Source organism: Semicossyphus pulcher, unplaced genomic scaffold (genome assembly GCF_022749685.1).
Source record: "Semicossyphus pulcher isolate SPU_LCO1_2020_fin unplaced genomic scaffold, fSemPul1.0.p SCAF_3, whole genome shotgun sequence".
In the NCBI taxonomy this organism is placed as follows: Eukaryota; Metazoa; Chordata; class Actinopteri; order Labriformes; family Labridae; genus Semicossyphus; species Semicossyphus pulcher.
Window position 1 is genome coordinate 7,786,252 of NW_027211704.1, and position 140,862 is coordinate 7,927,113.

Here is a 140,862-nt window from a genome sequence, read left to right on the forward strand (position 1 = left end):
TCGTTACGTATTTCCAAGTGAAACAGGACGTGCAGGCGGGACATATCATTAGAGGGATTCGATTTGATCGCGGCTAAATGTTGCTGCGGCTGTATTTTTTTTGGCCTATATTGACAAATAGATGCACAATATTACCGGGGATGTGACCTAAAAGGATTTAAATGACATTTTTCATTTGATCTCGACTTTAAGGAGGTGCAGGAGATCAACCAATGATCCAAAAAGCACTTTAACCAATTGGTGGGTATTTTAATTCTTTTCAGGCTCTAGTAGAGAGCAAAAAGCATTTATTGCCTGGTGGCATATAGGCTAGCCTCCAGCTTGGTGGAACAGCGTCAAATTTCCTGAAACTCCCTGGTGATGGATTCTCCTCTCCACTGACTCTGGAAATCAACTCTATAACAGATTTCATTGGTGTGAACTGCCCTGATAAACCAAATGCAACCGGTTAAGACAATGACAAAGTAGAGGCCTACTTTATGCCCAAATGGTCCAAGGATTTCACTCGGGAACAATGCCTCATTTGGTAGGAGACCAAGAACCTTTTGAGGAACTAGCATACCATTTCACGGGCAATACATTTAGCTTGATAGACATAGTTCTTGGAGTCAAAAAAGTCCCTTCTCTGGGGGTTAGGGCTTTGTTCAGACTGAATCATGCTAAACATTGCAGATTGTTCAAATATAGACACTGCAACTGCTTCTATATTTAAACAGTGAAGAAGAACTGGGTGCTGCCAGAGTCAATACCGAGACAAGATGCAGTCATTTCTTGCAATCAAGCGGTTATCTACTGAACAAAGTGAACAAAACAAAACTTGTTTCATGTCGATAACGGTCTAAAGCAGAAACAAATAATAAAATACACAGTGGATTGTCTATTTGGACCCGGGTTCTGGACAAACATCTGGGTTAATTAGCAGGGATACAAAGAACAACACATTAACTTTGTGTTGTATCCTTGTGTATGAAAAAATTCACCATTTTCTTCACTGGTCCGACTTCAACAGACGGCAATGCAAAGGGGTCTTCCCTTTTCGGAGTTGTGGCATCATAGTGACTCAAAATATTCAGTCAAAAGTGACAAGTATACTTTTAGTGCATTCTTGTTTGTCTTTCTACAGCAGGACGAACCATGAACCGTGATTATCGGAGAAACTTGAGTAACAAAAGGTTTAAAAGCAGTGGCTCTCGAATGTCTTTTGTTGGGAGTCACACCTAGAAATTATTTGGTTACACCTCAGGGAATTAATTAACTGTAAGCCTAGGGACTATACCAGCCACCCACAGGCCACAACATCCGAATACTGAGTTCCATCTGTTGCTGAAACCTGAGATAGATGCAAGCTGTACTTGTACTATACTTACTTTTTTTTACCTGATATGTTTCTTCCCTTACCTGGTTGGTTGAAGCCAAGCCTTTAGTGGCACTAAGAATAAGACAATTATGTATCATTGTGTTTCAACATTAATATCTCACGATCACCCAGTGTTTTTTATTCAGTTTTATTTTAGATTAGACAGCAAGTAAGTAAAGTAAGGTCCGAGGCCATTTTGAAAGAATGACTCAAGAGCTTTGACCAAGGAACAAAATTTAAAACTCATTTCCTCCTATAAAAACACTTAAATTCCTTAAAGGACCATTTTACTGATTACCTTTGGTAGTGTGGCAAACTTCGGGGAGGACGTTCATTCAGGTAGATTACAAAGAGCTCAGGGGTACTTTTGGTTGGCCTCAAGGAAGTTTCAGTAAACTAGCAAACCAATAGATGATTCAGAAGGGGAGAGTTTCAAGTGGAGGAAAGAAGACTTCCTAAACCCCCTACAAAATGTCCTCTGATAAGGAGACAGAGTTCGAAGATCCAGGAAAATCCTCACCCAAGTCTCCGATGGGAGAAACTGTGGCAGTGTGACGGGGACCAGGGATGTCGACTGGGAGAGGAGACTGTCCAGACTAGGAACCTCACAATTGTATCTCTGCTTTTTGAAGATGATGTGGCTCTGTTGGGCTCATTAAACTCTGACCTCCTAAGGGCACTTGGGTGGTGGATTGTAAAGCAGTTGGGATGAGACATAGCACATCCAAGTCTGATGCCATGGATTTCTGCTAGAAAACGTTAGATTGTTCCCTTTGGGTGGGGAGTAAGTTACTATCTCCAGTGGTAAGTGAAGACGGTCAAGTATCTCAGGCTCTTGTTCATGAGTGACAGTTAAATGGATGGTGATGTGGGCCAACTGATTTTTGCAGTGTTAGCAGTAATGCAGTCGTTGTACCGAACCTTTGTGGCGAAGAGAGAACAGAGCGGGAAGGCAAAGCTTTCAATGTACGCATCCATTTACACGCCAACCTTCACCTCTGCTGTAGGGATTATGTACCTCCTCCGACCTTGGAACACTTGAGATCCCCCAAGAGTAATGACCGATGTTACAATTTCATTTAGCAGAAGCTTTTGTCCAAAGCGACGTACATCTGAGAGTTAATACGACACAAGCAACGATCAAGACAGGAGGGAACAAAGTCTGTAAGTGCCAACAAACGGCTTCAAGTGCGACACTGGTGCCAACAGGCAGTGCACAGGGCGTTTTTTTTTTTTTATAATTATCAGCAGCAGCAGCATCAACAAGATCAATACAGTCGTCATCATCATTATTATGAAAATACTAATTAACATCCTCAATGTCATCATCATCAATAGCATCAATATCATGAAGTGCAGAAATGTTCATGAAGGAGCTGCGTCTTTAGCTTCTTAAAGGTGAAAGGGACTCTGCGGACCGAATGCAGTTTGGTAGCTCGTTCCACCACCTGGGGACTCCTGAGGAGAAGATTCTAGTTAGTGACTTAGGGCCCTGTTGTGATGGGAGTACCAGGCGCCTTTCATTGGCAGAGCGTAGTGGGCGGGACGGAGTGTAGACCTTGATGAGGGCGTTCAGGTAGGCAGGAGCCATTTTTATTGCCGTTTTGTAAGCGAGCAACAGCAACAAAAGAGCAGCTGGAAAACATTGCTGGGGAGTGACCTGGACCTGATAAGCAGAAGAAAACTGATAGATGCATATATGGTTTTTAAGTAGGGATAGACCGATTATCGGCCGATAAGAGTTCATTTCTTTGCAAATTTTATTTAACTTTGTTTTATTTACTTTATAAACTTCAGGAAGTTATTTATTTATTTAAATTTTCAGTTAACTTCATAAGAGATGCTGCTGACCCTGGGAACTCCCTACGCTTTTTGTTTGTTTGTTTAATAAACATATGCTTAAAAGGCATTTAAACAAGGTTAAGTGTTGGAGTTTGTATTATTCAAAATTTTGATGCCAATATTTTAACTTTTACTGCAAATGAATATCGGCTCCAAATATCGGTTATCGGCCTCCTTGACTACTAATAATCCTTGAAAAAACCATATCGGTCTATCTCTATTTTTAAGTGAGAAGCAGTATGCGCTTTAAAAACACTAGTTTCAACAACAATGACTGTTTCAGGGTTTGCTAGCAAAGAAACACAATGAACATAATCAAATTGTTCAGTATTTTATTTGTCTTTACTCACTTTGCAAAACTTCTCATTAAGTCTATTTGGAAATAGTTGATTGGTGCTTTGCAGCTGCTTTCTTTTTATGTGGTTTTGGGAAAGCTGCAATATTTGCAGGAAGAGCAGGTCGAGGTGTTGAAGTAATTTTTGAAAACCATACTCATCTAATTTGTGAAACAACCATGTTATTTAAGTGAAAAACATGTATTCTCTATATCTTGGTAACAGTGTGCATTTAAGATAAAGCTTTCAAATAATTACTTTTGATGTTTTTAAAAAAAATCCATACTGTCTTACACTCGGAGATAACTGTGTCAGGAACAGGTAAATTCCAGAGCATTTGTCTGTCACTTGTAGCCATGCATGACACGATTAGCTCCAGAAGCTCCAGTCTAAACCTGACACTGTTATAAATCAGCAAGGGGTGAGATAATAAAAAAATGGTGCAGTAAAGAGCAGAATTTGCATGAGATTTGCAGGGGAACAGGAGGAACGCTGTGCAGTGTTTACAATAGAGACATACAATTCAGTGTCAGTCTATCCCGGGATTACTCAGAGGATGTTGTTGTATTAGCTGGGCTGTACATCAATAAACTCCCGCTGAATCAGATCCTGTCTGTTGTTTTTGAAAACTTCAACTGTACTTTGTTTTTTTATGTTGCCAAGGGAGGGTCACACTTTGTCTGGTCCAAGGCCTTGGCCTTTCCTGCCACAACAGAGGGAGCTGGAGTGATAACATCCACTTTTTCACATGTGCCATGTCTTAATAGGTTTAAACTAACACAGCAAGCATAAGAGAAGCAATACACATTAAATTTTAAAGGCAACAGTCTCCATGAAACAAAGGAGTCTGATGAGCCTAACCCTTAACACAGATGAATTTAGGCAAGCTGATTGGTCCTCTATGATTTAAATAGGAAAAAAAGGAAAAGGGAGTTTAGGACGAAGGGCAGAACAGACGTAAATTCCAGCTTGGGCCCCAGCCTGTCATAGCCTGTGGTCTGCTCCAAACAAAGCAGTTAGTCCACTCTTTCAGCACATAAAAAAAGATTGTATCTTTGATAAATGTTCTAAAACATATACATGTATGTTGTGTTAAAAAATTAAACCTCAATATGAAAATGTATTCCTCCACAATATGCACATTAACATCCTATACACTGTAATTGCACATTTACAACTGTGAAAACTGTATGGTACATTAACACCTCTACCTCCCTGTAATGTGTGTTTACATTTACATTATATGTTAGTTTTATATTAAGATTTACTTGAGTTTACTTTTCAGAAATGTTTATATTTAGTTATATGTTACTTTAAATTTTAGGTGAATATAGTTGAGGTTATTATTTATTATTGCTGTTAGAATTCCTGGATGTACATATTCCTTCTTCTAGTGTTAGGGTTATTTTTACTGTGCTGTAGTCGCTTTGATAACCTGCAGCTGTAACGCCACAATTTCCTATTTTGGGATCAATAAGGTACATCTATCCATCTATCTACACTGAACAAAAATTTAAACAGAACTTTTGTTTTTGCTCCCATTTTTCATGAGCTGAACTCAAAGATCTAAGACTTTTTCTATGTACACAAAAGGCCTATTTCTCTCAAATATTGTTCACAAATGTGTCTAAATCTGTGTTAGTGAGCACTTCTCTTTTGCAGAGATAATCCATGCACCTCACAGGTCTGGCATATCAAGACGCTGCACATTTTAGAGTGGCCTTTTATTGTGGCCAGCCTAAGGCACACCTGTGCAATAATCATGCTGTCTAATCAGCATCTTGATATGCCACACCTGTGAGGTGGATGGATTATCTCGGCAAAGGAGAAGTGCCCACTAACACAGACTTAGACAAATTTGTGAACAATATTTGAGAGAAATAGGCCTTTTGTGTACATAGAAAAAGACTTAGATCTTTGAGTTCAGCTCATGAAAAATGGGAGCAAAAACAAAAGTGTTGTGTTTATATTTTTGTTCAGTGTATCAATCTATGAGTTTTCTGCTTTTGCTGATCATGGCAGGCTTTCTCTTCAGAATATTTTCCGTGTGCTCCAAAACACCAAGTTGCCCTCTGTCCCTGTGCCCAAGTAGAAGTGTTACCTCCTGTTTCTTCAACACTGCAGAGTGTTCAGCAGACCTGTCAAGTGTAACAAATATATATTGTTTTCAAAATGCTACTTCAATGTGACTGATGCGAAGTACAATGTTCACCTGTTTGAACCAATGACTGTATATATAGATGGACAACCCGTCTCCATCTGCTCACATTGTACGAAATTGATGCCAAAATAGCCCCTGTGATACGAGCTGCCATCTTGCGATGGCTACGTCATACGGAGCCAGAGTCTGCGCAGTAGAGATTGGCTTCCGCTAACCCAAACAAACACTTAACTTACCTAAAAAACAGCAAGGATCCCACACACCGGCGTGTTTAACAGCAGAACAGCTTCTCTGTGTTGGTCTGAGGTTAACGTTCACAGGTATGGAAACTTCAATGACTGTAGTGAATATTTTAGTTACGTTTCTACTCGCGGATCGTCCTCCGCTCTGCTCACCCGGAACTGATCGGCTGCAGGAGCCGAATTTGTCAACAGAGCTGTCAATCATCATTTTGACAGCATCAAAAAACTAATTAAAAATAAACTTGTCAGAAAAATGAACACTTGGACGTAAATCAGCATGATAAGAACTAACTATAATGACAGAAACCATGTTTGAGAAAAATTTATCGGGCTTGTATTTTGATTTTATAGTTTGAGTCAAGTCCTACCTGTTAACACGGAGGAGGCGGGCTTTATGACTCATACTGCAGCCAGTCAGCAGGGGGCGCCTGAAATGTTTTGGCTTCACTTTTAGGGAGCTGTCATGTCGTCCATCTTTTTATACAGTCTATGGTTTGAACAGGTGCATGTTTTTAAAGACCTTCAGAAGACATGTGGCTTTGACCAGATTACACAGTCCATAAATGAATATGTAGTAAATCAGTGAATGAATACAAAGGTCAATGCGTCTCATTTACCTGCTTCCTCTGTATGGTGCAGATGAGTACCATATGTGGTTTGTGACAGACCTAAAAGAAGAAAACAAAATTATATTTATCATAGGAGGGAAGGTTTTGTATAATATCTGTGCTCCTCAGCAACAGCAAAACTCACTTAACCAGCCAAGTAATCCCCCCGTCCTCTCCTATTTTCCTATAAGATTTTCTTAGCACATTTTGGACACTTTACAAAGGGACAACACATTCCTCTCTTGTTCCATGGAAGCAAACTGGTCAACATCAAAGTGTTCAGCTGATACATCTGCATTTAAACACTAACCAGCACTCCTTTTCACCTGCATTAATTCTGACAGCTTGCTGCTAGCTAAAGTAGCCTACTGTAAGCTCATAGAGCTACTAAAAAACTAGCTTACTTTTAACTCTCCATTTTTTTTATCTTTACTGATTTTAATAAATTATAATTTGTTGTCTAAAAGCAGCTTACCTCTCTTCAGCCTTGCTTCCATTGGGCTGTCCCTCACCATGACCGATATCGCTTCCAAACAGAGGGCACGCATTTGTCTTCAGCAATTTCTAAGTGATGCCTCAAATCATCTCTCACACAGGAAAACACCAAAGAAGTTATTCTCCTTACCAGCGGCATACTGGTTGAGAGCTGGAGGTTGTGCGTTTTTGAAAATAGTTGTTAACCTGACCCTGTACAGCCATATTTTATGAATAAACTAATAACTTAAAAGGTCATTATTAGATTTCTGCCACACCTGTAAAAGTTTAAACGCAAGTCATTTTCAAATGAGAACGAGTCACCAGTTTCCACGGACTTTGGGGATTTCTTTTTGGACAGAAATTTGTTCAGTGGTCAGCATTTCCAGGTTCATCTATGCGGCACATCTCCCAAAATCTTTAAGTATATAAATGTGTAAAAAGCATCAGTCTGTTGTGTGATTGTAGCAGAATTTTCTCACAGTTTTATTACCGGCACTGAGGACGAGACGGCAGCTGGTACATTGTGAGAAAATCTAAACTGAGCTCGAACTAACAAACATTCCTGAAGACTGAAGACAGAAAACACCTGTACGACCTGTTTTGAGCAAAACAAACATGAGTCACACAAGTCAGTAAAAACGTGTAGTGTCATACTCTTGGTCTGATAGCAGGCGCAGTGTTACTTCTTGCTTGTGTCAGGCTGCAGAGCCGGGTGACAAGGGTTTTAGTTGAATTTAGCCCCGAATCCAAATATCCTAAAAAGTCAAGGCCCGTCAAAGACCTAAATAGACACTGAAGATCTGAGCTTGGGCTAGTCAATGTTGACTTCACACTGTACTCAAAACCTGACATCCCAGACAAAATTACTGTCATTAACACATTTATCATAAAGACCTGCTCCCTGTGTAAAATGCACAACAAACAAACATGTACAAAACTTGCAGGTTTCCTATTTATACACTGAACAAAAATACAAACACAACACTTTTGTTTCTGCTCCCATTTTTCATGATCTGAACTCAAAGATCCAAGACTTTTTCTATGTACACAAAAGGCCTATTTCTCTTAAATCTTGTTCACAAATTTGTCTAAATCTGTGTTAGTGAGCACTTCTCCTTTGCCGAGATAATCCATCCACCTCACAGGTGCGGCATATCAAGATGCTGATTAGACAGCATGATTATTGCACAGGTGTGCCTTAGGCTGGAAGAAAGGTTTGAGAAGCTTCTATTGATAATTTGACATATTTTCTTCCTGGTTTTTCTACTTTAGGTTTCTATAAGAACTCACTGTACCAAAGGTCAGAAACCGGCTAGCTTGGCATCTTGCTTATTTCCCATGCATTGTTGTAAAAGCAGGATTTTAATGGTTGAGGAGAAGCGAATGGTTCTTGTTTTGGTGATTGTTTTCTGACTACCTTCATGATTTGATTAATTGTTTGGTTTTGAAAAGTATTAAAATAGAATATAATAAATAATATATATCATTGAATCATTATTATAGGCTAGAAATTACAAGGGCAAGTAGCATACTTCAATAATATTTTCTAGAGTACTTGTATAACTATTCTTTGGTACTGTAGTTCAATTTAAAACAAAGAACATTATTTTGTATGGTTTGCAAGTTAAATTCTTCATAAAGTAACTATCAACTAAAACTATCAGCTATATGTACAGAAAATAAAATGTTCAATTATTCCCTCTAAATTAATGTGGAGTAGAAGCTCAAGTAGCACAAAACAGACACTCAAGGAAAGTACAAGTATAAATGTAGGCTAAAAAACGTATTCAGAAATACTTTCACAACTGTAAACAGATGCAATAAAACTTACAGTATGAAGATGGGCATTCCCCTCTTGCTTCATGAAGGCAGCTTAGGCAAGGTGGTCATTATCCATGCTCTAAAGATGTCCAGCTGCTGTGAGTGAATTTTAATTAACCAGAACTCATCTCTCCTCTGCACTGCTGCAACTGGCTTGCTGCTAGCTAAAGTGCTATTAGCTGATGACTTATTGTGATAGATCAAATTTAACACCTTCGGAACTGTTGTAATTACATATAACAAGGTGAATGTAATTATTCCCCTGGCACTTAATTTTGACATTAATATTTTCTTAGAGCAACCACAAGCCGTATAGCAGTCTGGCATGTCCTCTCTCTGAACTCAACTGACCAGAACCCCGCTCCAAGATGGCGGCTGCAAACCGGAAGTGCTACACCGCAACTAAAAAACGAGCTAACGTTTACTTTTAGCTCTCCGTCGTTTCAGTTTTCAGACTACCAATACATTTTTGGTTGTAAGGACAGTGAATGGCTGCAGCTTTTCCCTAGATTTTTGTTGATTCACAACGATGATCAAATTAATTTTGATTAATTTCACCTTACCTTGCTCATGTTTGACATGACGTAGCAGCACAATTAGCCAGCCTCACGTCTTCCTCTTTTTAACGGCAGCATGCAGAAGGGTTGTGTGTGTTATGATTATACGTTTATTAAGTCAATTAATTTGTTCAGCTCCTTCAGGGACGCTCTGTTCATTCCTTAAGTGCTCTTTAATTTATGTTTCTTAGGAAATAAAGATTACATGATACACAGCATTTTGTTGCAGACAGTTTCCATGAAATGCTGTCTGATGGGGTGATGAGACATTCATTTAGTTCAATATGTCTCAGTTTGAACTTATTAGACGCCCAACATTTAAAAGGAATGTTTGGCATAATTTTAGTAATGTTCATTCATACAGCTGATTCAAATACAAGACAAACATTATTTAGGAACCTTAATAAAGTAATATTTTTACAGCTATCTATTAATTCAGTTAATTAGCATCTCATAATACTCTAGACCATTTTTTTCAACAAGATCATTCCATATGACCAACAAATTTAACTGTATTCCTAAAAAGCAATTTCACCCATTTTTTTTTAACATAGCCTTTTAAGCAACATCACTGGGTTCTGTTAACTGCATTTTTGTATTTATCTCAAGGAACCAGATAGTTTTTAATGAGGGACAAACTCGTGTGCTGACCTGTACTGAAATTAATCATTCATAAAATTTCAAAAACAACTCATAATTCCCTAAAGGACAATTTGACATCTTGCTTGTTTTCTCTGATGATAGGCCTATTTGAAACTGCCAATTAAACTACATTGTCAAAATAGTGGGTTAATTATTCTGCCAGAATCCCATTACTGTTAAGTATGATGCACAACTTTTGGCCTGGATGGTCAAGGGTCTAAAACAAACAATTCACATGACAGTTAACTAAAACTCCCGTCACATGATGAGATATATTGCGGCTGAGGGGGGGGGGAAATGTTCTTTTCATATCAGTTTTATTGAACAAAAAAGTTTTCAAAGATCATGTAGGAAATACAATTTTATACAAGTGTTTCACAAACAAGACTAACAGAAAGAAGATCTAGAAAAGGGGATTTGTCAATGGGCATGAATTCGTACAGACAGATCCGAGGGGAAGGAGGGCAGACTCTTCGAGAACATAATATTCACCGTAACAGACAAACTTTCTCAAACCGGTAATTCATAGTACATAGATGTCAAATCAAAAAACCTCTGATTTCCACTTTAAATCTCATTTATTCTTTCAACAGTCTCCAAAACATTCAAACATGGAACAGATGCTTGGAAATCCAGTTTTTATATTACATTTTATATTTTAGATGGCTGTAAAACAAAAGTTCTGTTTGACTGGACTTTAAAGATTTCTGAATATTTCTAATAATCCTTTTAGTTTTTTGTTTTGGGAAAATGGAAATAATGAAAAGGTAAATCTAGGTATGATTACTGTCTTTTCCCAGAGATTTTAAACCACATTTAATGGTCTTAAGATCAGTAGAACCTTAGGAAAAGGCAAGTAAGGAGTTAAGATTTTCGAGAACTGCTTCCAAGGTCAAAAAAACATTATCTTCATCTAGTGGAATGTGGTTTTGCCCAAACATCTCAAACTGAATTTGAAGGGGAATACACTGGATTTTCTCACATATGAAAACATAAAAACGGATTCAGGTGGTTCCTCACAGTAGAAATCCTTTGGAAAGCACACAAGGCGGTTTGACATGCTCATCCCAACCTGCAAGGGGCTGCAATGCAATCAGTCCCTTGGGGAATAACTCACAGGAAGTCACAGCTCTTAAATACTCCAATCTGAACCAGAAAAAGAGAACCATGACTACATTCTTGTGACAGTCATTAAAGTTAGCATCAATGTTGAAAAGTTAGCACCTGTAGCAAACACCAGTGTGGGTTCAAAGTAAGTCAAACCAAATTTTAGAAATCATTAACTATTGACTTTAATGTTCAGGAACAAGCAACAATGACTCACTGTCACACTCTCAAAGTGCTTTTTTTTGTTTTAAGTTTGGCCAAAACTGTTATCTCACATCTGAGGGATTCAACAAACTATAAAGTTGATTTTGATGAGTTCTGATGAGACATAAAACTTTCTTATGCTGCAGTTTTACATTTAACTTAACTGGCCGCAGCTAAAGTGAACACATTTCACCATAAAACATTTAATGATCAGCCAAACAAATGTCTTCCATCAGGACTCCAACTGATAGTTGGTTGTCTGAGAACAGAAATGCATTGGACAAATGTTCATGTTGAGCAGCTTTCAACCAGCAGTTGATGATCATTTCCCAGCGTAAGTTTACGTCTGTATTTTTTAAATCTTGTTTAAAACATGAGAAGCTGTTGACAGCCCAGGGCCACATAATAGAATGAAAGAACTAAAAGGGGAAACGTCCTAATTCAAAGAATCCACTTTGTAATTATCTCAGAAACTTTAAGATACATTTAAATAATGAGAAAACTTGGGTACAAATAAACTCAGAATTCTTATTTCTTGATTTTTTCCCACAATTTAAATTAAAAGATTCATATCAGAAGTCAAATGTTTTAACAAGGCCCAGGTTGTGTTAAATACTCAGTAACTCTAGCTGCAGTTTTGTCACAGTAAGACATCAAAACTTCCCAACAGTCAGCAATACTCTAAAAGTCTTTTGTCTCCATGTGTGGATAAACCAAACCAAAAGGAACACTTTGTGAAGGACTGTCGTTCAAACAAATCTCACAGATATCGATCTATCTCTGTCTGGGCCGCGGGTCAGATACCCTGCTGTACTCGCTCCAAGAGGCTTTCTGATTTCCAGTGAAAACACAACAAAAAAAAAATACAAAACAGGAAGACAAACTAAACACTTTTCTCTTTTCCCCTCCTTTAGTTAAGCTCATTTGTTTTGCTGGAGCCAACCAATCACCACGTCTGCTCGTCTGAAGAGTGTTGAAACCCGCCCTGCTTATCCAACAGTTCTTCTTGGTGTCAAATGAGATTATAGTATCCCACCTTATCTTTCTCTTACTTTCCAGTGGAAAATAGTATAACGCACTATTTTAAGCGCTAGAAGTAAGAAATACTTTTAACAAAATGGCGCTATACTTCAGTTGGGTTATAAATACTCTTCAACACCTGTTAGCCACTCCCAGTGCCTTGATGATGGGCAGAAAATTGATCTTTGATTTAACAGTCACAGTGGATGCTGCTACCCAAATTCATCAGCAACTTTGGCCAGCAGCCAGTCAACTCAAAGCAGAATGATGGTTGGTGGAAGTACTGAGTAGCGTAAACTAACATGGACAGTGAAAATGGACCAGCATGTGGCCGATAGTCATTTCCCAGCCTGCTGGGAAAAGCTTCACCTTATTTCAAATGCTTTTCAAACCAAAGTGCCTGTCAGGAACCAGAACTTTCACAGACGGAGTCCAACATCTCAACCTCTAGCACTCAGCAGAGATCACAAAAACCCATGAAAGACATCTGCCATGAACACTGGCGCTCAGCCAGGTGGAGGCTAACGGATGTAAAACACTAACATCTGCTAAGGGAAACAATGTTTGAGTGTTGGGGGAATTGTCATTTATTCTGGTATCTGAAGTCTCTCAGCACATGCTGGAGAGGTTGGATCTGAATCACTGGAGACAGGTTGACCTGGAGGATCTTCTGTGCTTTTCTGCAGGCGTCAGCCACAGAGCGAGAGTCATCCACCTTTATCACTTTCCATCTAAAACTTTTTTTGTCCTTCCAGCCGTTTCTCTGCCGAGTCGGAGTGTTCAGTTCCTTGGGAGGCCGACTGTCCCTGTGTAGGCCGTTGCTCCTCCAACCATTGCTGGTCAGCTCTGTGTGAGTCTCTGGAAACGCCCGGCCATTAGCGTAAAAGACCGGCGCAGAATCACCAATGAGCGCACCGTCCAACCGGATGGGACAGGACAGGCTCTTCTGGCTGAACAAGGCCACAGCTTTGGGGGGAGTTCCAACACCGTTTTGAGAAGGCTGCGAAGGTATTCCTGAAAGCGTTGGAGGGTGCTGTTGCTGTGAAAAGGCAACAGAGGGCGCCTCAGAGGATGAGTCCCAGGAAGTGTGGATCTGGAGTCTGGCCGTGTGGAAGCCAGACAGGCCTTCAATGTTGGTCAGTCTCAGACATGGCCGCACCTCCAGGCCCTGCGACTTCTCTACAGTCCGATTGGGTGTCTTGCTGCAGATGATGGCTCGATGATCCACCAGCAGCTCTGGAGGGCGGACCCCATGAATTCGGGGGTTGCTCCTCCCAGAGATGTTCCAGGATGGGTGCACGTCCCTCTTCTTGGTCAGGGGCCTCTTTGCCCTCCTCTTGGCGGTGGGTCTAGCGTTCCTGCTGGGTGGCTTCAGCTTGTCTTCAGTCAGGGGTTGGTTGGTGCAGGAGCGGTAGCGGTACACATCCTTGCTTTGTAGTACGGTGGGCTTGTGGCCCTCCTCTCTCAGCTCCTGCAGGAAGGTGACCAACTCCTCGCTGCTCGAGAGGTCCCGTGACATCGGGCTAAGGATCTTCAGAGCATCCAGGAGGACGTTCTGCCCTGCTGATGAGATCCGGGACCAGGAGTGAACTGCCCTCCGCTCTTCATTGGTGAAAGCCAATGGCCGGCCAACCACAGGACCTCGCGCCGCGTCAGCCATGTTTCATGTCCTGCCAGGAAAATACAAAAAGCACTTGTTTAAAGACCATCACACAAAAGAAAATCCCCAGGAAGGATGCCAACAAAATCTAGTGATCATCTTCACCATTAAATCCATCAAATTTGTTGTTTTATGTTGAAGTCTTTACAGTTGCTGAGCAATCAGGAAGCGTTGAAATCAAAACGATTTGCCAGATTCTTTGTTCATATAACTTGAAACCAAGAATACATCATTGCAATGTTTTTGTTTTGAGCAGCATTTTAGCTTCACACACTGAGTGTAAGAGAGAAAATGGTTCCCGTGTGAATAGGTTGAAAAGGGCAACAAAAAACAAGAACAAATATGGATGATGTCCCGTTTTGTAAAGAGCACATTTTCTGTTCGTATCTAAACAATCCTGTTTCATTCCAGGTGGAGAGTGCTCTGGAAAATGTTAGCATTGTCTCTGTTTAAAATGCATTCACAGCAGTTCAAACATGTTGTAGGCTTGACTCGTCTCATCTGAACATCCCTCTATATCATGTTTCTGCTGGTTTTGGGCTGTGATTCAATGTGATCCAGAAACTGAAGCTTGGTCTGCAGCTGAGCTCACTCGAAGATGTTACTGATAAGGGTCAAATGAATATAAAATGTTAACGTGAACACGCACTTCTGGGCTGCAGGGTGGATATTTTTTAATAGGTATATTAATGCTCGGGGGAGACGCTCATTAACTGTCAGCAGCAGTGTAATCAAACACCTCACATCAACACACAGTAACAGTAGCGCTTCTACATCTGCTGAGAGAACAACCCCAGCTGGCTCGTTACTCTGAGCTGACGAGCAGAAGCTACTGTGACCGTCTTTCAGTTCAGCACCAATTCTACACCTTTATGACCTCACTTAACGAGCTTTTTAGCCACCATGGCAACACGGACCTTAGGGACAGCAGAAACAACGGTCTTAGAACCTACTACAACAGAAGAGACCCCCAGGTATTTCAAGGAGTCTTAAAAAAAAATCTTACCTTTATCCTTTTTATTCAAGGACAAAAAACAAAAGGACTTAGCATATAATCAGAAACATAGCATGAAAGGAAACATTAATTAAATGTATCTTTTACTTGTTAGATGATCAATGTATCGTCCCCTTTCACTATATTGCAATCTTACATCGCTCTTCCATTTCAAAGGGCCTAACAGGCCAGCAATCACGTAATAAAATGGTCTGCTGACATTGTCATTGAGGGGGTACATGTGTAAACGCAAATGGCCCCCAACTGGGGTAAAGTCGAGGTGAGCCGCTGTGTGAATGCAGCAGGTAATAGTCTGGAACATTCACACTGGAACGAGTGAGTGGGCGGGCTGACGATGTTGTTCACCTTGAACAGAGGTTTCTCAGCTTTATACTCTTTACCACTTGCCTCAGTTTCCATTATTATGTTTTCTATTATTACAAGTCTATCATGTAAATGTCTTTATGTACATGTTGAAGGGATTTTAACCCAGAAACGAAAGACTCCTCTGCCTCATCCTACACGCTCTACCGTGGTGCCCTCCCCACCTAAACCAAATAGACTATTTCGAGTTATGAGAGCCACTTAAAAACACTGATGGGGCAAACATTGATAAAAAACTAGGTGATATGCGAGCACTGTCTGGTGAAAATAAAGTACGTGGGCAACACCACGAAACATGCAAAGCCACCTTAATTGCCACCTTCCTGATCTCATCGTTGAGAAAGCGGTAAATACTCTACGTTCTAAGTCGGCCTGCAGCGAAGAAGGCTATGTTTAGGGCAAAGCTTCCTTTCTCGCCCCCTAGGGCTGCCGTCGTTACTAAGTCCATCGCTAGGTTTATTTGCAAGAACCGCTGCCCGTACAGTTCCATCGATGAAGGTTTCCGCTAAATGCTGCAAACACTGGAACTAAGGTATGAAATACAGAGCAGAAAATAGTTCACCGAATAAGCTATTCCAGCTCTTTATGCTGAGACGAGAGGAAAGGTGGAGGATGCACTCCAGTCTGCAGAGAGTGTTGCACTCACCTGCGATGGGTAGGCTTCATTGGCCACAGAGTCCTACGTGACAATCACTGCCCATTACAAGGTTTAAGCACTACGATGTGTAAAGGTTTACGTAAAACAAGTTAAAGCTGTAAATAAAAGTATAAGCATAAGTTGCTACAGGTTTACATCAGTGACTGTATATATAGATGGATGACGCGTCTCCATCGGCTCTCATTGTACAGAATTGATGCCAAAATAGCCCGTGATAGGCGCTGCCATCTTGCGATGGGGACGTCATTTGGAGCCAGAGTCTGCGCAGTAGAGATCGGCAGTTGACGCCGCCGTAGTCACTTCCATTAACCAAAAAGGATCCTGCATGCTTGTGTGTTTAACAGCAGAACATCTTCTTGTGTTGGTCTGAAGCAGACGTTCACAGATATGGAAACTTCAACGACTGTAGTGATTGTTTTAGTTATGTTTCCTCTCATCGTTCCTCCTCTACTCTGCTAATCCGGAACAGATCGGCTGTAGGAGCCGCATTTGTCCACAGAGCTGTCAATCATCAACATTTAAAGAAATGTTTTTGCACACATTTTTTTACAGCACAATACTTCTTCCCATACAGAACGAAACACAACAGCTTGTAGTGAAACTCGTTTTAAAATCACAGTAATCAGCAAAAGAAACCTGGCTGTCAGAGCACTGCTGTTTCAGTCCTCTGCACATCTAATTGGCGCAGACGAGATGGTGTGGTCACAGTCAGTCTCGCTACGTGCTAATTTAGCCGCTACAACAGCAACTAGTCCGTCACCACGGATTTCATTTGAACAATTAAGGATACAAACTTCGTAGTGGTTGACAAACTCCCGTTTTCGCTGCTCATGTTATGTTCACTCATGTTGTTGATGTTTTACCGTCTCTGAGATGCGCTGTAGTGAAATAAACAAAACAAAGTCCACTGGCTGTGAAAAATATACTTCCTTAAGGCGGCTGGCATTTTCTTATGCTCAGGCAGCGTCTGCGCATATATCCGCTACCGCTCAATAAGTACAAGTAATCATTGACAAACGCTACCGACTTGATTTACATTAAGGCTGCTCACAATGCACCACAAACATATCTGCATCATTTTGTTTTATTTTTTACCAGACTTTCCTCTGTGTTTGTTGAGTTTCATTTTTGTGATTAACAGTGATTGACTCAGTTATAATCACATTTGATTTAGTAGTTGTTCAGACTCTTGCTGACAGTTTATTTGTAGACTGAGTCAGGGGGATGAGAATGTTTTGTTCACGTGTTCATGAAAAAGTAGTTTTCTAATTAACTTTTTAAATTTGCAATTTTATTCTCCTAATTTTAGATATATTTTCATACGTACGTGAATATATCTGTTAATTATAACCGTATCATACCAGACCAACATCAAACAGGAGTTTAAAGCTCTTGAGAGCAGTTTTCACTGGTTATGAAACAGACTGAAGTTAATTGTGATTACTCTTTATGCCCTACAAAAGTAAACCAGCCACAAGACTGATTATTTCTATGTAGTTATTTTTGATGCTTGAAACTGCTGGTGGGGGGTAGGTGTCAGACGAAGTGATTAACTGCAGGCTGCCTTTGTTGGCAAGTGAGTGATATGTATGACTGTAAAAGGAAGCAAATTAAATGTTTTGTTAAAATACACCACCACCACAAAATCAGCCAAGAGATAAGAGGTACGGCTTTGTCCACAGGGGGCGCCAAAATCAATACTAACCAAGAGTTCCTCACAGGAGCTTTAACACTACAATTTCTCAAGAACCAAAAGTTTTATTGGGGACCTATTCGATTTCCCAGGGACATACTCAAATTACCACCCATGATCTGGGGACTCGCTGCGTTGAAAACCTATCAACATCACTGCTAAATACACTATTCCTGCACTTTACCTTTTATGGGGCCTTTTGTATTCTTCAGTTATTCAGACATTATGATGTATCATTAAGTAATTGTCTCGCTGCTTCGTGATATTATCGTCATCATGGGCCGCGTAGGGTATGTGTTCGCCATCACTACTCAGGAGTCCATGTGTACAAGGGGGTATAATGTCTGAAATAGACGCATTGTATTTCTAGTTTCACACAAGGGTTAATACATAAACAAGACATTATTTTTAACAGACTGAAAAATAAACTGATGCCTCTCTATGACCTACAAACGCAAACAAGACCATCGGCTAGGAGAGTGACGATTTCTAATTAGTATTTTTAATGGCTGTAACTGCTGCCACCGGGTCAGTGTCAGATGAGGTTTATAACAGCACGCTGCAGATACAGCCTTTGTTTACATTTTCCACGGCAAAGGTTCACAGTGAGCGATATGTTTGACAGTTAAAAGAAAGCAGGTTGAGATTTTTCATCACAAAAAACACTACTTAAGCGTACAGGAAAAGACTAGCAATGAGATATGAGAAATACAGAAATACAGTATAAATTATAAATCAACGATTTGCAGAAGTTTAACCAAATAGAAAAGGTTCAGGTTACAGGAAAAGAAACAGGCTTTGAGTTAAGAATTTAAAGAGAACTACATTTTTGACCTACAATTCTCCTTGAAATTTATGATTTTCCAACATCAAAAAAAGCTATGAAATCACAAAACCACTTTTTTTCCGTATGACCCCAATTCTCTTCTCTAAAATAGAAGTCAACACCAAGGAAGAAGAAGAAGGACAGATGGAAAGAATTGAGGACGGAAAAAGAAGACGAGACAGGAGACAGAAAATAAGGAGTAGGAGAAGAAGAAATAGAGGCTGTAAAATCCAGACAAAAAAAACATGCGACTACAACTAAGCCAACTTCCCATGATTCACCATGACTGCTCGACGCTCGAAGGGAGTTTCTACGTTAGCAATTTGCTAACTTGGCAGGCAGTGATGGGGGGATGAGCGGAAGGGGGAGGGGTAGAGGGTAAAGGCTGGTGCAGGTGTGTTGGGGGGGGGGGGTGGGGGTATTCTGATTGAGCTCCATAATAAACTGACTGGATTTATCTGACTGTCGAGATAACACCATCGAAGTGTTACTTTACCATCTGGATACATCTTCCATTCAAACATCACGCTTTCACGCAGCACTATCCTTGATCAAGACATCTAAATCTGATCATCATAACTTCCTATATGATTCATATTGCTATGGTGCTTCACGACTGAAAAGGTTACTAGGCCAGTCAAAGCTTTGTAGGTGGGACTTAAGAATCATTTTGCTACGTAGCTAGCGGGTTACCTAGCTAGTATTAGGAAGGGTAATAGTAGGCAGTATCATTGAAGATTTAGTTGAGTATGCTAGCCTCTCCTTGTAATTTTTTTTAGTGTCTTGCAGATAGCACCAGACAACAATAATAGGAAATAAATCGACAAAATATGAGCCTCCTTGCTTGCTGTTCCAATGCATTCTGAGTCATTACAGCATTTGCCATTAGCACTGTTGCTAACACGCTGCTGCTTACCGTGTAAAATCAGAGACTGAATTTTCTTCCTAAATGCAGTCGATCACTAAAACCTGAAAAGGAATGAACTTCAAACCACGACTAATGGGGGAAAAAACAATGCAGCAACTGCCCTCCACACAGGGCTGAAAAAATGAGGCAAAACAACACATCTTAGTATATTTCCTGTTTGAAAGCATAATGTCACTACTGCTCGTACAGAGAATGAAACCACCCTCCCTCCCTCCACCTTTAAGCAGTTTCGTTTCTCTTGCAGGTGGCCTTCATAGGGAAAATGCAGGTGCTGCCTGCAGCTGTGTGGCTACAAAACAGCTAATCAGAGTGCGGCGAAAGCAGCGCTTCAATTGGTCAGTCAACCTTGAACTGTGACAGAGCCAAGCGGCAAACTCGGGTGTGCAAAAAAATGCAGTTCCTCGAGTGTCCACTTGAGGCTGGATCCAGAAGCCAAGAAAAATCTATCAAACGAATGTTTAAATGCCCATTTTTATAGCAGAAATAAACATGTTAACAGCCTGGTACAAACAAAATTTGGTCTCTATAGCCGATTTCTCTGTTCATGACAATGGTATGGGGGTGAATTGTTATATAACTGACCAGTTTTAATCATATTAAGCCTTAAATGGTATGGGCGGGGTCACTTGAGTGACAGGTGGATCCTGCTGTCTTTTAGAGACTCTTTTAGACTTCTAGTTAGGGCAACTCTGGTCAGCCACCACAAAAAGAATTTCCTCTGTGGGAAACATTAAGTTAACTAGCCTTCAGCAATATTCAAATACATTAAACAAGCTTTTTCACCAGCTAATGAATCAGCAACGAGTGTAGACTGTTTAGCCTTGACAACTCGCCGTTTGCTAACCCCTCACTTAGGGATGTGTACTGAAACCCGGTATTAAACAGGCCCGGGGCCTGAATTATGAAATACTGCAGTATTGACTTAACTTCCGGCATTATCAGTTCTGCTTTTGGCACTGGAGAATTTAAGAAAATACATTTCCTGTTTACTGTTGCTACAAAAACGTTATCTTGCACTTTTAATTTCAGCAACCTTTTCAAATTTGCAATCAGATTAAGACATTCATCTATGATGCATCTTCCCAATCCAGAAGAGAGATCTCTCTCGCGAGCCTATGTGCAATGTCGCAGGGGAAAACGACAAAATTAAGACTATTGAGAGGCCAAAGGAGGCTACATCCTTGCCAAAGTCAGCTACTGATCTGGCCAATGATAAGCCAGCACTAGTAACTGAGAGGCCAGCGGTGGTGAATGAGAAGCCGCCTACTCATTCGACCAGGGTGGCAAGTCATGCGTCTAACATAGCAACCCATTTAATCGGCTATTGGCTAGGCTGGTCATTAGCTTCCAAGGCTGGCGACTAGCAAGCTGAAGCTAGCAACCCACTGGATAGGCTATTGGCTAGGCTGGTCATTATGTTCCGAGGCTGGTAACTAGTAGGGATGGGCATTTCCAATAATCTAATTATTCAAGTAATCAAATTACCTCATGAACGAGTAATCGAGAATTATATATTTTTTACCGTTAAAAATAACACACGTCGGACAGGGACCTCCCAGCCCGGAAATAGCAGACTATATGCCTGTAAGAGAACATTACTATCCAACACTTTCACATTAATGTAAATATATTGTAAACAATGGAAAGCAAGTGCAATTTCAAATGCATTAAACTACCTTAACAGGCCCTTCAATTAATGTTGTTGTAACATTCCGTTGTCAAACGTCACAGCGATAGCGGACTGTATGGACTTCTGTTCTGTGTTTCACAACACTCCTCCCACAACACTTAATGGGAGCATATCTCCAGTCACTAGTTCGTTATTAGCAGGCTGATCTTCTCCGCTCTGGTATCGTCACAACGGCGTGTGCTAACAGAGCTAGCAAAGGATGTGATGCGAGACTGTCCGTCCCGCTGGCATCTCCTTGTGCTTTAAGCGCATGTGGTTAAGCATCAAACTACACGTTTAACACCACATATCTTGCACAGCGCGTTATCGTCGTCTTTTTTTGTCAAAGTACATCCAGACAACACTTTCCTGGTCACGGCTGACATGTTGCATGTAACTGATTTAAACTACTTTCGCTGAAAACAACGCATACGTGGGTGCGCGAGTCGTGTAACGTTACTCAAATAATGACGTCAACAACAAGTAATTATTCGTCCCCATCCGTAGTAACTAGATAAATCCTATGTCTGTCCAGTTGGAGGTGGCTCCAATATGCCAGTAAAATACAACGTAATAAGACCAGTCAAATCACTGGCTAATGTTGCTAGCTTTGGTGTGCTAGCCGCCAGCCTCGGAAGCTAATGACCAGCCTAGTCAGCAGCCGATCCATTGGGTTACTATCATCGGCATGCTAGTCGCCACCCTCAGAAGCTAATGACCAGCCTAGCCAATAGCCGATCCAATGGGTTGCTATGTTAGAGGCATGACTTGCCGCCATGGTCGAATGAGGCTTCTCATTCACCACCGCCGGCCTCTCAGTTACCATCGCTGGCTTATCATTGGCCAGATCAGTAGCTGACTTTGGCAAGGATATAGCCTCCTTCGGCCTCTCAATAGTGTTCATTTTGTCCTTTTCCCTGCACCATAGTGTGTGAGGGGCACGTGCAGCTCTCTCACACACACATACACGCACCCGCGCACACACACAATAGATCCTGCTCGTTACGATGCCGGAGAGAAATAAACGTTCACAAAAGTGTTCATGCCGACAATGCAACAACCGCTTGTAAGAGCGGAAACACAAGCAATCTGTCCAAACGTCTGTCTTGAGTGTATCATATACAGGCAGAGACATGCACCACACTTCTCACTGGACGCTGTTACCCAGCAAACTTAGCACACGTGACGAACCGGGTTAATTGATAAGCCCAGCCCACTACCAGCCAGCCAAATTTGTTTTATATTTTCATCATCACAACATTGGAGTCTATAATAGTGATTTCTTCTAAGCATCGCTGTTTCTTTTGCTGTGAAAAGAAAATAAAGCAATCTTAATTCTGTTCTTAATTTCTTTCATTTTTTTCTTAGGGGTTAGGGGAAGTGGCTACCGCCGCTTCACTCGCCAATCTCTACTGTGCAGACTCTGGCTCTGCGCAGTAGAGTGACGTCAGTAATGACGTCACCATCGCAAGATGGAAGCGCCTATCGCAGGGGCTATTTTGGCATCAATTATGTACAATGGGAGCAGATGGAGAAGCGTTGTCCATCTATATATACAGTCATTGAGAAATACGAACAGATCAAAACGTTATTGATTCAGGTATGAGCATCAAAACACACAGGTCTGCGTCGTATCTGCTCCTCTCCTAACATCTGTCTCCTCCTTGAACGATAACTCTGATAGACTATGCATGGATCACCTCCGGCTCATCTCATTCACAGGGTGTGAAGATGTATTTTATGCTTTATGAAGGGTTTTCACGGAAATACGGGACCGATCACAACCCTATTAAGTCAGGGCAGAGCTTGATTATAAACTGCTCACTGCTGGATCACATTATGAATTCGGATAAACTGCTAGGATCAAACTATGGATCATCTGTCTCTGACCAGCACCATCCTGTATTACAAACTTCGACGCAGTCTCCTCGCTAAATAAATACAGACACGATCTGTCTAAATTTCCGTGTGTGTGACCGTGTTCCCAAGGACAACCCCAGCCCTATATCACCGCCCTCTCATCCAATATGGTTACTTCTGGCTCAAGACAACCAACATGGCCATGGCCAAATCCCGAACTTAGGGCTTCAGACATTTACGCAGTTGAGAATGCAGTGAATGACATCAGAGTGGCTACATCTAGGGATGGGTGTCTTTACGATTTTATCGTTACCAGTATCAATAACGATTCTCTTAGTGCTACTACTCTCTATTATTTGGTGCAAAAAAATAAATACGTCTTTAATACGGTGTCTGATAATGTGCCTCCGGAAGGGGGGTTGTAACTGGGGTTAAGGGCTGTGGTTATCTTCCTAACAGTGACCATCATAAGCAATACAAAAATTGTTTTCCGACTATCATGGCAACTCAGAATTCATACTTAGGCGAGCTATCACTTATTAGCGTACCTCAACCAACTGGCATCCTCTGTAGTGAAATCTTTTACAGTAACCATGGTGACAGCTCTATAATATTCTGTGGTTGCTTCCTGTGTCATTTCCCCTCATTAAGCAATGAAGGGTGGGTTTAACTTGGTATCTGACTTCTGCTAACGTTACCCACTGCAGATAAAGCTGGGGCTGTTGCCTGATTGGATATGGCTTAAATAGGAACATAATTTAGAAGTGCTAAAAACTGAAGCTCGCTAACAACAGTGACTGAATAACTGCAGGCTTATTTAAAAGAACCACGCATTTTAACTGAATTTTTAGTTTGGCTAATCCCATCTGCAGCATTGCTATCAGAGCCACCGGAACATGGAGGCTGCACTGTGGACACACCAGTAACGCTAGTAACGCCGTTAGCATTAGCCACTTTGCTAAAGCAATCAAATGCACTACATTGCTTCAGATTTATAGACTGATGAACTTGTATACGTTTTGTGAGATCGCTAGTGTTACCCACTTAAGACTTATTTGACATAAATAGCACGAAGATGCACTTTCTCCAGCATGAGACCACAACAATGCAACGTCATTGCCTGACGACGGCGGCTTCATCATCACTAGGGGATGCCACCTACTTTAGAATTAAATGATTGAATGAAAACGTCATTAAATAAGACGGAAAGTCAATGTTGAATACCGATAGGAGCACCGTCTGTCCATGAGCTTATTGGTACTTTCAGTACTGACCAGTTATGTACCGCTACCAAAACCTAGCTACGTCCATTTTTTATACAGTCTGTGTTTTTCATTGTTCTTTGGTAGGTCCCAAAGACGTGACATGAAATAGTAAGAAAGTAGTTGTTTGGAACTGTAATAATGTCTGTTTCACAACCAACAGCTATGGAATACTTCGATAACACTTAAATAAAATTTGATTAGGCTACAATTATCTGCTTTTACGTTGAGCCGGATGGTCATTTTTTATATTTAGTGGCACTTCATATCAACGCTTTAGCTTGAAAATATGAGTCATATTGGCTTTCCCTGTGCAAAGAATGTACCTGTGATACTTTGTCCATTCTTGATTAAAATCTTTATTCACTAGTCTATTTCTCAGACTGCTATGTATCTCACTCACACATGAGCCACAGTCAGAATGCAGACTTATGATTGACTGAGAAGCGGACAATGGGGGGGACATATAAAGCATGCAACTGGTCCGTAAGCATCCTTGTCTGCCAAAACAGTGCTGAATAGTCTGGAAAACATTCGCCAGTACTGAAACACTCCAGAAAAAAAAAGGATCCTTTGTGTGTTTTGCCCCCCACGCCTACTTTATAGTGACTCGTGTGTGTAATGTTGGACACCACCTGTGACTAGCTAGCTAGAGTTTTGTGACTAACTCAGAGTTGTGACTCAGTTTGTGACTAACAAGGATCTAGCTAGCTAATCACAGCTTTTGACTAACAAGACTAACAGGCTTCTAGCTATCTAGTCACAGCTTGTGACTAACAAGCTTCCAGCTATTTAGTCACAGCTTGTGACTAACAAGACGAACAAGCTAGCTAGTCACAGCTTGTGACTAACAAGACGAACAAGCTAGCTAGTCACAGTTTGTGACAAACAAGCTTCTAGCTAGCTAGTCACAGTTTGTGACAAACACGTTTCTAGCTAGCTAGTCACAGTTTGTGACAAACACGTTTCTAGCTAGCTAGTCACAGTTTGTGACAAACACGTTTCTAGCTAGCTAGTCACTGTCTGTAAATGGTTAGCCAGCCTAGCTACAGTTAACTAGTTTTTCTGTGATTACAACTACAAGCTAGTTAGTCACAGATTCTCAATTTGAGTCCAGGATGTTAAATACTAGCTAGCCAGAATAAACCGGCTGAATGATTACAGGGCAGCAAATCTAACAACACAAAAAACTCATGTTCATCGCACTGATAAGAACAAAGAAACCCAAAATGGTGTCCCCATACTTCAAAAAACACATCAGACAGCTAAACAACAGTCAAGCCAATAATGGTTAAGCTACAGAACGTGCGCAAACATACGTCGTTTGAGCTCTCGAGCGCCCCCCTTACGAACGCACACTGATATTTAGCACCCTAAACACTAATATCTGGCACCCTTTAACTGTAGCCAAATGTACATTTATGTACTCACTGCATAGGGGTTATTTACAACTTTCATGGTCTACAGGAAGACGTCGCCATTTTTCACACAGACTTGTGAACTGCAAGCGACAAGCATTAGTCTCCAAACACTGCCCCAGCAATCTTTCCTCTGTCTGAGCAGCTACTAGTTCAGAGGCTCCCTCAGCCCCCCGGCCGGCCTGGCCCTCAGCTTGCCCAGACATTATCCGACGTATTTGCTGAGTCGGTAACATGAGGGTTACATACGCGAATGAAAGTACTCAACAAAAATGCGAAATTACCTTTTAACGCTGCTGTTTCGGCATCCTCCGGTCGCCGCTGTTGCCGACGCTCCACGGTAAAATGGCTGCAACAACAGCGGTGTGGATGACAGACCAGGGAGGAGAGGCGGAGGCTGCCGGGGAGAGAGAGCAGAGGGGGCGGGCTCTGGTAACCCCGCCGAGGGGTGGGGGTGGGGAACGGGTACAAGTGACTTAAATATAATCTTAGGTTATACTTTCAAACTAAATTCATAGCCAAAAAAAGAAAGAGATCCAAACATGATTTAAGCCCAGATTTCATATCATAACACAGCATTTATTTTGTAAGTAAACATTGGCTCTCCAAACCGGCGTATATTGTGACGTCATGACTAGGCGGGGCTTATGACTATTTTTGTGTTTGTTGCTCAATACACCTAACAAACTGGGCGACCTAGTTTATAGATGGAAAACAAGAAGTATAACAAGGCAATTTTTAATCAGATTTTATTTTCAGAAGCATAAAATAGGCCAATAGTACAAAAAAAGAGAAAAAAATTCAATTACATTTTTGAATTTGCAAGAAATTATTTTGGACGTGAACAAGAATTTGGGAGAAAAATGCTTGTTAACCCTGACTGTATAATTCTCTACTGAGCATACAAACTGAAATAATATAATAAAATAAAAACTTAATTTGACAAAGATGAGCATAAATGAAAATCGATGTGCTGTATACGCAGAACAAAGTCAGACTAAAAATTCAAGCTAGCCTATATCAATAAAATTAAATCTTAATCCATAAAATCCGAAATATACACAATACCACAAACATAAACAAGGCAACAAAGTACTGATTATATCAGGGAATAAATTATAATCTTTTCCTGGTATTTGTTTATGTTATGCTTATGTGTGTGTAATTATGAATCAAATGCACATACAAATATATATTACAATTAAAATAACAGTTCCTCCCTAAAATTAATTTAAGGTATGACTACATAACTGATAACCCATTAGCTGCTGTTAGACAGAAGCTAACATTAGCAATCACCAGACCTTTCCTACTGTATAATGTAACGCTATCAAACACTAATGCTAGCTAGGAATTGGTTTAATGCTAACATTAGCTGTTGTCTAAAGGCAGCTAATGGGTTAGCCAATATGTTGTTTTATTTTGAGATATGGACAGATGTCGCTCCAGATTTTCAGTATCCATCGTCTTGCTGATCAATCGGTATCAGTGAAATTAAACAATTTGTCAGGTTACCTACATTTGAAACCTGGAACAGAAGTACAACATGATAATAGCATTTTAGCTTCCCATGTATATGTATGTATAAGGGATGTGGGCCTGCATGCATGTATTTTAAATATTACACAATATAACAATCAGATGATGTTGCATTTCATTACTGCAAACACTGACTGTCATTATTTCTGTTGAAGTCTGCTCCCATATGAGGCAGCCATTTTACTGGCTTTAAGTTTGTACAGCCACCCACTGTTGTGCTAACATTTCTATACATCTTCATCACTCCTAAACCACGGTGTAATGGATGTTCTCACACAGACTAAAGAGATGTTACCTAAGGGTTTGACTCATGGAATTCAACCAGAGCGCTCAAAGCAGCAAAAACAAACAGGATCTTCTTTTCCCTAAGAGCTGGCTCATTATGCAGAAGACCCAGTCCTCGTTTGCATTCATTTAAATTTACCTCAACTTTTGAACAAACAATACTGCTGCGGCACAATACATTCAATTTAAAGAGACAGCATATACAGAGGCTTATGTGTTCTTAAAATGAGATAGAAAGAGTAGTTTGGCCTCTCAGATTGATTTGTAATGTGAATTGTAGGCAGCATGATTTTGTGCCTAAGTCTTAAAATGAAAATACTCGAACTGGAGCTCTCGATTTGCATCATGTCAACTTGAGTTGAAACGCCAACCCAGCTCTTTTCCTTTCTCTAATGATGTGCTGTTTGCGAACTTTTAGAAAAGCTTTCATGTTAGCGTTGTGTCATACCATCCAGTTTAAATTAACTCCATGATACACCTCTTAAATACATTGTTAACTTTTAGTCCAGTTGAAGACCAAACAGAAACTCTGTTTGAGGAATCATAAAGAGAATATTTGAAGAAAAACACTTTAACTTCAGGAGTTAGAATGCAGACAGCCACAAATAAAGGTCTGAATGTATTTTCTACACAGAACATAGACAGTGTTTTCTGTCCTTCATCGCTTAACTGGAAGCAGGATTTTTGTTGTCTGGTGTGAAAAGGGGGAATTATTACAGCAACAAACACCTGATTGAATGATTATTGTTGGGCCCTAAATTACTTTTTTACGACTGCTTTTTTTACGACTTACTTTTTTACGACTTTTAAAATAGGCCAATTTCTGTCAGAAAATAATGAGAACTGACAGCTGAAATTGTCATTTTAACATTTTTTTTATTTTTCAATTGAAATTGATTCTTAGTCACTGATGTACAAAAGATAAAAAAATTAGCTGATGTGCCAGATATGTGGCTATTGTACCAAACACTATGTGACCAAAAGTATGTAGACTTTTCCCCAAACACTGCAACTACATGTGATTAAAAACCATTGCTATTAAAATAGAACTATAAGTGAGGTCCAAGTGAGGCTTCAGTTCATCCTTGGCCAAGATATTTCCAAAGCTGGCTCCACAAAGTTGGAAGCAAACTATACTTAAAGAAACTGTTGCAGCTGTCAAGATTGGAGGGCTGTCTACATTCTTTTGGCCATACAGTTAACATGGTATAGCAACTGTAATATTTAATTACCAGTTTTTGGTAACATTACTTTTAAAAGTAACTCATTATGTTGCTGCGTTAGCTTCTGAGAAAAGTAATATGTTAGATTATTTTAGCGTTACCAAAAATTAAACCCCCTTTGCGACTCGTTACACGTGGGTTATATTGTCAGGACGGCATGTAGCGTACTGTACATCTACCTTTGAATGTATCGACTCTACCGTCATTGCATAGCCTCGTTCACGGCCCATAATCTGTAACTCTGCAGCCTAATAACAAGAATGACAGACGCAGTATAACCTTTATAGCTCTTTATTATGCCAACAATCTGACAGTGAACTGGACAGAGGCATACAGTATTAGGCATAGCTGTTTCCATGACAACAATACAACACACACAAAATTAAAAAAACAACACACATCATAGAAACAATAAACACCAAACGACATAAACACCAAAAGTCTCTGTCCGTCTGCAGGCATACTCATGACATCTTCTGTCCGTCCGTCCATGAAATTAGTCGTAGAGTTTATGAGTTCGTCGGCAAAAAGTCCAGTGATGCTCCACTGTGTTCTCATTGGCCCGCTCGCTCATGTGGTGAACGCGTGTGTTGCGTATTGTGAAACCCTGGAAAGTATGAGACAGGTGAACTGAAACATCTCATCACAAACATGATATAACTTTGCTAATAAACAATTTTTTATAGCAGGTAGATAATTTCTTAAGGAGATGTTAAAGTTGAGATTAAAACCACTTACAGATTTGGAGATGAAGTCGAGCAGGTGGACGCGCAGGCTGACTTCCTGTTGGTGGTCACATGGTCCGAAGGTGAAGGACACCTGGTAGTCTCGGGTGTCCATCATGTGTTTGTTCCACTTTGTGAAACTGCCGGAGATGGACTCCAACACTGCATGGACCTAAAAAGGAGAATAATGTATTTACTTTTCTTTTGTTCTCTCAGGTAATAACAACGACTAAGTTAATTATGTTTACACAATTATTCGTGTAAACATAATTTAAACAAAATCTTAAAAATTCACTGCAGGAATTGTACAGGTCATCAGTAGTCACATGACTTAACAACCAGACATTATTTTTACTGTAGCCGGTGATTTTAACAAATCAGACCTCAGAACTGTTTCACCTAAATGTCACCAGCATGTTCAAAACCCAACCAGGGAAAACTATAGTGACTATCTTGTTATTGTTGTGTTCAGGGTTTGGTAATCATAATAATTGAATCGCTTTCCCAATGATTAGCAATTGAAACCTTTATGAAGAGGGAAAATCTGGCAGGACATGAACATATTGGATCACCACTTAGCTAACATAAGACAACAGCTAATGTTAGCATTAAACAACTTCCTAACTAAAATTACCCTTTGATATGGTCACATGACATGATACAATTACAATGTTACAATGAATTTAGCAGACGCTTTTGTCCAAAGCAACGTACATCTGAGAGTTAATACAACAAAGCAACGATCCAGACAGGAGGAAACAAAGTCAGTAAGTGCCAACAAACAGCTTCAAGTGTGATCGGACACTGGTGTCAACAGGCAGTGCACAGAGGCAATGCACAGGGTGTAAAGAAGTAGAATCATTATTGTCGTCAACAACATCAACAATATCATCAATGTTATCCTCATCGACATCAGAGGTGTTCATGAAAGAGCTGCGTCTTTAGCTTCTTCTTAAAGGTGAACGGGACTTTGCGGACCAAATGGAGTTTGGTAACTTGTTCCACCACCAGGGGGACTACAGAGGAGAAGAGTCTAGTTAGCGACTTAGGGCCCTGTTGTGATGGGAGTACCAGGCGCCTTTCATTGGCAGAGCGTAGTGGGCGGGACGGAGTGTAGACATGGATGAGGGCGTTCAGGTAGGCAGGAGACGTTTTTGTTGCTGTTTTGTAAGCGAGCAACAGGGTTTTGAATTTGATGCGAGTGGCAATTTGGAGCCAGTGGAGGGATATGAACAGTTTAGTGACGTGTGCTGTTTTGGGTCAGACTGGCAGAAAAGGACTGTTAGAAAAGGAGCAAATTCCTAGCTAATGGTGATGTTAGCTTGCTACTTGTAATGTTAACAAGGAAGTGGTTGAATGCGTAACCACACCAACGTAAGCTGTTGTTACTTAGCTGTGGCTGCCATGTGAATGTAGCAGTTTTATGGATCCGGTGGTTGAATGTCAAAAGTGAGGTACTTGTACTTTAGATAAGGATTTTAATTCAATGCAACTTTACTATTACCTTGTGCACTGAAAACCATGCATCCAAAATGTTGTGATTTTGAATGTGTTTGATACACTGAAGGATTAAGTGTTCCTTTATGTGTTGACAGAATTCAGCTATTTATGTAAATAAAATACACAATTTAAACGCCCGCTTGCGTTACCTTGAAAATCTGATTACTCAGTCAGGTGACAACTGAAGTACTGCCAGAGCGAGACTGAAAGCTAGCATCATGGAGGCATCAAGAGAGGTTGTAAAGAGACCTTGACACCAAATACATCCAGCAGGAAATCCAGACCATCAGAGGCTACGAAGGCAGGATCCACAATTATGTGTGAGGCCATGTTGCCAGATGAGCTTAACACCTTTTATGTTCGCTTTGATCTCCTCAACAAAGAGTCAGCTGCCAAGTCTACTCCGCCTATTGTGGATCGGCCACTGTCCGTATTCACAGCGAAGGTGAGAAGAATCCTGCTGAGGATTAATTAAGATAAAGCTGCTGGGTCTGATAACATCCCAGGCTGTGTACTAAGAACATTTCCCAAACAACTGGTCGATGACATTACTTGCATTTTTGTCAAATCACCGTCGCAGGAGAGAGTTCTCAATTGTTTTAAGACACAATCGTCCACAAACCTAAAAACTAAAACCACTACCACCATGTAGCTGTAGCTCCTATTTTGATGAAGTGCTTTGAGAACCTGGTTCTCCACAACATCAAAGGCCCCATCCCAGCCAGCCTGCAACATCACCAGCTCAAGGCCAACTCCGCCTCAGAGGCCACAATCTCCAGTGCTGCTCCTGTCAGTCTTCACAAACCCTGAAAATATATCGTCTTTGTTGATGTTTTGTTGTTGTTTTTCCAGCTCAGCGTCCAGCACAATCTCCCCTATTAAACTCTGGGCTTGAGAACCAACTCTGCAACTGGATATTGGAATTTCTCACAGAGAGACAACAGACAGTTTGAGTTTGCCATCACAGATCCTCCATTCTAGTGTTGGAAACCGGATCCCCCCCAAGACTGAATGCTCAGCACGCTCTTTTTTTAAACTCTATTTGTACCCGTGTAAAACCAAACGTGACTGTTAATCTTTATTTTTAGCTAAAACGCTAGTCTAGTCTAGCCGCAGCTGCAGCTTTGCCAGCAGTAAAGTTACAAGTAGCAAATATCTAGTTGTATTCTCTAGAAATCTATGATCACATAAAAATAATAAATCATCTATTTTGAGGCGCAAGGTCTCCTGTAGGTTTGATCTGTGGGTAAAGGAACAGAGTATGTTTGGTAGTGTATCCAAAAAAAGGCAGAACAACCAAATGTGAGCTGACAAAAATGCAAAACAAGGCTGGATTTTAAACCCTGATGAAAACTTCATATCTTGCAGAGTGATGCATCAAGAACTACTTCTCAATGTCAGCAAAACCCAGAGCTGCCTGTTGATATTGGGAAAAATGAGGCAATGGACCTAAGGTAAAGCAAGTCAACAGTTTCAAGAAAATTTAGGAAGGCAAAAATCTGATCCCAAGTTTTTGTTACAGGCAATGGATACCAACCTGATTGGAAACATTTTAATTTGGCATGGGATGCGCAGGGACTAGGACAGGAGGACTCAGCAGTCGTTGATTAAAACTGCTCCAAACATCACGGGTAACCATCTATGGAGCATCAGTGCTATCGCTAAGGTGTGGCGCCTGCACAGAGCCCAAAGAACAATAAAAGACAACCCCAGCAAAAAGACTGTTCACCCTGCTGCCACTTGGCAAGCCATACAAAGTTCCTGCTGCTGTCCCACCAGACTCAAGAGTACCTTCTTTCCTCAGGCTCTGAGATTCCTCATCCCCACCTCATCTTCTGTTCTCCACCATAAATAAATGACAGGGCACGGCTTTCTGGCAGAAAGGCCTGAAGGAAAACTTCTCTTTACCGATCTTATCTAGGTATTCCCAGTACGATTATCATGGAAGAGGAGAAGAGACTCAATGGATTTTTGTCAAGGGGCTTCAAAGAGAAAAAGAGAGTGACGGAGCAAGAGGTCAGGCAAGAGGAGGCCTCTTCACAGCTTTTAGGTATTTGGCAAGAGATTGCATCAAGCTCTAAAACTGAAGGGACACCAAATCACTCAAACAACAATTCTTGCATAATGTAGCTTTCAGTAAGGTAGCTCATAGAGCCAGGAAACAAGTAAAAGCTAAAATGTTCAGTTTTCCTTCTGGCAAAATAAAGTCTGGAGAAATGCCAAAAATTGCAACCAATGGATTTGGCTCAGGGCTTCACAGTGGTTCAGTGGTTAGCGCTGTCGCCTCACAGCAAGAAGGTTTCTAGTTTGAACCCCGATTCGGACGCAGGGGCCTTTCTGTGTGGAGTTTGCATGTTCTCCCTGTGCATACACGAGTTCCCTCTGGGTACTTCTGCATTCTCTCACAGTACAAAGACATGCTTGTTATGTTCATTGGTGACTCCTAATTGCCTGTAGGTGTGAGGGTGATTGTGATAGGTTGTCTGTGTCTGTCGCTTATCCTGTTTAGGGTCGCGGGGGGCTGGAGCCTACGCCAGCTGTCATCGAGCGAGAGGCAGGGTACACCCTGGACTGATGACCAGTCAATCACAGGGCTGACACATAGAGACAGACTTTGAACCAGAGTACCCGGAGGGAACCCTCACATGCACGGGGAGAACATGCAAACACAGAAAGGCATCTTGTGTGCAAACCAGGATTCGAACCAGGAACCTTCTAGCTGTGAGGCAACATTGTTAACTACTGCACCACCATGCAGCCACGATTTATGTTATAGAACAGTTAAAGGTTCAGGTCTCCGAACAACCAAGGTGGTAAAAGGCGGAATGAACAGAGAACATAAAACGAGAGAAGCAGGCTGGAAGGAAAATAAATATATATACATATAATTAAGTTTTTGTGAAGCTAAATATCTTCCTTATATATCGATACAACACTAACCAGAAAGTTCTTACTGACCTTGGTGGTGATGGTAAGCTGGGTAATGATGACAGCGACGGGGTTGGAGTACTTGGACAGCTTCCTGGTGCTGGACAGCTCCACCACCTCCTCGTAGGAGTCCGTGGGGTAGGGCAGCTGAGGCTTGGGGTCTCCTATGCACTGTATCAGGGGCTCTATCTGATAGAAGTCAGCCTCCTTCCTGAGAAGTTCAGTTTCCTTGAAGTCGCAAGGCAGCGTCAGCTCTGATGTCCGCAGGAAGTTGAGGATGTAGCTAAGACAGCATGAACAAAGACAGGATCAGTCGAGCCGAATGACGATGCTGCGAGACTATGAGCTGAGTCAGGACATGAGAGAAACCTGATGGACGACGATTAGTAACTCCCTTCTCTTCTTAATGGTGGCTTGTTCTGGGGCTTAAATTATTATGGCAAAAATAATAATCAGGATTATTTTGGTTGGACCAGGATAATTTAACACGATTACGTCTTCATCTTCATCTTAACATTAGGTGCTTTTCAACCAAAAGTACCGGGAACTTTAAGTTCCAGAAACTTCTCTTCAAGGAACTCAATGGTTCCTGTGGCCCATTGTTGTCTGCGTTTCCACAGTGGCCTAAAGTCCTGGGAAGATTATTTAAATCAGGCCAATGAAAGCAATAAAAATAAAAGAAGCAATAAAAGTAACTGCACTACCCCGCCAGTCCAGTAGATGGCAGGGAACTAAATTTAGACCCTGGTTTCTGCTATCAAGTTCCCCAAAAGGTTCCTAGTTCTTGGGGAAAGTTCCTGCTGTTGAAAAGCACCTATTGTTATTGGGCCGCAACACTAAGTAAACATGAACTTATACACTGGACACCAACAGCGGGCACCTGTGCTCCTGGATGAGACAAGTACATGGCTCTGAGGTAAAAGAGCTTCCAAGCTACGGTGGCCTTTTAGGACATCTCAGACTCAGAGTTGTTAGGCTCAGCTTTTTACTAACATGGCAGGGATTTTACAAGTAACATTTGACATATCAGCATGGTAACAGTCTCAACCTCTGTTAGCATTTGAATATATAAATGTGTTTGCACATTGAGTTTATGCTTGGTGAATGAGATTCATATGATCAGCTATCTGCAGATTTGAATATTCAAAATCTTTTCTTAATTATCAACAAACACATACTTACCGAAACAGCGGGCCATCGCGGTCAATGAAGTAGTTCCCTTGTGCGTCTCTGACAGTGGGGTACTCTCCTCTGAACATGGCTCCCAGCATGGAGTCTGGGTAGCGCTGCAGTGTGGACAGAGACGTGCTGTAAATACAGCCGCCCACATTCAGACTCACTGGCTCCCCCATCTGGACAGAGCAGGAACAGCAGTCAGAGACAACACTGAACACAGGTGTTTGTGTTGATTTGAACTTGTTGATCTCTGGAGTCTAAACTCCAAAGAATAGAGGGAAACTCTAGTTTGGATGTATAGTCTCCGCCTTGTCTTTTATTCGTAAACAGCAGTCAAACTAAGCTAACAGAGAAAATGTCACTTGAAAACATTACTGCAGAGATGTTTATGAAACTGAGCAAAATTCGTCATATTGGCCACCACCATCTTGTCTTTTTTTGGAGCCACAAGTGACCATAGTAGGATGTCAGGGTGGATACACATCACAATATCTCTACTGGCTGACAGGCTGCTATAATAGCGACTTGTCAATCACAGTGAGCACGCCCTAAAGGACCACCTGCTTTATAATCAATTTGGCTCATGATGGAACCAAATTGTACAAAATAAACATCATGCTGTACATATGTTTACGGAGGAAATAAATACACTTAGAAGTAGTATTATTTCCTCATAAACTTCTATAAAAATCTCTTTCCAATCAGTGGAGTTGCCCCCTGCTGGCCATTAGAAAGAAAGAAGGTTAAGGGCACCTCCATGTTGGCTTCACTTTTGAAACCAAAAGGCTACATCCTTCTGTTATAGAGTCTATGGGACTGACCAGAATGTCCTATCAAAGAAGGACACACACACACACACACACACACACACACACACACACACACACACACACACACACACACACACACACACACACCATGTAACCCAGGTCTCCATTCTCCATCTGCAGCTCTGAACCGTTTGTCTGTATTGGTTCTCTTCAGGTCAGACTGTTGAGAAGATCATTTCTGTGTTTCCACCGACACCTGCAACAAGAAGACCAACAGCTTGTGAGGCGGTTGCCTTGGAGATAAGCAGCCAGCTGATGCTACGTTGCCGTGGCCCAGACGTCTGGCTAATTAGTCTGACGTCCCTGATGTGTTCATAAACTCCCAGACTGTGAGAAACAGGGCGAGGAGCTGTGGACTGGGCAGTCCATTTTGTAAAATATTTTTTTCTGTTGTGTTAAGTGAGCATTATGTTATTTGCCGCTCAAATTAGTTGAAGAGCATTTATTTAAATAAACTGATTAAGGCCAAACACGTTTACATTATTGTAAACCTAATATTTTTGACTTTCACTGATTTTTGGAAAAAATAATCAATAAGAAGGCGTTTTTTCTTTTTACATCGTTTGCTATTTTCAGACAATTCGATGTTTTAATTGTTAGACAATGAAATTAATCGTAAGTTGAAACCCTTATAACAACATGTACTTAATATGTAGGTACAATACAAGACTAACACGGTGAAGCAACTTCAGCTGCTGGTAACACTGATAGCTGATGTAACTGTGGTCATTTTAGATGCTGGAGTTTAATCGTGCAGCATACAAATGCTAGAAAGGTTTTTGTTTGTTTCATCACAATTTTATACATGGAGGATAATATAAGAAACATCTGAAGGTTGTGATAGCCGGTTATGTTTGTGTGCGATGGTTTCTTACACACCACTTTCTCTCTCCTTCTGAATGAGGCTAATCAGCGTGTGTACTGCGGTTAACGGCAGCTAGTTAGTTAGCATATTATTTTAGCAAAGAAAATGACACGCCGTCAGTTAGACGGACTGAATAATATTTTAAAATGTCTGCCAGGTCTTACCTAAAACTGCACCATCACTGCTGACTGCTGCTGCAACAACAAATACGCCTGGACGCATCTTCCACCTACATCCATCAGTTTAACCATCGTCAGTTTATTGATTGAGAGAACACTTCCGGTGAGACCTATCAAAATAAGACCCGGTAAAAAAAAAAGCTTTGAAATCATATAGCATTGACATGAATTATGTATTGTGAAAGTTATTTATTTATTATTAAGATAATATTTCATTAAGATAAATAAATGTTAAATTAAGATAAATAAATGTACAAAGAAAATATTATTTAAATATGTTAAAAGTATTTTTAATGTCTTATCTAGAAAAGAAAAACAGTTATTTTTAAAGTGCTTGGTGCATCTCCTTTTCCCTCTGCCAGTCTGAAGTTACACCACAAAGAAATACCAATATAGTAATCAAATTGAATTGTAGACCGCCCTTTGCGGGTACGCTACTGGGTGGTTGGGGTATGGTTTTTTAAGTTTCAGTTCATCTCTCCGGATGCTCGTACAAAAATAGTCCAGGTTTCTTTAGCCTTTCCAAACTAAAATATATAAAGTTTGCAGTTCTATTAAATAAACATTTTTAGAAGCTGGGAAATTGTGTATTTGGGCATAATGGCTTAAAAAAAATTAATTGTCTCAAATGGACGGACCCAAGATTTTTAGTTCTTATCTATCTCGTAGACTGTATATTATCTTATATATTGTATGGTCAATGATATATACAAGTCATACATACCTCCCTCCACCGGGGGGCGCCAGCTGCAGCCTACAGTTGAACAGAAACACGGAAACTATTATGTTTATTAGTGGCCACATCCTGTTCTTCACAGCTCTGCTGTGGTTTCCATTTGCTCTGGAGCTATTCCTACTAAAAACTTTTATCTCCTTCGCTTGCCAATATTCAGCTATCTTTGCTGCACACGTCGGTTTAAGCGTTGCAGAGAGATTTACTCGGAAACTTTGTCTGAAGCCCCTGATTTTACTCTGGCGGGCTTCAGTGTTAGCTTGTTGCACTGTTAGCCTGGTGCTCCGTGAACAGTGATGACCGAGTTCTTCTTTTTGCCTCTTTCGACTGTTGACTAAAGCCGCAGAGCAAACATTCAATATGACGAGTGAAAAAAACGACACCAACGAGGGGGAAACCAGCCCAAAATCAGAGACAAACGACCACGACTATGCCCACACCGCGGCCAGTAACTCTACTTCCACTGACCCGTCCTCCTCCTCCGGTTCCCCGGCGGCTGACGGCGGAGCCACCGCACAAAGAAGCTTCACTGCACCGGCCGAGCCCGAATCGTGCGCTCCGGGGCAATCCACTCTGCCGGTTGAGCTTCCCGAGCCGGCCGTGGGTGCGGAGGTGGATTGCCCGGGTGGACATGATGTGGAAGCGTCCTCTCAGCCACAGACCGCAGGAGACGCCCCAAAGACAGCAGCCTCACAACAGGAGGCTGTCGTTTCCTTCTGTACCATTCGAGGGAACCGGCGGCGTAACGTCGTCCGGCGGCCGGAGGACAGGAACTGCTGCACCTGTAAGTGCGAGTTCGAGCGGCAGGGCAGGAGTTTCAACCGGAGGGCGGTGTACACATTCACAACCCCGGAGACCGTGCACTGGATCTTCCCGGACACCAACGTGAACGACAAGTCCTTCCTGTGCGAGACGTGCGCGCAGGTCATCAGGACCAAATGCAAGCGCAAACAGTGCACGAAGCGGTCTCTGTGGCTGAAACCGCCCGTCACACAACAGGTGTGTGTGACTGAAGCTGTCAAAACATAAAGACATACATGCAGTGATTTTACAGTGCAGGCGATTTTCAGAGGCAGCTGTAATTAAGTCACAGATCTAAGTATCAGTTTTTGATTAGACGAATGCCCGACAAACTAATTGCAACTCTTTTATTATCTTAACAATAATTTATTCTACTAATATTCTCAATTATTCTGAAGAGAATTACCTAAATGGAGTCCAAAAGAGTTTTTCAGTTTGGCCAACTAACGTGCTGTTTTATCCACAGTATACTACAGTTTCTTCATGTTTTCTGTCTTTTTTTGTTGGTGACTGCAGTCAAAATTAAAAGACAAGAAGTTGGCAGACCGCAGGATGGGGAAGAAGAGCAAAGCGGCGCTGCTGGTGAGCAAGTCCTGCTACAAGTCTGCCTTAAAAACACTCTGGTCCGCTAAAGGAGCCCGCAAGCCCATGATGGAGTTCTGGAGCAAACAGCTGAAAGAGGAGGTGAGGTTAATACACCTGCCAGTTAGGAGGACAGACATATCCTGCTTCCACACCTTCTTAACATGTTTTTCATCACTGTTTTACCGTGGCAGATGAAGGCCCTGACCAGACAGACAGACAGTCCCTTCCAGGAGAAGGTGTCGAGCAAGAAGCCGTTGTCGTCCTTCCCCTGGCAGCGCTGTCTGAGCTGGGCCCAGGAAAAGGCTCCACTCGTCTCCACCTGCCTCACATCGCTGTTCCCTGACATCAATGCCCTCTCCAAGAGTGGACAGTAAGTCTGAGTCAGGACACACTCGGCGCATGTCGTCCAAAGAGCTTTAACATGGGTCTTTTGGCTGGTTCAGATGGTTCATTTTAGTTTTCTTCTAAGACCTCTTCTTCTGTCCTGTTTGTGTGCAGTCAGCTGTCGGAGGAGCAGGCCCAGACGCTGCTGGAGCGCCGGGCCGTAGTGGCGCTCTCCATCCCGCTCTTTACCAGGAACATTTGGAAGAACAACTTCCTGCAGGCGGCTCTGGGGGCTGAGTTGCGCCTGCAGGGCTGCTCCGGCTCTGCTCTGGACGCCCTCAACACAATGGGACTGTGTCAGAACAAAGACACTGTCAGGCTGCTGCTGCACCGACTCAGAAACAGCAAGAAGAATGTGAGTATCACCATCAGCTGTTTTTTTGTCGTTCTCTGCAGCGTTACACAAACATTGGCTAAACTCTGAAGTTTTCATGTATTTGCACAATTCAAATGTCAGTGAATACATCTGGTAAGTAAGTAACAGAAGAATAAGGAAGAAAGGTGGGATTAAAGCAACAAAATGTGGTAGACAAAAAGACAAACACAGAAAGAAGATACATAAAAAATTAAGGAATGTTTACATTTTGTTGTTATTGAAGGTTCAGGAGTCCTTTTAATGTGTTAAAGATAATGACCATTAATTATAGTTTCATCCACACGGGGGCAGCACAGCTCATGTTTATTTTCTTAACTGTGTTCTCCCTTCGTGTCAGCAGTCACAGAATGGAGGACAGAGCTTGAAGATGAAACAAATGCAAATTAAAGGAGAACAGATGTCAGACGTGGAGGAAGAGGATATTGAGGAGGAGGAAGAAGAGGAGGAGGAGGAGGAGGAAGAAGAAGAAGAAGAAGAGGAGGAGGAGGAAGAGGAAGAAGAAGAAGAGGAGGAAATAGAAATGGCAGTAGAGGAGGAAGTGGAAGAGGCAGAAGTGCAGGTCGAACTGCCAGTGGTGGAGGAAGAGGATGATCAAGCAGCGGCGGCGGCAGCAGCAGCGGAGGAGAAGAAGAGGAGGAGAAAGAAGGCCAAGAAACAGAAGAAGGAGGAGAAGAGGAAGGATAGAGGGAAACGAAAGGTGAAAGAGAGAGGGGAGGAGGAGGAGGATGAGCAGGAGGTGGAGGAGGACGATGATGAAGGGTCAAGGCAGAAGAAGAGGAGGGTGGTGGTGGTGAGGCTCAATCTGCTGAAGGGGCACTCAGAGGTCGGACGATCCGACCTATCAGCTCCCTAAGACTCTATAAGCTCCGCCCTGGAACTCAACGGGCCCCGCCCACAATCAGAAAAGGGACAGAGGTACCGCCTTCTTTTCTGGAAGAGAACTGTTGAATGGCATTCTGGGAGTTGTAGGAGGTCAGTAACTGCGGAGGGAACTTATGAGAGCTTTACTTTAACTTTTCTTTTTTTTCTATGTCAATGAAAATATCAGTTTGAGCCCAAAGAAGCCTCTGAAACACAAAACTGCTCCACCGAAACAAACAATAAAACACAGATTATAATCACACAATATCCGCATCGTTCTTACCCCTGAAGGCCGTGTTTATCAGCTTAGCTGGATCAACCAACTTCCTGTTTTGTTAAACCTTTCATACTTGATGGTATAATCTTTCAAAATCAATTCTTTTTAAAGGCTCCATGTAATTTCTTTGACACAAACTGATCTTTTTTTGGACAGAACTACATAAGTTGGAACTACAATTTGGACAAACGATTTTAAGTTTGTTAACTCCACAGAAACGGTTAAACTACGTGCCATGAAAAAGTTAGTCTGAGTAGATTACAGATAAATAACAGCAGATCTGAAGGTAAAAAAACTTCTTATCCAGATTATTGTTGATTTTTGGGCTGCAACTAAGAATTACTTTTTATCATTGATTTATCTGCAGATTATTTTCCCCCATTATTATCCTTGCATCCATTATCTATACTGCTTATCTTGTTTAGGGTTATGGGGGACCCCGCCTCTTCCAGGTTTCATTAGGCGAGAGGCGAGGTTAACCCTGGACTGATTGCCAGTCAATCACAGGGCTGACACAAAGACAGACAACCTTTCACGCTCACATTATTAAGATTTAGTCTAAAAACTGTTAAAAAGTTGTGGAAATGGTCAGAAAATCGTCCCACCTACAGTCAGAAACTTAGAGACATAATTTCTATCATAAATTACAAATAAAAGAAGCAAATCCTCACATTTAACAAACTGGAATCAGCAGGTTAGTAAGTGAAACGATTAATCAATTACTAAAATAGTTGGCTTTCAATTTGCTTTCAATAGACTAAATCTATTAATTGACGAACTGTTGCAGCTCTAGATAAATTCTTCATAGTTCATAAACTAATCGGAAGTATTCTGAACACTGTACGTGGAGGCTGTTTTTGTTACAGACTGAAGCTGTGCGTTTGTTTGTCTCTTAGTTAAAAACAGTTTGATTCAACACTCGAAAAAAAACAGCCTCAAATGATTTGCTTTAATTTCCTTGATTGTTTGTTGGACCCAGCAGAGCAGACATGAGACTGCAGTTTGTTTGGAGCATTATTTGGCCTTTGTGCTGTTTTTAAGTCGTGTACGAGCATTCGCTGCATCTGACATGTTGTTTGAGTACAGTTACAGTTTTCATATGAGGGTTATAAATAGTCGTTTGACAGTATAGAACCGTTTAAACAGACTAACAGAGGTGTCTTTTATATCAGAGCTTTCAGCGAAATCTGCTTTTTAGTTATGATTATCACTTTCATGTTCACCTTAAACTAAAATTTAACACAACTAAAAATTCTGTAACTACAAAATAACTGAACACAGCATTAATTAAGATTCAAGTCGTGATCTTTTTTTCCTTTTTTATATTAAATGCTTCAAAAGTCAGAGACATAAAACATTTCTTTTGATTTTATAGTCTCTGGTTATGAACATTTCCTTATATTTTCAAAATAAAGGCTATGTGATTTGGTTCTGATTGTAGTGAAAATAGAGATCTAATTCATCCAATAATTACTAAACTAGTGTATCGTTTGCATTTGACATGTCTCTTCTCACATATGTAGGTCAGTCTCTTTTTTTGCTATAAGCACCAGACACATGGCTCTTTTATTTTGAAATTTAGGACCCATGAATTAAAGTGTTCAATTCTTCCTTATCTGTGGTTTTTACTAAATTATCACACCATATGTTAAAAAAAAACAATAAAAAAACATGGCTGAACTTTTCTCTCCTGTTCAGAAGAAAACAGGCGACGTTGTAAGATAGTTTTTGTTTTGTAACGAGGGTTTGTCTGTTGAGGTTCTCAAAGCTTCATCAGAAAATGTTTATATTTTTATGTGTTTGAGTCGAGAAGGACTGTGAGGGATGTGTTTGTGACTGTTGATCGAGTTTGATGCAGATCATCAGATCTCTGCTGGTTCCTGTAAAAGTTGCCAATAAAAATGTTTAAGGCTTAACCTGCTTCAAAGTTCCCTTACTTGTGTTTATTGTCAGGCCAAGATCAATCAATAATTTTTTATTTATGTAGTGCAAAAACCAACTTTAAATCTAGTATCTCCACGCCGTGCACTGAAAATCTTCTACACAACCAATCGGACAGTACCGGCCGTAACCTGCTGAGGATAATAGATTCCTGAATAGTTAGACAAAAGAAAAAACATGCCGGTGTGAAAAATGAAGCAGCGTGAGGGGCTGAAAGGTTTTTATTTCTGTAACAGATTCATTTACAGCAACAAAAACATCCACAGAGCTGCTGCAGCTACAATAAATATTCTCGACCACACTCCCCCTCCAGCGCTCGGCTGGTTCATTCATCTTCGCTGCTGCTTTTAGAGACGCACTCGGAATAAAGTTTATAGACTGAATATTACATGTTTCTGTAGTTGGATTTATACTGGAATTCATTAACAACAAAACTACTAAGAGCACAAATTATGTTTTAATCAGTCTGAAAGTCTAAATTTGAGAGCAAGGTGGAACAAACGCAGGGTTTAACTCACTTTCAGCTTTTTGCTCAGTTTTAAATGAGCGTTTTCACCAGACGATTTATTAGACTCCGAGAGGACGAGTACTTTTAGTGAGGGGAATATTAACGGGTTCAACCCATCAGTGTCAGATAAATATCTCAGCCCAAAATAGTTAGAAATGTTTCCTAAGAATATCTAAGATAAAAATAATAAATATGGTCTGACTGAGAATTTGTTGATATTTAACACTGCCCTGTGCTCGATTCAACAGACACATTTAAGTCAGTACTGAGACAGAAACAAAACTAAAGGGGGAAGTTCTTAGGCAGAAAATATATTACAAACAGAAGAGTTTTGGCCAGCTCTCAGACCCACAAACTGATCAATCCTAATTTTTCTCTGTTCACTTTGCAGTTTTGTTGTTCTTAGAAGCACAGAAAATCCTACAGGGTAGAACGACTTTTATTTTGAAGGAGAGGAAGTGACAAGAGCAGCCAGAGAAACGCACACAGTTCCGTCAAGTTTGAAACCCCCTAACAGAAGAGGTGAAGACTTGAATGAACTGTGTGCGTCTACCACTCTGGGTGCAGACAAACAGCCGTGCGCCTCATCGGCCAACATCTGTCTGGAAACAATCTGGAGGGTTTTTAAAGGAGTGTTTGGCTGTATTTACACAAGGTTCAAATGTTTTACCTGACGATGTTTACATCATCTGTGCGTACAAGACAAAGAGGACTCAGGTGGGTCTGTCCTGTGTGTGTGTGTGTGTGTGTGTGTGCGAGTTTCAGACATTGAGGGTCTTTTTGACAGACACGATGATGTCTTTGATCTGCGGCAGGCTGTTGTCCTCCAGGATTTTGGCGTACGGCATGGGGATGTCCACGCCAGTCACCCTGGTGGCCGGAGCGTCCAGGTAGTTGAAGGCAGGACCTGAAAACACACACGAGTGGTTTTATTTTAGCGCCCTAACATCCCCATATGTTCTTCAATCTTATTTTTCAACCATGAAGGAGGACGCTGTATTCCATAAAGGCTACAACACTTTTAAGAGACTAAACACCCCCTCAATACTGTAAATATTTTAGTCAAGAAATAGGCTGTAAGATCTTTCAAAGACTGGGTATCTTGCAGGGACACGACTACCTTTGATTGCTGTTGACATTACTTCCCACCCTGTTCCTTGGGGAAATTTAATAGAAGAAAAGTGAAGAGCTGATTTTCATTGATCTTCTCAGATCCGGGTGCCGAGTCAACCAGCTAAGACCTTTACTTGTGGTTTGAATGTTTTTGCCTAATCGCCATTTACAGATTATGTAGAATCTGTACCAGTACGACCAAATTTTTGTATGAGAAGTGCTCTGGTTTCCGTTTGTATTACGTCTGTAGTCCGAGTAGCTCTGATCACGTATCAGCTGGCTGCGGAGTATGTAGGAAAAACAACAACAACAGAGCAAAAGCAGGCGGAACGGAATCTGCCGTAATGACATCCCGGCTCCCATCAGCATCATCTGACAACGATTGAGCTTCTTATTAATCTCTATAAACAGATATCTGCAGCAAGTTCAGCTAACTATCTGTTCTACATCAAAAAATTCAACTTGAGATAAATTCCCTTGATGCTGTGTCGCAAAAGCCGATCAGCGCTTAGATTTCCCGACTTCCTTGAATGCATCAGAAATGATGGCTCCGACCTCCATTCAACAAACTTCTCATGTTAAAGTAGTTTTCTTCTCCTCTTGAGGACAGACCTGACAAAGCTTCATGTTGACTTGTTACTAATCTGCATCATGATGTTGTTATTTCAGCAAACTTAAGAGCCGTTAATTAAAGTCAATCACAAGAAAATCACAAGTTTCTTTTTCGGGTTCATACCGCTGAAGTAAGCCAGAGTGCAGCCTCTGTGTAACTTAATATTTACAGTGAAACTGACACTCAGCACAAACAGATGAACGGGCGCTCCTCCGAGGGATTTAATGAACCAAGAGATGACGGCGTTTATTTTACCCATACAGCTCGAGGGGCAAATTTTACTTCTCTTTTGATCTGAACACACTGTCGCTTCTCAAGCTGCTAACTGGACTATAAACAATGCAGCACACAGAAAAGGAAGGCCATCATTCCTAGATGCATACATCGTCTTCAGGTCGCTGCCAAATTAAATTAGAGCCCAAAGTCTTGAACGGTGATAAAAGTTTAAGAATGCATCAGTGATTGAAGAAGAGAGAACGTTCCTTCTTCATATATTTAGCTTCTTAACTGACCCACTTCCTCTTGCGCAAAAGGTGCTAAATGTTGTGCAAGTATGCAGCTTACATGTTCTTACATGTCCTGTCATGTCTGTAAGAAGCCATAAGGAACATTAAGTTACCTACGACATGTTGTAAAGGCAAAAAACTCTCACTCTATCAGGCTAATGGAGCAGCACCGTTACTGTTTGTCTAAGGAGAGCTTTAATGCAGCCTGACAGTCACTCAGGTTTTACCTTCCATGATCCTGGCACAGATCTCTGCTCCAACCCCAAACTGAGGCCAGCCGCCCTCCACCGTCACCAGGTGGTTGGTCTTCATCACGCTGGCCTCAATAGTCTCCACATCCAGAGGACGGATGGTCCGCAGGTTGATCACCTGACACACAAACAGACAGGACATAGCTATCAGAAAGCCGGCCACGGGTCATTAGTGTCAGATAATATCTGTTCTTTTTTTTTTACCTCACACTCGATTCCCTCCTTTGAGAGGACGACAGCAACATCCAGACAGTGGCCTACATATCGAGAGTGAGTGACCAACGTGACGTGAGTCCCTGAAACACAGACAGAAGAAGAACAGAGTTTCAGAAACACGACAGAGACAGCTCAAGGGTTCAAATCAGTGACCCGACCATCTTTACCTCCTCACAAAACTCTGCTTCATATCCCCCAAAAACATCAGTATATTCCTCATGTTAAACAGATAGTTCAAAAATTTGGAAAGTCAGAGTTTAGAGTTTGTATCTTTCAAAGAGTAAGATCAACCTCATTATACTGATTAACATGTAGGAACAATTTGTTCATGCATAGTCAGTTGCAGTGACTGCGTTAATACAGTGAGGCTGCTGGGTTTGGTGCCATGTTGCCTGTACAGAGACCAGAGAGAAGTCTCACCTTGCCTCTCGACCTTGGCCTTGCCGATGGGAATGGTGAAATCTTTGGACTGTGACTCTTCCGACATCTCGAAGGGAACGCCGTACATCAGCTCGTTCTCCAGGAACACAACTGCAAACGCACACAGAGGCAGAGTTAAGTGCAAACAGCGACACAGACCCCATCTGCAGTTCTAATTTCATGCTTCTTGGGAAGATCAGACAGCTATCAAAAATGTAAATACATCCAAGAAGCTTTTAAGACTGCTTTCTAAAACCTCAGGAGGGGATGGACGCAAATATTTCTACCAAGCCACAAAGTATTTTTGGCCCATAAATAATACAAAAAAAGACAATTTAATGCAACCTGGCACAGCCCTCCTTAAATGTGACATGTAATACACGAAGTTGTAAACACAATGAAAATAAAGTGTATTTCAAATGAAAGCATAAGTCTAAGGTTTTATTTCAGATTGGCAGTTTCCTTGACCAGTTTGGTTATAGATGACCTTTGACCTGCTAAAATGCGGCATCTTACCAGGGTTGTCGTCTCTGATGGCTGATTTCAGCAGACCTCTGGCATCTTCTGAGTTCCAAGGACTCACAACCTTCAGACCTGGACAGTGACCGTACCTGCAGACAGACACCATAAACAATGTCACACCTGCATCACTTCATGCCAATTTTTTCCCCAGATCTAAGCTGTTCACTTCGAGAGCCCATTGTTATTATTAGTGATAATATTTCAGACAAAACTACAAGAAAAGAGTTTAAAGTTGTAAAACAGCTACAACAGTATAAAGAGCTTATAAACCGTAGCAACAGTATCAGGTGTAAGTGAACGCACCACGCAGCAAAGCACTGCGAGTGCTGAGCAGCGACGCCTGCTGACGCTCCGTTGGGACCTCTGAAGACGATGGGCACCGACTGCAGACCAGCTGACATGTAGTAGGTCTTTGCTGCAGAGTTGATAACCTGGTCGATGGCTTGCATGGAGAAGTTAAAGGTCATGAACTCACAGATGGGTCTGAGGCCAGCCTGCAGGGAAATCACAGTTTAATATTTGTGGCAGTTGCTGGGGGGGAAAAAATGAGTCATTCTTTTTAATCCAAAGACTTTCTGAGGAGCGATGAGGTGAACGTTTCAGCTGGGAGAAGTTAACAAGGACATATAACCAGATAATGACAAGGCTTTTCCAATAAACTAAGATGTAAGGCATTTTTTGTGGTTCAGAATGTCTATCAAAGTGGATAAAAAGAGACACTCACCATGGCGGCTCCCACTGCGATTCCAGCAAACCCCATCTGCACCAGAGAGAGAGAGAGATGTTAACCAGCTGAGACTCTGAAGGAGTGTTTCTTTACACGGCTAATAGTGACACAAAACTCTCTAACAACAGATCACATTTATAAAGGCTGACTGTTGGAGTGTCTCACCTCTGTGATCGGAGTGTCAATGATACGTTTGTCTCCGTACTTCTTCCACAGACCCCTGCTCACCTACACACACACAAACGGAAACAAAGAATATGATACAAAAAAACGTGAAAATCTATAAGTCTGTTGCCTAACTCTTCGACTCCTTGTGTTTCTCACTCCGCATAGACTTGTTTTATTTGTCTCAGCTGATAACTTGCTTGACGTATGTTCTAATAAACTGCTACACTTTTTATTTTACCCCTGAATCAGCTGCTCTATAGTTCTCACTAAAATTGATCCACATCCTCAGTAACTCTAATAAAACAGTCTTAATAGAGTAATAGGATAAATACAGATTCTCCAAGTGTCCTAACCCTGGTCTAACCACTCGCTACATAGCAGAAATAACATGCTACAACTTGTCTCAGTTTACCTCTTCCACAATTTTCTACTGAGAGTCTACTCACCTTGTAGGCTCCATCGTACTGAGCCACCTCCTCACCCAGCAGGAACACTCGCTCGTCCCTCTCCAGCTCCTCGTCCATCGCCTGGTTCAGGGCATCACGGACGGTCACCTGACAGAAACAACAGCACCGAAATCAGAACAGACCCAGTACTGTCACTGAGTATATCCTCATGTTTGTCACATGTAAAGCTTCCTGCTGGTCAGGTCTGCCCCCTCTCATTCAGATTTAACTCCTTATTCTAAAGAAACGAGTGGCTGTCTGTTTTACAGTTCAGTTTTTCCTACATCTTTGTTACTTTTACAACATGTTTTTTGTTTTATATTTTCTATATGCATACTGTATAAACAAAAGGATAATAATTTTTAATGATGACAGTCAAGCTTCAAATCGTATACCTTTGTTTTTGAAGGGATGAAAGTGAAAAAAATAATCACATTTTCTTGTTTTTTATCATTATAAACTGAGTATCTTTAGTTTTTAGATTGCTGGACGGACAAAACAAAAGCCCAAGTAAATCTAAGAATATGACTTAGAATACATGTACGTAGGATTAATCGTACATGAAAATAATTGCGGCAAGAACCGCACAATTATTACATACTTCACAATTGCAATACAGCCATGTGTAATTATCCAAATAGCAGAAACTGCAGGTTTTTAATATGTGAAAAATCAGCGTATAATGAAGTACAGTATATATATATAGCCCTAATATTGAAAAACACAATCTCACACACAATACAATTAAACAGTATCACAAAATAAAGCCTTAAAATAACTAATATAACTGATTTAACACGTATCTTAAGTATCTTAAAACTAAACCATCCCCTTAGAAGCGCCACATATCTTAATTACGCTGACAACTGATTTGACAACTGTGACTTAAGAAATTATTCAGATCAAGGCACATATAACATATCCGAATAGACAGCAGCATGTTTTATTCTAGTTTTACTGCCTGCTGATGTTAAAAACTACAAGCGATAGTGACCAGTTTAACATTTACAGTGTTTTCTCCAACCACCGGGTAACCCAGATTTGACATGATGCGACAGCCCGCATCCCTGCTCAGTGACCGGACAAGAGCAGGAAGTCTTAACATTACATTTAAAACGTGTAGATACAAATCTAGTGGAGCTAAGCAACCATTTACTAAAACACATGTTAGCTGTTCCTAGTTATTTAGCGATGTTGTAGCGAAGACAATATAAAAAAAATATTCAACAACAGCTGTAGGGCTAGTTGTTGCTAAAGTTAGCCTGCTAGCTGCTAACACTGACCTGCACAGCAGCAGGAGTACTCCTGTGAAATTCCCGCCGTCCCAGCGCCGACACGGCATTCTGAAGAGAGACAGAGAAGGGCTATGAGTCACAGTAACTTTTAACAAAGAAAGAGTGATGATAGAAACGAAACATCTTTGAATAATCCCATACTTTTCCTGAGCGGAGAAAGCACCTCAGGGACGCCGCCATGTTCAACCTGTCCTCTGCCGGAGAGAAGGCGGGGCCTCTACGAGGTCACAGGACTTCAACCAATCAAAGCATCAGTTTATACCTCGGCCGGAAAATGTCATAACTCAGAGCCAATCAAAACAGTTCAGCGGATTCGGGGGCGGGATAAACCTCAAGAATTCCAAGGACACTGCCCTGGGCTGTCATTGGGTAGCTGTGGAAGACCAATTCTGCCATACCAGACAATGTATACATTTGGAGAAAGATATTGCCACTGTACTGTTTGCAGGAACAGTTTGACAGTAGATATCCATATGTTTCTCATGTGTAATTTAAGTACAGAACTGCAGTCAGGGCGTGGTTGGCCTAATTTAGCAGACAGACTGGAAGCAAGAAAAAAACTGCACATTTCTGGGGAACTTGCTTTGCGTGTTACCAGTATTTATTGTCTTTTAAAAGTAGTGAGCAGGATTGTTTTCTTTAATGTTTATTTTTTTGTTTTGTTAAGGTTTATTTTTTAATTTTTCTAGTGGAGTTAGTCAATAGCACTGTAAGACACAGGAAATCACTCGATTTGGAAATTGTCCTCTCTATCTCTTGAGCAGCTTTGTCAACGTCTGATAAAATAACTTCATACTCTAAAAGACATATATCATTAAATTATTTCAACTTTTTATGGTTTATTTTGTACTTCTGTTTACTTGTTTTTTTTTACTATTTCTATGTTTATCATTCTGCCTTTTAACTTTTATAATTCTAAGCTGCGTTCAGAAACATTCTCCAAAAGCATTTGCAATAAATAGTAAACACAGTTTTCTTGAACCACTTTTTAATCAAACGTTCATTCAGTTGATACATTTATCATTTCATCACAGCAGGCTTGCTAGATGTATTAATTCCAATATTTATGATGAGAAGAGTCCTTTTGTTGCTGCATTTAATGAAGAGTTTAATGTAGAGGAGCTATCTGATCCTGGAACAAACATTCGATGCATCTGGTGTGTGGTAAATGTTAATGTCCTGGAGATCAGAGAGTGGTTTTAAATACCAACTTTACTTGTAATCCAGCATCATCCCTGGGAATTTATTCTTACAGAAACACAAACACTTCTGGACTTGGCTTCCACCCCTCCTGGGTAAAGTGCTGCAGAGAAACATTCTGATACAATTTAATGACCGTTCAAGACCATCGCATTGGACCGGATTGCACTGAACAATAAAAACAAACAATTTAAGCATTAAGCAGTTGCTAAAAACAAAAATTAAGGGAGCTAAAACTTGGATTGTTGAGATCAGAGTCATCAGGAGTCACCTGAGCTCGAGATTCTCAACACAATCTGCTCCAGCAGCAGCTCTGCCCGATACACAGGCTAACACTTTAGCACACAGTATTTCAGGTTTTCACAGGTTAAGTTAGAACAGAAAAAAAGGTAATTTTAGTAGCTGTTCAGGAGATTTTAACTTTTTGTATCTTCCTCAATAGATGGATTGTCTAACTTTGTCATTGAATATTTCGTTCATGGAATAGAAGTGCGTAAAGATCTTAAAAAATGTGCAAAACTCAATCTACTCAGGAAGTAAAGTTTCAGAACAGCCCTATAATAGACTCAGTGGTGAGATCAATAATACATATTCATAGAGAAAAAGATGATCTCCTTTCAGATAGTCGGACAGAGTCTGATCTGAATCACCCATTTTCCCCCAAAAAACAAAATTATTGTCATGCTAATTCTTTTCCAATTGGAGGATTTTATGCCTTATTAAGCTTTTTAATAATTGTAAAGTGTATATCATCATGTGTGCTAAAGTGTTAGTAACTTGGTCAAACAAACAAAATAACATTCAGATTTCCATTCCCAGGCACAAGGATCCATATGGCACAATAAAATAAAAATGAAGCAAACACTAAAAAATGACAAGAATCAACACAATAGATCTGAACCCTCCACGCCTGTCATTGGAGGTCAACTGAACATTTACCGTTATATCTGCTGGCATGTCGTGTTTTCCTTTAGTGGAGGTTGAAGTCACATGCTTCAAGAATGTCATGATTTTCACGCCAAATCCATTTCCATGGCACTCTATTTACATACCAATTTTTCCAACTCAGCCAAGTGCAAAAACATTTACTTATTTATATATATATATATATTATTATTATTATTTTCTGTTTTTCCACTCAACTTCTTTAGGCACAGATTGAAAGTGTAGGTGCATCGTAGTTTGCTGCTTTGTAGGGTTATGTGCTGATCTTCATTTTACGCTCCACCTCTTGCAAACTATTTATTTGCTCTTGCAGATTTGGTCTCAAACAGCCAATAAGAAGTTTTTATTAGATCTACAGGTGACCAGTCAGGACACCTCGTGCTTATAGAGCTGAACAGAACAGTCTGGACTGAAGATTTCAGATAGATTTAAGTATCCCTAACTGGAGAGAACACCGCAAATGATCCATGTCATAGCTTGACCAACATCGTCTCACTGCAAGAACGTCTTCTGGTGAATTAGTGCACATAATTAATCCCTCCCCTCCGGCTCAGAGCAAACAACAGCAGGTGAGATCCAACCTCGACTGCAGTGATGGTGTCAGACGGACACACTGCAAACAACAGCTTTCTTATTAAATCAATTTGTAATTTGAGTTTTAATTGTATTAAACAGGTGAAAATAGATCTGCTTTGGGAAGACTTCCTAACTTATTTCCAATAAATACATGTCAATAGGACTGAGATGATTTTTGATGGAGGAAAGCTGAAGTTTGGTCCAGTTTCTCTGCAGCTCCGGGATGAGGATCAGTACAATGACAATGTCAGAGTTTTGGATCCAGGAAATCAAACGTCATCATCCAGCGTCCACAGTGGCTCCCAAAATTCAAATTCCAAACGCAATTTTTTTACAGGCCTTAAGCGCAGAAAAGAAGTCAGTTGGCAGCAGGTCAGCCAGGAAAGCTCATCACACTTGCCGTTTTTTAATGTGGAGTTTTGTGTCCGTCTCCTTGTGACAAAGCAGTCAGACAAAGCAAACCTCCAGGTGCTCAGGATAGAGTTTAGAGTTTTTGAAAGGGCAGACCGTGGCAGCCATTTTCCCTCACCCATCCTCCACTCTCTTTAACCACAGTGACAGATTTAAAAAAAAACTTTAGAGCTGGAAAAAGAAGAGATAGTGATAAAAACTAAAATGGTACTTGGATTTTTTTTTGTTAGTGATTCCTTTCACATGGCGATGACGTGAATCGGTCCAGACCACAGAGCAGAACCAGCAGCCAGGTCGTTCATGATGCTGTAGTGACGGTTGAGGACAGTTTGTGGGCGGGGTCAGACATTGGGTTTACTGCGGTCGACGGTGTCAGCCTTCTTCAGTTTGCCCTTACTGAAAGTCTGGATGGAGCTTAGCAAAGCGCTGCGACCTCCTCCTGCTCCGTCAGAGGAGGACAGAGGAGGTGGAGGAGGAGGAGGAGGAGGACAGGAGGAGGAGTCCAGCATGGGAGGAGGGGGAGGAGGAGGCGGGGGAGGAGCAGTCTGACCTCCTGGATAAAGACAGAAAAATAAAAGATAAGACTCTGAGAGAACAACAACGTTGGTATCTTTGACATGTCGTCTCTCCGGGAGCTGGTTTCACAAAAACGGAACTGTTTTTTTGATTCACGCTGGTCTTAGTTTTACTTTTAAGCTAGTTTAATGAGAGTGAAGGAGTGTTTACACTGCATGGTGCGACTCGAATAGTAGTACCCCTACAGGTACGTTGGGAAGTGGAAATACCATATAATAAAAAGTTTCATAAAAATGTAAATCTAAGTACAATAAAACCAATTTTATACCAAATATTCCTCGTTTTAATTGCAATATTTATTTGCTTTAAACTGTCAACTGTTGCAACAAATACATCCTGTTTACGTTGATGTATGTTCACCTTTGTTCAAAACAAGTTATAGCAAACAAGCTTAATCATGAAAACCCTTTATATAGGCTGACTAAAAGAGGTACAACTAGTTGTTGTTGAAAAATGTGTATTGTGTGTTCTGTGGATTTCCGCAGTGACAGGGTCCTTTTCCTGGAAAGAGTTTCATTGTGAAACCAGCACCTGTAGATCAAGATCCAGGCTGAACTCAATCCACCATCAGTTTCAAAACAACTATCAGTTGAAGTACTTTCAAGTTTCTAACACTAAAGAGCCAGACTTTCATATGAAGTAAGAATGTTAAGCTGTTTCTTAAGCAAATGTGTTTAGTCACGATACACTCATCAGTTGCAAATATTCCGAATTCTGTTTTCATGAAATAGCTCTAAAAACTACAGTACCCATGAGTCTCAGTAGCCATTGCTATGGTGAAGGAATGAAATCAAAGTTCTAGAATGTTCAGAATTGACCCAAAGCAGCACAGCAACAGAACCTGAGGCCCGCTGAATGGATTATTCTAACAGCAATGCCCTCTGGGATTTGTAGTTGTTTCTCTCTTAAAGTTGTTTTTTACTAAATGAGCTCCTTCCTAGAAATAGTCAGCTTCACTTTGATAAATAGAGCGACCTGATGGTGAATTGAACTTAAACCTGGTATTGTTCTTTCAGTTGAGCCGCTTTGCATCCAGAACTGAAGGAAAACAAAGTGATCACAGGCAGAGAAGCAAAATGCTGTGGATGTATTGCATGTAGGCAAAGCTGCGTCCACATACTCCAGCTTCTGTCTGAACACAGTGAACTTTCTGCAACGTAATGAAAGGGCATCTGTCACTCTGACAGATGGTAACCAAACCTGTAGAAAATTGTCACTGCAGGTGATGATAAGCATCTTGAAATCTCGATTTTTGGCCGCAATGAACTGAAAACTTTTAAAAATCAAACACTAAGGCCTGCACTGGGGACGAATCATCTCCAGGATGGTCATGGAACAAACTGACTTTCATTACGTTTAGCAGCTACTTTATTGATTATTGATGTGAATTTTGACATGACTCTTAAGTCATGCCCAGTTTCAGAAATCTGTGCTCAGATCTGTGATCACAGGCACATCATCACAAACAAATCCTCGTCTGATTTATGCGTTACTCTGTTGCCCCTTTTCATGGCGATAAATTTGACAAAAAAAGAAAGGTGACTTTATTTGGATATTACTTGACTACTTAATAACCTTTATTGTTTCTGGCGTATAAACTTTGAATATAAATGACTCCTATGTTAAGTCACCTTCTGGAGGTCCCTCAAATCAAGTCTTTTTCCAGGTTAAGAAATGTAATTAAATGATATTCTTCTACGTTTTAAAAACTGAAAATATGCTGATTTGAGGATTTCTGGCTATTTAAGATGAATTTCCATCCCTGAGAAGCCTGATAAATATTTACAGTGATGTAAATTACAAACAATTTTTAAGTAATGTGCTTAAGATAGAAACATGTCAGAATAAAGGATCCAAAATGAGAGCAGCTCATTTTGTTTCTTTTTAGATCTTTGAAGATAACTTCATACTTTACATCACATTTATTGGGGGGGTTTCTATATAAGTCGGAGTAAAAATATTCCACAAGTTAAGTTTCAAAGATCTTCACTGTGTCGCCCCCTCCCAAACACAGAGACACAAGCAGACAGGACAAACAAACACAGAGACAGACAGACAGACATGCTTCAACTGACTGACCGAGCAGACAGAACTGACAGATCACAATCTCCAATGAGAACTGCAGGTCTGATCAGGGAGGTGTTGGACTCATTGACTGGTCTTTGTGTGGGTTTTGGGGTTCATTAGAGATTGTGAGGTTTTTAAGAAGATGTTTGAACACCCTGATCCAGGCAAGCAGAAACCTTGTGGAGCTATAAAATCCAGTTGACTTTTCTAAAATAAAATCGAACTCTGGTCTTAAGATGATTTTGTGGCAATGTGGAACTACGGGCTCTGCAATTTAACGTCAACCAAACTATTAGAGTCCTTACTTAAAGGCTACTTATCAGCTATTAATCAGCACCTTTAAACATCCAATATCGATATCAGTATCAGCCATAAAAACGTTGCATCGGTGCGGCTACATTGTGAATGTTTTGTGTCCATATTACAGACAGAAAAAAACATCCTACATAACTTTTGAAAACTTGTCTGTGTCTCAAAATCCAGCTTTCAGTTACTGTTGAGGCGTATTTGTTTTCAAAGGCTCTTTATTTCCTGTATTTAAGTCTATTGTTTCATCACTTAAGATCATAAACACGAGGCAGATATCTACAGCCAGACATTGCCTGGAAGCCAGGGTGTTCGACAGCTTTAAAAACCACAAGAGACCTTCTTCTTCATCATCATCAATATGGATGTTATAATTCGTTACTTTACCCAACGACACGGTCAGAATGGAGCATGCTCTATGGTGGAGACAGCACAGGAAGAGGAGAGAGAAGAAGATGACAATTATCTGTTCAATCAGCATTTACACAGTTTCACCAGGACAAAGAGGAGGGGAGAAGAAGAGGAGGGAAGAGGAGGAGAGATGAGGAGAGAATATTAGGAAAGTAGAGGAGACACTTGTACCAGGGTAGGAAAGTGATGCCACCAGGTTGTGAAGTCTGGTGATATTCTGAAATGTTGTTTGTGTCAATAAATCCCATGAAAAGACCAAAACCAACCCAACCTAACAACCTTTACTGATGCCGGCATGTTTTTCTGACAACTGCACTTATGAAAACATTGACACCACGCAAACAGGCTTAACAGATTTTTACCTTGACTTATACATACTGTATATACTATAAAAGACTACCAAAAATGTGTAAAGACTAACGTCTGCAACTCTTTCACATCTGTAGAAAATTTCGGTCAAGGTCTAGAAGATTTTGCAAAGACTGGGTATCTTGCAGGGTGACTTTTTACAAGACTACAACTTAATAAACAGCTGTCATTGTGTTTGCGTTTTCTGTGGATAGCATTAAGAGCTAGCAGTCACTAGGGAGGTATTTCCATCCTCCTACTTTTAATGGTTCTCTGAAGCTTTCCGCGGTCGTGCTAACATCAAGCCTTCAGCTATCTCGTCACATTCAGAGCCCTTGTGAATGCAGTGGAGTGTGCCTCCCTGAGTCCCTTCCATGTTTACTACAGTATCTACCCTGTTTCGCTTATTGTTCAGGGCTTGGGAAAGTGCTGCTGTTGATTGTTGACAACACACACGTCATTGCAACATTAGTCGAGACTTAATTCATGACCAACTTAAGAAAAGTCAGAGCTAGCTTTAATTTATTGGAAAATGTTTTTAATAAGTCCCCCAAAAATTTCCCCCCCATTTGAGTAACATTTGCTAACAACTAGCTAACAGCTAAGCGCCAAGCTGTTTAAGGAAATTACTGAGGCCTTTTTTGAGTTACACTTCACACTGTATTTGTGAGATGTTTGAATTGTTGAGTTGGCATTGAGGGGCAGACTAAGAGATGGTTGTTTTGACTGTTTTCATGGGATTTTTTGTCAATTTGAAAAATTGCAGTTATACTTTAAAAATAAAATTAAACATCAGTGTTTCCCACCCTGAGTCCAGCTAACTAAAGTCACAACAAAGTGAATAAGACAGCGTTACAGCAGAGACAGATACCTGTCTGAAAACCAGGTAATCACATGACGAGAGAAGAGGTGAAGAGACAGAAAGACAGACAGAAACAGACAGACAGGTCAAGTGATTAGACTTCAAATTCACACGTGCAAAATTCATATGTAAGTAGAGGGCAGATATTCAGGATTAATGATAGAGATGCCGTTATTGATCAGCGTGCTGAGACTCTCCACAGCCCCAGCACAAGGGGGGCTAACTAGACTGTACAAGAGACAGATGGATTGTAGGACAGATTGACAGTTAAACAGACACACACAAAGACAGACAGGCATACCTGTGGTGGATGGAGGAGTAGGGGAGGAGGGGCACGTGGGAGGGGAACTGGCTCCAGAACCTGAAGACAAAAAGGAAAATCAATAACCATCAACTTTCTTATTATAAAATAAATAATAATAACAAAAAAATAAACTGAATGAACTGAGTATTCAAGACACAGAGGATACACACATACTGGCTTTACACTGAATGCAAACAGACATTTACAGAAAAACTCCCCATGGTACCTTTAATTTATTGACATTTAATGTGACTGATTTATGGTGGATTTCTATTCCACAGTGTGCGCCACCATTTGTTTTGAGCACATGCAGACGCAAACACGGGCTAAGCTCCTTACCAACCTAATAACAAACTGTACAAAGCTCTGAACTTGGCTGAAAGTCCACTAAGTCTCTTACTGACTGATAAAATAATTAGCTTATTGAAAACAAACTATGTCAGTGATTAACACACTTCTTACCTGGTTGATGCTGATAAGCTAACTTTCCTGTGCTATGGAATCTATTTTGGTAATTTTTTGTTATAAAATCCTCTCAGACTTTGAAATAAATGAAAAAAAACAACGTTTATAACTTTGCAAACCTGTAGAATAGAATCTACGCTATCTTGTCTATTTATTAGCTTTAGCTAGTTTGTAAAGGGACATCTTGCTAGCTGGCAAACAACACAACTAACAATGTCATGTCAATTTTATGTCATATATTCTGTCAGACAAAACAAATAATAATAAAAACACTATTAATTACTTAGCTAACCATTTCAATATATTCCAGGTTAACTTGCCATGTTTTGTTTTAGCTAGTTTGTAAGGACAAGGATTGCTAGCTGGCTAACTGGCTAACAAACAAACCAACATTAGCGTTATCTTATAAATCCTGTCAGACAAAACTTACTTCTACTACAACTACTTAGCTAATCAATACATTATCTTTAGGGCTGACTTACCAATTTATTAGCTTTAACTAGTTTGTAAGACAAGACCTACTAGCTGGTATGTTAATGTTATGTTATAAATCACGTCAGACAAAACAAACAGGATTAACTTAAGTACAAGTATTTGTTTATAGACCTACCAGAGTTGTTGTTGTTCCTGACAGACACGTCTTCTTCATTTTCATATGCTGACTGTCTGGATTTCTGCCAAAACAAGAACACACCATTGTTTTAGATTTAGTGTTTAAAAAAAGATGCATGCACTAAACATCACACTGAAACGTACTATTGTTTATAGTATTGTTGAAATCTGTTCCCCGTCACACATTAATCTTTAACAAACATTAACTAGTAGTGTATTTTAGTCTCTCTAAAAACAGTTGAACGACATTCCTGTGGGTTTCTGTCCTCCGTCTAAGATAAGCAGGGTACATACTTGGCAATCTACTGTCACTCTAACAAACACATGACAAACAATGACAAAATATCCCATGGGTCTTATTGAAAGACATACTGACATTTTATTTTGAGCTATAGTTGTTGAGAGCTTCAAAATGGTCTGTCTTACAGCAGGATTAAAAAGCATGAGGATTGTTTCATTGTGGTGCGTGGGGGATTGTCTTGCCTACCTTCCTCGCCAGAATCTTCCTCCTCTTCCTCTCCTCCTCTGAGCCATGGTGAGACTGTGCTCTGGTCAGCCTCCTGTGCTGATGGAGCTTCAATAAAACATTAAAACACAAATTATCCTCCTTCCAAAACAGCAAACTTCTCATGTATTATTCAACCTTTTAAACAGGGAAATAAAACAATAATTAGAGATGTAAATAAGAGGAGTGACGCACCACTTTCTGCTCCTCCTGCAGCCTCTTCTCCAGACTCTCCTTCGCCGTCTTCAGCGCCTCTTTTAGCCTGCTGGGAATCTGGAGGAGTGGAGTCAGGTATTTCATATTTTTCTTCATCTTTATTGTTGTTGTTTTTTTAAATCAATGTAATATCAGGAAGAAAAAAAACAGCGCATGCATGACTAAACTCTCAGAAGCAGAAATCAAACTGAGCCTCTCACCTTGATCTGGAGTTTCTCTGAGTGTTGAAGCTGGACGTCACTGAACAACCTGCAAAACACAAACTGGGACTCATCAGCAACAAATACAAGATGCTCCGGCTCCTGTGCATCTCTTCTTTCTTCATCAAGATATTACATTGTATTAAAGGGACTCTTTACATATGTACTGTTTATAAACCTTGCGAATGTCTGTTCTTACATGGACACATAAATTGACATTTTTGGTCAACATTTAAAGAATCATCGTGCACTAAAGTTAGTAAATCATACGTCCAGTCCCTTAAACATAATATCCATTGATACTGGTACATAGTACATTTGGTAACCAAATGTGTAGTGTTCATAGTATCAGGAGTAAAATTTAGATAATGTGTCCGTCTGACTGCATACAGCATAAAAAGAGCAGGTGAACTCACGGTGTCTGCATGAGCTCTGATACTGTCGGCATCCCGCTCTTACAGGCTTCTGGGGACAGAATGGACTGCAGCACGGACACTGAACACACACAAAAACACATATTATTATATTATATAATATTATTGTGACGATACATTTGTTCTGGAACATTTCAGTCATGTTTTGAGTCCTGATTTCACAACATTTGGAGGTACAAGCAGACACATGACAGCAGTGTGTGGGTATGACTTTAGCCACTTTTAGGTACACAAACCAGATTTATGACCAGTTGATTGTGGACAGCAATTTGGGTTGGGTTTAGGTTTGGGTTGCACACATTATGGTTATGGTTAAGGTCAGGGTTCGTCTCCAGTGTGGTGGAATTTACCCTACGTCCTAGAGTAAGATTTCAGTGAAACATTCACTGAGGCCCGTACTGACTCAGAGGTCAGGCTTAGGGTCATAGGTTTCTCCAGAGACAGAATAACCTCCTAACACTCTCAACAGTAAATTCAGTCTGTGTGTAAGATACTCACTTCCCTTCATTTGACCTTCGACTTATCTGTTATTGCCGACAGGCTGGCTCCAGCCTCACACCCGTTCCTGACACGCATGTGTCTTTCTCATTGAAATATAGGTAAGAATGCTTACATTACAAATCTAAGCTTGAACCTATTAACATAAACGGATATCTTTATATGGAATAGGGTAGATAGACACAACCTCATCTGAAAGGTTAAATACTGAACACAATGGTAGAATTGACTTGGCTTTACACTGCATCTTCAAGTGTTTTGTTTCTGTCACTTCTCCTTAAACAAATTCATCTGAGTATCCCGAGTCTTCTTCCACTTCTGAGTTGTCGAGCTTCATAAAATTCCTCAACATCCAGGAAACCTTAAAATGTGACCTGAGTAAACACGTGTTTGTGTGTGTTAAACTTTACTGACCCACAGTGGTGTAGGGGACAGCGGGGTATTGATCGACAGGGATGCTGTCTGGCGGTCGACCGTACGTCATCTCGTACAGTAAATGTCCAAAACAGAAGACATCGATGCTATCTGTTGTCTGTAAACACATACAAACAAACAAACACAAACAGAATCACGTATATGTATCATAAATCATCAAAGTACAAACAGCACATGCAGAATATGGAGAGATTTCAAATAGTTTTAACTGCAACACCGTCTAATCTAACTCAGTGTTTACGTACATTTATCTTTCTGAACTGGGTGAAGGCCGGCCGCAGAGCTGAGGGAACTCCCAGCATGCCGTTCTCTATGTCGGTCAGTCGACATACACCGTCATCCACGATTACGTTTGACGCATGCAAGTGACCAAAAAACACACCGCCATCATGGAGGAGCTTCAGGCCCTGAAAACACAGAAACACACAGAAGGTTCTATCAACGAGCAACACGATGTGGTGTGTGTGTATTCTTTTTTAGCAGTGTGTGAATGTGTGTGTGTGTGTGTGTACCTCCAGGATCTGGCGGCCGTACAGTTTGATGTGCTGCAGTTCCAGGCCCTGACTCTTTTTTGGGTTACAGTACTTCTTCAGGTAACTCTCTCTGGGCTTCACCTGCAGAGAGGGAGGTTAGAGGTCAACACTGAAGATATTAGAGCCAATGAAAACAGTCTCTGCTGGATTTTTTAGCTCATCCAGAGTTAGGGAGTCACTGTTTCTGGAAAGACACAACATTTCAATGCTTTAAACAGCACAAAAATTAACTCTAGTATCAAGAATTGTTTTGGCATCAGAAAATAAGATACAGATTTCTAAAATGTCAAATCTATCAAAACATGAGAGAAGGAAAACTAGATTAGTTTATTAGATTACAACTTTAATCTGTTTAATGTGGACAGAACGTCTCTACATACTGATGCTGTAATTGCACAAGAACAAGCACTGCAGTCGAAGCATACTTCTGCCACAAACTCGCACACAGTGTACCTTGCAGATGTGGTCTCTCAGAGAGCCTCTCTCACTGAACAGCCGGATGAGCAGAGCTGAAGACTCACTGGTGCTGGAGAAAGAAAGCGGACAGAGATATGGAGTCTGGAGAGGAAGAGGAGGAAAAAGGGGAAGTTAGATTATTTATAGACCGTATGTCATTCCAATGAAATGTCTCTGTTGTTCTACAGTCGGTTTCATCATGACCAGCTGTGGGAGCTGCTTCATTTAAAAATGTGGGATTACTACCTATATACAACTACCACAATGACAAAGATGTCAGACCATCAACAGGAATATTTATCAATTACTCCACAATCCGGACGAATCATTACGCCTCATCCTGCCTTCACGTCTGCCTCTGTGCAGCAGCATAATGGAAAGTTTCAAAGTCCAGTGATTACAAAAAAAAGTCCAGCTACTGCAGCGTGGGTTGTTGTGTTTTTTAACACGCCATTTTCTATAAAATTATACGTTTTTAATGCCTGATATTTCTCTTTTGGTTAAAGCAGATTCTAGAAAGTATACGCTTCTAACCAAATATGTATTTGTTTTTGCTGTTAAAGACAGAGCTAACTACACAAACACACACACAGTGTACTCACAGAGAGGCTGGTGAGCAGCTTCATGGCTGACTGCAGGTCTTTGTCTGACAGGAACTTATCAGGACCCAGGTCCACCTACAACACACACACACAGACACACACATGCACAAGGAATCCGTTATTTTCATATATAGAAATTGCTGGAACGACCTGCCCGAGGAGATCCGGTCAGCTGAGTCGTTATCAGCGAGCCTTTCCAGATTTTACTTGAATTTCAAATTTTATTAAAAAATTATTTTAAAAGAATTTTATATTTCTTAAATTCTTATTTCTAATATTCGCCTTTGATTATGATTTTATGACCTGTCTGTTTTGTTTTGTTGCCTCTGTGAAGACCTTTGAAACTTTATTTATGAAGTTTCCATCAGATTTGCTTTGGAAAAACCCAAGTTGCACAAATGTAATTAAACTCATGTATTTTGTAAAAGTCTCCAATAAATCAGTTTAAATCCTTTAGTGCATTTTGAGGCTTGACATGAAGTGAACTAGGTTCATATCTCAATAAACATCATCAGGAACAAAAATCAGACAAAAGGAAACAAATAAAATCAATCAGCTGAACAGACTGAACTGTGAAGCATAAATCAGAGTGTTTACAGACAAACAAGACTTTCACATCAGTTGAGAACACTGATTGAATTTAAATTTAATTTAATTGAATCTGTTCGGGGCTGTGGGAACAACGCAGGGGTTGTTCCCCGGAAATAACTAAGTTCTGTCGGAGAGAAAAGAGGAAGAGGAAAACTTTTCTCACTCTCTAAAGTAAATGTATTTATAACTCCTTCCTGCTGTTACAGGAGGTGAAAACAGTCGCAGATTTTATTCGTAAAATGCTTAATCTTAATACATTTGAAGACTTGAAAATGCATTTTTAAAAAGAACTTTATTTCCATCAGTTTGAAGACTGTGAGCTTCAGGCAGTTCAGAGCGATTTTAAATTCCTAAAGAAATAAAATATATCATTTTAAAATATTTATGAAACTCTAGGGCAAATAATCATACACAAACAACTTTAATAATTAACATGCACATTTGGGAACTTGTATAAAATGTAACCGGGTTCCCTAATACATCTAGTGATTTTTTTCTTGTCACTTAAATTATTATTTTTTTGTATTGGAAGCTTGATTGACATAAATTAAAATAACTATTTGTTGTATTGACTTCATTGTACTCACCCAGCTCAGCAGGTAGCGCTCCTTTGGCTGCTCTTTGTTTTTGATTAAAAAATATTTCTTCCTGAGCCTCCAGCCTGAAAACACAAACAGCATGTCACTTACTTTTCAACTCTTGAAATGAACAACTGAACTTTAGGAGCATAAAACAGTGATAAAATGCACCGATGTTAAATTTTAAACACTCACAAAGCTTATGTTAGAAACAACAGTGACTTCTTCAAACTGCATTTTATCTCATGATGTTAATTTGAAGCGATGAGGGCTTCAGCTCAAGGTTACATAATCTCACTTGAGGAAGTCCTGTTTAAAATGTATCATGAATCTTATCTGGCTGTTTATCATAATGAACAAACTGACCGTGGAGATCAGTGTGTTTGCTGAGTGATGATAAATGACGACAGGATGAAGATATATGAATGAAGTTTGATGGAGTAGATTCAGGTTCCACAACAACAAATCCTCTTTAAGCTCATCTTATACTGAGATTGGTTGCCAATCACTGTGTTTGCCCTCTATTCATTTGATTATAAATCAATACTCAATGTCAGCTGTCATGGTAACCCTTCCTTACAGTCGAGTAACTGAAACACTCATCAGTCATTCAAAAGACTCCTGCACAGAGGACAGTTTCTTTTCAATGAACTGAACGTTGGCTTAATTTACATGATGAACAGGCTGTTTACAACTGACACGGTTGATTAACTGAGAAACCAAAGAAAAAGACTCAGGAACTAATTTAATCAATCAATTAATCATTCTTAACCTCCCTCTGGTTCGAGTGAGTATAATGTGAGGATTTGTTGTTTTTTCTGTCTTTAATCACAGTTAAATTATTGTGTTTGGTCTGACAAGAACGAGGATTAATGACATCATTGTGGACCAATCGTTTATCGAGAAGATAACTGACTAATTAATTGATAATGAAAATAGTAAGTTTGCCTTATAAGGAGTACACCACAAAGAAAGTATCTTCATGTTAAATATGAGCCATTTCCAGTCAGGTTCGGTTCCACCTGGAGTCTTACCCATGTCTCTGAGGGGCTCCAGGACCTCCCACTTTGGGTCCGACCTGAAGTACATGGAGACCTGCTGCAGGGCGATCTCTGAGACACAGACAGAGAGAGACTACAATTAATGCTTTTTAGAGATTATTTTTTGGACAATTTTTACCTTTATTTATAGGGCAGCTGAAGAGAGACAGGGCCCAAGGAGGGAGTCAAACCTCCAGCCGCTGCATTGAGGACCTCTGTATATAAGGCTCCTGCTCTACCCACTGAGCTAAACCACAACCCTTAAAATCTTTTTAAATCAAGAAACAAAACAATGCTTCAGAGTGTTGCTTTCCATCTATCCTTACCACATCACACGATATTCTAAATAAGGAATTAATTTGTGTGGATTCTGCGGTTGGAAAACTTCTACAGCTGTCAAGTAAACATTGTTAATGTCTCAATAAACTCTTAGCCATCTGCTGAGTCATTGCAAGAGGCTGAACCCTCAAAACCAGGAATCCTCAAAAATGACAGAAGGCTATTTACCTTAATATGTAATGCCACAAAAACCTTGATGTTATTATAGTAACATAACATTTCTCTTTGGAACGTTCTTTGTATCCCAAAAACCGACTGTTGTCAGAGGTCTGAGCCTGTGTCTCTGACATTATCACATAGTGAAGTAATATAAAACATCTTAAGGTGAGACAGTACTTGAAGTTAATCCCAATCTAAATAAGACAAACTGAATCAGTGAAGATGAGGGAACACACCTGTGTAGTTGGCAGAGTAGTTGTTTGGGTCTAGGAACTTTTTAACAAACAAGGAGCTGGAAAGCAAGGGATGCTGGGTAATAGAGTCCAGATATGCCTGCAGTCCTCTCTGCCTCTCTGCTATGAACTCCCTGTCCATGTTTCCAATCAGCTTCTTGGGAGGAAGAGGGAGACTGATGCCGCACACCTGCAGAGGGAGAAAGAGAGAAACACAACTGTTCACACTTTTAATGTTTATGTCTCTATTAAATGTATTTTTCTTTATCTACTGTCTTCTGTTTATATATTCTAAAGAAAGCTGCAAGTAAAATGTATATAGACAAACGGCAGGTTTCCGACAGCTCTGCTGCCTGTTCACTAAAGATCTATAGCTGACAGGAGGCCGGGGTCACTGAGAGACCCCTAAAGGAAACGAGCAGGCGAAACCTCAGCAGAAAAACTCCTAACTTCCTGTTATCTTCCAGGAGTGATGTGACCTGAACTTTAGACGAGTCACAACCACAAGAATCCCACATAAACCCCAAAGAGAGATCTACTCCAGTGAGAGAAAACTAACAGCCCTGCAGAGTCAGCAGTGGATCATCTGATCCATACTCAACACTAGGTTATTTCCAATTAAGCAACATAATCTGATATTAATATTTATAATCACAAGGTTTTGCTTGCAACACCTGGTCACAAGTTTCAGATGTTTACAAGCTGTGAGCAGTTTTATGACGAAGCTTCTCCCAGTCATTTGAATGATTTTTTTAGGCCAAACAAGGGAAACAAATATGAAATATTTCACACAATAAATAAATATTAGTTGTAGAATTTAGTTTTTTCCCTCTTCAAATTCCAGCTGCACATTTAACAAAATTTTTCGTCAGTTTGTAAATACATTTTCCTTCCTTCCAGATAGCCACATATTTTATATACCTGCACAGAGACTTAAAACCTGCTGCACAGATATCATCCGTTACGTTAATCATCATTTAGTCTGCTTTGTTTTTATGTCTGTTGTTTTATTGTGAAGATTAACAGCAAGTTGACATGTATAGTTCTGTAAACTTCTGCAGGTTTTTACAGAAAGAATCTCGACGAAACCTTTTTGCTACTTTGAAATTGTCTGAAATCTTAACTTTTACGTAAATATGAGAAAAAAAACGGTATTATATTATCTGAGAAAATAATTTCAAATCAAACGTTCAGTTATTTTTTTAAAGACTGACTCAGCTCATAAACGCACATCAGGCTTAAAGACCACTGCCCTCTGCGAGCTTTGCATTAGCACACATGACTCATCAATGGTTAACTGTTATTGTGACGGGAAACTATTCGGGGCTTTGTTCTGAGGTCTTATTGTTGGAGTTTTGCTTTGACCACAATTTCCTCATTTCCAGGATTAAAGTGTAATTTCAGCCCCAGATGTGAGCCTCACTGCACGGACGGAGTAACTTGGAAAAATACTTAAAAGGAGGCTGTAAATTTCACAACATAAATAAGTCCTAAGTGTTTAAATCTGTGTCAAAGCTCATTATTGCACTATTCTCTCACAGTTCTTCTTCTTCTTATTATTATTAGAATATATATTGATATATTCAGGCCTTTACACTGTATTTCAATGTTTATCTTACTCTCTGTGTATATTCAAAAAGGAAATTAACTTTTTACTCTGGCTTTTTATTTAGTCATTTTCACTTTTTTTTTATTTATTGATTTCTAACATTTTTACATTTTTTACATTTTTTCCTAATCTTTCAAAATTGTATCTGTCCGTTTTTAATCCTTAATTTATGTAAAGCTAAAGTTGAGTTTAGTTACTTTTGTTGAGCTTGTTGTCTTTGTTTTAAGTGTATGTCTATTTCTGTGTTTGTGCAACGAGATCAACTTAAAACTAGAGTGAAATTCCTTATACACTACCAGTCAAAAGTTTGGACACACTTTTCCATTCACTTAGTAGATTCTTATTATTCTTATGAAATGCCCATTTTATACATTTGTTAAGAAATGTCAGCATTAAGATGAGATAAGATTTAATTATCCCCACTGGGAGGTGTTTGCTTGTTATAGACTCTGAGTAAAGGAAAGTTTACTCAAGCGATAAATACAAAAAATATAAACAATAATAAGATAATAAACAATAAATATACTATTACTAATAATAATCATAATTACATTTAAAAAAACTATACACACTATGTATTCTGTGTCTTTGTCTAAACTCCACAGACTAATAAACTCCTCCAGCTGAGAGCCCTGGCCAAAGTCAAGCCGTTCTTAACATTCAATGACACTGCAAAACTCATTCATGCTTTCATCACTTCTCGCTTGGACTACTGCAACTCCCTTTACAGGGGAACAGTCAGTCCTCCCTGACTGAGTGAGTAACTGACTGACTGACTGAGTGACGGTACTTTCACAGCCGTAGAGAGAGAGAGAGTTGTGACATCGCAATGGCGGATCATATATTGGACCTCCACTGACGCGACTCTCTGTCTATACGGCTCTGGATACTTTGTCCTCACCTACGTCCGCAGCACGCACCTGCTTTCAAACACGTTGCCATTGGCCTCACAAGGACAGTCCTTGTAACACATCGCCCACAAAAGCGCACACTGACCTGATGCGGTCAGCCACATAGTAGGTTTAGACCTAGTCTTGTTTTTAAGTTGCTTCATGGATCAGCTCCATCATATTTATCAGAACTTTTAATCCCTTATAGCCCAGCACGAGCACTCCGGTCCTCTGAGCAGTCCCTGCTGGTTGTCCCTCGGGCTCAGCGGAAACTGCAGGGTGACTGCGCCGACTTCAGTTGTAGGCCCACATTTGTGGAACACACTGCCTCCTCATATCAGAAGTTCCAATTCAATACATTTATTAAAAGCCCGCCTCTCTTTCTTGGCCTTTGAAAATACTTTGAGCGTTTAAAGTGTCTTTAAATTTGTTGGTCTACGTTATTCATTATCTTCATATTTGTGTGTGTTTTTCGTTATTTTTTATGTCTTTCTACACTGTTTGATCTGCCACTGTCTGTGAAGCACTTTGGTCAGCTCACGTTGTTTTAAATGTGCTATACAAATAAATTTGACTTGTCCCGACTATTCCTTTTATTTGCTTGGATAGTAATATTAAGAGCAGCATTGATGTTCTTATCACAGCAGAGTCACATCATTTAGTTTAAAGCTAAAAAGCAGCACAATGTGTTCAGTAGCTCTTTAAATGTTAATGTTTTGAACCAGGGAGGGTAACTTCACCGCTTTTCCGACAGCAAATAAGAGTAATTTGAGTTCCAATAGAAGCTACTTGGTTCGAGTTTATTTTTCTATTTTTACTTTGTGGAAAGTAAAAGTGGTCTAAATTCAGAACACTTTCCTCTACGCAACTGATACACGTCCATTTTTCCCTCTGTTAGCTGGTTGTGGTGGTACTCGGTGTGTTACTATATATCACGCTCCAGTATTTCACACTGTAGAGACAAACAAGGCTGTGAATCTACAACCACACTGGCAGCTCTATGAGGCTCACTGCTGTTTGACCTAAATGCCAACATTAGCATGCTAACACGCTCACAATGACAGGTAGCAGGCACAATGTTGACCATGTTCTCCACTTAAGTACGGCAATAATTAGCGAATAACGGGAATGTTCTGTTGTAGAGAGACTAGAGGAAACCAGAGTCAGTGTGATTCATCCTGTGGCTAACAGTTTGGAAAAAATGTAAAAGCATCCATCCAACAGTTCCTCACATATTTCAATCAGGACCAAAGCAGTGGACTGAAAGGATAACATCACCATCTCTAGAGCCAAGTTGCTAATGGTGATAAAAATAAATCCCAACATGAGCTAAACTTGAAATCTACTCCAAAACACTGTCTTAACTAATGCAACAAAAACAACAGCTTCTTATGTTCCTGACTGGGAAACTTAGACTGCTTAAAAAGGAAGATTTCCTCTAACTTTGTATCCAAGAAGTAGAGATCTTATACGTCTGAGAAACATCTGTCATGCTATAAAAATGATATGTCATAATGTACATTTGCAAAGGTTACTTTTGGGATGAGATTTTAGTGTTTTAGATTATTGATATTTATGATAAATACACTCTAAAACTTTAAAGTATATTCCTATGATCTCAAAAGACAAAGTAAATTGGGAAAAAAGTGCTAGCAGCTAAGTAGAGGGATGATCTTGACTCTGCTTGTCACAGCAGGATGAATCGAGGACACAACAGCAGAGCCTTGAACATATTGTAACAAACTGCCACTGAGCTTTCTAAAACAGGAAGTTAAGACAAAGCTGGTGTGTGCGTTTGTGTGTGTGTGTGTGTGTGTGTGGCACAGGATGTTTGTGTGTCATCACAAGACTTACAGACCAACACTTTAAGTTACCAGATGTCTGTTTTTTATGTTGTAATCAACATAAATTAAATGTTGGAAGAACAATGTTTTGACTGCGACTTCACTGATCTCATCTTAAAATATCAGAGCCCATTAACGCTTGGTACTTTTGTTCTGTCTCTTCTCTGTATCAGACATTGATAGCTTTAAGGGAGGCAGAGGAACATCTCTATCTTCACCCTTAAACAGCAGAAGAGCAGCTTGAGTTCATGACATTCACAAAGATCCATATGGAGTTCTATAGCTGCCATATTTATGTCAAATGTGCACCGCCTATGTCGACTGATTACGTGAAAAAAACACTATTTAACTTGAACTTTTCCGTGGTTTTATCAATGTGATTCAGGTTAATGTACTAAGAAGCGATATCAATATATCCAGGATATCTTTTACTTATCTTGCTCCTCTTACTCTAACAAAAGCATTCATGCTTAGCGGTTGCACAATGCTACATTTCACCTCAACGCTGGGTTTCCCAATCTAGTCATGAGCGTGTTCACATAAAAGGGATGGTAGTTGGAGCACATGACCAATCACAAACATGGATTAGTGTGCTTGCAGCAAAGCAGCCTGTTTTGCAAACTTAGCAAACCACAAAATAAGACACAGATGAAGTTAACAAATAATCCAGGCTAAAAGTATCACAGCTGCAGCTGCCAAATGCAGGACTGAAAGCTGGCAAGAGTTTATTGGACTATTATTACATCTGCCCCCACACAGTCTGTTAGATTTTTACCTTCCCAGATGTATTCTTGTGGCGCTTCACATTTGCAAAAGTTAAAAAAAACCCACAAGGAAAATATTCAAAGCAGTCAGACGTCACATCATGATGCAAAACAGGAAACAGGGAATCTAACAGCTGTTGACAAATGTTTTTTCACATGTTCAGTAAACATAGACGTGTGCATTAGACATCATTCAGGCACAAATAGAGCCCCATAGATCCCAAAACGTCTTCGCTAACTCCTCTGCTGTCCATCTGTTTGTTTTAAACACTCAGAGCTGTTTACGTGTGACTGAAAAAAGAGGGAAACTCACCATCAGGCTGCTGTTGAGAACATCAAAGTCACTGTAACGCCGAATCACCTGCAGCACACACACAGAAACACACACACATCTATCAGTTACTGACAGAATGGCTGTTATTGATAAACTCCTGACACATCCTTATGGGTGCCTTATTGCCAGGACATTTTCATCAGTCAGTATTTCTGACAAACAAACTGATTGGTGTTGAAGAGTTGACATTTTCTCTCCCAGGTGAATCATTTGTGCATTTACCTGCCAGTTGTTGTCTGAAGACACGCCCCTCTGGACTCGGATGATGTACTCCTAAGAGACAAATATAGAAAAATATGCACTTTATTTGATGTTTTAAAAAAAAAAAAAAATACCACATGTATTATTATATACACAATATTATAAATAAAAATAATAAAATAAACTAAAAAACAATGGACGGTATTATGAGAAAAATTATAACCATTAGATTAAAGTTGTACATGTAATACATTCAATCAAGTTTTGTTGTTCTAAAAATATAAACTAAAGAAAGGAAGGGACTTTATTCTTAAAATATACCGTCTCCAATTCCGACTTTTGTCTTAGAATTTTATGACTTATTACAAAATCATGACTGTATGAATTTCCTCAGCATCAGTGGTCGTAAAGCTCTGTTGATCCCAAAATAAATGTTGGCATTTGAACCTCGAAACAGAGCCCGAACTTATCCCAAGGAATCCTTCGGCTCAATATTAAAGTTCAACTGAAAAACAAGTTTATTGAAAGACTTAAAAGGTCCCTCTGGCAGCCCGGTGAGTCTGTTATGTACTAAAAAAATTCTGAAATTATAAAACAGAGCATTTTTTAATTTGGGATCGTCATGAAGTGTGTTCTTCGGGCGGTGGAAGAGCAAAGGCCACGCTGAACCTAAATCAAAAGGGTTTAAGTTTCAGGTGTGTTCACTTTCTGTTTCATTTCTTAATAAGCAGTTCAGATACGGATCAGCCTGATCATGCCACAGTGTTCACACGTCTCTGTAATAAAGAAACTGCTGAGTAAAATGTATTTAACCCACAGGACAAAAATACACAAAAATAACAGTAATGATGTAAACATGGAAATTTCCAAACCTAATCCTCTCACAGTCTAAATCCTGCAGACAGACTCTGTTTTCTACTATAATCCTTCATTCATTCATTCATGTGCGGCTGAACCGTTTCACAAACAGCCCAGACTCAGGGTGTAAACAAGCTCTGACATCACTTCGTGTCTAGCTGCTTAAACTCTGCACAGTCTGAAATAAAAGTGATTTTAAACAACTTTGTATTAAAAAACTACATTTTCCATGACTCTTTTTTCCCATGTATCACTGTATGCTATGTTTGTGTTATTCCTGAGAACCACCCTCTCTTGTAATGTCATCATTTCTTTTGCTTTTGCTTGTCTGCTCTATCTTTTTATATGGCCTTACAATTCTTTTATACGTTGCACTGTGCCTGCGTGTCTTTCATAAAGCCCTTTGAATGGCCTTGTTGTTGAAAGGTGCTGTACAAACACGGCTGCGTTGCCTTTTGTCCATTCTGTTTGAATTGAGTCTGCCAAACTGGTCCTGACCTTCAGCCTGAAACAGTTTTGCTTGTGAATGCAGTTAAAAATAGAAATGTTAACCAAAAGCGATGCAGCAATACACTCGATATGTTCTGCTACAAGTACTGAACTTATTAAATAAACTGTTTGATCCACATGGAGACCAGTTTTCTTTGTTTTATAGTTTAATGTTTTAGCAACAGCAAGCTGCCTTCTTCGTGCCATAGCTTTCTCTGTCTTGTGTTACTTAACTTGCAAATTATCCAAATAAGTTCCCTGCAGTGAGCTACAGTGATTAATAGTTTTGGAAAAAGATCAGTGCTGTCAGCAGCAGATATCCTCAAGGTTCTGGATCTATATCAGAATTTGAATCAGGAGAAATAAAATGAATCTGTGCTTCCCTATTAAAGAAAAATCTATATAAGATTGTGTTTATTTGCTTAATACTGAAGTAATTATCTAATTCTGGATTTATATCAGCAGCAGCATGACTTTGAATTTGGTTGTTTTCTTTTTCTGAAGCAGAAATGTAAGTTACATACAAGCATTTTAAAGATTGCAACTATTTACTTCAGTGTAATGAAGAGACACACATGGAGGGACGACATTGTCCCTTAGACTCTCTTTTCCTCTAGTCAATGACTGACTTTTAATTGGTGACTGGCAGGAAATGACCAGTACTTGACTTGAATCTTAAAACAGTGTCAACCTTGTCCTGTATGTATAGTATGCACAGTGTCACAGTATGTAGAGGCCTGCTGTCCTCACAGTATTGCATCAGTTTGGGAGCTGCTTGCAGGTTGCAAAAATCTGTAAAATCTCCTGACTGGGAAAAGGGAATTCAACAATAATTGTAATCTTTATGAGCCAAAAGAGTGGCGCCTGTTGTGGGTATTTTCAGAGTGGATAATAGACTAAGTAAGAAAAAGAACCCCTCTACAAACATCTGCAGTTTATAGAAACGTAATGGGTTAACAGAAATTCATTAATATATGAATCTAATCCTTATAACCATGAGTATTGGTCTATCCTGTCAAGCTAAGGTTGTATACGTTCTGTTTTATAAACGCAACAACACCAATAAGGGTCGGATGCCCTATATTAGCATGTTAAGCTAACCGGCTATCTCAGCTGATTCCAGCCGGACTGTCAACAACAAACCCAACATACATGAGCCCATTATCGGACACACGACGGTGGTCCTCCTGTATCTTTCCTATGACATGGACCGGTCATTGATTGTCACACAAAGCTGTTCTTACTGAATTTACAAGAGTTCAAGGGTCAAATTTTAGTCCAAGTAATGCTCAACGTAAGCTTGCCTAAAGACAGTTAAGTTCTAATGTTCATGAAAATATGACGCGCCAAACTCCATTAGAAAACCCGACTATTTATCGTTTCCATTTCAACCGACGCGTATTATTCGTAACAAGTCTTTTAATAGTGTACATACATTGGTCTATATATTATATCTTATTCGGCAGAGGTAACACACACAGACCAGCACTTTTTTCTAAATCTCTACATTTCCAACAAGTCATGGTTTTACATTATCTTTAGCAAAAAGCTGTCATTGATGGCAAATTAAAAACTACGTATATCATTAAAATGTATTGGGGGTGCCGATGTATGCCGGATGTTACAACAGACCCTTAGAAATTAAAAACGGCTATACATCTTATTTTAAAAAGCTTATACATATTCAAATGTCAGGGAATTAATAAGTAGCTGCTGTTTTAAAGGGAATTCGCCATTATAGTCATCGACGGTTCTAGGTGCTTTACAGGTAGGGTTTTCGCTCATGTGCATTCAGACAGTGGTTGCCAATGCTGCAATCCAAATCCTTTTATATCAGCAGTTTACTGACTCCCGAAGAGCTTCCAGGAAATTGCTTAATCAGTGCCAGCGATTCAGAGCCAGAGTCAGCTGCTGCCACTGAGTAACGATGTGTACCTAATGTGCTCCATCACGTTAAAATTCAACAGGGAACATAGCTTTGTTCTAACGGACGTAACTGTTTGTCATAAGTTGTTTGTGGTTATTGAAACAATTTAACGGAAAGGAGACAAATGGAAGCTTTAATATCTGTGTCCGATAATGGAACTGGTGACGCAGCGATTGACTTTAACGCCCCCATAAAAACCTTTATTAAAAACGAGCAAGCAGCGACACATCCCCGGGCATGCAGTGAACCATTAATTTATGTGTTACAGTTATGCCTACAGGTTGTAAATAGTCCAGCGACGTTTAAATGCAGTAAACACTCACCGTATGGGATTGCAGGTTCTGGCTCGCTTCGATCACCGCCGTCAGGGGGACGGTGTCGTCCAGCAGCAGCCTGCCGGGGGACGGCTTCTCCAGGAAAGACATCCCGGAGGTTTAACGGTAAAAGTCTGATCAGAAGGTCCGTCTGTCACTCACTGAAACGCCGGGGTCTTAGCCAGTGCGGAGCACGAACGTCAACAACCCGGAGGAGCGAACTGTCTGCTAGCTTAGCTCTACCGTATCCAGGAAGCGCTGCGTCGATCCGACGTCATCAGGCTGCTTTGCTGTCAGGAGGATGGAAAAACGAAGGTGAACCACTGCCGCCTGGTGGTCTGGAGGAGGAACGGTTTGTTAAAATTCAGACAGAGAGGAATACTGGTGCGGTATAAAACTTTCTTTCATGAAAAAATATATATAAAATGTATAATGTATGTATAAAACATATCATGGCCATGGTGGTGGTTTTGCCAAAGTACTTTTTCAAGATCAAGAACAAACATTCAAGTCCAAATGAAAAGTAAATTATTTAGTAAAATATTTTTAATAATAATATGCTGACACTGTTTTCCACAAAAGGTAATGTGTTGTAATTGTCTTTTAACTGTTTTTTGTTTAGTTTAGAATGTATTTTTGTGTATTCTGCTGGCACTGAACTGGTATCCTTTACCTTCAAATAATGATTTTAACCTTGTTTTTATTTTTTCTACAGTTGTCAAGCACTTTTTTTTTTTTTTTTTAGATTATTTTTTTGGCTTTTTGCCTTTATTCATAGGACAGCCGAAGAGAGACAGGAAATGTGGGGAGCAGAGAGTGGGGGATGACATGCACCAAATGGATCGGCAGACCGGGAGTCGAGCCTGCGATCAGTGCGACGAGGACTGTAGCCTCTATACATGGGGTGCCTGCTCTACCAACCGAGCCAAACCAGCGCCCCTTGTCAAGCACATTTTAATTTAAATAAAGGCTATTACTTCATTACTATTACTGTACTGACATTTTTTTCAAAGCAGAGAGCGTCCAAGTCAGGCAGCCAGTTGAACTTCTGTCAGAGTGAGGGGATAAATTCAAAAGAGCAAATGTGTTGTTTGATAAGAGGTGGCCAAACACATGCCGGCCAAATAGGTCTATGATAAATATGCCAGACTGCTCAGAGTCCAGAGTCTATTATACAAACTGTACAAACATTATTAACATAAAAGCAATGAGAAGTGAATTGCAATAAAACAGTACTACATTTTTACTATGACATGTGTGAATGGATTTGAATGATTCAAAGAGAATTTTTTTTCCCAGTGTTTTTATTCCACACAGAAGATATCACACATAAAACAAAATACTCAAACTGGGACTAAATAATAAATCCTCATTTGGATGGCACGTCTCTCTGGTAACCACTCCAGTCCAGACAGACTTCTCGATGGATTCAAGTACTTAATCAATGAACAAGATAAAATAATAGCGCTATTAAGCAAATTCCTTTTTGTAGAAAAAGTGTTGCATCAAAATGCAGCGGACATTTTTCATCAGTCCAACTAGCAACCTCCCCTTCTCCTCCGCCTCTCACCCTTTCTGCTGCTGATCCTCAGGCATCATCACCATCACCTCCCCCTCCATCACCACCTTGTCCTTGACGGAGCAGGTCACAGCAATAAAAGCGAACGACATCTTGATCTTTCGGACCTCAGCTTCGGCCAGCACCTCTTCGCCGATGTAGAGAGGTGCGGGGAAGCGGATCTCCTGATACAGGAATACACAGCCGCGGCCAGGCATCCTGGTGCCGAGCACAGCAGAGATCAGACCGTTGATGAGGACGCCGTGGACAATGGGTGTCTCGAAGGAGGTGGTGCGAGCGTACGTGGGGTCCAGGTGGAGAGGGTTTGTGTCACCTGTTAGCTCGGCGAACAGCTCCACGTCTCTGGAGGAGAATGCTTTGGTGAGGGAGGCTCGCTGCCCGACATGGAGCAGCCGGCAGGAGGGAGGAGCAGCTGTGATGGAGGACAGGCACAGCCGGGGTTTATTAAAGATGCTGCTCCACCTGAAACTCATCCTGAAGTATAATAAATCCTCCTCCGTCAGTCCAGCTGCAGCTCTCGACTGTTTGCTGACAGCGCGAGCAGGTACGGAGACACCTAAAGGTACATAAGAGATAGAAATAAGTCTTTATTGTCCAAGAGGAACAATTGTTTTAACAGCTTTTACAGATTCAACACAGAAACAAATAAATAAACGTACAGTTGAACAGCCTTTAAACACAGAAACCTCTAAACTGAGACAGACACTGATGGCAGGCTGGGTCAGAGTTTCACTGTCCCTCTGCAGCTGATAAAATACATATCAGTATTTGAACACCGAATTGAAGTCTGCTGACCTGTAAGACCCTGAATGCACAGGCCTGGTTCTGGTAGAAGCCCAGCAGAGTCAGGGAGCTCCACAGCTTCACCAGACCCCTGAAAACACACATACACACTTTATAAAAAAAAAAAAACATCTTGTCAAGGAGGAAAAAAAAGTGTCCTGTTCTGCTACAGCTGTTCTCACCTGCTTGTAACACGTAGAAGAGCAGTAAGGGTGTCCTCATCGTACTTCAAAAGGTCAAAGGTCAACGCTGCTCCCACCTGAAGCACATTACAAATGCATGAAATAAATATTATATATTATATATATATAAATATTATATTCAGTGCTGAAAGTACTTTGGAGAAATCCTGCTAACAGACAGACCAAAAGATAAACGCTTTGAAACAATAACTAAGGCTGCAATAAAATATTAGTTCTATTAAATATTCTGCTGATATTTTAGTTTTTCATTATTGTTCTCGTCTATAAAATGTTGTAAAATAGCAAAAATGACCCTTTTAATTGTCTCCAAAGCCAACAGTGATATCCTGGGATTTCTTGGTGGGATCTTAGGATCCCATGAGATGAAGAAAAACTTAAAAACTTCACGGTAGCAGTAAAGAAATATTGTATATTTTTAACCTGAAAATCGTAGATTTAACGATTGCTCATGATCTCACCTCTCCATACAGACTCTTCAGACCTGTGATGATGAACTGCTTCAGGTCGACTGCGCTCAGTCTGGTAGATTCATCCTCCAACACACTTAACACACACAGAAACAACATGTCTGATGAGTGTACAGGTATCATTGTAGTTGATAGACAAACACGAATATCATCATATCATGAAAACATACACATTCATTCATATCATTTATTAAGGCAACACAATATAAATGGGAAAAGTTGCCCTTCTGCTGAATAAACACAGGATACTAAAACATGTCAGGATGACCTACAGGCAGACTTTCATGTAGTGGTACGGCGAGGCGTTCTTCAACACGACCCGCTGGTAAACTGAAGTTTCGTCCTTCTTGTCGACGCGTTTCATTCTATTAAAGCATCAGTGACTCGTCCTCCAACAGGTGAGCAGCAGCAGGTCGATCAGCTGACTTTACTACAGAAAAACAAACCACTGATGGTTAAAAAGACAGCAACTAAGCGTAACATGATTTAAAACATACAAGCCTGGTTATTAGGTCTATTTGTACACAATTCCAGGACTGTGTGTGTTACAAGGATCAGAAATCAAATGTCTGTTTTTTTTAGCCTGATGCTTCATAACTATTTCATAAATCTTCTATGAGACATCCTAAAAAGGATATGTATGCATTTCCACTTCTATTAAACCATTATCTAATATGTTTTTCCCTCTGAAATTGAGTTCTCAAGAGTATAAATCAAAAAGGATTATTAAAAAAAACAAAGTAAAACGTACAATCATTTGAGGTAAATTGTGGTAACAAGGATAAAAAATATATATTGTTTAAAATAAGTAATAAAATTATCACAATACAATAATAAGTCAATTAAAAGAACAGTTGCAGTTTCAAGCATTCACTTATAGACAAGATTTTGGGTTAATTAGACTCATGTGAGCAGATGCTTACATCATAAATGTTAATTTCCCATGCTGATATGAAGGTCACAGGACTAAAAAAGTGGAATTAAAGCACCTGTCAAAAATACATGACAGCAAAGGAGTAAAATATTATATGGCAAACCAAAATAGGTATTTTGTTATTGCACACCATTAACAAAAACATAGTTTTTACTCAGAAACAAATAAATAACAAAGCTAGCAAGAAAGCTAGCTAACCATCAAGCTAAATCTGATAACTTTGCTGTTACTGTAAATTATTGTGCATTTCGTTTGCAACTCGACACGCCTGACAGTTCAACGTTTCCTCGTGTAAATGTCAAAAATACTGTACATGGCTGCACAACACGAAGCTAAAACAAGCTAACAGTAGGTCAAACAGTAGCTCATAAAGTGAACTTGCTAACTTCAGATACGCTAGCTCGTACTTTCTACGCTGAGAGCTAACTAAGCTAAGAGACGATTAACTTCTGTTTGTTACTGTTAAAAGATGTTTTAAAAAGAGAATTCCAGCGTTTACCCACCAGCTTCATTAAACTCTAGAGTTGACAGCGTGATGTGAATCTCTCAGCGTCCATGCAAACTTTGAACCAGTGCGCAGCCTGTCCACACATTTGCGCACGCGCGATGTTGTATTCCAAAGAGTTGCAAAAAAGTGAGATAGATCACTCTGTCAGAAAATCAAATACCCTGGAATCATTAACGGAAGTAGATCAAATTATATGAAAATATATGAAAAATTAAAAAATTGTAAAAAAAAAAAATTATTGTTAAGGTCAGTTTGCTAAGGATTATAAACAACATACTCATTTACAAAAGCTGGACCCCTTTTTTTAGCGGAGTGGTACATCTCGACAAAATGAATTGCTCTTTGACATTCAAGTTAAAGCTGTAAAGATGTGTTGCCATTCAGTGGTCTGCTGGTGTATTGCTTTATGGAAAAACAGCAATAGTTCTCCAAAGGTTTTACAGTCAATCAATAGAACAATTTTCCACCAGGAGATTTATTTTTGTTGTGTATACATAAACAATCTTTGTACAGGTGCTGGATTTTTTAAATTACCTCTTCATTAGACATTTTAATAAACTTAAAGAAATCTGCAAACTCAATCACCTTAAACATATCGGGGTGTGTTTTTAGGAAGTTAAATATGTTGTCTGTCACAAAGAAACACTAAAATCACATGAATTAAGAGAACGACATACAGTTCTTCTGAAAGAGAAATGTGCAAAATCCAGATGGAATGTTTTTATACATTAAAAACTAATACAGAGACTTCAGCTTCCTGTTATGTGCGTGTAAAAACTGCAGGAATAAGTGACCCCCACTATGTCCCACTATGTGCGTTCATTAAGTCTTCCCAGGCAGAGATTCTGGCATTTAGAAAACTCTTTTATCAAATCAGAAAATACTATAACCACCAAAATAAACTTCATTTTCTTCATCATTATCCTCATCATCTTCATGATAACCTTCAGTATCTCCTCCTTGTCCATCTTGAGATCAAACTTCAACCTTTGAGTTCACAGCTGTTTACTTTAGGAAAGTTTCTTAGCATTTTCACCGCTGACTTGCTGTGCAGATAGGAAGTCAACGATGAGGTTCGCAGCTTTCCTCGGCCGCTCCAGCGACACCGAGTGACCACAGTCTTCTAACAGATCCACCTGGCAGTGTGGCAGCGATGCCTGCAGCACTGTCGCCCCCGACACGTCCACCACCTGAGAGAGGAGAGTCAGGTTAAGAAGCTGCTCAGCAAGTTTGTGGATTTTGGTATAAAATCTGATGATCTGCAAATACTGCTGGGGGTAACGTCCACTTATTATTAACTAAGCAAGCAGCAGTGTAGTCAGGAAGATGTAAGCTATTAGTGCCAATGCACTCAATAAATACTCTTTACTAGAAGCTTTTATGGAGCCTTCTGCATCTCTGTGATTCTCTGATACCTGGTCTTCTTTCCCCCAGATGACCTGCGCGGGGGTTTTGATCAGATGCAAGTTCTCCTGCAGCGAGTGACGAGACTTCTCCCCCACAATCTCCATGAACACTGAACGTCACACAAACAAAAACATAATTAATAGAGTATATTGCACTTGCAACCACAGCTATTAAGTATTGACATGAAAAAATAATTATTCTTTACAGTTAAGTTTGAAAAAAAAAGCATGAATTTAAAGGTTAGAATCAGCTAAAATATCACAGTTGACAGTTTCATTTCTGATCTGATGAATTTTTCTGAACTTATCAGATTGTTTTGATGAAACTCTTGATAATTCTTTACTTTGATCTCCATTAACTTCCACAAAATGTTCACTAGTCTTCACATGGAGATATTTTAGACAAAAAGCCTAACAGAAAAACAAATACTATTTTCTCTGAGCAGCCCAGGTGCTTTTAATCTGAAACAGGAAGTGCAGGAGGTGTTATGTTTCATTGACCACAGCCTAACAGCGACTGGAAAAGCAGCACAGTAGGTAAACTGGAATAACATTTTCAGGAAAACAATCCTAGTAAAAATAAATAAAAAACATGGAGGAAGTGAAAAGTTTGTATCAACGGCAGATTAAAACAGGAGCAGATCAGAAAACATGAAGGCTTCAGGGAGATAAACAAAGTCTCAGAAGGAGGAGAGCAGCTGTTGAGATGAGATGAGCAGACTGACCTTCTTTATAGAAACTGTTGTTAGGGATCCTGTTGTCAAGGAGACCCCGCAGGACCTGATAACACACACACAAACACACACACATACTTTTAATTGGATATTCCCCAAATACTGCAGCAGAAAAACAGAATTTAGCAACAGTAGTTACTTAAAGATAGAAAACAAAAAAAGGGAATAAAGGGAAATTAATAAAGGAATAAATTTGTTAAAGAAAAGTGGAGACATAATATATATCAATTTTTATGTAATATTTTATTGTTGTATGTGTTTATATTTTATTTATTTGTTTTAGGTTTAATAATAGTCTGATTGATCTAAAAAATATATCTTTATGCACTATATTTCATCCATTTTTATCCCTTTATTTCTCCTTGTTTTTGAAGGGCATAAATAAATAATAAGAGTCTTTCTTGCCAAGGCTTTAAATGACAATATTTAAAAATAAAAACTTTTTTTTTTTTAATATACAGAATAAATAAACCTATTTCTATGTATGTAATGAATAAAAACATGAATTTTTAAATATAACATAAATATACATATAAGTGAAAATGCTTATAAATATTTTCTCTTTTCATCTTTTTCCTATTTATTTTTTCTTATACTTATTTCTCTTTATTTCCCCACATATCTTTATAACTTGTATATTATTTTAATTATGCGTCATGACATTTACACATCAGATTAATTCTTTTTCTGGCCCTCCCTTGACTCCATGTGTACCTGTCTGTGGAGCTTGAGGGGGATGTAGCAGCAGAGACTCAGCATGTCCTCCAGCTCCTGAGGGGTGGAGGGGATCAGGGGGATCGACTCCTCCTGCTCACTGTTCTCCAGCTCCCTCAGACGGCTGATAAACTTTGTCTCTGTGGGATAAACCAGACCTGACGGATGGAGAGGAAGAGGATGGTCTGTTACTCTGCCTCATGAAACAGATTCCGGTTTTAAACATCAGACGTCTGCTGAGTTTACCTGCTGGGCAGATCAAGGTGACGCTGCACAGGTCAGTGGGATGATGGGCAGCGTAGACCCCCGCAACGTTCCCACCCATCGATGCTCCGATCAGGTGGAAGGGTCTTTTATCCAGGCCGATACTCTGCACAAACTGCGCAGAGAGACAAACATTTATAGTCTCAATGTTTCTGAACATGTCGGCCTTGTGTTCAGAAATGTCCCCTGAAATGTCGGCAAAATAAACGCAGTCATTTCTTGGTTCATTCCGTCCCCCAGAGGAGCGCCCGCTCATCTGTCTGTGCTGAGTCTCAGTTTCACTGTAAACAGTAAGTTACACAGAGGCTGCACTCTGGCTTACTTCAGCGGTATGAATCGAAAAAGAAACAGATTTCCTTGTGATCGACTTTAATTAACAGCTCTTAAGTTTGCTGAAATAACAACATCATGACTCATGACAAGCTTTGTCAGGTCTGTTGTCAAGAGGAGAAAAAAATTACTTTAAAATGAGGAGTTTGTGAAACGGAGGTCAGATCGATCATTTCTGATGCATTTGAGGAAGTCCGGAAATCTAAACGCTGAACAGCTTTCGTGACAGATTTGGAAGTTGAATTTCTGATCTATAACAGATGAAGCTGAACTCGCTGCAGATGTCGGTTTATAGAGATTAATCAGAAGCTGAATCGTTGTCGGATGACGCTGATGGGAGCTGGGATTACAGTGTTTTTCCACACTGATACGTGATTGGTCAATACTACTCGGACTACAAAAACACCACAAACGGAAACAAGAACACTTCTTGCACTAAAATCCGGTCAGCCTACATTTTCATGTAGAATCTGTACATAGAGATTACATTTAAAGTAACCACCTGAAGGGAAGAGGCTGCGTTACATGCATTCTTTCTGCGCATGGCCTCTATCGTGACGTATGAGGACAGATTGATGATTGGTTCTGCATCAGGGAGCTGATCGAACACGTGGCATCAAGATACCGCTGGATTTGTCGGTGCTTAACTGAACGTTTCAATCTATAACTTTTGTACATGTCACAGTTTGTTTAAATTGAATATGAGGATGCAGGAACACACCCGACAACACACACGCTCTCTCTCACACAGACCTGGTGTATACGGCCAACCTGGCCCTGGATGCAGTAGTCCTCCACGCCTGTCCGACTCGTCCCCTCATGTCCCGGCATGTCCACACACACAATGTGCAGGTTTTTGGGGAGATACTGGAGGAGAAAACAAACAAACCCAACTGAAATAAAAGATGTACAACACTGCTGACTAATTCTGTAGCTATAATACATTTTGCTTCCAGACTGGAGACGTGACAAAACAAAGTTTACTCAAAGCAGACACACTTAACTCCCACGATGTAATGCACCTACAATATCGAGGCTTAGCTCACGGCTTGGAAAACTTTAAATGTTTTTTTGCAGATAAAACAGCTCCAGGAGTGTGTACACATTTTTATACCAACTCCTTCTCTTTCTTCTTCCTACAGTACTTGTAGAGACTCAGAGAAAAATGGCGTCTGCACCTTTTTGTGTGTGTTACCTTGATGAGAGGCAGCCACATGTCCTTGGTGGCGGAGAAGCCGTGCAGCAGCAGCAGTGATGGCGCGGCGCCCCCTGGCTTCCCACGGCTGGAATAACAGAAGCGATAACTTCCACTGTGAGAGTATTGGACTACCAGCCCGAGACTGCGACGCCAGTACCTGAGAGGATCACAGCAGGAATACTGGGGGTTATCAGGTTATCTTGTTAGCAGTGACTGTGCACACAAAGATCTTCTCTACTGTAATGCTTCTGTGGGACAATACCTCTGTAACTTTATATTCGCGATTTAACTGATGGTGGTTTTAGAGGAAAGGTCAGGGTATCAGTAAGTTTTAAGGTTTATCCTATTAAGAGAAAGAACACAGGTCCCGTTTGTTCAAAGGTAATCTGATCAGATCAAAGCCATCGGATTGGATCAAATATTGAGTTCAGTTGTGGAAAAAAAAAAAGTATTTCATCCCCATAAAATAATTCACCAAAATGCTGTAAATATAATTTATAAAATATTTAATTAAAAGCAACTTTTATAATGTGTGGGATTTGGCGCCCCCTGTGGACAAAGTATGTAGCATGTAGTCCCATTTCGAGCTCTGGCAATCCAGATTTGGTAATCATTAAAAGTCTGTACCTGGATCAGGTCGATCCAATCCAGTTCTCTTTGAACAACCTGGACAAAAGTGAGATGAATTACCTGATCCTGGATTAAAAAAATTGAATTCCAAATCCATCTTTAAAAACAACCAGGCCCAGGAATATCAGGTTAATTGTTAGGGTTAGGGTGTGTGAAATGGATCAAAATGAACCGAAATTGCATTCTATTGGGCTAAAATTATTCCCAGGTATCCTCAGACTTTCAGCTAGAGTAGGCAGTTTATTTAAGAAGATCAATTTTGTTACATTTCTTTAAATGCTCTTTACATGCAGACAGCACGCAATAAATCAAAGAAATAAAGAAATAATTCTGTATCTGTGGCTGCTGCAGGCCGGAAAGAAGTCCATCTATTAATTTCATTTGGACCGATTAAATGATTGGCTGATTGCCTGCCTCTCTCCCTACCTACTTGTCTTCCTGTACGCACTTCTATAAGCACTCAGAGTTCAGCTGAGACTGACATTTTTTTTGGTATCGGTCAAATTCAGACCTGGGCCGCCGGTTTAGCTCAGCGGTTAAATCGTACATCCCGTACACAGAGGCTACAGTCCTCGCTGCGTCGGCCCTGGGTTCAGCTCCCACCCACGGCCCTTTGCCCAAGAAAGGCATCAGAAAAAAAAGTTGGACCTGATTATCGTACAAGATGATCAGTAAGAGGATCCCGACAGCTTTCACAATTCATCATAATGGGGAAATAAATTTGTGTACCACCATATTACGGCAGTCAATCCAATCTGGAAAACCAGAAGTGTGAAACTCATTGGGGCATTAAAGTACAAATCAGAAGATCACCAAAGCCTGTGGGTTCACCCTCTGCACTAAATGTGAATTTCCTCTGATAGTTGTTATTTTTTTGTGTCAGTGGAAAGAGACTGACCTTAACCACCAGAGAACCTCGCGGCTAGCATCTCTCAAAATACATCGAGATGTTGCTCCAAAATATTAATAGTCATCCATCATTTGAAATCTTAAACATGCACGTCGGGCAGCTGCTCCTCATCACAGAGTACCAGTTGTATGCCCCATAAAAAGCGAATGAGAGTCTGACCATGAAGACAATGTGGCTCTTTTATACTGCTAAATTTTAACATTTACAGTGTTTCGCAATTTTACATCACAAAGCTGCGGACAAATGCGGCATTATATGACTCTGACTCAGCATTGAGTGTGTGTGTGTGTGTGTGTGTGAGAGAGTGAAACAGCAACCATAATCTGCTAAGTGGCCCACATGCAGGTTTCTTTTACAGCCTAGGCAAAGTCCAGTTGGCAAGGCCGTGCTGGCAGTCCTGCTCCTTCACAATAAAAGCGTTTAGCACAGATGAACTGAGACATAAAACTATTTATTTGTTAATAATTTAAAATGCACAATTCTTCATTAAATATGTTCAGAAGCGCAAGATAATATGTTTTTGTAGACATCTGTAACACGGCTGTTTGCAGGGCTGGTGTATAATCTTTAGTTTGTCCTGAGGGTGGAACTAGAGGAAAGGTCACAGGGTTTAAGGGTCAATTTTTGCACATTCAATTACCTCTACCTCCCTGTATAGTATGTTTATATTTCATGTTTGACATTATTTTATGATAGTATAGTATAATTTCTTGATATACATATTTGTATCTTCTAGTGATAGGTAATATTAACTATATAGTTTTATTTATATTTACTGTATATTTAATAAAGTCCATCCATCCTCTGAGGAGAATGACTGTGCTACAAAAAATCTGGTCAGGGCTTGTTGGGATTCATTTCTCTGGATCGAACAGATGATTTATTGATATAAAGTCAACTGACAAAAGTAAATCAGTTATCTGATTTTAATGCCCTTTTTACATCAATGGACTTTCAATTGTTTAAATCAAACAATAGGGATGTTTTTATTTCTCTTCCTGCCTTGCCTTCTTCATTATTGATAAAGAATGGGAACAAGCCTGTACTATAGTAAGTTAACGGTACCTAAAGCAATGTTGATCAGTCCAGCCCACGCATTTGTTTTTGAAGCCAGTGAAGTGAAGATGCAACTCCTTTTTAATAATTAATTTTTCTTACTTAAACACTGCTGTTAAACTTTGTTTTAGCGCCGTAGCCAATGGTGTTTGTGTTTATGCGATTAAGTTACATCCTGATGTGAATCCTGTATGAATGTGTGTGTGAAACCAAATTGTAATAAAAACAGATATTTGATTATTAAAATGAATATTTGATGGGGAAAAAAATCAGCACTACTGCGTCTGTCTCCCGAGCTGTCTCCATGTCCTCATGTGCACTCTCTTGTTTACAGAGCGTCTTTGAAAGCACACAACGTCACTTTAGTCCAGCTGAAAGGAGCTAATACAACAACCGTGTGGCGTGTGGTAACAACAACAACAACCCAGCAGAACAGAAAGGTATAGATATGTTGAAGACATGTTTATGTTTAAATAAATATACCTGTCACAGCACAGCTCACTTGGAGCACTGTTCTACCTTAATCTAATTATTTTATCTGTTTATTTTGCAAGGTGTAGGAAGCCTGTGTTGATCTTTTAAAAGGCATGTTTATGTTTAAATAAATATATCTTTGCACGTAAGTTTGTCTCTCGTTGTAGTGGTGTACCCTCATGTGGACATATTGCTTAAACATAGATATTCAAACAGTTCTAACCTCTGTGTTTTTTTAGAGGGAATAATCGAACATGCAAAGTATTTTCTATAGAAATATCTCCTCGTGTTTCCCTTTAACAAGATGACGTCAAACATCATTGCCAAACTTTGCCGTTATAAAATTTGAACAAGGCTCTTTGGTCTTGGTGCCACAAGTGGCGTCATCAGAATATGAATGTTGAATGTAGAGCCAAATCAGTAATTACTAGCAAAACCCAAAACATCATCTATGACGTTGCTTCAAAGCTTACAAGGGCATCAGGGCATCATCATGTAGTGTTGAAGGTTAATCACTTCTCATTTACACAACAAAACTCAGTGGAAACTCTCAGCAGTCTCACTGTGCTGTGCTGAACCGGACTGCTATTACCAGTTTTTTAAACATGCACCAAAAACCAGTCATACCAGTGTATTGTTGCGGTACAAGCGTGTTTTTTTTTATTACCAGTTGTAGGCCTTCAGGATAGCTCCGGGCCAGAACAGGAAGGAGGTGATGAAGGCGAGGACGGGGACGACTAGAACACCTCCTGATAGCATTACCAGCTCCATGGTTGCACACTCCTGACAAAGAAATACAAACACAAAACAGACTCTCACTTCATGATAACTTAGCTCAGCATCTGAATTGTGAATGCGGACCTTATGTCGGATTCGCACTGCTGCTACTGACATTTAATAGGAAAGAGCAAAGACTGCGACCAGTAAGTTATCATTGATCTCTTAGCTTTAACCAGCAAGCAAATGAGATGAGCTAAAATGTGTTTAATGGTTTCCTCTGCCAGATTCAATGTAATCAAGTCAGATAAGAGGGCAAATATCAGTTATATATCTGCGTATTCACTACAGAAATCGCACTGTAATTTGTTTTTAGCCTAGCTTAGCAAACATACAGAAAGCTAAAGGACACTGCTAGCATTGCTCAGCTAATTTCTCACCCCTCAGAAGGTTATCATGACCCAAATATTTCAAAATGTCACACTTTTAGGTCAAATGCTGAGTTGCTTCATTTTAACGAACAAAGGCAAACTTGTTTCAACCATTTTGTTGCCGTCTTTCCCTCCATTTTTTGACGTTATAATGACGTTACAATCAGATCATCTCATCAATACTTAAATGGGCATTAAACTAAATTGACACGGTTAGCCAACAGCGTGTAATAACGGTTGTATAATGTCTACATTATTAAAAACAAAGAGCTTGTGTTACAAATTGGACTCTGGGGTTTTTGAGTTTGTTGGTATTTACATGTCAAAGTATGACTCAAAGCTGCTGTCAAGTTGCATTGTGGGAAATTAAGATCCGGGATGACGAATTAATTGGAATAAAAGTCAGGAAATCTCAGCTCTGACATTTCCCCTACATTATAATAGTACAGTACTTAATCACGTCACTAGTTGATATAATTCATAATATTGGTGCATTTCATACATTATGAAGTCTGTTTTTATAAATAAATAAAACATAATATTCCTGTTATCTTTTATATTACACACTTTTTGTTTCTTTTTTCAGTAACTTCATTTAAGCTTTTTGTTTCTGTAAAATAAAATGTTTTTACGATCATGTTGTCTGTTTATAAATGCTACAATTCAATGAAATTATAATAATTCAAACATATACATATACATTAATATTACATATGACATTATCCAAAATATGATGATCATGAGTAGTGATCTTTTTAGTTAACACGTTCTTTTTTCCAGGTCAAGACTGAACTCTGAAGCCAACACAGACACAAATGTGAAGCTCTACATACTAATTGAGTCAACTGTAGAAATAGCACTTGGATATTTAAGTAAAAGTACTAATACTAGATAGTAGAAATACACTCTTACAAGTAAAGTTCCTGCATTAAAATGTTACTTAAATAAGCACACAGAAACATTCACACGAAAATGTCCCAAAACATAATCATGCAGAATGTTCCAGTTTAGAATACTGTTTATAGGTAAAGAGAAAATACTGCATTATTTATGCAATATCACACAAGAGGGAGTGCTGTTACACTGGATATCAGCAGAGCTGTGATGATCTTTAGCCTCTTGCCTATGAATGAATCACAGCCGTGCTGATATTTAGCACAACAGCACAACCACGAGTGTGATAACGCTGTTCTACAACAGTTTCATAACAGCATACACTCACCGGCCACTTCATTAGGTATACCTGAAAAATCTAATGTAATCCAATACACCAGCTTAGCCATAAGATTTGCTTTGATGTTGCCTGTAATGGACAGGCTTTTTTCTAAGCTGTCATAGAGGTGTTAATTCAATGATACTTCAGCGTCAAGGTCACAGTTGGTGGTGGGGCTGTACTGAGCTGCATTATATTCAGAGGGGTTTCTAATATTCTGCCCCCCTCATGTATGGAAATAGGGAGGACAAAAAATTAGAGACACATCTCAATATAATTTAGTTCAGTACACCATCTTTAACTACTCTTTATCAACACTCCTGGAATGCCTCTTGTCCAATCAGAATTCTACTACATACTGATTGGTAGTTTGTGAATTTACTGGAAATATAACATATAACATAACATATCATACATTATTTTCTGAATATTTTTTTGTATTGTTATTTTGAATCTAAAGAGAAACTAGTAACTAGAAGCATACTTCTCAGAACATATTTATTTATTTACAAATTTGTAGTTTAGGAAAGCCTCAAGTCTTAAGCAGCCTGATTGAAGCTAGATTATCCCTACCACTCTGAAGAATTTAGGACACAGTTTAAGGCTCAGGTAAATGACAGAAAGTGTTAATGTTACTTAAAGTTGCATAAAATGCAGTGCCGATATCGCAGTGAGTCGTCATCTGAAACCGGTGTGTGTGTGTGAAAGATGCGGAATACGGAACTTCCCTTTCCTGTTAGTTTTAGAGGAAATGTGCACATTTTAAACTGATTACTGAACGGTATAAAGCAGTATTAAAGCAGCACATAAACGTTTAAAATCTCATACACACGTGTTTCCTGTTTGTGATTCTTTAAGCGTACCTTTAAGGTGTAGGAGAAAACATCACCTCTCAAACATGATCGTAACAAGGACAGTGAAGGTTACATGAACTCACTAACACTGACTGCTAGCTTCTAAAGTAAGTATATATTAATCTGTATTATAGTGTGTTTGTAATGAGCTGTGCAGGAGTATCGCGTACCTGTCCGGGTCCTCTTCGGTCTGTCAAACAGAGCTGCCTCCTCCTCCTCCTCCGTCTCCTCTTTCACCCAAATTACACAACAGCCTTTCATCCTCACTTAAAGGGAAAGTACTGAGAGAGGATCCTGCTGCGTTCAGGGACTGTCGGATATATCAAAATCTCGTAAGTGCGTGACAAAGTAAAACTGAAAATGTGCGGTGCCTCCACATGAGGGCGCCACCTTCTCACTTTACAGCTTTAAATGTTCAGCAGTTCAGGCAGCAACATCTGTACAGTATATCACAACTACAAATAGATTAACTACGAAAACAATGGGCCCTAAAAACTTTAACCAAGTTTTTACAAAGTAAGTTTTCAATTACGAGGAATTTGCTGTGGTATTTTGAGAACTGAAAACAAACAAGTAGTACAAATTAATATAACATAATTTAATATAATGTAATATAATATAATTAGGAGGTTTCTGGTTCAAATCTTGGTTTGGAAGTAGGGGGCCTTTCTGTGTGGAGTTTGCATGTTTTCCCCCGTGTATGCGTGAGTTCCCTCCAGGTACTCCCTCACCTTCCTCCCACAGTCCAAAGACATGTTTGTTAGGTTAAAGGGATAGTTCAGGTTTTTTGAAGTGGGGTTGTATGAGGTACTTATTAATAGTAAGTGCACTACATACAGAAGATGACAGCCAGCATGGTCGCCTCTCGCCTTTTGACGGCTGGGATAGGCTCCAGCACCCCCGTGACCTTATCATCAGAGGTATAGATAATGGATTGATGGATAAGTGGTTTGGATCCGGACTTAGCTACAGTTGAATCCATCGATCTTTGTTTGGGGTAGATTGGTCACTGTCAAGTAGATATGAATGAACTACAGAGGGCCTGTGAGCAGATAAACTGAGATTTTAAGATATAATCTCGAAGATTTTCATGTAAATAAATCGTTAAGTCACTATCTATCGCCGAATAACACAATGGTGATTGAGCCTATGGCGCACTGAACAAAGCCTTTACATTTGAAGTATATAGTATTATTATGAACAGGGTGTCTGTGGCGACTTTCATAGAAAAAATCACAAGCGGCGCCCAGTTAGTGACGCGTTTTCCATCACCCAGCAGTGGCTGGTCTGCCAGAGAGGGTAGGCGGAGCTAAGTGGCTGCTGATCCGGTCTCTGCAAGTGTTGCGAGTAAACAGTAATCTACTATGGCTGAACAAACAAAGAAAAGATGGATGACTACAGATACAACTTCAACAATAAGTGAAAATCCAAAGAAAAAGAAACAAACTCGACGCTCCGATGAAGGCAAACAGTCTAAAAAGGAAAGCGACCGTCAGCGAGGAAAATCAAGAGTTACAACCGGAGCCAACTGTGGACGTCTGGTTATCTAGGATTTATGCGCCTGCAATTACCTTTTATCGCCATGAGGTGCTGCCAAACAGAACGAAACTGAGCTCGTGTGAGCTTAAACCCCTAAAACCATGACATCAATCTTTCTTCAATCTTTAGCAGCACAGAGCTAAGACTCATAGGTTAGCTAACACGTTTGGGTGTTTTCAGTTGTTGACCACTTCACACCTTGTTCTTTTTTCCAAAATGACTGTGTTTATAGGGTGTGCAAAGCATTAAATACATGCTTAGAGTGAGCTTCATACCCTGACAGGTACAGGTATCCCGTCTCTGAATCGAATGCCAAATGTTAAAGTGTTTACTTGGGTTTGGTTTCCACGAAGTCCTGAGAAAAAGAAAAAACAGCTGCAGTTTTCTTAATAATTCAGTCAAGTTACTCCATCACTCCATTTAATCAGAATACAAACATTAGGTATGACTCTTAAATATGAGGCTCAATCATCTTAGATAATCTGTTTATACAATCAGAGGAAGAGCTGACTAAGTATTACATATCCTCTTTAAACGCCCCCTCATCTCGCTGTGTGCTATTAAAGACCATTAAACGCTCCAAACTAAATAGTTTGACTCAGTTTGGGACTAAAAATATCCTTTTCTGGATTTTCTTTCCCGGTTCAGGAAGCGGCTGTCAGACGATCAGCGTGGTGATGTAACTGCACAGGAACGCCGACGGACGAACCACAGGAATACCTCACATTCCTGCTGGGAGTAGGTCAGCACACACACACACACACACACAAACCTCAATGAATGTTTTTGATCCCTGTTGTGAATTCCTCTAAATCAGAGGTTTAAAGCTGTCAAACTTTTTGTTTCGGTTGGATGGATTGTTCTGATCTGGAACTCGATCATCTGATTTCTGTCTCTGAAACCTGCAGTTAAAACACTTAAGGAATGAATTATTCCTTATTCTTCCCGACTACCTGAAACTTTGAAAGTTGTTTGCTGTTGAATCTCACCCTCCTCAATGACCTTTAATGTTTCAAGGTATAAAAAGTCCTTAAAATGAATCAGCTTGAATGTCTTTTTTACATCACAATAATGTTTTTGCCTTCATATTATTATAAATAACGTTAAATACAATTTGTAAAAACTTGCCAGAAAATGCTCATTTTGCGCTGCATGTGCAAATACAATGCTATCCATATGTGCAAAGGAGAATCTACAGATTACATTTACACTGCTCTACTCTTTATTTTGTGGGTGGCTAAAAGTTTTCAGCACAGAAACGTGGATAAATAATTACAAGACGTCGAGTGTTGGATTTAATATTATGGATTCAGTAAAGTCTCCATAAAGACGAGGCCAGATTAGGAAGCTACGGTGGCCAACAAGGGCAATTGCGCTGCAACAACCCAAACGTTTCCATTGGAAGAAACAGGCTGCAAATTCAGAAATGATGCCAATTAAAAAACACGCAAAGCTCCAAAACAAATGCAACAACGGAAACGCGCTGCAAATAAGAAAAAACAAGCTGCACAAAACTGAAACAAATGTATTAACATCAAATGCACTGCTAATACATAAACGATGCAAAGTCACAAACATAAATTACTTGTGATGGAAAATCGGAGTAAATAAAATGTTTGGATGTGTGTCCGCTTAGGGCTTCCGTACATCACAGATAACGTTGTATTCAACGGTAGTGTCATCTTTATGCTACATTTTTAGCTAAAAACATTAAATAATTTAACTGGCTAAAATAATGTTTTTGGTTCCAGTACAGTTTATGCTAACAGCAGTCATTCTAAAACAAAGGGATAAAAAAGGAGCAAGTATTAGCTCATGTTGTGTTGATTTGATCTGTCAAGCGCAGATTTTATTTCTCACTTTTTTTTTAGCATATTTCAAAATACTATTTTTGCAGCCAGACAACACACAGGATTACAAAAATGTGCCCCAGTTAAGTGTAAGCAAAATACAAAACTTTATTAGCAACATAACATCAAGCGTTTAGCAGCAACAGAGACTTGTGCTTATTAAAGAAGTCAAATGCTAAACGAATCAGCAGTTTGAATTAAATGTTTGAGCAGAAAGAAAAGGAAGAAAATAACACATTAAAAGATTAAAAGATAAAATTCAAACTATTTGTACAGATGGCACAACAAACAACCAAACTTAATGTAACTATTAAACATAATCTATTGTAAAATCCACAGAAGGGAAACAATAAAAATAGTGTTAAACTGTATAGTTTTAATTAGTTAAAAGCCTCCAGCCTGTCCAGTTCTCTGAGGTCAAACAATTAGACTTGTAAAACACAAAGCTGCATTGATTCAAACCTGATGTGTAACAAACTAAACACTGTGTTATCTGACTAAAGTGAAACATATGTAAAACTATTCTCACTGCAAAAACACTTTGTCACTTGATTTAATGTGATAAAACTTTAAAGGCCACCATTAACTATTGATAGTGTTGCATTGAATTGGGTTTCCTTGACCTTCTCTGGTCAACAACCTGTCGCTAAGTTATGCTAGTTTAAATTTATGCTTTTAATGCTATTTTTAAAACCACAAAGAGAGCTATAATTACATGACACAGAGGAGATGATACAGCAGGACTAAGAAACATAAGCCTCTTTCACACATGCTCTGCACTCCTGAAAATTTCCCGACATGTCCGGGTAAGCTACGTGCGTGAACGCAAACAGACCCCGACTTTATGCAGACTTTTTCCTGCAGCCTCCTGGTAAAATGTCTGCAAGAAGTCGGGGTGAGCCGATGTGTGAACGCAGCAGGTAAAATTCACCGCGAGCAAGTGGGAGGGGTGATGACGTTTATATCATGTGACCGGTGTGAAACCGGAAGAGCAGCACGTAACAGGATGATTAAAAACATGGTTGAAGAAGAAGGATCGTTTACAAGACGACAACAGCAGAGGTGTCTGCAAACTGCAAACATGTTCTGCCTCAGGAAACCCCCTCTATCCGACAGGGAAAACCTCCTGCTGTGAGGGACGTGTGTGAAAAGTCAACTCTGGAAAATGTCAGGGGTAGACTGTCTTGAAACTTTCTGGAAATTGTCAGGAGTGCATGTGTGAGCAAATCCTTAAGAGACCAAATCGTAATAGTGGCCCTTGATTTGAAATTTCACACACATTTGTCATCATGTTGTAGGTCTGCTCCTCCGTCCTGTGAGCTGCTGTTTGCATCTGAAACTCTGCAGACTGAAACCAGCACATCTGGCTCCCCTCACTGTCAGAGCTTTAAGTGCTAATAATTCAAAATGTTGTGAAGTGCTTTAAACACTTTTGTGTCAGTTAAACATCTCTTTATGTACTTGAAACACCGGAAGGCTCAACTGAACACGTCTTTGAGTACTTCAGTGTCACCTTAAGTATTTTAAACATCAATATATCACCTGGAGATTAATGTGAAATACTAGATGTCAACCGCTTACTTAAAGCGCTACTTATTTGTATCGTATTTATCTGGTACTTTGTTCTTTTGTTTAATATAAAACAATCTGCTTCTCGGTGTCTGTAGCACCTTGTAAATCTGTTTTTAGTAGTGCTTAAACTTCTTCAAACTGATCACCACGTTGTGCTGAATACATTATCATGCGAGTGTCTCAGTGCTGACAGGGGGTGTCCAGGTTTTGTCCGCACTTCCAGCAGCAGTAATGATGAGGATGCCACGTCCGGCCGTCTTTTGACGTGTGAAAGGACTGACAGAAGATCAACTGAGGAAGAGGAGACGTAAGAGAGGAGATAATCGTTACACACATACACAGATCTTCAGGTCGAAGAAGACTTATCTCCAGGTCACAAGCTTATTCTAACCCTGTCTAATGTGTCAAAGGTAGATAGTAGCTCAGTCCGTAGGGACTTGGCATGAGACAAAGCATGGAAATTGGGGCTGGTAGCTGGAGAGGTGCTGTGTCATTTCCTGAGCACTGTCGAGGCGCCCTTGAGCAAGGCACCGAATCCCCCACTGCTCGGGGCGCATGTCCATGTGCTGCCCCCTCACTCTGACATCTCTCCATTAATGCATGTCCATATAATCCTGTTTGTGCATGGGTGTATTTCAGGCTGATGTGTGTGCATGTTTGTACTAACAGAGCGAAAACATTAAATTTCCCCTCAGGGATTATTAAAGTGTACCTTCTACTTCAAACAAACATGCACATTTTTTAACATTGTAGCTAGCTGGACAATCTCCCTGAGACATTACTTTGTCATTTGTTTGTAATCATGTCAACAGAAGTCGACCTTGACGTTGCCTCACCTCGTCACAGCCGGAGCATCGCGGCCAGACCGTCTGACAGTAGTGTCTTCCACAGAGCAGCTTCTGATTGGACCAGAAGTAGACCAGGTCCACCAACCCCTTCCCGCACTCTGAGCACATGAAGCAGGTGGGATGCCACAGGGCGCTGTGATAACCGACACGCTCTGCGTAAACTGCTGGACTCTCTTTGGAAACCTCACCATGGCAACCAGAACAATGCTGCAGGAGAGAGAGGGGAGGATATTAAAGTGTGGGAAAAGTTGGTTCAAATAGCAATGAATAGTAATTAAGCGTTCATGGTATTGCAGAACTTTTTATCAGTGCAACATAGGCCTGCAAAATTTGACAAGAAAGGGCAAGCTTATAAAGAACTGGACCAGACTACCTGGACTGGACTAGAAATGCAACCAATGAAGCTGCAATCAGTATACGAGGATTTTAACTTCAAAGATGTCAGACACATTATTTCCTCACATGTTCAGTCTTAGCGCTGCTGTCGGTTCCATTAGTAGGACCAGCAGCGAGGGCAGAGCTGCTATTGGTCGAGTCGTGTCCCTGGTGCTCCAGAGAATTCTTCTTGTCGCTGTTGCTGCGCTCCTTGGCCTCCTTCGCTGTCCTCTGATTGGCTGCTTCCATCAGGGCTCCACCTTCGCCAGGTAAGGCCACCTCCCCGACTCCCAGCACTTCCTGTTTGTAGTGCTTCACAAAGAGCAGCATGGAGGAAATCTGCAGGAAGATATAAGAGAAGTAAGAACATTTTTTGTCAGCCTTTAAAACTGATATAAGCTTTAATCAATAGTTGGGTTATTAGCAAAACAGGTCTGTTGTATGGGGAATGAATTAAGAAAGATTTATACCACGTTAAAATAAATGTAATCAGTGAAATAAGACTAATGTTAGCATGTAGTTAAATTGTATGTACCTCCTCCTCGCTGGCCAGGCTCTGACACTTCATGGGGTCCTGATCGTAGATGGGGAGCTGACTTAAGAGCTGCCTGCGTCGCTCCAACGCTCCATGTGTACCCGCAACAGGACGCTGAGTCTCCGGAATGAGCTCCATGTAGTGCATCGCCTGAGGGGCATTTTACTTTGGTTATTTTTACAGCAACTTAGTAAATGGGAACCAACCACCTGAGCACACTTATCAGGCTGCAGATTCACCTGACAACAAGACATTTTGTAATTATCACTTCTACAAGAGGAAAACAACAGCATCAATTTAGGAGCGCTGGTTTAGCTCAGTTGGTAGAGCAGGCGCCCTGCAGGTTCGACTCCCGGCCTGCCGATCCGTTTGGTGCATGTCAACCCCCACTCTCTCCTCCCCACATTTCCTGTCTCACTTCATCTGTCCTATCTAATAATAAAGGTAAAAGCCAAAGAAAAAAAACCTGCAGCAATTTAGACCTGCAGATGTGCACATGTTGATGTTGCCACCGTCAGGCAAAGAGAGGAACTGCAATTTTAAAATGTAACTTGGTAAGTGGTGCGGGTTGGACTGGAGCTGCAGGTCAGAAACTGATGGAGATTTTTTACTTTTTTTTGGTGATATTAGCTAGACCCGGTTTTGTAAGATGCATTTTAGTTTAAGTCAGTGGTCAGCAAGAGTATTTATATCCTTATATCCTAGAAGCCCCCCCACTTATCCTGTTGAGGGTCGCGGGGGGCTGGATCCTATCCCAGCTGTCATTGGGCGAGAGGCTGGGTACACCTTGGACTGATCGCCAGTCAATCACAGGGCTGACACATAGAGACAACCTTTCATGCTCACACTCACACCTACAGGCAATTTAGAGTCACCAATGAACCAGCTTGTCTTTGGACTGTGGGAGGAAGCCGGAGACCCCGGAGAGAACCTACGCATGCACGAGGAGAACATGCAAACTCCACACAGAAAGGCCAACTTTGTCCAAACCGGGGTTTGAACCAACCTGTCCTTTGTTCTAAAGCCCTGGTTCTTAACTGGTGGGGCGGGACCCAAAAGTGGGTCATGGAGCTGTTTTCAGTGGGTCGCGGATGTGTGCTTGAAAAAACAAAACAAAAGTCTTTGCTGTGCTTTTACTTTGAAGGACATGGGTTTCCTTTGACGTGCATTCAGTAGTGGTGTAGTTTATTCACAGTCCATGTATCCACTGATTAGGTAATCCCAGCTAGCTTTACATTCTTGAAACTTGATGAGCCTGACAGTAGTTGCATTTATGTTGCACTTTTTTAGTTTTTTGTTGAAAAAGGCGGCTAAGTGAACGAATTGTAGAGGAAATATTATCTATATCTTATGCACTGCCACCTGCTGGTCATTCTGCTTGACTATTATACTATCGTGTTGTGTGATGTTGACATACTGTGATGTGTCGTTTCATCTCAGGTCCAAACTGCACAGATTTTAATTAAATCAATTTGACTGGTTAAAAAATTTGGGTTGCGATTCGTCATTAAAGAGGTGGTGGTGGGTCCTGAGGCTAGACCAGTTGAGAACCACTGTTCTAAAGTTTAGTAGGCCAAAGATCAACTTTATTTGCCTCTGAGCACATATACAGAGCTTGAGCACACAAAATAAAATATCTGCTGTGTTGAAAGAACTCTTTACGTCTATGAAACAGCCTCATATCCACCGAGCGCCTCTGACATTCACCTGTTCCAAAGAATTCATATAAAAACGCAGACTTCACTGCTGAGGTATTCATATCTGCTGTGTGGGTGAAGACTTTTATAACCTGTTGATGTTTATACTACCTTATATAAGACTCATAACACCACAGTCTATAATGAAAAATATATGAAAAAAATAAATTACATAAACGATAATTTCTCTGCTTGTTTAGCTTTTGTCCTCATATATCTGTGGCACTGCTGATCCATTTAAAAAGCCCTTTGTCTCTTTATTTCTGCACTCTGCTGGCATCTCACTGGCCTCACATTGCAGTGTGAATAAACTCTCAAAAACAAGCATCAGACATATGATTCCTCTTACTAACTTGGCAGGATGACACTTTTGGAGTCTGTGCATCACATTTAATCCTCACACTGTCCAGGTGTTTCAGTGACACACCTGTGTGCTGTCAGATAGTGACGAACAGTCTGCAGCTGCAGATTCATTTCACAATATTAAAGAGTTGGGTGAAATAAGCACCCTGAAAGCAGTCCCAGTTTGTGTCTCTACAAGTTCAGCCATAGTGACGTCCCCCTCGACTCCCCTGCTGTGCTGCAGGGCTCAATAATCACTGTCATCCTCATAATTAGAGGTTGTGAAACCTGAAACATACTTGAGTCGGTTTTTAATGGAAACCAGACGGTGTAGTCTGACACAGCGAGAGCGCTGCAGAGAGTGAACTGCGTCTCTTTAGAATGGGAATAATATGTAGTTTTCCTATTTACCTTCAGTAAATTTGTGTATTTTTCGCTTGAACAGTTGTGAAAGTTTGAGCCCAAAGATCTCACTCACTTTCTTTATAAGCATGTGAGACAGGAGGTTGAAAACACAGCTTAAAACTAGGGATGTTAACCGAGGACGTTTGCAGAAAAAACAGTCCGTGAGGAGAGCTAAAGCAGCCGGAACGTAATCCTCCGTAATGACAACCCGGCTCCCATCAGCGTCATCTGACAACGATTTAGCTTCTTATTTATCTCTATAAACAAACATCTGCTGCAAGTTCAGCTAACAATCTGTTCAAGATCAGATATTTCAACTTCAGATAGCCTATATTCGCTTGAGGCTGCGTCACGAAAGCCGTTCAGCGATTAGATTTCCTGACTTCCTTGAATGCATAAGAAATGATCGATCCGACCTCCGTTCAACAAACTTCTCATCTTAAAGTAGTTTTCTTCTCCTCTTGAGGACAGACCTGACAAAGCTTCATTTTGACTTGTGCATCCTGATGTTGTTATTTCAGCAAACTTAAGAGCCGTTAATTAAAGTCAATCACAAGAAAATCTGTTTCTTTTTCGGTTCATACCGCTGAAGTAAGCCAGAGTGCAGCCTCTGTGTAACTTACTATTTACAGTGAAACTGAGACTCAGCACAGACAGATGAACGGGCGCTCCTCCGGGGTATGGAATGAAACAAAAAAATGACAGCGTTTATTTAGCAGACATATCTGGAGGGGAGAATTTCACTTCACTTTGATCTCAATGCAGGGCATGGAAAAGGAAGTCTTGGTTGGAAGTCATTTATCGCTAACTGCTGGCTGAACCGGAGTGCCCGAAAAGTTTGCCGTCACACCCAGAGGCTATATCCTCTTCAGATGATACCTGATGAGTTCATACAATGAATTTCTCATTTCAAATATGATTGCACTAGATTTGTGTGGATCTCAGCAGCCTCTCTGGTGACTAAAATGTGACTTTAAGAGCTGCCAAAGACCAACAGACTGCAGCTTCACACGAACAACCAACCTCCTGAACTCCACACTGATCCTCACCAGCGTCTGGTTGAGGCCGCCCGGCGCCCAGTCGTATGTGGTGGTGTTGAAGGTCGGGTCTTTACGTGACACCACCGGGTTGGTCACGATCATGCGGTTCCTCTTGTACATGCGCAGCCCGCCGCCTCCTTTGACCTTCGTCGTTAAATGGCCGCAGGGCGAGTCTGCGAGCAGGCGTCCCATTCGCTGGTCATCTTCAACGTCAGTCCCTGGAGCATGGTCGACCGTGCTGCAGCCGCAGGCGATACAAGCTTTCCTGCAGAGTGGATAGGTCAAGAAAGATGGGAGAGAGAAAAGAAGGCATAAAGTGTTTAGAGGTTAAACAACGATATATTACATGAACAGCTTGAAGAACTAACATCTATGTTGCCAAGTTGGAAGGTTTTCTGAAGGCCTATACTGGCCTTGGAAGGTTTTATGCCTGATTGGTCTACTTTAATATGAATTGGGTTGGTATCAATTGGGGAAGTTTGTGACAAATCTTGGTTCAGCGAACAAAACATAAGGCTACTACCATGATAAGTTTGTTACATTTTACTTTGTGCAAGGTGACCAAAAAAAATGACATTTCAATCAATTCCAAGCAGATTTAGATATTTAAGTGTTCAGTGTATTTTTTCTGGTCAAACTGTTATTATATGTTGTGCGCTCTGTGATATTCGACATGTCTCTGTTCATGTAAGGAAAGACTCTTTTTATTATTGCAACCCTGGCTGAATGCTCGTCACTGAAATGCAATTTGGGAGTTGTGGTTGACTTCTCTTCTTGTACCTTTGACCCTTTTAAATAAATGTTTTCTAAAAAAGTTTAGCTTCCTCTGATTGGATGGTCAATGGACAACGCGGAGGCGAGCTGATTGGCTTGTTAGCTGAGGCGCAAAGAAAATGTGCGCATATAACCTATAGCCTGTAACTTCAGGTTCACACATGCACATAGGAAATTTGTGTGTCTGTAACTCAGACTTTGTAAAATATCAAAGTTGAAAACATTGTGCCGCAAATTTGAAGTCCACAAACACAAACAGTTTCTGCAGCTACAAAAACTTTATACAAATGTTTTCTGTGAGCACAAAATATTTCTACACCTGCAAAACTGATTTACTAATTAACAAACTTGAATGTGTGAGGACACTTTTTCTTCACGCATGCACACAAAACGTGAAACACAACAGCAGGCTGTGAACATTATTTTACAAGCTGAAAATCTTTTTGGCCTTTATTTGCCCCCATAGTTTTCTATCACTGTTGTTTACCTTTTGCTGTGAGTTTAACATCCATTTAAAACATTGAGACAAAATGAATCTTAGATGTCAAAAAGCTGATTCATGTAACTTCCTCACAGGAGTGCACTGGCTGCTTCAAACTAAATGAATTAAACTTGGTGCTGAGTTTTGATAACTAATGATGCATCCTTATTCCATCATCCCTGTGCATTTCTTTCATGTGTGTTTGCAGCCTCTTGAGTCACGGCTTTCAGTCAATACTCTTTAACATACAAAACCACTAAATCTTCCTTTAGGAGCTTTAGGAGGGGGGAAACCATGAGGACTGTATTCATCTCTCCTCATTACTTTCATTTCATTTCTTTTCTTTTAGTCTTTAAGGGAATATAAACAGTAACAGGACAAAGAAAGACAGGGAAGCGTTGCACCTCCAAGAATGTGGCTGAAATCCAGAGCAGCTCTGCTCACATACGCGACACGCCGCTGAGCCTCCTGCACTCTGCTTCACTGACATCTGAGAGGAGACACAAAGCACAAACACAATGATGTTACACATTTCAAGTATTTATACAACTCAAATCACTTGTTAAGAAAAGTTTGACTTACTTATCAAAGCTTTGACTTTGTATCTGAAGTCAAATGAGTTCAGCAGAGTTTTGTTTTAATATCTGTACAACAGCCTGAAGTGACGGTGATTATTGTGACATGCGAGGAAGTGTTGGATGAGAAGGAAAAGTTGTTGTTTTAACTTTTCTCAGTGAGTGTGGGAGGAAGAGACGGGAGTTTACACGCACACACACGTACACAGATACGCTCAGTGAGGATGATCTCATTGGTCCACCCAGTGACATCATCATCACAGTAATAACAAACAGTCTTATCTGTCGTCCCAGCTCTCCATTTCTCATCGTCCTCCTCCTCACTTCTATACATCTGTATAAACTAAACTCACTTCAACTCTGTTTTCGCGCTCGCTCTTCTTCATGGTTTGTCTTTCTGTCCTCACTTTGCCTCCCCTTTCCTTTTCCTGTTTTCCTTTAATTTACAAAGAAAAGCACATACCCACAAGAAACATCACTAATAACCTCTACGCGTCACTTTACTACGTTAAATCAACTCCATCTTAATCTGACAGCCTAAAGCCAGTCGAAGGCCACAATAAACTTACTTTAGTGAATGAGCCAAAAAACACATTCAGGAATGACTGACGGTTTTTAAAGCCTCTGGTAACCCGACGAGTGTTCTGCTAAAACATCCTGCTGACAGACTGTCCACCTGTCCATCGGTCACCAGGCATTACTGCAACAAGCTCTATGAGACATTTAAACATGTCATATACTGTAAATAGAGAAGAACAAGCTCTTCTAAGATGATAAATTGGCTGCAGGGATTTGCTCCCATTCAGCCACGAGAATATTTGTGACATTGTGACATTGAGTCCTAGGGCTTATCTTATCCCAGGATGTAGGATGCACATGTCAAGTTCTTTCAACACCAAAGTGGGAAAAGCAAATACTCCTTTATGCCCTTGCTTTGTTCAGGAGGGCATTGTCACGTTGAAACAGGAAACAACCGTCGCCAAACTGTCGACACAAAGCCAGAATAACATCATTAATGTACTATGTTGCAGCATTAAAGGAAAAGTTTGACATTTGGGATATTCGTTTTTTTTCCATCTGTCTTTACTCGCACATAAATACTCCCCTGTAAAACTGCTAATTGTAATTTTTTGCATAAAACTTGGAACTGATTAAACAAACAAGAAAGAAAGAAAAAAAATCGAACATATGTCAAATATACTGTATATGTATTATTTCTACTGCATAATCTTCCTGCATATCCCTTTGTAACTGCAGATGCCCCCTGTTTTTAAACACTAGTATATTCTTCCACATTCTTCTCTCTTCAAAGTGAGTGTCGACAGTTGCCAACTCAGCAACATAATAATAACACACACACTTTGTCAGTCAGTGTATTCCTGAGGGACGTATTGAAGTTTTTCTTCAGCTGTTTTTGTTCGGCCGTCATCACTGAGACCTTTTCAACACAAACTGCTCAACAGTCTCTTCACTGTCACACACACACACTGCGTTTCTCTTCACACCTCTAAACACACTCATCTGTTGTCTCTCTCAGCTAATGAAAGCTTCTCTTTCTCTCTCTTCTGATAATGTCTTAATTATGTCATGCTCTGTCCCCCCATGAGAATTAGGCCCATAGTTGTAAATGTGGGCAACAAAGCAACAGGCAGCACAAGCTTAAGTGACCTTGAATGTTTGAAAAAAAATTGTACTTTAAACAAAAACACTGCATGGCCAAAAGTATGCTGACCCTACATGCATTCTAGGTCTGTTGTACTTGATCTGGTTAACTAAAGCCGTGTCCCAATCCACGGGCTGCAGCCTTCGAAGGAGGCGGTCTGGTCTACCCTTGCGTCACCAAACGCTGCTTCTGTCGCCTAGCAACAGGTAGCTAGTGGGCTAACTAGCTAGCATAACTAACGTCACGTAACGTCATCTCTTATATAAGATAATTTCCTTCAAGGGCCCTTTCGTTTTCTTAACCACGTGTAACACTTGCTATTCGATTGAGTTAAAACCAACAACGTTTACATTTTAAAGTGTATTCCTCGGCCGTTTAAAAGTCTGCCATTTCGTTTGAATTAGCGCACAATGCGGGATACGATGGGCCGCGAAGGATGCACCCTACGGCCGCATCTGAAGGAGCCTTCGAATTGGGACAGCCTTCGACACGCTTCTGTGAGGCAATCGGCCTTCAAATAAAAAAGAATTGCTCGCCTTGGCTTAGTCCAAAGGCAAAAACAAGCAAACAAAAAAACATCCCCTTTAGTAAACTAAACTAATAGCTCTGTGGAGTAGTTGAACAGTTAGCTAAAACTAATAGATACTTTGTTAAAATAGTCAGCTTAAAATATTGGATATCGGTTAAAATTGTTAGCTAAAACTCATTGGTTGAAATAAATAGATAACATTTATTGATATTCCTTTGAAATATTTTGTTAAAACTAGTAGATAATTAAAGTAGTTAGCTAATATCAATGGATAATCCATTGAAATAGTTAAAAATACTGGATATTAGTTCATATAGTTCGCTAAATTTAATATCTCGAAATAGTTCACTTAAACCAATAGATAATCTGCTGATTTAGTTATCTAAAATTAGTGGATAATCAGTTGCAGTAGTTATCTTAAACTAATAGAATTTCCTGCAATAGTTAGCTAGTTAGTATGTAAGCTAAAAGTAGCCTAATGGATTGGTCAGTTAAAGTAGGCCCTAGTTAGCTAAAAGTACCAGATTATCAGTTGAATTATAAAGGTAAAAGCAGTGGGTAATCAGTAAAAGTAGTTGGCCAAAACAAATTGATAATCTGTTGAAATAGTTAGCTGAAAGTAATGAACAATCGGTTTAAAAAGTTAGCTGAGACTATAAGATATAATTGGTTGATATAGTTAGCTAAAACTAGTGGAATCAGTTGAAGTAGCTAGCTAAAAGCAATGGATATAAAGTAGTTAGCTTAAAAATACTGGATACCGGTTAAAGCAGTTTGCTAAAACGTATCAGTTGAAATACTTAGCTTAGAGATAATCCGTTGAAATAGTTATCTTAAGATATTGGATATCGGTTAAATACTAATTTGCTTAAACTAGAGTATGCAGTTGAAGTAGTAAGCTAAAAGTACTGGATAATCAGTTGAAAAATGTTAGCTAAAACGGATAATTGATTTTCACAGTTAGCTAAAGTCTAATGGATAATTGTTGAAACATTTAGCTTCACTGACAGAGCCATCCTTAATATTGACACTTCAGTTGTATAAAAAGTATTGTAACAATATCCACTTTATTAAAATCAGTGGTATTAAATGACACTCAAGATGATAGATTAATGATGGGGTACTGGAAGTCATCTATCAGGACTGTGAGGTTTCTGCAGGCCAAAAAGGTTGTGAACCACTGCAATGTGACGTCAGGAGCAAAGCGTTTGTTTAATGGTGTTCGTCTTTGTAAGTATACTCACTATGACTCTATGAGGAGCATGTGAGTCACAGTAAGTGGAGACATGACTTAAAAGTTCATCTAATTAAGAGACAAACCTATTACTCAGCCTGAAACCAGCCATGACAAATCTGGCATGATGCAAGTAATGTCTGGTGTATGTTTCAGGCATTTTAACCTTTTATGGATAGAAAGTGACAGGAAACAAGAGAAGACGATCAATGACACATCAATTTTAGGAAATAATAATAACTTTAAAAAAAAAAAAGTTAAAACTTTTCATTATTTATCAGCACATTCTGTCTAACTCCTCTGTTTTTAGTTACTCCCTCACAACCTTAAATTGATTTAATGGAGTTAACTTAACCACAAACAATTAAGAGCATTATTAGTTGCCCTGAATAACAGCAACTTCCCCATGATAGAAATGAGCCAAACGAGAAATGCATTTTTTCAGAAAGAGTGAAAGCGTGGCAGCTCTATATTTAGGAGTTAGATAAGGCGAGTATGTTGTAGTTGGATCAGAGTCGGCTGAGCCTTGCTGAGTTATTCTAAACACGTCGCTTATGTGAAGGGGAACCAGCAGGAAACGGTGTGCGATAAGAAGCTGTAGGTCAATGAGGCGACAAACGTCCTAAGTGTGAGGCTTGAACTTTGTCAAATGGCATCCTGGATATTTCCTGTTATTCTCCTGCTACCACAAAATCACAGCCTATATGCAACAAATGAACTAGCGCTTTCAATACAGAGAAGCTTGTCAGTCAATATTCAAAGTGTAAGTTGGTGTATAAGGAAGAGACAGCGGTTTGATTGGTCGGGAGTACTGTATACATAGATTTGTAGTTTCTCAATTTTCAGTTTTCTCAAACAGTCACTCAAAATGTCGCCCAATGCCTAATGTGCTGATGCATTTTGTCTTTGTATTTGGGATTGTAAAAACTGAGTATTAACTTTAAGTTTGCACCTATAATTTCAAAAAACTGCTTTTTTAGACCAAAGATTAATGATTTCAAAGATCGGCTGTATGATTCAGGAGAAAGATTGTTCATACCTTTTAAGACTGTTGCTATAAAATCCTTCACAATCGACAAACAAGTACCATGATGTAAAGCAAACGACCAACAACAGGTAATGTAGCTGTCTTTAGCTAGGTTGTGGGTTAGCAGAGTAGCTAACGAGTGACTGCCTTTGCTGCTGAAAAGCTCACACGCACAGTGGACAAGGTGGCTTTCCAGGTTACTTAAACAACTTTCCTGCTACTATAGCGAACATCAACGTTAACATTTAAAGTGTATTCCTCGGCCATATAAGAGTCCGCCATCTCGTTTGAATTTGCGTGCTAAATATCAGTGCTAAGCTAAATGTCAGTGGTTAGCTATTATGTGACTTTCTCTGAGCTACTTTATTGGTTCCCTTGTTGACAAGGTTTGTGTATAAACACAATATAATTCTTTACCTAACAAATCCAACAGCTAGTGGACTGTAAGGAGATACATACATTTTTATCAAAAACATGAACAAGGATTGCTCACCCCACTTTGCATCATTTAAAACTAAAAATGTAAATCATTCCCCAGGTCCAGCTTCTCGTTCGTGGAAGATGTACTGCTTTTCTTTGTCTTTCTTTATAGTTGATTGGCTACGGGACAGTATTACAGATGGTTTTAGATTTCTCTGGCATTTTAAAGACAAAATATTAATCAAATAATTATATATTTTATGAGAGTTTCCGCTCAATTCATTTATGTAGTTTAAGAGTTTGTGTTTTGTATTTTGTTTGCAGAGCTACCATATAACTCCACAATCCTGAAGCCTATTGTGTGTGTGTGTGTGTGTTTATATGTGTTGCGGGTTATTTCCATCCTGGTGATGACAGTTTTTCCAGCTCCAGGGTTATAAAGGGGTGCAGGAGGGATCAAACCCTCGACAGGTGACACTGATCCATCAGATCCATCAGACTGATGTGACCTCTGGATGGACAGGAGGAGGATCTGCGGGAGACAAACTGTTCTCAGCTGCCAGGACAGAACAGACCCAGCTGGGGGGGATCGGGTCCTCGTTGTCCTGGATTACCTTCACTGCCTGAGTGAGAAATCTCCAGCTGTTTGAAAAGGATGGATGTGAAGGAAGCAGAGAGATTCCTGCCATCACACCATCGCTCAAACTGACGTTTTGGCCGCTAACTGTTGCACCTTTTCCTCTTGCAATATATTCCTTTTACAGAGCGAAGCAAATCATCTCCAACAAATAAAGTCAAGTCAAATTCAGCCAGTCTCCTTAGAAGAATATTTTGGTTCACCACAGTTTTGGTTGATCAAATTTTCACCACACGTAAAAAGCAAAAGTGATTTTAAAACAGAATAGAAACTGCTTCTCTGTACCAGGGAAATTAATTTAGTTGCAAAAACGTATTATTTCCTCACAGAGTTCTTTGGACCAAGATGATTTTAATGAATGTAGTCATGCAATCAAGCCTGGCCTGGCTCTAAGTTGCTAATTGTTCATGTATCAGTGCAACTAAACAAACCGTGGATTCATGATTGTTAAATGCCATCTGACCCAGAACTCATGATTCTGTTTTGTCTGCACATCAGTGGCTGCATGCATAATTTCCCGTCACTCCTCTGTGCCTGGTCATGCAATATTAATTCACACATCCAAAGTGGACATGAATATGCAGACAGTAATGCATTTCTTTTATAGTGTATGGTTTATGTGTGTTTGTGTTTGCAAAATGCCCTGCCTCTTATTGCCTTTTCAAGAACGAGAAAAAAAAGCATTAATTAGGTTTTATATCATAGAAATCTGACGTATTAGAACCATTCAAGCTTCCACCTTCAACCTTCATTCAATCCTGTTAAGATTTTTGAATTGCTGATTAAAACTCTCAATGATTTAAAAAGGTCCACTTTTGAGTTCATTGATGCCCTTTTCTCAGATCATTTAGTAAAAACCTTCTTTCCAACACAAGAGTTTCTCCAGACCTCCATCATCAGACTCGCTGACCCTCTGACCCTTGACCTCCTCATTAGTTTAATTAATCTGGAAGTATCCATGATTAAGTATTAGATGTAAGTGTTCGTGTCTTACCTTCTCCATGGCTGAGCTCACATCCATGTTGTCCGCTGTCTGTCTGTGTCTCCTCTCCTGCTCAGCTCCCTCTGCCTTCAGCTCTTCCAGAACAATGAGACTTTAAATTCCTCTCCTGTCGACCACACTTCCTCTCTCCCCGCCCACAGTCGCTCCTGCCGCCGCTCTGCTCCGCCGGCTCTCCACAGCCCACTGCACTTTCACCGTCTAGACTTTCATCTCATTCCTGCTGAAAAACATCACCCATTACTTAACTTTTAACTCAGGGCAACAACTGAGCTCACCTCCTTTCTCTTAAGCTCTCAAATTCTCCTTGTCTGTTCTGTTTTTCCTCCCCTCTTCCCTCCTGATTCCTCCTCTTCTGCTGCTCGCTCTCCCTCTCCACCCTCTGCAACTTGAACTCTGCAGGTTTCTTCACCTCCTGGTTTTGCTCCAACACGCCTCTGAAGGGAAACTGAAAGTCTCTCAAACACCTGACAGAATTCACCCTCTGTTTTTCTCCCTGATGTGTTAAATATTACAGGTAGCTCCTGTGTTACTGTTGCAGACCTTGTACAGCTGCAGACTCAGGTCAGGGAGGTCTCTGGTTTTAAAACAAAATCTGTACTGTTGCTAATGACTTAAATATTCTGCTGCAGGTTGGCAGATCAGGGTGTGAATTAAGTCTTGATTCTCTGCAGACTGGATGACTACCTGGCGCAGCGAGGCCTGACTGAACTGTTTGTGTTTTTAATCTGAGACAAAGACAGAGAGAGCCCTGAGGAAATCCCTGCTCACGCTCTGCCGACCAATCAGAGTGAGCCTGAAAAACTTCTCATCCAATGGGAACTTCATTGATTCCTCCTCCTCCTCTCATTCTGCAGCTCTTCAGAAGAATTTAAACCACAGAGCCAGGCAGGGCAAAACTGCCAATCAGAGCTGGGCAGGGACAAATGGTGTTAACCACAGGCGTAAAGTGCAGACGAGAGCCAGGCAGGGATTAGGAGACAAGGCAAAATGCATTTAAATAGAGCCAAACTGGGCTAAACAGAGCCAGAGAGTAGAGCAGCAAAGCTAGTTTTAGCAGCAGGGCTAAACAGACCAAGTCTAGAAGACAGATCCAGGCAGAGAAAACGAAGCGAGAAAGAGCCATGCAAGGCTAACAGAGATTAAGAGACAAGGCTGACTTCATCTAAATAGAGCCTAACACCCAGCTTGGGTTAGAAATGGGGCCAATGGGGCTAAAAGTGAGGCAGGGCACACAACAAAAACAAAAAACACTCACGCCTCATTAGCAGACTGAGTCGATTCTCAAAAGCTCAGAAAACCAAAAATAAGACCTTTGGTGGTTAACATTTTTGTTGTAATCGGTTTAGTTTAAGACAAAAAACAACTTTGGAAAAAGATCATGGTTTGGGGTAAAATAAGCATGGTGGTTACTTAACTTATAAAAGTTAAGTTACAAATCTTACTGATGTAAATAAGTTACATTACGTAGCAAATTAAGTAGAAAGTCAGACATGAGTGATGCGACTTATATACATGTACGTGAAGTAAAGTGTCAACCAGGACATGAACACCGGCCTCTTCAAAGTCAAAGTCCACCAAGACCTCCTCCTTACACAAATGTTCTCGCTCTTTATACTATGTCATCCTTTTTTCCCATCAGAATAACTTGAACTATGAACTTTAGAGACAGCATTGACTGACACAGATAAATGCATGACAAACACTAAACGAGCTAACAAGCCAGGTATGGTGAACTCAACACCAACCTGCTAATCAGTGCAAACATATAAACATATAACACTAAATGGGTCACAGGCTTCTCGGACGGCCTGTAAGTACAATTAAATACACAGCAATCCATATGAATGGTCTGATATTTAAATCCCAAGAAGGGACCACCAACACAGACAGCCCGAGAGGTTAAGTTCGGTGACTGAATTAGCTTTAGTGATGTGCATCAAACAGCAAGCAGCACCCACCTGTCACTCAAAGCGACCGCCCTAATTATGTGTAATAACTGCAGCCAGCCTCCCATGCAGGAGATGTTATGACATTATCACACTGTTGAACAGAGAATAGTTCACTTTCACTTGCTTTTGTCACACATGTGACACATATTATTAAAGGTGTGGTCACATGCACCAGATGGGTGTGAGTTGTTTGTATGTTTCTTTTTCACAGGTAAGGAAATCAAATGAAATGCGTCACAAGGCACTGCTGTTCTTTGTGTCCAGTGTCTTTACTATTCACCAGACAAATATTGGGACTTTTGCAAAGACAAGCTACAGACAGGAAGAAATGCAACACTGGGATTGCTGGAGAACTGGTTCCACTTCAAGCTGATGCTGATTCCAAATAAGAAAAGGGAGATTTGAAGGAGCTACGACTCAAAGTGAAAGTAACTTTCAGGAAACTTTATTAACAGACAGTCTTCTGGTATCGTTGCTGTTTTTCAACTCAACACAGAGACAATGTTTTCTCAATCAGAGGAGAATCTGTCTTGTCCTGTCTGCCGGGAAATCTTTAAAGATCCTGTCGTTCTGTCCTGCAGCCACAGCTTCTGTAACGACTGTCTGCAGAGATGGTGGAGAGAGAAACAAATAAATAACTGTCCTCTTTGTAAGGAAGTATCTCTGTCAAGTGATCCACCTCGTAACCTGGCGTTAAAGAACCTGTGTGAGGCCTTCTTAGAGGAGAGAGATCAGAGAGCTTCAGCAGAGTCTGAGGCTCTCTGCAGTCTGCACTCTAAGAAACTCAGACTGTTCTGTCTGGACCATCAAGAGCCGGTGTGTGTCGTCTGTCGAGATTCAAAGACACACAAGAAGCACGAATTCATACCCATTGATGAAGCTGCACAGGATCACAGAGAGGAGCTACAGAAAGCTCTGAAGCCTCTCCAACACAAACTGAAGGTCTTTGAACAAGTTAAAGGAAACCGTGACCAAACAGCAGAATACATTAAGATCCAGGCAAGACACACAGAGCGCCAGATTAAGGAGCAGTTTCAGAAGCTTCACCAGTTTCTACAAAAGGAAGAGGAGGCCAGGATCTCTGCTTTGAGGGACGAAGAGAAGCAGAAGAGTCGGATGATGAAGGAGAAGATTGAGGCTCTGATCAGAGAGATAGCAGCTCTTTCAGACACAATCAGAGCCACAAAGGAGGAGCTGAGAGCTGCAGACGTCTCATTCCTGCAGAACTACAAGGCTGCAGTGAAAAGAGTCCAGCAGCGCACCCTGCTGGAGGATCCAGAGCTGGTCTCAGGAGCTCTGATAGACGAGGCCAAACACCTGGGCAACCTGAGCTACAACATCTGGAACCAGATGAAGGAGATGGTCTCCTACTCTCCTGTGATTCTGGATCCAAACTCTGCTCATCCAGAACTTCTCCTGTCGGAAGATTTGACCAGTGTGAGTCATGGAGAGAAACAGAAGCTTCCAGATAATCCAGAGAGGCTTGACTACTTCCCCATTGTCCTGGGCTCTGAGGGCTTTAACTCAGGGACTCACAGCTGGGAAGTTGAGGTTGGAAATGATAAACGCTGGGTCATAGGTGTGGTACAGGAGTCTGTTCCAAAGAAAGGAAAAATGCGAACTGGATTCTGTGAAATCCGTTTTCTTGATGGAAAATACTTAGCACTCTCTCCACCACTCCCATGTAAAGTACTCTCAGTGCAAAAGAAGCTCCAGAGGGTCAGAGTTCATCTGGACTGGGACAAAGGAAAGTTATCGTTCTCTGATCCTGATACCAACACACACATACACACCTTCACACAAACTTTCACTGACAGGATGTTTCCATTCATTGGCACCACAACTACACACCCAGTGAAGATTTTACCAGTGACAGTCTCTGTAAAAGTGGACCAGCCCACCGTCACTTCATTTGCAGGCTTATGGCGAAGTCTCTTCAGGTTTAGATGGGCTTCTCAGTGATACCCAATTCCCAAATTTAGTTTTTGTTGGTATTTTCACAGATTTTCAAGAGTGGAAAACTGCAAAGACCAAAAATCCACATGAATGGGTAGAAATATCGGGGATATTAGGACCATGGACAGTGAAAGGGAATAAGGCTTATTAAATATTCTTCAGCTTTTTTGTCGGGAGATTTTTAACTTTACTGTGTCATTCATTTTGTAAGAGCACTGGTTACTTCATTTTAAAAAGTGGAGACTCTTGACTTAGGGTTAATGTTAAATTCACTGTAGGTAGGTTTTATAATGTAAGCTTGACATAACTGTTTATAAGTTTTGCTACTGTGGATTATTATTAACTATTTTTTTGTATTATGATTCTTAAAAACAAATTAATATTTAATCATTAAGAATAAAAAGCAAAGAGGGTCAGATCAAAATGTATCAAGAGTTTGTGAGCACATATGAAATTTTGTAGTTTTCAATGTTTTTGGTATCAATATTTATTGCTTTTCAAATGTAATTCAACGATGCATGGATTTACTAACTCGTGTTATCTATGTCAGCTAGAGGTCGTTTACTCTTTCAAATATATTGTTGCTTAAAAATGTTGAGATGTACAGTATATGGATGGGTTTTTTTATTTTAATTTTTTTGCAGTGCATGGCTTTGGTCCACTTTCACATGAAATAAAAACATCTGGAAATACTTAATTTCAGTCTCAAGTGTTAGTCAGAGTTGTGTGAGTGAGTGAGTGAGTGAAGGATTGGATGGGCCTGAGTGTTTTTAGATTTAAAATTGGACCACGGCATTCTTAAATTTGGGAATTGTTTACTAGCTAACATAAATAGCCATAACGGTAATGTTAGCTGTTACTTTTAGCTAGCTACCATTACTGTTAGCTTGGAATTTATGCATTTCCTTTTGTATCTTGTAACACTATCAAACAGTGATGTAAGCTAGCTGTTACTGTTATTTACCATTACTGTTAGCTAACAATTAATGCATTTCCTTTAGTATCCTGTAACACTACAAAACAGTGACGTTTGCTAGTTGTTACTGTTAGCTACTGTTACAGTTAGCTAAATATTTAATCCTTTACTTTTGTATCCTGTAACAATAATCAGTGATGTTAGCTAGCTGTTACTGTTAGCTACCATTATTGTTAGCTAGGAATTCACGCCTTTCTTTTTATATCCTGCAACACTATCAAACAATGATGTTAGCTAGGAGGTGGTTTAGTGCTTAGATTAGCTATAATGGGTTAACATGTTGTTTTTAAACCCACCTGTCACTCAAACTGACCATGTCCATTATCAGGCATAATTCTAAGCCATAATATAAAGCTTAAAGTTAAGTTCAGTTGTACAGTTGTCATGATTAGAGAAGTGAGCTACAGAGACCCAAAACATGTTTTGTACCAGGCTGTAAACCTGTTTGTTTCTGCTCCAAATGTTGGCATTTTGGCATGCAGCCTAGATGGGACAGATGCCAGCCTCTAGTGGCCACTTGAGGAACTGCAGTTTTTGGTTCTTCTTTTTGACTGAGTTTATCAGCCCTGGAAGTTAAAATATGGAGGTACAAGTGGTATGTCACAAAGAAGAGCTATAGCATACATACCAGGTTGGTTGGAGTCCAGGGGAGTCAGGCGATGGACTGGTGAACAGGACCAGGCAGGATAACTGCAGCCAGCCTCCCATGCAGGAGATTTTATGACATCATGACACTGATGAACACAGAATAGTTCACTTTCACCTGCTTTTGTCACCACATATTTATACAATACTTGGTGAAGGTGTGGTCACATGCACCAGATGGGTGTGAGTTGTTTGAGTGTTTCTCAACAGAAAGCTAGTGGACCGTAAGGAGATATTTGCAAACTTTTACAAAAACTGTAGTCGACTAGAATTGCACACCTCACCTTGAAACCATTTAAAATTAAAAATGTAAAGAATTCCCCAGTTTATAACTGCAGCCAGCCTCACATGCAGGAGATGTTATGACATTATCACACTGTTGAACACAGAATAGTTAACCTGCTTTTGCCACCACATACAATACTTACTGAAGGTGTGGTCACATGTACCAAATGGGTGTGAGTTGTTTTAGTGTTTCTCGTTCATCAGGTAAGGGCATCAAATGACATGCTTCATAAGTTACTACTGTTCTTTGTGTCCGCTGTCTTTACTACTCACCACCAGACAAATATTGAGATTTTTGCAAAGACAGGCTACAGACAGGAAGAAGTGCAATGGTAACACTGGGATTACTGGAGAACTGATTCCACTTCAAGCCGCTGAAAAGGATATTTAAAGGAGCTACGACTGAGAGTGAAAGTAACTTTGAGGGGACTTTATTGACAGACTGACTTTCAGCTCAACACAGAGACTAAAAATGTTTTCTCAATCAGAGGGCGATCTCTCCTGTTCTGTCTGCCGGGAAATCTTTAAAGATCCAGTTGTTCTGTCCTGCAGCCACAGCTTCTGTAAAGACTGTCTGCAGAGATGGTGGAGAGAGAAACAAATAAATAACTGTCCTCTATGTCAGGAAGTATCTTTGTCGAGTGATCCACCTCGTAACCTGGCTTTAAAGAACCTGTGTGAGGCCTTCTTAGAGGAGAGAGATCAGAGAGCTGACGCTGAGGCTCTCTGCAGTTTGCACTCTGAGAAACTCAGACTCTTCTGTCTGGACCATCAAGAGCCGGTGTGTGTCGTCTGTCGAGATTCAAAGACACACAAGAACCACGAATTCAGACCCATCGATGAAGCTGCAAAGGATCATAGAGAGGAGCTACAGAAATCTCTAAAGCCTGTAGAGGATAAACTGAAGGTCCTGGAACAAGTTAAAGGAAACTGTGATCAAACAGCAGAATACATTAAGATCCAGGCAAGAAACACAGAGAACAAGATTCAACAGCAGTTTAAGAAGCTTCACCAGTTTCTACAAGAGGAAGAGGAGGCCAGGATCTCTGCTCTGAGGGAGGAAGAGGAGCAGAAGAGTCGGATGATGAAGGAGAAGATTGAGGCTCTGATCAGAGAGATAGCAGCTCTTTCAGACACAATCAGAGCCACAAAGGAGGAGCTGAGAGCTGAAGATGTCTCATTCCTGCAGAACTACAAGGCTGCAGTGAAAAGAGTCCAGCAGCGCCCTCTGCTGGATGATCCAGAGCTGATCTCAGGAGCTCTAATAGACGAGGTCAAACACCTGGGCAACCTGAGCTACTACATCTGGAGCAAGATGAAGGAGATGGTCTCCTACTCTCCTGTGATTCTGGATCCAAACTCTGCTCATCCAGAACTCCTTCTGTCGGAAGATTTGACCAGTGTGAGTCATGGAGAGAAACAGAAGCTTCCAGATAATCCAGAGAGGTTTGATTTGCTTTTCTGCGTCCTGGGCTCAAAGGGCTTCAACTCAGGGACTCACAGCTGGGAAGTTGAGGTTGGAAATGAAAAATGCTGGGGCATAGGTGTGGTACAAGAGTCTGTTCCAAAGAAAGGACAAACTGGAACTGGATACTTTGAAATCTGTTTTCTTGATGGAAAATACACAGCAGTCTCTCCACCACTCCCAGACACAGTTCTCTCAGTGCAGAAGAACCTCCAGAGGATCAGAGTTCATCTGAACTGGGACAAAGGAATGCTGTCATTCTCTGACTCTGATACCAAGACAGAGATATACACCTTCAAACAAACTTTCACTGAGAGGATGTTTCCATTCATTGGCACAGCAACTGGAAACCCAGTGAAGATTTTACCAGTGACAGTCTCTGTAAAAGGGGACCAACCCATTGTCACTTCAGTAACAGGATTATGGAAAAGTCTCTACAGTTTCTACTGGCCATCTCAGTGATACCCAATTTGGAAATGTAGTTTTTGTTGGTATTTTTGTTAAGATTTTCAAGAGTGGAAAAACTGCAAAAGTTAAAAAAAAATCTGTATATGAATGGATAGAAATACCAGGGATATAGGGCCATGAATAGTGAAATATTCTTCAGCTTTTTTGTTGGGAGATTCTTTTTCTCTTGAAAATGTTTACTTTATTGTGAACTGTTAGTCCTTTTGTACGAGCATTGCTTATTTCATTTTAAAAAGTGGAGACAGGTAATGTAGGGTTAATGTTAAATTCACTTTAAGTTTACTGTAGGTACGTTTTTCAGATGTAAACTCGACATAACTGGTCATATATTTTGCTACTTGGGATTATTATTAACTTTTTTGCAACTATTACTATAAAATATGTTGATATGTACATGGATGGGATTTTTTGCAGTGCATGGCTTTGGCCCACTTTCACATGAAATAAAAACATCTGGAAATACTTCACTTCAGTCTCCAGTGTTGCTCAGAGTTGTGTGATTAAAGGAGTCAAGAAGGCCATGAGTGTTTTTAGATTTCAAATTGGACCACGGCATTCTTAAGTTTGGGAATTGTTAACTAGCTAACATCACCGTAGCCATAACAGTAATGTTAGCTGTTACTTTTAGCTAGCTACCATTACTGTTAGCTCGGAATTTATGCACTTTCTTTTGTATCTTGTAACACTATCAAACAGTGATGTAAGCTAGCTGTTACTGTTAGTTACCATTACTGTTAGCTAACAATTTATGCATTTCCTTTAGTATCCTGTAACACTATCAAACAGTGATGTAAGCTAGCTGTTAATGTTAGTTACCATCACTGCTAGCTCGGAATTTATGCATTTTCTTTTGTATCCTGTAACACTACAAAACAGTGACGTTTGCAAGTTGTTACTGTTAGCAACTATTACAGTTAGCTAACAATTTATGTATTTCCTTTATTCTGTAACATCAAACAGTGATGTTAGCTGGCTGTTAGTTTGTCACCATTACTGTTAGCTAACAATTTATGCATTTCCTTTAGTATCCTGTAACACTACAAAACAGTGAAGTTTGCTAGTTGTTACTGTTAGCTACTGTTACAGTTAGCTAAATATTTAATCCTTTACTTTTGTATCCTGTAACAATAATCAGTGATGTAAGCTAGCTGTTACTGTTAGCTACCATTATTGTTAGCTAGGAATTCATGCCTTTCTTTTTATATCCTGCAACACTATCAAACAATGGTGTTAGCTAGGAGGTGGTTTAGTGCTTAGATTAGCTATAATGGGTTAACATGTTGTTTTTAAACCCACCTGTCACTCAAACTGACCATGTCCATTATCAGGCATAATTCTAAGCCATAATATAAAGCTTAAAGTTAAGTTCAGTTGTACAGTTGTCATGATTAGAGAAGTGAGCTACAGAGACCCAAAACATGTTTTGTACCAGGCTGTAAACCTGTTTGTTTCTGCTCCAAATGTTGGCATTTTGGCATGCAGCCTAGATGGGACAGATGCCAGCCTCTAGTGGCCACTTGAGGAACTGCAGTTTTTGGTTCTTCTTTTTGACTGAGTTTATCAGCCCTGGAAGTTAAAATATGGAGGTACAAGTGGTATGTCACAAAGAAGAGCTATAGCATACATACCAGGTTGGTTGGAGTCCAGGGGAGTCAGGCGATGGACTGGTGAACAGGACCAGGCAGGATAACTGCAGCCAGCCTCCCATGCAGGAGATGTTATGACATCATGACACTGATGAACACAGAATAGTTCACTTTCACCTGCTTTTGTCACCACATATTTATACAATACTTGGTGAAGGTGTGGTCACATGTTTGTGTTTCTCAACAGAAAGCTAGTGGACCGTAAGGAGATATTTGCAAACTTTTACTAAAACTGTATTCGACTAGAATTGCACACCTCACCTTGAAACCATTTAAAATTAAAAATGTAAAGAATTCCCCAGTTTATAACTGCAGCCAGCCTCACACGTAGGAGATGTAATGACATTATCTGATGTTAAACCCAGAATACTTCACTTTCACCTGCTTTTGTCACCACATATTTATACAATACTTACTGAAGGTGTGGTCACATGCACCAGATGGGTGGGAGTTGTTTGAGTGTTTCTCATTCCACAGGTAAGGGCATAAAATGAAATGCGTCATAAGGCACTGCTGTTCTTTGTGTCCGCTGTCTTTACTACTCACCACCAGACACATTGGAATTTTTGCATTCTACAGGCTACAGACTGGAATAAATTAAAAGGTAACGCTGGGATTACTGGAGAACTGATTCCACTTCAAGCCGCTGAAAAGGACATTTAGAGGAGCTACGATTTAAAGTGAATATAACTTTAAGGGAACCTTATTGAGAGACTGACTTCTGGTATCGTTGCTGTTTTTCATCTTAACACAGAGACTAAAAATGTTTTCTCAATCAGAGGGCGATCTCTCCTGTTCTGTCTGCCGTGACATCTTTAAAGATCCTGTCGTTCTGTCCTGCAGCCACAGCTTCTGTAAAGACTGTCTGCAGAGATGGTGGAGAGAGAAACAAATAAATAACTGTCCTCTTTGTAAGGAAGTATCTCTGTCGAGTGATCCACCTCGTAACCTGGCGTTAAAGAACCTGTGTGAGGCCTTCTTACAAGAGAGAGATCAGAAAGCTTCAGCAGAGTCTGAGGCTGTCTGCAGTCTGCACTCTAAGAAACTCAGACTGTTCTGTCTGGACCATCAAGAGCCGGTGTGTGTCGTCTGTCGAGATTCAAAGACACACAACAACCACAGATTCAGACCTATCAATGAAGCTGCACAGGATCACAGAGAGGAGCTACAGAAATCCCTAAAGCCTCTCCAAGACAAACTGAAGATCTTTGAACAAGTTAAAGGAAACTGTGATGAAACAGCAGAATACATTAAAGTCCAGGCCCGACTCACAGAGAGCAAGATTAAGGAGCAGTTTCAGAAGCTTCACCAGTTTCTACAAGAGCAAGAGGAGGCCAGGATCTCTGCTCTGAGGGACGAAGAGAAGCAGAAGAGTCGGATGATGAAGGAGAAGATTGAGGCTCTGATCAGAGAGATAGCAGCTCTTTCAGACACAATCAGAGCCACAGAGGAGGAGCTGAGAGCTGAAGACGTCACATTTCTGCAGAACTACAAGGCTGCAGTGAAAAGAGTCCAGCAGCGCCCCCTGCTGGAGGATCCAGAGCTGGTCTCAGGAGCTCTGATAGACGAGGTCAAACACCTGGGCAACCTGAGCTACAACATCTGGAACAAGATGAAGGAGATGGTCTCCTACTCTCCTGTGATTCTGGATCCAAACTCTGCTCATCCAGAACTCCTTCTGTCTCAAGATCTGATCAGTGTGAGGCATGGAAGGAAACAGAAGCGTCCAGATAATCCAGAGAGGTTTGATTGCCCCTTCTGCGTCCTGGGCTCTGAGGGCTTCAACTCAGGGACTCACACCTGGGACGTTGCGGTTGAAGATGAAAAACCCTGGGGCATAGGTGTGGTACAGGAATGTGTTTCAAAGAAGGGACGACAACAAACTGGATACTGTGAAATCTGTTTTCTAGATGGAAAATACTTAGCACTCTCTCCACCACTCCCAGACAAAGTTCTCTCAATGAAGAAGAATCCACGAAGGATCAGAGTTCATCTGGACTGGGACAAAGGAAAGTTATCGTTCTCTGATCCTGATACCAACACACACATTCACACCTTCACTCAAACTTTCACTGACAGGATGTTTCCATACATTGGCACAGCAAATGTAAACCCAGTGAAGATTTTACCACTGACTGTCTCTGTAAAATTGACACAAGCAACCCCCCTTCAAGTTATTTCAACAGTGAAGGAAATGGCGTATATCTTTAAAAATATGTTCATGAATGGACAGAAATGCCAGGGATGATAATGATAAAAAAAATCTAGTTCTATACACCCTGTGTGTTACCTGTCAGCACCTGTGTCGGATCAAACTTGGAGCCGTTTGCTATCAATTACTGATGTTGTTCTCTCCTGTCTAGATCGTTGCTTGTGCTGTATTAACTCTCGGATGCACGTTGCTTTGGACAAAAGAGTCTGCTAAATTAAATTGTTACATTGTAATATTGTTATATTCACTGTAAGTATAGGCCTACTGTAGGTATTGGTCATATGTTTTGCTACTTGGGATTATTCTTAACTATTTTTTCTGTTGTGAAAAAAAAGAGCAAATTGGGTCGTATTAAAATGTGTCAAAAACTTGTTTTCTTTGTGTGTTTGTTTTTACAATTAACTTTTTCACATATTGTTGCTTAAAAATGTTGAGATGTATGTGAATTGAATGTTTTAACTGCATTGCTGGTGGCCAATTTTCACATTGAATTTCACTGTTAATTAAATAAAAACATATCAAATACTTAATGTCAGTCTCAAGCGTTATTTAGAGTTGTGTGATTAAAGGAATGGATGGGCTTTAGAATATTTTTTTGTACCAGGCAAAACTCAGAGTGAGATAACTTTGATGACATCACTGTGACGTCATCTGGGTTATGCTCTCCTTCACAACCACAGAAAAAGCAAAAAGCAAACAAACTGATCGTCATGTGTAAAATGTAACATGACAAAGAAAGAAACTGGACAAGATGTGAATGTGGTCAGTAGATTATATTATCCTCTTTAAAAAAAAAAAGACTTCATGACAGGAATTCACTTCATTCAATTAACCAAAGCCTAAACATGTTCAGAGTCCTAAATACTGTTTAAAATTTACTGCATAACAACATGGAGCTACTGCATTATTGTTCAACCACAAGTTCTGTTGAGAATATGGACCAACAGCTGATTTCACCTGCTGTATATGTTCCTCATCATATGTAGAAGCGAATCAAAAATATGCTAACAACTATGGATGCATATTGTGAAGAGCTCCAGAAACTTCTAACTGTAGAGGTTAATCCGTTTTTACTGTAACTGGCAGGTATTGATTTAAAGGTGGGGTTTGTGAATCTGTAGAAAGTTTGTTCATATTTAAACTCCATACATCCTCCTCTAAGCTCCTCAACCTACATTTATGTACCTACATTGTCGGGGATACTACTCAAACAACTAACTAAATAACAAGCAAAATGGCCCATTGCTGAGCATCTGAGGCCTCAATAGGGAAAGCAATTTTTGTCACTATGATGGCGTGGCCACGTTCTTCGTGGGCAAGGATGTGAAAGAGAGATAGTTGCCTGCAGAGGAAGAGGTTGGAGCAATCTCAGAAGCCATTAGCCTTCATCTGACGAAGACTTAGCCTCTTAGGACGGCAGTTGATATCCAGGAAATAACTTCCTCGTCTGACGGCTTGTTGTCATTGTTTATAGTCCAACTAGCAACTTAAGACGCAAGATTGGAGATGGAGTTTAGAGAAGACTTGTTGTTATCCACCTTGATGTGCAGAAATCTGCTCGTAGGGATAAATAAAAAGCTTAATCGCTGTCAGATGATAGGCGACTTGTTCGGGGATTGCGATCCTGCTTTACAAGGACTGTTTTCTTGCATACAACCAAAGCCTGCTGAAATTTGATTGGTCAATACTACCTGGACAAGAAACAGAAACACCTCCAACACCAAAAATCTTGCCCCTCACCTACAGATTCTATATTCATAAAAATATATCTGTTTTTAAAGTAATAAGGTTGCACACGCTTCCTGTTGCTATAAAGGATGGAATAGTGTTTGTTAGTTTGTTTGTTAACTGTTTACAGAGCGACGGCTGGGTCACAGAACATACAAATAGGGAACCTTGAGGAGATGAGATGAGGAGTTACCCCACCTTTAATGTTGCACCTGTTGAACATTAAAATTTTTACAACAAGGACGACAGAAATTAACAAGCTAGACTAATATATCGCCTTAATTTAAGTGGCACGAGTGAGAGAGTAAAATACTCCAGATTTGGCTGGACTGTCCGACTCCAATATCTGCAAACTACTTAAGCTAACTTTGTTATAAAAAGCTCGCTACATTTTGTTCACTTCTTGTCTCCAGTTTGGCCTTGAAACGCACCGTTTTTTTAATAAAAACAAATCAGCAGCAGCAGAAAAACGATCAAGCTTTCCGACGCAATGAGACATACAGGACACCTACTCTACAACTTGTTAAAGCCGCACTAATCAATATTCTTTTAAAAAAAACGATCAAATTACATTCATCAAACCTGACAACCCTGAACGATAATGTTCCTCTGTGTCTGCTGGATGCTTTGATGTTGTGTTTGCAGCTTGTTCTGCTGCCCCCTAGAGGCCAAAATATGTATCTAATTTAGCAGATTTAACCAACACTGTTTTTGTTCAATCTGTCAGTTCATTGTCCATCATAACTCCAGTCTATAAAACATGTCAAGTACTTCAACATGATGTAGTTTGAAATCTCTGTAACCATCCAGGAGATGTAAATGCATAGTGAGTCTAACAGTTCACTCTCTAACCCGCTCCACCCTAAATACACCTCACCTTCCCTCCACCTTCTTACAGACAACCAGCCCAGGTATGTCAGCCCCCTCCCTCACTTTTTTCTTTATTAAAGCAGTGTTCATGCAACACATTAACCGCCCGCCACACTCAGGACGTTAGCGTTTGATGTTCTTGCTTATTGATGGAAGATGCAGCCAAGCAGGGCTAAAAAAACGAGTCCAAATTAATAAAAAGGAAAATAAAATTCTTCCTCCTTCACCCATCTGTTTGTCCCTCTTTCTCTCTCCGGCACAGTTTAGGTGTTCAGTCGAGTTCATTTTAAAAGGCGCTGGGTTTTTTTCCTCCTCCTCTACCCGATGCTACATGATGATTCGTGGCTCTGGGACCGACTCGTTGATGGATTTGTGAGGCAGGACGTTGGCACCGTTCAGGTAGAGCTCGTCGTTTACGATCACATCCTCCCCCAACACGGTCACGTTCTCCATACGAACCTGCAACACAGAATAAGACAAAGACAGGACATGATATAAAAAGGGGGTGTAATTGATTGACAGCTCTGTTGAGAAATCAGGCTACTCTGTTCCCGAGTAGCAGAGTAGAGGAGGAACAGTGAGAGGAAAAGTAACTAGCTCCACCAGCCGATCTCTACTGCACACACTCCGGCTCCAAAGGTGCAAGATGGCAGTCATTGCGTGCAACACATGAATCACCCCTTTGAAAAGGTTGGTGACGTCTGTTCTTTACTCACCCACTGGCCTACAGAGGAGCTCCACCCCACGATGCAGCTCTCCAGCCAGGAGTGTGATCGGACCCGCGCTCCTTTCATCACCGTGCAGCGTTTTATCCTCACCCCGTCCTCCACAACCACGCCTGCACCGATGCTCACATTCGGGCCGATGGTGCAGTTCTCCCCGATCTCAGCCGTCGGGTCCTACAGAGGAGAGGATGGAGGATTATCAAACAGTACGGTTCTCTATCTGACATAAAACACTAAGGCTGGGTTCCACCAACAAGGATTAATTTTTAAACCTGATTAAATCATGGTTTAACTTTAAATTATGTTGCACCAAACTTTAAAACTAGCTTAAAATTAAGAGATTAAATTGAAGCCTCTCTTTAAACCTCAGTTTAGTTTTTTCTCTAAACCTAGATTAAATTTAATTCTGTTGCACAAAACCTTTAAACTCCAACTTAAAATGTGATCCAGTATTAACTTTAAACTTACACTTGAAGTGGTTTAACCTTGAAGAAAATTGAGGCACAGAAGTTACTCATTTTAAACCTAGTCTAACCCAACCTAAGACGCCAAACTCACCACCAGAACATTGCCGAGGAAACCGGGCCCCGTGCGTAGTCTCTCAGGAGCGTGTTGTCGTAGCGACTGAAGGTACATACACATCCCTGTCAGGAAGTCTTTAGGCTGACCGATGTCCATCCAGAACCCTGCAGGCAGACAGACAGACAGATAGGCAGACAAACAGACAGACAGACAGACAGCATGCAGAGATACAGACAGGGAGAGCAGTTAGTTAACATAGAAAGGACAAGAAAGGAGCCTTCTTGGGACAGGTGAGGTACTGAAGCACAAGATCTGCACACATTCACCTCCATTGACAGGCTGACCAGTTTTCACCGTCTTTAAAGGATCATACCGCTGTTTTACTTATATTCCACCTAGTATATTTTACATTACCGCTATTGTGCAGAGTCATTAGACTGATTCTACAACTGCAGCGAACTAAAATTTAGAACGTATTTACTTTATTTAGCCGGGAAATTGTACTGATTTGATTTATTTTCATTGTTCTTTTAAGCGTCTGAAGGTTTGTACAACATTATCATAAAAATGAAATAGCTGTAACTATTTTACGACACCTGTTGAAAAGATCAAGGATCTTTTTTCGTAACAGCTTATCAGCCAGGTTATTCCAGTTCTTAAAGGAGGAGTCACCTTAACTGAACATCAGTTTACACGTGTCTGAGTCACTTTCAGATTTTCGCTCTGACGACAGACCCAGATAAACCTGAAGCCGACCTTTAAGAACTGAAACATCCAGGCCAATGAAGCATAGATCCAGTAAATCTACAGCAGGAAACCACAAGGAGCTGCTCAGTGTTCACAGATCTGTAAAGTCTTCTGAGGGAATGAAGCCACTACGACCTGGACCAGAGTCTGTCCAGTCTGCCTGTTCGGACTACAGGACAGGAGGGAGGCTATACTGTTCAGCTAGAGGTTTTCACTGTTTCAGACAAGACTAAACGATCCCAGAGAGGGATGGGGCTGTAGAGATGCACCGATTCCAGATGTTTTCTGAACCCTGCAGAATCCTGATGTGGAAAAAGTCTTCTTGCAATGCGATAATGGATACATTTTAATTCAGAAATCTTGTTTCAGTTGATGTTGTGTTTGTTGTAATCGGTGCTTCTCTATAAACCATTGCTTTCCAGGACAACATGAGTTCAGGTGTAAGAAAAACCCAAACACTTACGTCTGGTGGAGCTGTGAGCTGAAGGACCAGAGCGAGCGCACAGGTCAACTTCCCACAATATCTTACATGATCATCCTACTATTGAGTCTCTTACATATAGTAAGAGGCAAAAAGAAAATAAATCTGCCTACCAGCAAATACTGTATCATGTTTGCTAAATATGAAACAAAAACCAAAGAGTTCAAATGAGTATTTCTTGGTATAAAAACCAGCAGACACTCAAGGAGGTTACCTGTCTGCTAAGCTAAGTTAGCCTGCTGCTGATGGGAGCTCCAGTTAAAGACTGATTAAGTGACAATGAAAATAATTGTAAGTTGCAGATATCAATAAAAAGAGAAGTATGTATTATTAATTTGTGTTGTAGCACTTCAGTAGAAGTAGTAATATTTACCCTGTAGCTCCATGGCATACAGATGTCCCTCCTCCGCCATGAAAGGAAATATCTCTTTCTCGATGGAGGTTGGTCTCAGCTGCACACAAACATTTTAAATTATATCATAAACTACATTATTAAATTAAACATATATATGTAGAAATATTGAGGTTGTTTGTGTGTGTGTAAGACTCACCTGGATCCTGCTGAGCATGCTGGGATTGAAGATGTAAATGCCGGCGTTGATCTTGTTGGACACAAAGACCTGCGGCTTCTCGACGAAGCGGTGTATCCTGCCGCCGTCCGTCTCAAAGACGACCACGCCGTACTTAGAGGGCTCCTCCACCCTCGTTACCTTCACACACACGCAAACAAATGTAGCTTTGACTCTACTGAAGTTCAGTCCAACACTAATTAGATGATAAGTAAAACTTAAAAAACAAAACAGAATTTAATAATGAAACAAAACCACGTAAAGAAACTTAAATCAGGTCAAATCACTTCACATTCTCTTAAAATGTGCTGATGATGTGTTAGATTACTTTCCTTTATCAAGCCCAAAGCTTGAAGTTTAAAGACCAAAAGCGACAGAGAAAAAATTATATATATAATGTTGTCATCTCCAAATATGTATTTGTCATTTCTATATCATTTTCCGTTCTTTTATAGTTGAATTATGGCCTGATTATCCTGAGTACGACTGTATAATTTGTATTTGCTATTTAGTCCTTTAGTTATCTATCATCCATTCCCCTTTGTTTTTTTTAACTTCATAATTTGTGCAGCTCTGTCTGTGTCTGTTGGCGGATGTGTTTCCCCGTTTTGGCCTGTCATCTAAAGATTTCACCGTTTCTCTTTTAGTGGTCTTTCCTGTAGGTGGGCTTCCATTCGCACAGATTCACTCAGATAAACACTCTGTACTGTCTCTCTCTATCTCACCACGATGGTTCCCTCCTTGCCGTGGTTGCGGTGGAACTGCAGCAGGTCTTTGAAGGGAAAATCACAGATGACGTCTGAGTTGAGGACGAAGAACGGCTCGTTGTCGACGTTCAGCAGCTCTCGAGCCAGCGCCAGGGGGCCGGCTGCACACAAACACACACACACGTTCAATTCATACTTCATACATATCAACTATATCAAAAATAGTCGAGAAATGTATGTTGAACCTGGAAGACAAAGCCTCAACCTTATTAGTTTTAAAATGTACTTTCTTTTCTGTGTGTCTGGATCTGTCTGCAGAGAGGAGAAACTCACCAGTTCCCAGAGGCTCCTTCTCATGAGACAGAGAGATTTTAATCCCGAGCTGAGGAGAAAACAGGGAAACATTTAAAACTGACTGAGAACAAAGATCATTTCTGTGATAACAAAAATATATCAGAGTGGATGAAAATGTTCACAAAGAATCTGCCCGGGGGTCAAATTGTTTAGATTGCCAACAAGCGGGAAAAAAACATTAAGTTAGTGTAATAAATATCTTCTTTTTCTATTGATGTCTGACACCAACAAGATTCATCTGAAGCCTAAGCCTTCACTGATGTCATAATGCTGTAATATGTGTCCTGCACATTGTCCACAATCAAATATTACAGCAGCAGAATTGTTATACATTTTGTTGGATGATTTCAGAGTCAGTATAATTCTAATTTAATGTGGTGGAGGTAGAGGTCCAATCTTAGAGGATAAACAAAAAAACTACCTGCATGAATTCACAACATCTTCAGTGAGGGCAAAAACAAATCTCTTTCTTGTGATTTGATTTTTACAGAAGCCCTAAACGGACATGCATCCACACATTTTATTTACTCAGTTTTCCCCTGATAACGACTTAATTTCAGTTTTCTTGAGATCTCGACTTATTTATCTCGTTATCTCGAGAAAATGACTCGTTATCACGGGAAAACAGAGGAAATAAAATGTATGGATGCATGTCCGCTTCGGGCCTCCGTATATTTTCATGAAAGTCAGAGAAAGTTAGTGACTGACCATCTGCTCTGGTTCGCTACACACAAAACTCAAACTCATTCATAAAGCACCTTTTACACCAACATGATGCAGCCCAAAAAATTGCAAGTCTAGAATATATGAAAAATGACCAGTGGGAGGATTACATAATAAAATGGGAAAATACCAGGTCTTTATTTCTAAGGATAAATAATACCCTAAATATCATTGGTAAGTTTATCTTTTGTTGTGGTTTTTTTATTCTTTTTCTAGATATATGTTCTTATTATTCCTTTATTATAATTTATTTATAATTATTATTTACTATATTAACTGTACAAAGTTAAGTGTTTTTTTACAAATCATTAAAAAAAAAATTGGTAGGACTTTGTAATTAAATACAGAAATAGCACGGCAGCATTAAAAAAAGTCAATGTGTCAGTGAGTGTGACGGCTTGTCATACGTACTCTCTGCTCCTGGACTGTCATCTCTCTCTCCAGCAGCTCTGACATGTAGCTCACCGCCAGAATCACATGGTTCACCCCGGCCTACAAACACACACATGCACATATAATCAGAAAAAATACATAAGACATTTAAATTTAAGCCTCCTATGTGTCCGTCTTTAGAGACTCTTAACAGCAGCTAAATAAAAGAAAAGCAGCTGAGTTCAGGCTCACTGACTCCCTCCTCCTTCTTCTACTCCTCCGTACCTTCACCAGCGCCTCCACCTGGTGCAGCAGGATGGGTTTGTTACAGAAATCCACCAGCGGTTTGGGGACGCTCAAGGTGAGCGGTCGCAGTCGGGTCCCGTACCCCCCCACCAGGATCAAAGCCTTCATTGCTTCTGCCTTTAGCAAACGTTACAGAGGTGATGAAAGCTCATCAATGACGAGACGGCAACCAGCCTGAGAGGAGAGGAGAGGAGAAGGGAGAGTGTGACCGAGAAAGGAAGCAATCACAAAGTATTATGTGCTGGTCTCTGTGATGGATTATAAAGTAACTTTGACTTTTACTCTGAAAATCTGAACCAAAAGGCTTCCTGACAGGAAAAAATTAAACCTAATATTATTTTTTTTAAAGTCCTGCTAACTGCCTCCAGAAGCATGGAACAAACTGATGGAGTATTTTGGTGTTTGCTCAATCTGCAGGGATCAAGGATCTTTTTTTAAATTAAATTATCAGTTATATTTGTATTTTTTCATGCTTCTTGCCAAAACTATATATTTCATAAAAAATAAAACTTTAATATTTTGTTTCTTTTTTAATAAAGATCAAGGTTCATGTCCAGCTTCCAACTTTCAGTTGATAAAGAAACACAGTCATTGGAAATACTATCAAAAGGTCGGTAAGCTTTTGTAAAAGAACGTCTGGGTTTTTCATTAACAGCTGGTTATTTATTTACTTTTCGTTAGGGGTGCACGATATGGATCTTTTTTCAGCTGATACCGATAATTTCCTGCTTGTCATGGCCGATACAGATGAGCGATAATTTCACACTTTTGTACTTTTAAAAAGTAGTCAATAACGTGTATTTTATTCACAAATAGGGGTTAGAAAAGCGAAGACGTATCAGGCAGTGAAATGAGAATTTATAGTCCACAGTGATCTGAATCTTTGCAGAACATATTGCAAATTGCGATCCAGCTGTCTTCATCTAAAACTGTGAATTGTATTGTGCATCCCTTATTTTTTTTTATAAAATCACATGCTTAGCTCTGTGTAACAGTAAAACATGAGATAACAAACTGGGGCTACCTGGCAGACAATCTTCAGTCTCTGGTTTGCACTGTAAGGTTTGTGCTTTTAAAAAAGGTTTGTTCAGATTGCATAACTGTTATTTTTATCCATTTATTTATGTATTATGTACTATATCCTTCGTTTGAATGTGTAACTCATCAAAATGTTCTACACAAAGTTGATACTTTTGCCTAAATGAGCGTTCAGATGACCTGATGAAGTTGATGATCAGAAATTACAGCTGATTGCAGCTCAGATTCAACCCTGTCTTTGGGTCTATAGCTTCATTTGCACGCTGTCAAACTTGTTAAACCTGTACTTCTTTGTGTAATCACAGACAGGAGTATCTTTAAGGACAAGGGTAGGGGTATCTGTATGAATAGAAGTGTTAAGGTTTGAACGACCTTGTTATCTTTTTGCTCCTTCTCACACCAGAATATTTTCTGCTCAAAAAGAAACAGAAAGTCTCATGACAGATGATAACCGCGTCCTCCTAATCAACTGTACTTAGGATGTTAGCCACGGTGTCAGCTCAGATAACAAGAGTTCATTTATTCTTTCAGTCAGTCAAAGTATACTCTCATGTTAGTGTACTTCTTATATGTTAATTTCTGTATTCTTCATCAAAACAGCATCACTTACAGGTGATACAATGAGAGTATACAGAGGGAGAAGCACAAATTACAGCAGGTGCATCAATAGAAGCTAATTTAGCCATTCTAGCAACACTAATACTCTGATTACTCTACCGTAAACTTGCGACAATTTATGAATGAAAGCTCGTATGCTTGAGGCTAGAGAGTACGTTATGAGCTCAGAGATAAATATAGAACAAACTGTACTCATGTTTTCAACTCTGACACAACGAACTAACAGTGATTGAAGCTATCTCATGTTAGCTAAAATAGCTAATTTACTCCTGTCTTAAATTACAGCAGTTAACGACAAGCTGCCGGCTAACTGGCCATCATCCTGCTCCTTTCTTCCGTCTGTGTGAAAATGAATAAAAATGAAGAAAACTTACAGAGATCTGTTTCACCTAAATGCTCCAGGAGATTTCTGAATCAGTGAGACTCTGGGAAGGACACGTAATATCGTTCAAATCCCAATTCCTTGTTTGGTTTCCTGTCCAGCCGGTCAGCGTCAAGTTAGACAATATGATACATACAACATCCTGTCCTGAGTTTCAAAGTAAAAGCAAGCCAGATTCAGTTGGTAACTAAGTTTGGAACCATTTGACCTTTTCTTAAATGTGCTTCTATAGCATGTCATGGTAGTAAGAATAAAATAATATTCTGAATTAATTTTTTTTTTAATCGAATCGACTATTGAAGTCCGACTGCAGATTTTATATTTCTAACTTCAAGACTTTGCTGCTCTCTTAACTAGGACTTGATCATCCTTGACTGTGGTCGAGCATCACTTGTAATCTCATGTGTTTTTAGAGTAGGAATACACTTTACATTACATGATTTGATTAGTATTTTTACTTATATAAAACATATATAAAGCTTGTTGACTTTAGTCTTTGTGGTGTGTTTATGTGCAACACAAAAAATGTTTGAAAATGTGAGACAGTGCATAGCTTTCTGCCTCAGCAAAGCTTTTTTATGTGTATCGGATGGAAAATTTGGAACTTGATACCCACTTCAGTGATAGTAGGAAATAGAAGAAATTATTAAAATGAAAATGTAATCATTCCTAATAATATCAAAATGATTAATTAGCAGCCAAAAATTAAATTACCAAAGCTTATTTTTTGTTATAACATATTTTCTATGCAATACCTCAACTTTATAAGCTTTTAAAGTATTAACTATAAAAAATGTCTCCGCTTTTATTTTAAAAGCAAAATAATTCAGTTTCCGGTCTAGCTGACTAATACTGCCGGACTTTATGGTCTACTCCTTATTGCTGTCAATGACTCCGGGGTGTTCAAATATTTACTGTAAAACGCAAATCTACCAGATTAATCCAAAACCATGTGACAGATGTTTAATTCCCTTTTATTATTTTCTTTTGTTGAAAAATAGACTATATCGTCTTCACTGCCCCACGTATTCCGTAACCTTTATAGAATTTTTTATCTGCTACCCCTTACATACGACACAATGGTATGTCCCAAACACTCCGGTCTCGCCTCTTCAGCACTTCTGACCAATGAGAGAAAAACAGCGTGGCGATCGACGATGGATGCTACTGCATTCATTCAGGACATTTACATACTTTCGCAAATGGAAAAAAACCCGTTACAAATAGAAAACAATCGGAATCGGAATTATATGTAATATAATTTTTTAACTTAATTTCACAAAATACTTTCTTAAACCACACAATTTCAACTGATGGGTCAAACGTTTTCATGTGTATTTCTTTTAGGAATTTCTAGCATAAAAACTATTTTATTTGTTAAATTTATTTCTTTCCTCCATTGACGGGAATGGGCTTCCACAGGATTATGAAATGACCCTGGTGAGGCGCGGTAAAATTGCCTAAAATTACACAGTCACCATAAATTGTAGCACCTTTAGTATTGTTGGATGTATAAAAATTTAAAGCAGAGTGCTTAAGAATGAATCAAAAATCTCATTAATGCATAGACTTTAATGCTGTGGTCTCAAACTTTGATAAAAATTTAAGAGCAATTCAACAACTTGTTTGGCAAGAAAAAAGTAATAAATACATTTATTAAAATGTTAATATTTATGTAATAACCATATCATTTGGTCTTTAAGCCATTAAATGTCCATGTAGTCTGAAATGTTTTCCATCATGTCTGTAGGAAATACACATTCATACAAACTATAATTATCCACCCAGTATGTCACAGTGATGCGATTAAGTTTTCTGCCAGAAGAATGTACCAACCGAAAGTATTAAAAACAAAAAGCACTGTGCAGTTCATTACTATTTCCAGTACAACCTCAACACTGAATATCAGTGATTAAAATTAATTAATTATTGTACTTTAAATAATACAATTTGAACTATCACAACAATTCACTCATAATTTAATTTAAGACACTGATATGATGATGATGTGACCTTTCATTGATCTCCAGTAAACCAGCAGGAACATGCGTTCATTCTTTAAAGAAGAAAATAAATCCAAAGGCAGAATGTGTTCGCAGCAGCAACTGACAGCTCGGTTCTTCAGTGTCTTTTGTGAAGATGATTTGAGGTCAGAGGTCAGGGGTTCCAGCGCAGGTCGCAGATCAGGGCGATGTGGTCGGAGGGGTGAGCCACGCTGGGCAGAGCCTCGTAGGTGGTGACCTCCTGGTGAGTGGGCAGAGGAATCACCTGCTCCACCTGCCCACACACAAACAACAAGGTGTAAGCCTCTCGTTTAGGGAATTACATCAACATTTTGTCCTTCATTTAAACACCCAGGAATTGAAAATGCAAACATTGTCCAAATGACTTTATGGAAAAAACATTAATTAATTTTGGGCATACAAATTTAAAAATGCAACAGAAAGAACACAAACATCTACTCTTCTAAACCTTTTGATCTATGTCTGACTAATAGCAATAGAAGTGGTTGCAAACTTAGTCGTAACAGTAGTAGCAGTAGTAGTATTTGCTGAGGCAGAGGCAGTGTACAGGCTAAACGAGAGCTCCACCGACAATTGTTACCGTGTCTGCAGAATGTAAGTCCAAGACAGCGTTTGCAGCTGAATATTAAGTATTTATTTTCCTGGTAAAAGTCCTTATCATCCATTAAACTCGAATGTGTTTTCAACAATTAATAACACAAAGAAACTGTTCTTATTCAGATCATCCAAGTAACGTCTACTTGCAACAATAAGGTAGCTCATCTTCCCAACTGCACAGACAAACATTGATTCCTACTTTAAGTCCAAGGTGCTAATTTAGCCAACAAGAATTGAAGATAAACACCACTACCACTATTCCCAGTGTTAGTGTCCGTACCTGCACGCTGTCCGGCTGTATGAAGATGTAGTCCAGGCAGCCGTGAAATCCCCCAACGTAGTTTGTGTAGGCCGGCTGGCCGCAGGCGCTCAGCAGCGGGGGGAAGGTGGAGAGCAGCTCCATACTGCAGGACTCTTCCGGCCCTGAGCTGCTCCAGTCTGCATGCTGCTGAGGAACCACGGCCTCACTGAGCAGCTGGAACACACCTGCAGATAGGAAGAAGTGACAAACAATGACGCCACAGGGCTCGCATCAAAACAGGTTTTATTTTTACATCAATGAATGACTGAATACTAGCAGAGACTAGTTTAAGAGCAGACCTGCTTTATGTGTGGAGTTACCTGAGTTAGGGGTGGAGTTAAAGTCACCACAGAAGACCAGAGGGGCTCCAGGTGTGACCTCACTGATCACATGACTCAGGTGTTTCAAAGCCACGCCCATCTGGACTAAGCGGACGTTCCCTCCTTCAAAGGAAGTGAGTTCATTATTTACAAATATGTTCTTACGGGTACACATCATCACTTTGCTCCCAGTGACTGAGGTGAGTTAATACAGAGGAATGAGTTGTTCTACCTTTGGGGTGCCAGTACAGGTGAGTGTTGGCCACACAGACCTTCCTGCCTGGTTTATTGAGGTCTTCAAGCACACTGACCTGCAGAGGAAAGAGTCAGTTTTCACAAAGCTCATTCACAAACAGACCAAAGCTGAAGGTTCACAACTTTGGAGCTGCAACTAACGATAATCCATATTAATTATTCTGCCTTTTATTTCTTTATGAATCTGTCTGTTAAAAGTCAGAAAATAGAACTACACTATTCTTTAAGGTCAGTTAGGGTTGCAAAAACAACATACAAAAACCCCAAGTCATTAGTGGTGACAGCAGGTGAACAGCCGTACCTGCAGGGTCGTGGATCTATGCAGGATCTTGTCTTTCAGAGCGTCGTTAGCAGAGACTTTCTCCAGCAGCTCAGAGTGGATGGGGTCAGAGGTCAACGCCTCGCTCAGCATGATGTCATGTCGGCTCAGCAGCTGAAACTTTGACCTGAATAAGACAACATGAATCTCTAATACCCCAAACTTAATCCTGGATTGAAAAAGTTGACCATTATATTGACTTAATACTGTTGTTACAAAATATTGTGGGTTGTGGGAGATAAGAGGTCTGGTTGCAGCAATGGAGGGATGTTCTTTTATGGGTGGGGCTTGAACGGCCAATCTGATGATCAGTTTTAAAATAAAATCTTTCTGATGATCAGAGGGGCTGTGTCCGACCATTTCTGTCACCTGACAACAGAGAGTCTGAAAACCCCACAAACTTCCCATGGAGATTTTCGGCTGTGTACAGAGGAGAAAGAAGCATGTGGTTTTTGGAATTTCTCTCTCTCTCGATATTGCTGTCGCTTTTTACAAATCATCTGTAAGGGGGAACTGTCTGTCTGTAAATGTCAACAGTTATCCCAGTTTTAAAACAAAATTGTGTATCCTCCTCTTTATTGCCTCATTTTCACTGCATGGTACAGCTCCACTCAGCCTGACCCACCTGTTTTTTTTACAGGCAAAAGTACCTGCTTTTTTCTCACTGAGGTTCTAAGCAACCTGAGCAGATACTAAAATTTGACATAAAACATTGCAGACCACTGATTGGTCAGCAGGAATCACTATCATAACTCAGTAGTTCAGTTGAAGGCTCTGTAGTTGGGAGTTTGCAAAGACCTGAAATATCATATTATTTTATGTCACGTAAAGCAACATGGCAGCAGGGGAATAACACCCTTGTACTCTAAGAAATACAACTTGATAAAAATACACAACACTGAAAACACAGTAAACATTTTCATTTGGATCTGGCTGCTTTCAGACCTCACCTGCGGTAGAACGTGGCCAGTCCTTCATGTTGCTTCTCTTTTTCTATGAAAACACCGTCCAGACCAAAGGCATCCAGAGTTGGAGTCAGACTGTCCGTGAACACACCTGAAGAGTCCAGAGAACAAGAAGAGAGTCAGAAAATAGACTCAGATGTTTATGGTGCTTTACATAGAGGGTGGATGCTTTTAAATTTCAACAGTAAAGAATCAAAGAAAGAAAGCATCCATCTACTCAGTTACACCTGTACAATCTGATACAGTCAAATACAACAGCCTTTTATTTAAGAATTAGTCTGGTTTAAGCTCTAAACTGCTTTTTTTGCTTTTGACAGCATGTCAAGGCTTTTCTCGAAATGTAGCTTAAGCAAAATTAATGGTGTCTTTTCTGCAATGATTACCTTTGTCGACCTCCTGCAGACAGATGATGTCAGCGTTGTATCCAGCCAGCTCCTTCTTGATCAGGTTCTGCCTGTAGTCCAACTGCAGGGCATAGGGAGCGCAGTACGGATAAAGCACCGTGCTGGAAAACTCTGTCTGGGCGTAGGTGTCAGCGAGGATATTGTACGACATCACCCTCATAGCCGGCCACTCCGCCTCTTTGACTGTGTATGCGTGCCGGTTGTCGAATGTGCAGACGCCTGGTCCGGCCTCCACAGCTCCCACGGAGATCAGCTCCTTGGCTGGGCCGCTGCGCCCTCCATCTTTAGGTGTGCAGCGCAGTTTGAGCCTGCAGCCGATGTCCTGATTGGAAGGCACGTGGACTCTGCCACATCCGACCTCTGTCCAACTTCTGTCCTGACCTGGAGCTTCTGCAGCAGCTTCAGGGCTAGGACAAGAACAACAAGATGGAAAAAACTAAGGACAGAGGTGCTGGATGTTAAACTAAATTGCATCTGAGATGGTGTTATTTGACTCAATCAGTTATATCAGTCCTGTTTTTCAATGTGAAAGACATTTTCCAAATAAGGTAAATCACACCTTCTGGATGTTGTGAAGAAGGTAACCTGTTAACCAGTTTGTAGCCGCCTCATCCAGCAATCAATTTGCAGATCAATAATTAAAGTCAGCATTAGTTGCAGCCTTAAAATACCTCAAAAACACAGCTATGGCTATTTTCTACTGCTACTGTTTCTTTTGTACTTTAAGCCCACAAATGTACTGATATGGATATGTATCCGGCCCATGCATAGTTCAGCTTTATCGCTTGTGTTGTAATTTTAAAAAAATGAACTAAAGTATAACAAAGTCATTATGGCATGTTCAACCACTCTAATGGGGTATAAATAAACATGTTTTCTTCCTATTTACATACATGCATACACTCTTAATTACACCCCCTTCAGCAGTGTAATTACCTTGTGTTTGGGGCATTTTCTTTATACCACGTAAACTCGCAGTCTTGCAGGTTCCCAAACTCTACCTCCAGATTCGGGCAGACGGGAAACCCGGCCAGCAGGGACACCGGGAGCTCCGCGTTGGTGAAAGTGGGCGCGTTCCTCTGTACCGAGTATTTAACGTCTCCCACCTGCAGCACGGCTCCGTCCTGCCACGCCTCCGAGTTCAGCACCGTGTCGGCCACCTCTCCTCCGTTATAGTACAGCTTCACCACTGTTGGCTCCTGAGTCTCACACGGCTGCTGACCCTTGTTCTTCTTCGACTTCTTCGCCTTTCCTTGGCCCTTGGCGATGCTGTTGGAGATCCGGGCCAGGACCTTGCCCAGCGCTTCGTCCTGGTCCCGCAGCATGTGTTTGTGGCTGCCGTCCAGACAGAAGGAGATGGTGAGTTTGGGCTCCTCGGGGAGGCACCTCACCACGGCAGGCTCCATCCTCCTGCCGAGGAGGAGGCTGGAGGCTCGGGTTAAAGTCCTCGGTGAGTAAGACAGGAGACGTCGAGGGAAAAGTTGGAGAACAGCAGAGAGGTGTTTCAACATGAAGTCAGAGGCGGCAGGGATAAACTACAGTGACATTAAACTACAACGTTAAGGTTAACGGTCAACTGCAGGGAGAGTGATCCCCCTCCTGACGTCACCTCGTTGCGGAGTGTTGCTACAGTGGTTAGCCTGGATGCTAACCGGCAAAAAGCTAACCGAAAGAGAAAAACTGCGAAATGGCGCGTTAAATTTGACCGCCAGCTGTCTAATTTAAACTAAACAACACACATGTTTCAGAAGATACCAATTTGCTTAAAAGAACACGTCACTTTGTATATAATAATGAATAAAATTTGGTTCGTTAGCTGCCAGTACTATCCTTCAAGTCAGCATGAGCGTATTCTTCTTCTACTACGAAATGTGGCTGCCTCTAACGCTTCTAGAAGTATCACTGCCACCCAGCGCTTACAATTGAAGTTGCATCGCATGTAATTTTCATTAGTTGAGGACCTAAACTGTTAAAAAAAACATACATTAATACATTTATTAATTTGTATCTTTATATTTCCAAGCCATATATTCATTCTATTCGTGCTTATGCTATAAATTTCTAGTTCTTATTCTTAAATTACCAAATTAGACCAATTATTCTTCCTTAGAATAATCTCTTAAAATGGATTGTTTCCCAATTTTGTTTTTATATTTCTGCTTCACATTTTTCAAGGTTATTTATTTAATAAAATCTTATTATAAAAGTGTAAAGCTTCCACCAATCTGGGGTGTTTGTAATACATATAATACGACAAAAGAGAGCAAAACAAAATATGCACTTTTTATTAATATATACATTTTACATTTTTTTGTAAAGACAGAAACAGAAACTCACTAACAGGCAAATTAAAAAACAATAGAAATTTATATTAAAAAACTATATACTCCTGAGCTGAATGTTTATTGTTACACCAGAGGTTTGTTGCAAGTTTGTTGCAGCCAAATCAGACAAGTCTCCTCTTGTAGTATGTTTACAGTCTCTTACTATTGTCTTTGATACGCTACAGAATATTTTTCTCAGGGTTGTTTTCCACACAGCAGTGTTCTGGCTGTTCAGTGTTCTGGGGAAAGTAGACGTGTGCCTTGTGTTCGTCTTCATGCTCGATGTGTTTCAGGTGGATGACCATGTGCAGGGCGTAGGCCAGGACCAGCAGCAGGATGAGGGAAGTGATGAGGCCCATCAGGATGGCGGGCGTCAGGAAGGTGGCGCAGTCACTCGCAGGAGAAAATTTACCTGAGGTGACGTTGAATGCCTGAATCTGAGGGTGGACATTTTGAGAATATATAAGTTAAAGATCGTAATTTAACCGTTACAAATCTCTTACTCTTGGGAGTAAAGGGGCAACAGTAGAACAGTTTGTTTTTTTAAGGCTATGGTATTCCATAGAAGAATTATGTAAATAAACCTTTTCAAAGGTTTGGTCTCTACCAACTCCTAAAGGAAATACTGTATCTGTTACAACATTAACTGGTATCTTAAATAAAGACCATAGTTTTACTTGTTTTTCTGGCAGTTAAATGAATTATATGTGACTGCTTAGTTTAAGACAGTGAATGGATAAACAAACATGTACCTGGAAGTTGGTGAAGGTGACGGTCCAGCGGCGGGCGTGGTCGGTGCTGGGCAGCAGCAAGGCGCTGTGGCGCTGCATGCTGCTCACATGGAGGCAGTGGTAGGAGGAGGAGGCTGGAGCGTACACCTCGCTGGCGTTGAACACGGCCTCTTCAGACTTGTTGTAGAACAGAGAGACGCTTTCCACCGAGAACCACCACTGACCTGACGACTCGTAGAAAGTGTTGGACAGCTGCAGTCTGACATCAGAGGGACGAGAGGAAACCATCAGTCCAAACTTTACATTTAAGTATAAAGTTTGAGGAGACAATCAATGTAAACTAACTTTTGTTAACAACAGAGGTGGAAGAAGTACACAAATCCTTTACTAAAGTACTAAAAGTTATAAATATATTTAAGTTACTTTAATGTAAGTTTTGTTTGAGTTACATCTGGCTTATCAGTGAGACCTGCAGACCCTTTGACATAACATTTGATCACACTTTTGACTTAATTCACATTATAAATTCACATGTTTGATTGGATGACTACAAACAGAGGATATGACTTACGTTATGGACAGATCTCTCAAATCCTCCACATCTCCAAACCTCATGACCAGCCTGGTGAACAGAGACAAACAGACAGGCTTAGATTTATAAAGACATGGGAGAATAATGAACTCCTGTTCGACTTACAGACAGCAATGTCATTCAGACAGATGTACGTACGTGGCCTTGTCCTGGCTGCAGACAGACTTGCTGGTGTCGACAGGTTTCAGAGGAGAGAAGGCTCGCTCCGTCAGGTCCAGCTGCTTCTGCTTCTCGTAGCGCAGAGAAAGTTTCCTGGCCTGGAACAGGAGACACGGCTCCCCGTCAGTCAACACCTGGAGGGTGGAGATGTGTGATTATACATACAGTATAAAGATGTTATTACCATAAACTATAGCTACATACTGCTGTAATCCTATTGTTGGTAAACTTATTTGACTTATATTTTCCTACCAACAGCAACAATTTCCTGTTTCCCAAGGAGGCCAATAGCTCCTTCAAAATTGAATAGACATATATACTGTACCTCTGAGGCAGCCATGAAACTAAGGTCATAAATGATGAAATAATAGCAATCAAACTGTTGACGAAGCAGCTTCTTATTTTCTCTAAAAACATTTTTTTGGTGTTTTCAATGAAAATGAATAACAGGCCAGATGTTAGTAAAATGTAAATATTTTTTAATAATTTAAGCATTTTATTATGTACTTTCTCTGTTTCTCTCTTTAATGTGTTACAGTTGATAGTAAATTAAAAACAACGCCACCTTGAGGGGAGGGAAGGGAAGTGCAGCTCCTGGCACTTGAAGCAACTTCCTCCGTGATGCATCTGGAGACTGAAGAAGAGGTGAGAGGCGAGGAGAAAAAGGGAAACATAAAGTGGAAAAAAAACAACACGATTTTGTATGTAGCCTAAATTAGATTCAATTAGCTGCCATCGTTTAACATGAATGGTTAGAAACTCCTGCCCCTTTCACCTCATACCTGACTTTTGTCTCCACTCTGGTCTTTATATAAATGTGTTAATGTGAGAGTGAATGTGACATGTAGTGTAAAAGCAGCTTTGAGTGGTCGTAAGACTAGAAAAGCACTATATAAGTACAGTCCGTTACCATTTTACCTTAAAGTAAAACATTAGCAAGTTTACCTGCAGACGTCTGAATGGTTCATCTGCAGGTACAAAACGCTCCTCCATCCACATCCCTCCTTCACTCTGTGCAATCCCTTCATCTCAAGGAAAAATAACAGGTTGAATTCTGTCATTTAACAAAATAAGTCGCAAACAGGTTAAACAGTGGACTTTTCAGACAGATAGATTGACAGATGGACAGACAGACAGATATATAGATAGACAGACAGACAAATAGACAGACAGATGGTACTTACCATTGACTGAAGATACGGCAGCACTGTGAACAGAAGTGAAAAGAGCATCAATATTTCTTCTACTTAAAGCGACTAAAAACCAACAGTTGTCATTTTAAACGTCTGTTAAATATATTGGTTATTTCCATGAATTATAACAGAA

General features: G+C 40.2%; 14 protein-coding genes across 19 annotated transcripts; 4 read left to right on the forward strand and 10 right to left on the reverse strand.

Moving 5' to 3' along the window:
* Positions 1-10,601: 10,601 nt before the first annotated feature.
* ccdc71 (coiled-coil domain containing 71) lies at positions 10,602-26,059 on the reverse strand. The gene is made up of 2 exons (XM_069678370.1): positions 26,010-26,059; positions 10,602-14,043 (listed from the first exon to the last, which is right to left on the reverse strand). Exon 2 carries the CDS (start codon positions 14,031-14,033, stop codon positions 12,957-12,959), a length of 1,077 nt encoding a protein of 358 aa, XP_069534471.1. The 5' UTR covers positions 14,034-14,043; positions 26,010-26,059; the 3' UTR covers positions 10,602-12,956.
* Positions 26,060-29,047: 2,988 nt separating this feature from the next.
* Positions 29,048-37,855, reverse strand: kctd6a (potassium channel tetramerization domain containing 6a). Of its 2 annotated transcripts, none has more exons than XM_069678287.1 (7): positions 37,700-37,855; positions 36,961-37,085; positions 36,019-36,127; positions 35,108-35,211; positions 33,956-34,208; positions 29,511-29,669; positions 29,048-29,379 (listed from the first exon to the last, which is right to left on the reverse strand). In XM_069678287.1, the coding sequence occupies exons 3-7, from the start codon at positions 36,043-36,045 to the stop codon at positions 29,269-29,271; spliced, it is 654 nt and encodes a 217-aa protein (XP_069534388.1). In that variant the 5' UTR covers positions 36,046-36,127; positions 36,961-37,085; positions 37,700-37,855; the 3' UTR covers positions 29,048-29,268. The 2 variants fall into 2 exon arrangements, with proteins under 2 accessions (XP_069534388.1, XP_069534387.1); XM_069678286.1 differs by having other exon boundaries at positions 35,108-35,277.
* LOC138605832 (uncharacterized) lies at positions 37,783-42,901 on the forward strand. Of its 2 annotated transcripts, none has more exons than XM_069678283.1 (5): positions 37,783-38,707; positions 39,026-39,193; positions 39,286-39,464; positions 39,593-39,833; positions 40,192-42,901. In XM_069678283.1, exons 1-5 carry the CDS (start codon positions 38,069-38,071, stop codon positions 40,705-40,707), a joined length of 1,743 nt encoding a protein of 580 aa, XP_069534384.1. In that variant the 5' UTR covers positions 37,783-38,068; the 3' UTR covers positions 40,708-42,901. The 2 variants fall into 2 exon arrangements, with proteins under 2 accessions (XP_069534384.1, XP_069534385.1); XM_069678284.1 differs by having other exon boundaries at positions 40,195-42,901.
* A 235-nt stretch (positions 42,902-43,136) lies between these two features.
* pdhb (pyruvate dehydrogenase E1 subunit beta) lies at positions 43,137-49,923 on the reverse strand. Its single transcript, XM_069679015.1, has 11 exons — positions 49,860-49,923; positions 49,707-49,766; positions 48,424-48,531; positions 47,975-48,037; positions 47,807-47,842; positions 47,386-47,576; positions 47,077-47,171; positions 46,561-46,671; positions 46,129-46,220; positions 45,901-46,042; positions 43,137-44,348 (listed from the first exon to the last, which is right to left on the reverse strand). The coding sequence occupies exons 1-11, from the start codon at positions 49,896-49,898 to the stop codon at positions 44,203-44,205; spliced, it is 1,083 nt and encodes a 360-aa protein (XP_069535116.1). The 5' UTR covers positions 49,899-49,923; the 3' UTR covers positions 43,137-44,202.
* A 779-nt stretch (positions 49,924-50,702) lies between these two features.
* pxk (PX domain containing serine/threonine kinase) lies at positions 50,703-75,087 on the reverse strand. Of its 2 annotated transcripts, XM_069677647.1 has the most exons (19): positions 74,860-75,087; positions 71,284-71,334; positions 71,041-71,088; positions 65,624-65,810; positions 64,884-64,961; positions 63,859-63,932; positions 62,681-62,755; positions 62,076-62,180; positions 61,602-61,703; positions 61,335-61,496; positions 61,069-61,186; positions 60,139-60,217; positions 59,723-59,771; positions 59,502-59,579; positions 59,289-59,375; positions 58,800-58,863; positions 57,722-57,781; positions 56,187-56,215; positions 53,315-53,403 (listed from the first exon to the last, which is right to left on the reverse strand). In XM_069677647.1, the coding sequence occupies exons 1-18, from the start codon at positions 74,959-74,961 to the stop codon at positions 56,199-56,201; spliced, it is 1,536 nt and encodes a 511-aa protein (XP_069533748.1). In that variant the 5' UTR covers positions 74,962-75,087; the 3' UTR covers positions 53,315-53,403; positions 56,187-56,198. The 2 variants fall into 2 exon arrangements, with proteins under 2 accessions (XP_069533746.1, XP_069533748.1); XM_069677645.1 differs by lacking the exon at positions 56,187-56,215 and having other exon boundaries at positions 50,703-53,403.
* A 990-nt stretch (positions 75,088-76,077) lies between these two features.
* Positions 76,078-79,390, reverse strand: rpp14 (ribonuclease P/MRP 14 subunit). Of its 3 annotated transcripts, XM_069678665.1 has the most exons (7): positions 79,320-79,371; positions 78,806-78,871; positions 78,155-78,312; positions 77,874-77,958; positions 77,395-77,471; positions 77,225-77,303; positions 76,847-76,985 (listed from the first exon to the last, which is right to left on the reverse strand). In XM_069678665.1, the coding sequence occupies exons 3-7, from the start codon at positions 78,244-78,246 to the stop codon at positions 76,929-76,931; spliced, it is 390 nt and encodes a 129-aa protein (XP_069534766.1). In that variant the 5' UTR covers positions 78,247-78,312; positions 78,806-78,871; positions 79,320-79,371; the 3' UTR covers positions 76,847-76,928. The 3 variants fall into 3 exon arrangements, with proteins under 3 accessions (XP_069534767.1, XP_069534766.1, XP_069534765.1); XM_069678664.1 differs by lacking the exon at positions 78,806-78,871 and having other exon boundaries at positions 79,320-79,390; XM_069678666.1 differs by lacking the exons at positions 77,874-77,958; positions 78,155-78,312; positions 78,806-78,871; positions 79,320-79,371 and having other exon boundaries at positions 76,078-76,985; positions 77,395-77,406.
* Positions 79,391-79,783: 393 nt separating this feature from the next.
* Positions 79,784-90,501, reverse strand: LOC138605885 (monoacylglycerol lipase abhd6-A-like). Its single transcript, XM_069678342.1, has 9 exons — positions 90,426-90,501; positions 87,708-87,823; positions 83,968-84,127; positions 83,526-83,639; positions 82,425-82,557; positions 82,179-82,336; positions 81,456-81,510; positions 80,740-80,840; positions 79,784-80,514 (listed from the first exon to the last, which is right to left on the reverse strand). Exons 2-9 carry the CDS (start codon positions 87,809-87,811, stop codon positions 80,335-80,337), a joined length of 1,005 nt encoding a protein of 334 aa, XP_069534443.1. The 5' UTR covers positions 87,812-87,823; positions 90,426-90,501; the 3' UTR covers positions 79,784-80,334.
* A 3,226-nt stretch (positions 90,502-93,727) lies between these two features.
* On the reverse strand, positions 93,728-109,431 carry lmcd1 (LIM and cysteine-rich domains 1). Its single transcript, XM_069679106.1, has 7 exons — positions 108,793-109,431; positions 102,118-102,203; positions 100,468-100,723; positions 96,975-97,124; positions 96,527-96,778; positions 96,053-96,271; positions 93,728-95,507 (listed from the first exon to the last, which is right to left on the reverse strand). Exons 1-7 carry the CDS (start codon positions 108,817-108,819, stop codon positions 95,397-95,399), a joined length of 1,101 nt encoding a protein of 366 aa, XP_069535207.1. The 5' UTR covers positions 108,820-109,431; the 3' UTR covers positions 93,728-95,396.
* A 1,820-nt stretch (positions 109,432-111,251) lies between these two features.
* LOC138606459 (nuclear factor 7, ovary-like) lies at positions 111,252-112,718 on the forward strand. The gene has a single exon (XM_069678928.1). The coding sequence runs from the start codon at positions 111,252-111,254 to the stop codon at positions 112,710-112,712; it is 1,461 nt and encodes a 486-aa protein (XP_069535029.1). The 3' UTR covers positions 112,713-112,718.
* Positions 112,719-114,834: 2,116 nt separating this feature from the next.
* Positions 114,835-116,988, forward strand: LOC138605991 (nuclear factor 7, ovary-like). The gene has a single exon (XM_069678450.1). The coding sequence runs from the start codon at positions 115,085-115,087 to the stop codon at positions 116,537-116,539; it is 1,455 nt and encodes a 484-aa protein (XP_069534551.1). The 5' UTR covers positions 114,835-115,084; the 3' UTR covers positions 116,540-116,988.
* Positions 116,989-118,721: 1,733 nt separating this feature from the next.
* LOC138606472 (E3 ubiquitin-protein ligase TRIM35-like) lies at positions 118,722-120,642 on the forward strand. Its single transcript, XM_069678939.1, has one exon. It carries the CDS (start codon positions 118,955-118,957, stop codon positions 120,437-120,439), a length of 1,485 nt encoding a protein of 494 aa, XP_069535040.1. The 5' UTR covers positions 118,722-118,954; the 3' UTR covers positions 120,440-120,642.
* A 1,782-nt stretch (positions 120,643-122,424) lies between these two features.
* On the reverse strand, positions 122,425-130,622 carry gmppb (GDP-mannose pyrophosphorylase B). Its single transcript, XM_069678940.1, has 10 exons — positions 130,538-130,622; positions 128,487-128,681; positions 128,241-128,321; positions 127,086-127,134; positions 126,771-126,913; positions 126,028-126,186; positions 125,850-125,928; positions 124,285-124,412; positions 123,718-123,900; positions 122,425-123,460 (listed from the first exon to the last, which is right to left on the reverse strand). Exons 2-10 carry the CDS (start codon positions 128,613-128,615, stop codon positions 123,329-123,331), a joined length of 1,083 nt encoding a protein of 360 aa, XP_069535041.1. The 5' UTR covers positions 128,616-128,681; positions 130,538-130,622; the 3' UTR covers positions 122,425-123,328.
* Positions 130,623-132,178: 1,556 nt separating this feature from the next.
* Positions 132,179-137,368, reverse strand: pde12 (phosphodiesterase 12). The gene is made up of 8 exons (XM_069678705.1): positions 136,667-137,368; positions 135,710-136,137; positions 135,312-135,417; positions 134,344-134,488; positions 134,020-134,098; positions 133,788-133,910; positions 133,447-133,652; positions 132,179-132,822 (listed from the first exon to the last, which is right to left on the reverse strand). Exons 1-8 carry the CDS (start codon positions 137,239-137,241, stop codon positions 132,703-132,705), a joined length of 1,782 nt encoding a protein of 593 aa, XP_069534806.1. The 5' UTR covers positions 137,242-137,368; the 3' UTR covers positions 132,179-132,702.
* Positions 137,369-138,166: 798 nt separating this feature from the next.
* On the reverse strand, positions 138,167-139,597 carry atp6ap1la (ATPase H+ transporting accessory protein 1 like a). The gene is made up of 4 exons (XM_069678943.1): positions 139,516-139,597; positions 139,357-139,407; positions 138,807-139,044; positions 138,167-138,491 (listed from the first exon to the last, which is right to left on the reverse strand). The coding sequence occupies exons 2-4, from the start codon at positions 139,398-139,400 to the stop codon at positions 138,234-138,236; spliced, it is 540 nt and encodes a 179-aa protein (XP_069535044.1). The 5' UTR covers positions 139,401-139,407; positions 139,516-139,597; the 3' UTR covers positions 138,167-138,233.
* Positions 139,598-140,862: the final 1,265 nt, after the last annotated feature.

Bases quoted from the DNA above. Each gene is read 5' to 3' on its own strand.
- LOC138605832 (XM_069678283.1), top strand. From the start codon at position 38,069: ATGACGAGTGAAAAAAACGACACCAACGAGGGGGAAACCAGCCCAAAA. The intron at 39,194-39,285 runs GTGAGGTTAATA...TTACCGTGGCAG, and splicing joins GCAAACAGCTGAAAGAGGAG to ATGAAGGCCCTGACCAGACA. The intron at 39,465-39,592 runs GTAAGTCTGAGT...GTTTGTGTGCAG, and splicing joins GCCCTCTCCAAGAGTGGACA to TCAGCTGTCGGAGGAGCAGG.
- rpp14 (XM_069678666.1), bottom strand. From the start codon at position 76,902: ATGAGTTTCAGGTGGAGCAGCATCTTTAATAAACCCCGGCTGTGCCTG.
- pxk (XM_069677645.1), bottom strand. From the start codon at position 74,961: ATGTCTTTCCTGGAGAAGCCGTCCCCCGGCAGGCTGCTGCTGGACGAC. The intron at 61,704-62,075 runs GTACACTGTGTG...CCCTCTCTGCAG, and splicing joins TGAGAGACCACATCTGCAAG to GTGAAGCCCAGAGAGAGTTA. The intron at 60,218-61,068 runs GTCAGTAAAGTT...GTGTGTGTTCAG, and splicing joins TGTCCCCTACACCACTGTGG to TGTCCGTGCTGCAGTCCATT.
- LOC138606459 (XM_069678928.1), top strand. From the start codon at position 111,252: ATGTTTTCTCAATCAGAGGAGAATCTGTCTTGTCCTGTCTGCCGGGAA.
- atp6ap1la (XM_069678943.1), bottom strand. From the start codon at position 139,400: ATGAGGTTTGGAGATGTGGAGGATTTGAGAGATCTGTCCATAAC. The intron at 139,045-139,356 runs GTAAGTCATATC...CTCTGATGTCAG, and splicing joins TTGAGAGATCTGTCCATAAC to ACTGCAGCTGTCCAACACTT. The intron at 138,492-138,806 runs GTACATGTTTGT...GTCCACCCTCAG, and splicing joins TCACCTTCACCAACTTCCAG to ATTCAGGCATTCAACGTCAC.
- pde12 (XM_069678705.1), bottom strand. From the start codon at position 137,241: ATGTTGAAACACCTCTCTGCTGTTCTCCAACTTTTCCCTCGACGTCTC. The intron at 133,911-134,019 runs GTAGAACAACTC...CTTCCTTTGAAG, and splicing joins CCTGTACTGGCACCCCAAAG to GAGGGAACGTCCGCTTAGTC. The intron at 132,823-133,446 runs GTACGGACACTA...GTGTGTGGGCAG, and splicing joins TACAGCCGGACAGCGTGCAG to GTGGAGCAGGTGATTCCTCT.
- LOC138605991 (XM_069678450.1), top strand. From the start codon at position 115,085: ATGTTTTCTCAATCAGAGGGCGATCTCTCCTGTTCTGTCTGCCGGGAA.
- LOC138605885 (XM_069678342.1), bottom strand. From the start codon at position 87,811: ATGGAGCTGGTAATGCTATCAGGAGGTGTTCTAGTCGTCCCCGTCCTC. The intron at 84,128-87,707 runs GTAATAAAAAAA...TGATCCTCTCAG, and splicing joins ATCCTGAAGGCCTACAACTG to GTACTGGCGTCGCAGTCTCG. The intron at 81,511-82,178 runs GTACACATGGAG...GTGTGTTATCAG, and splicing joins CCCTCAAGCTCCACAGACAG to GTCCTGCGGGGTCTCCTTGA.
- lmcd1 (XM_069679106.1), bottom strand. From the start codon at position 108,819: ATGGATGTGAGCTCAGCCATGGAGAAG. The intron at 102,204-108,792 runs GTAAGACACGAA...GTCTCCTCTCAG, and splicing joins TGAGCTCAGCCATGGAGAAG to ATGTCAGTGAAGCAGAGTGC. The intron at 96,779-96,974 runs GTACATACAATT...ATCTTCCTGCAG, and splicing joins GCCTGGCCAGCGAGGAGGAG to ATTTCCTCCATGCTGCTCTT.
- kctd6a (XM_069678286.1), bottom strand. From the start codon at position 36,045: ATGGAGAATGGAGACCTGGGTTACATG. The intron at 35,278-36,018 runs GTGTGTGTGTGT...TGCTCTGTCCAG, and splicing joins ATGGAGACCTGGGTTACATG to ATGGGGGAGCCAGTGAGTCT. The intron at 29,670-33,955 runs GTCAGTAAGAAC...TCTCCTTTTTAG, and splicing joins AGCTTACCATCACCACCAAG to GTCCATGCAGTGTTGGAGTC.
- gmppb (XM_069678940.1), bottom strand. From the start codon at position 128,615: ATGAAGGCTTTGATCCTGGTGGGGGGGTACGGGACCCGACTGCGACCG. The intron at 128,322-128,486 runs GTACGGAGGAGT...GTGTGTTTGTAG, and splicing joins AGGTGGAGGCGCTGGTGAAG to GCCGGGGTGAACCATGTGAT. The intron at 124,413-125,849 runs GTAAATATTACT...GTCTGCCTGCAG, and splicing joins GTATGCCATGGAGCTACAGG to GGTTCTGGATGGACATCGGT.
- pdhb (XM_069679015.1), bottom strand. From the start codon at position 49,898: ATGGCGGCGTCCCTGAGGTGCTTTCTCCGCTCAGGAAAA. The intron at 47,577-47,806 runs GTGAGTGTCTCT...ATTTCCCTGCAG, and splicing joins TCGCAGTGGGAGCCGCCATG to GCTGGCCTCAGACCCATCTG. The intron at 46,043-46,128 runs GTAAAAAAAAAA...TTTGTGTGTCAG, and splicing joins AGGAGGGAATCGAGTGTGAG to GTGATCAACCTGCGGACCAT.
- LOC138606472 (XM_069678939.1), top strand. From the start codon at position 118,955: ATGTTTTCTCAATCAGAGGGCGATCTCTCCTGTTCTGTCTGCCGTGAC.
- ccdc71 (XM_069678370.1), bottom strand. From the start codon at position 14,033: ATGGCTGACGCGGCGCGAGGTCCTGTGGTTGGCCGGCCATTGGCTTTC.